This window comes from Mirounga leonina, unplaced genomic scaffold (assembly GCF_011800145.1).
Source record: "Mirounga leonina isolate KUSES-001 unplaced genomic scaffold, KU_Mleo_1.0 Mir_94, whole genome shotgun sequence".
NCBI lineage: Eukaryota > Metazoa > Chordata > Mammalia > Carnivora > Phocidae > Mirounga > Mirounga leonina.
The window spans coordinates 45,343,839-45,462,996 of NW_023270855.1; the positions used below are offsets into that span (position 1 = coordinate 45,343,839).

Sequence of the window (119,158 nt, forward strand, 5' to 3'; positions counted from 1 at the left end):
GGCAAAGCTGGATCCAGCAGCCCAGACAATGTCACCAATAATCCAACTCCTTTCTTCATCTCTGCTCCATTTTCTGTGGTGTCAGCCTCACCCTGGGATCGCTTCCTATCTTGTGAACACAGGATAGTCCCAACAATTGCCTGTGCTGGTGTTTCTTCCCTTAGGGCCAGTGGGAGAGACGGAGGGTGCTTCCAGAAGCTCTCCCTGGAAGTGCTTAGCAAACATCTCTGCTGTCTTGGGCCCAAATGGAGTCACGTGCCCACCTCTATATTTTACGGGATGCCATGGTGATTGGGGGGAAATGGGGAGTTGACCCCCACCCTCCCAGGCTCAGGGGCTGGGACTGCCCAGAAATCGGTAGGACGGGAGAGCAAGCTGGGCAGGCCCCGGGAGCCGCTACCACGTTGTCATGGCAACAGATCACTGATAATCCCGATGGCCATCAATAAAGGATGGGTAGATGTCATCATAGGCCACCATCCCGGGGAAACACCCAACTGTTCCTAAACAATGAGACAAACCATACACACAAGGAGCCAAGGTGTACGAATCCGGTGGGATGAAAGCAGCAGGCAAGCGGCTCCGCCCCGCGGGGCAGAACGTACTGAAGCACCGCCCCCTGCAGACAGCGCCCGCCCCGGGGCAGAACGTACTGAAGCACCGCCCCCTGCAGACAGCGCCCGCCCACGAGAGGCGCACGCGCTCACCCAGTCGCCCCTCCCCTGGCATGTGGAGGCTCCCACTTCCCGCCTCTGGTTGGGGCGGCCCTACAAGTTGGTCCAGGAGATGGGCTGTGGCGGAAGCAAGTCTGCATGGCCACCGTGAGACCTCTGGTGGCCTCGATCTCGGGCCCCCGCAGACAGCCACACTCGCTCCTAAAGCCTCAACCGGCCGAAGTGGGGAGGCCCTGGCACTCGACAGGCGGGCAGGGCACGGGAGACAAACAACAGGACTTGGCGGCCCTGCTCGCTGCGGCAGGATGCAACCCATTCCGACTGGTGACGTGGCTCGCCCCGTATGTCCTCAGAAGGGACAAGTGTTTATGCACAGGATGTCTCCAGAAGGACACGTGAGAAACTGGTAAAAGACGACACCTTGGCGGAGGGAACTGGCAGGCCGACCTTCTCACCACAACCCTTTTGTGCAGATGGAGTTTTCTAGAAGACCTGTATGTAGTAATAATTCAAACAAGAAACACATTAAAAAGGCTTATTCAAGGGGGGTGCCTGGCTGGCTCAGTGCGTAGAGTACGCGGCTCTTTTTTCTTATTCTCAGAGAGGGAGAGGTAGGGGTGGGGCAGAGAGAGCCTCCCAAGCAGGCTGCAGGCCCAGCACAGAGCCTGAGACAGGGCTCAATCCCACAACCTTGAGATCACCACCTGAGCCGGAACCAAGAGTCGAAACCAAGAGCCGGACGCTTAACCGACTGAGTCATCCAGGTACTCTGAGCAAGCGACTCTTGACCTCAGGGTCTTGAGCTCAACCCCACATTGGGCGTGGGGCCTACTTAAAAAAAAAAAAAAGTATATTCAAGAATATATTAAAAAATCTGTCAAAATAACCTCAACCCTAACCCTGTTTTTGGTTCACAGGGAGTGGAGGTTGGGGGTTAGAGCCGAAGAAGGACAGAAAAAAACGTCATTTTAATTTTTATTAAATATACTCTCTTGGCACAAATCTTTAAAATATATAAACATTATATATAAACAAAGTGTCTTCATGGCATCAAAATGGAACTCCAGATCAGGATGGACACCAGTGGGAGGGGTGTAGCCGTGGAGGGCACCGCCCAGCTGTGTGCAGGGCTGGGGGGGGTTGCTGCTGAGGCTCACTCGGCTGAGAGCCACCTGGAGGAGGCACAGCAGGGCCAGCAGGACCTGGGGGCCCTCCGCTCTGCGGCTCAGAGAAGGGTGCCGCCCAACCATTCATTTGGTCTCACCTGCCGGGGGTGGCCCCCCAGCCCATCTCCCTGTGAGGGGTCCCTGCCTCTCCTGCCTCTCTGGGCCCTGGGCCCTGGGCCCTGGGCACTGGGCAAGGCCGGCAGAGGAGGTGGGACGCCCCCTCAACAGAACAGCCATGGGACCCTGGGGACGAGCCTCAGGCCGGCCGGTGGACACATGCAAGGAAGGACAGAGAGGGATCTTCACACCCGCAGGTCCAAGGTAAGAACAGTAATGGGACAGAACGCAAGGGAGAAATGAAAGTCACGACTGGAAATGTGCGTGGGGCAAACATGCCCTCTCAGACCCTTTCACGCAGGGTGGCTGTGGAGCGATCTGGTCACCCCCCGTCACTCTCCGCCTGGAACCAGATGGGGCCGGTCAGGGTTTACGGTGACGAGACCCAGGGGCAGCCAGATTGAAAAGCAAAACCAAAAGAAATCAAGAAATTCCACACGTCATTCGGAAATGGGCGTTTATGCGTCCCTGTGACACCTGGCAGACCCCAGGGGACTTCTCCATGAGATCCGCTCCCTGGGGGTGCCCTAGGGTACCCCAATTCCCACCCCCAGGCCACATACCGTCTCAGGGGCTCCCACTTTGGGAGGATCAAGGCTGTCAGTCGCCTCCAAGCACTCTCTTCACGGCAATCAGACCACCCTTTGTGCCTTCAACTGCCCTCAGTCCTGGCCAAGCACCTGCTCAGGTGGGGAGCCAGGGACATGCAAGATGCCACAGGCCCCCCCAGGAGCCGCTGTGCCTAGGCGCCGAGGGTTAGGGCCTGAGGCCTGGCCTCTGTTGGTGCGGCCTGTGGACAGGGATGGGAGCTTCCTGGCCCAGAGGAGGTGACCTGGGTCCCCAGTTCTCAGCAGATGCCTCCAGGTTAGGACTCACACCCAAACCCATGGCGATTCCTCACACCCTGCTGCCTGGAGGAGGCGTGACCCTCCTGGGAACATTACACACTGGGTGGGTAGGCAACAGAGGGGAAGACCCACTCCTGGGGCCCTACTTTGGCCACGGAGTCCAGGATCCAAATAATGCTCTTGGGAGAAGGCTGTTCCCGAGCAGGAGGCTCTGGTGACACAGGAGTCATGTCACCTGGGAAGTGACAAAGGCAGGACAGGTGGGGTGGGGGTGGGGGTGGGGCAAGAGGCTGTTTTTCTAGCCGCAGCTGAGCAGGAGGCTAGCCCTACCTCACCAGGGCCCGGAGGTGCCTCTCTGTACACCGTGGGGCTCCCTCCCCTCTGTGGGCACAGGGGCAGGCGGAGTCGGGCTCTGGGCCCAGTGGGCATGGGGTCACTAGAACCAGGAGCACGTCCAAGGTCACAGAGCGCCAGGAGGTGGCGCTGGTCACTCCCAGCTCAGGGTATTTGGGGCAAGCTCTCCAGGAGGCAGGGCCAGCCCTGGGGAGGAGGGCTGGGGAGAGCGCGAGAGCGCCGCCCACCAGTCCCAACATTGCACTTCAAGGGCCGCTGGCTTTGGGGACCGAGGCCAGGCCCCCCAGCTTGTTCTACAAGGTGCTCCGACGACGTGGTTCCCAGGGTGGAACCAATTACGCCGTCACTCCACAGGCTCAGAAAACAAAAGGGGTCAGTGGTCCACCGGCCGCACGTGGACGCTCGGTTCCCCGTCTCGAGAGCTGCCGGCCCTCAGAGGCCCTAGCTCTGCAGGTGCCGCAGCAGGATCTGCATGAGGTCGAAGGTGGTGAAGCTGATGCCCACGGCGATGGGGCCCTTGAGCCAGTTCATGCTCAGGCCCTTGTAGAGGCCACGCACGGCGCCCTCCTCCCGCACGATGGCACGCAGCGTGTGCATGATGGAGGCGTGCGGGTGACCCATGACCCCAGCCGTCTGCATGCGCCGCCGCACCACGTCCAGCGGGTACGAGGCCGACTGCCCGATGAGGCCGGCACAGGCCCCAAATATCATGCGCTCGAAGGGGTAGGGCTGCGGGCGGCCGCTGTACTCTGCGGGCGAGGGACAGAGGGGCCGCGTAAGCATGTGGCCGGGGGCAGGCACGCACCCCGTGCTGAATCCGCCCCGCACCTGCTGCTCACACTCCTTCACTGCTTTGGATCCAGACCCCCTGGCTCCCCGGGGCCTTCCCGCCCCCGCCTCCTCACCTCCCTGCCATTCCTTTTGAGAAGAGAAGTTTTTAAAAAGGCAGAAATGCACTAATAGTCATTTAACCAAGTCCCACCAGCCAGAGCGAGCTCACGTCTAATCACTCTCGTTCCCGTCTGCAGCCCTCTCCACCGCCCCCCCCAAGCCTGCTCCGCGGGCACCCTCTGCAGGGATGCAGGGGCGTGGTGAGGCAAGCAGCTGCCAGGACAGGACATGTGGGCGGGATGGAGGAGGGCGCAGCAACCAAACAACAGGGTTCTTTAAAAATGTGTGCTTGTCTATTTAATGCGAGGCACTGACCCCAGTGAGACCGCACTCTTCACTCGGCACACCGGCCGAACACGAAGGAATCCGCCTGCACCCGAGTGGGGTGGGTGAGTGGGCACAGGGCTGGGGAGAGCAGCAAGTGGAGTAAATCCCAAAACCTGGGACTCACACCCAACGTGCAGGGAGGCGCTCCGGGGTGTCTGCGGATCACTGACAACCTGGAAACATGTAAGGGCCCCCCCAGCAGGGGAGGCCCACTCCACGGCTCAAAGGACAATGGGACAGGGTACCTGGGTGGCTCAGTCGGTTAAGCGACTGCCTTCGGCTCAGGTCATGATCCTGGAGACCCGGGATCGAGTCCCGCATCGGGCTCCCTGCTTGGCGGGAAGTCTGCTTCTGCCTCTGACCCTCCCCCCTCTCGTGCGCTCTCTCTCTCTCATTCTCTCTCTCAAGTAAATAAAAAAAATCTTTAAAAAAAAAAAAAAAAGGACAATGGGACAGACCTTGGATAAGGCGGTGGGATGGACTCAGAGGCGGCCTGGGGCCCCGCAGAGGGAGTGGGGCTGGAGGCGGGGAACACAGGACCTCAGAGTCACCTGGAACATGTGCTTTCTTTAACAAAAACCATCTTGGAACACTGTTGACACCTGGTCGCCCAGGGCAGCAGGTTCGGGCAGCAGTATACGGTTCTCTGTGCTTTCCTGCACTGAGTTTCTCAAAATTACTACCACCCGAGAGGGCTCTTCCTCTTCCAGCTAGGCTGTACCGGGCTGCTCTGGGCACAAGGGGCTGCCACTGCGCTTGGTGACACTCAGGACTTCACCAAGCTGGTCTTAAAACTCGGCACGGGAGGTTGGGAGTCCAGCTGCCTCCGTGGCGGCTCGGTGTCTGTCTCATTCTGATTTGGACCTTGGCCGGGAGCCCGTCCCTCCCAGCGCAGGGACCTCAGTGGCCCGCCTCTGAGTCTATGCGGCCCGCGCTCCCGGCTCCTTACCTCTGTGCAGGCTCTTGAGCGTCTCATAGGTGAAGAAACTCAGCCCCGCGTAGGGAATGACCCCCAGCACGGTGGGCGTGAATCCGTGGTAGAGGGTCTTCAGGCCCTCTTCTCGGGAGATACGGATGAAGACGTGAAAGATGTTGCTGTACCTGCAGGGCAGAGGGACGAGCGGGTGGGCCGTGGGCCGTGGGCACGAAGAGGGGCTGCCAGCCTCAACTGAAGCTCAGCCCCCTCCCGGAGTCCGGCGGGCTGGGGACTGGATGCGGGTGCTTGCTTTAAGGAACACAACCGCGTCGCAAAAGCCTTGGCACTGGAGAGGGGGGGCAATGCGTGCCTCAGGCCATATCCCACCTTCGCTGCCAGATCACTGGGGGAAAGGCCCTTGTCTTAACCACGGGCATTTGTAACCTATCTGTGCTAATTCAAAATGAAGACTTTGGGGGGCGCCTGGGGGGCGCAGTCGGTTAAACATCCGACTCTTGGTTTCGGCTCCGGTCATGATCTCGGGGTCGGGATCAGACCCGCGTCAGGCTCCCCGCTCAGTGTGGAGTCTGCCTGGGATTCTCTCTCCCTCTCCCTCAGCCCCTGCCCCCACCCTAATCTCTCTCTAAAAATGGATGGATAAATCTTAAAAAAAAAAAGGAAGACTTTCAGTTCGATGTAAGTAGAAGCTGACCCTTAGGGTGAAAGAACAATTACTGCTTTTCTGGGGCAGCTGCAGAATGGCACGCCTGGCCCAGGAACTCACATTTCTTTTGGGGTCACGGCCATCCTGGCTCGGACCAGGTCCAGGGGGTAGGTCAGAGAAGCAGCGGTCGTTCCAGCCAGTGCGCCCGCAAGGAGGCGGGGCCCAGGCGGCAGGGCTCTGAAAGAGGGGGCGGAGAGAAAGTGAGACCCCCCTCAAGATTTGGGGTGCCCACAGGTCTCGGCCAGTGGGGAGAACCAAGGAATGGCCAGGGGCTGGCTTCCTCATGGCCGAGCGATGGGGTCTCTTGAGTGGATGTCATTTTGAGGTTCCCATGGCTGCCTTTCCTTCCCGTCGGCTTGTGTGGGTGAGTGAATGAAGCGCTCCTTCCCTCAGACTCTGGGGGGCACGGCTGGGATCACGGGTCCCGCTGGGACTTAGGTTCTGAGGGAAGAGCAGGCAAAGGACAGGACTTCTGCCATGGTGAGCGTACGGAAGACAGGAGGGCAGGTGATGGGGTAGAGCCGAGAGGGTTTTGGGGGGCGGCTGGGGGCGGGCACTCACTCTCCGCGGAAGCCGTAGTAGCGGCCTAGGATGCGCTTGTACTCCTCGTGGGCGCTGAACTGGATGGCGGCATAGGGCACCACGCGCACCATGGTGGCCGAGTTCCCGCGCCACAGGCTGAAGAAGCCCTCGTTGAGGTAGGTGAAGTAGAGGAGCCTAAAGGCCTCCTGGGGGGGAGGGGCACGGTCAATGCCCTTGCCTGCCCCTCTCCCTGCTCCGCGGTGAAATGTGACTGGGGCCCACATTATCGATCCCACCACACCTTGCCTCCCCCATATTCTCTGGGCCCCATGTGGGGACCCCTCTCTCCCTAGTCCCCTAACCTTACGAACAGTAAAGTGAGCCAGGGCAAACCAGGTTTGCAGGTGACAGCCCCACACAGAGGGTGTTTGATTGGTCTGTCTGGTAGTCTAGCTTCTAAAGATATTCTTTATCTTTTCCCAAGAAGGTAATGCCTGCTCTCTGTTTAAAAATGAATCAAATGTGGGACGTCTGGGTGGCTCAGTTGGTTAAGTGTCTGCCTTTGGCGCAGGTCATGATCCCAGGGTCCTGGGATCAAGCCCCGCATCAGGCTCCCTGCTCAGCGGGAAGCCTGTTTCTCCCTCCGTCCCTCCCCCTCCCCCTGCTCTTGCATTTGCACTTTCTCTCTCTCTAACAAATAAATAAAATCTTTAAAAGAAATGAATCAAATGTGAAATCATGGGTTTATAACTCCAAGTCCTCTCCCCACCCCAAGGATGAGGCCAGAGTGGACTACATCCAGGCAGAGCTTGGGGTGCCAAGGGGCCTGGTGCGGGAGGCCTCGGTCCCCTGGCAGCTCAGGGAACTGGCTTGTGGGGGAACCAGAGGGAAAAAACACGTTGAAAAGCCTCTCCCTCCACCCCTGGGCCGTGTGCCTCCACCACCTCCTGCCAGCCTAGCAGGGCACATGGTGATGGCCCCAGAGCCAGGAGTTGGTGACCTAGTGGCTTACCTTGGCAGAAAATCTTTTTGAAGACACTGCAAAAAACAAACAAACAAACACAACAGAGACCATTAGATGTGAAGGACGGGACCTGGGTCTATGGGAGCCCTAATGCAGGGATCGGGTCTGAGCACGGGGAATGAGAACAGGCACTGTGGAGGCTCCCCCGCCAGGGGCCGACGTGCAGGGCATTCCCGATCACGGTCGCCCTCCTCTAGGGAACCTCCTCACCTGCTGCACCCCGCACCCCGGGGCCCAGGGCCCCCAGTACGTCAACTTATCCCCAGGCAGGGGAGCTGAGCTGCCACCTCCCTCCCGGGAAAAGTGAGGGTCTCTGCAGAGGCCTGTGCCTCTTGGGGTTGACACTCAGCACCCTGCACCCGGCTGGACCCCAATTCAACCAAACCCCTTCGAGAAAGGCCTCCTAGCCACCAGCCGTGCAGAGGAACTGAAGGGCCTGGGCCTCTCAGAACAAGGCCCAGGCGTGTTCGCCGCCGAGAGCCCGCCCTTTCTTCCCACAGGTGTGGGAGTGGCGCCCCGACCAGCCTCTCCCACCCTCGCTGGCGGCCACCTCGCTCCCCGATGCCACGCGTGCTCCGCTGGCAGCCCCCCCACCCCCCGAGCCGCTGCGGCCAGCAGGGATCGTGGTCTTGCAGCCTCCCTCTCCTCGCTCCCGCAGCGTTGCGGAGTGTCTGCCGCGCTCCCAGGACACCCTCGCACCCGCATCTGTGCGGACGTGTATCCACACTGAGGCCACCAGAGCTAAGCCCAGCTCCCTGCAGGGTGCTACGCTTTGCATTCGCTCCAGGTGACAAGGCTGCCGACACATGGGGAGGCAGGTGCCCAGCCGCACGCCCTTTCCCACGCTGGCTCGCTCCTTATGGAGGTTGATATTAACATCCTGTTTTGTGGATGGGGAAACGGAGGCACGGGGAGGCTAAGGGACCAGCTCGTGCAAGGGGGACGGCCTGGCTTGAATCTGCAGTCCCTTCCTCCCAAACAGTGGAGGGGCAGGGGTCCCAGCTTGTGACTGCCCTCTTGTAGGCACTGGTCACTGTCTGTGGGACAGAAAGGCCTCATCTCAGGGGACCCTGTGGCTGCTCAACCCAAGGAGGGAGCATGATGGTCCCCAAAGGATATGTCTGTGTCCTTGAGCCCAGTACAAGTGAAGGTGACTTTATTTGGAAACAGGTCTTTGCAGATGTAATTAAATTAAGATGAGGTCATACTGGAGTGGAGTGGGCCCTAAATCCAATGACAAGTGTCCTTCTAAGAGGAGAAGACACAGACACGAAGGGGAAAGCAGAGACTGGGGCGCTGTGACCATAAGCCAGAGATGCCTGGAGCCCGGGGCGCTGGAAGAGGCAAGGAGGGCTCATCCCCTAGAGTCTGCAAAACGAACCGACCCAGCTGGCACCTTGATTTCAGACTTCTGGCCTCTAGAAAGTAAGCTGCTTGGTTTGTGGTACTTTGTGATGGCAGCCCTGGGATGCTAACAGAGTTTCTAAGTCAATTTTAAAGAGGCATTTTTTAAAGCCAATTTGCAGTGCAGATCGGCGGCTGTGGAGGAGGGGGGACTGCCAGGAAGCATCTCCATCACACAGGACAGACGGACAGAGAGCATTTACCTTGGAAGATGATTTTGGTTCGGTCCAGGGGAGCTACCGCCGTTTTAGCAAGAGCACCGGCCAGGGCCCCAGACAGGAGGGAGCTGAGAACTTGCCTGTGATCACTCTGCAAGAAAACACAGAATACAGTCTATCAGGAGAGAGACAGGGACAGGGGTCGGCTCTGCTGGCGACCGCCCCCAGGAGGAGCATCTTCCTTCTGTCCCCTCGAGGGCTGTAAAAGGCAAAACTGTGCAAGCATCACAGCCCTGCTGGGCCCGGGGCAGGCTGTCATGAGTCCACCAGCCACAGAACCTGGGTGGGACATAATGAAAACCTTCCTGGGGGGACAGGGACCATCCGCATGAGAGGTGACCCACTGGCGGGGCTGTCCCATGAGTTTCCAACTTCTCAGAGACAGCCTAGGGCAGACTGACCCCAAACAGAAGGGTCACCCCCCCACCAAGTGCAGACTCTGGCTGTGCCCACTGCCTGTGTGCACTGGACAAGGGCCCCTGTGGTCTGGGGATCAGGCCGGTATCGAGCAAGCAGACCCTGTGTCCGTGTGACCCCATTCCACAACTTTCCATCAGGCCCACGGTGGCCGGCATCTGTGGTTCTTTATCCAACCAAGGTGAGGGTGGTGGTGATGGTGGCCGGCCTGCATCACGAGGCCAGCCTCGGAGCCAGCACTTTCCCGAGTCTTCTCGACGCTCCCCGTGAGGAGTCGCACAAGAAGTCACCTACTCATCAGGTTGGAGTCTCTGTTTCCCCAGCTGACTCAGCCACAGAACTCTCGCCAAGCAATCACGGGGAGCACTGGGGACGGGAGGGGCTCCCATCTTCCCTGGCTCCACAGTGAGGAAGGACGGTGAGGGGCAGGTCAGTGATCCCAGGAGTCCCTAGAGTCTGACAGGAACCAGGTGCCCTGAGGGGCCTTGGGACACTGTGTGTGGGTAGGGAAGTGGGTACAACACCTCCCTGCCCCTGGGGCTGCCAGTCCACAGGGAGAGCCAGACATGAACTAAAGCTTTAGACAAACATGTAGGGGAACCGGGGTGGCTCAGGCGGTTAAGTGTTGACCTTGATTTTGGCTCAGGTCATGATCTCAGGGTCCTGAGATCAAGCCCCACATCGGGCTCCACACTCAGTACAGAGTCTGCTTGTCCCTCTCCCTCTGATCTTCCTCCTGCTCAAGCTCTCGCTCTCAAATAAATAAATTAATTAAATTACATTACATTAAAATGTGTCGAGTCACCAATCCAGGATGGCTGTAAGGAGGGGCCTTAGGGTCCTGGGAGAACATGGGGTCGGGGGTGAGGGGCTGAGGTTGAAAGATGAGGTGCAGCTAACTGGGTTATGTTTGTGTGTGTGTGTGTGTGCATGTGCGTGTGAGAGAGAGAGAGAGAGAGAGAGATCATATAAGAAGGGGAGGAATGGAAAACCCAGCGGCCCAGGTGAGAAAAAGCCGGGGGTCCTGGGGGACCACAAGAAAGGCAGGTGGTTGACACAGCAAAAGGAAGGGGGCATAGGGAGGAGAGAGGAGATGAAAGGAGGGTGGGGGCTGGACTCCAAGGAACCTGGGGGCTCAGCAAGCAGGCTGGTGTTTACCCAAAGAGAAATGGAAACGCACAGAAAGTAGACAGGCCATTTTAACTGTAACCAGAGAGGAGGCAGTGCATGCAGAAGCTCAGGGTGGAGAGATGGGGGCTAGGACTAGGGGACGGATAAGGGGCATTTGGGGGGTACAACTGGCAGCCTGGGTCTGAGTGGGCATGATGGGGTCCAGGGCCACTCCCCAGGTTTGCTCAGCTCAGCGGGTGGATCAGGGGTGAAGGGCTGGGCTCCAAGCCCGTCCGCACACCTGGCCTGAATCTGGGCTCTGTCCCGATTGCTTGCAGTGACTGATGGCCTCTCTGATCCTCCTTTCCTCGCCTCTGACACACTGACATGCTGTCTCCTGGCGGGGTCTGGGTGCTCCCTGGGGCTGTGATGCCCTACAACCTGGCCCTGTCCCTGGGGGGCTTCAGCTCCTTTCCCTTAATGTTCCCAGGACTTCCTCCAGCAGCCGGGCCCTCCCCTCCCCAGAGAAGCGATTTCCCACGGCAGTGTTTTCCCTCCTAAGTTTCTGAAGTGGAGCTTCACCTCTGGATTCCAGCTTCTTCCTGCACGGAAGCCTGTCACTGGGGGACCCCTGCCTTTTCTGGATCGCACAGCAAGGTTCTGGAGGTCTGGCTCCACCCGCTTTGTGAAGTGTGGATGTCAGGCGCCAAAAGGTTCGGCGGTGTTCCTGGCACCAGCTCCGAGGCCCAACCGGGTCCCAACCTCCTCTGGGGGTCAGCGTGATGACGGTTCACCTTGTGCACCGCTGGGAGGCGAGGGCGCACCCCACGGACGGTCCCTGCTGCTCTAGAGGCGAAGCCGAGGCGCCCCTTCCACGGCCTTTACTAGGCAGCTTTCCGGGCAGCCTGTGGTGCTCGCGCTCACGGGCCGGGCACTCGTGTCCTTAAACCTCACTCAGGATGTGGCACTCCGGGGATGTGCCGCGAGCCCAACCCCTGTGCTCGCCGGACGAGGCGGCCGCCGCCTTTGGCCAACGCTCCCAGTGACTCTTAAGTGACCAGGGCCGGCTGATTCTTTGAAGAGCTCGACGCCGGCGTCACGGAACGGCCAGGTGCGCCATATGTGTTAGATGGAGAGCGCGCGCAAGCACAGAACGAGCCAGATGGCCCAGTAGAGAGCGAGCGGGCGATCCACAGACAGGAGCCCCGCGGGCTGTGAACGCCACGAGAAGATGCTCAGCTCCTTCACCAAAGACATGGGACCTGACACAGTAGGCTCCCCCCATCAGGCTGGCTGAGCGAACCAAGACTGATGGCGGCCGCGCGGGCCAGTGTAGAGGAAAACCAGCACTGGCTGTGTCCCAGAGCACGACGGGCACCGGGTCCGTGGCTGGGCACGTCCGCTCGGTGGGATTCAGCCCGCCCGCCAGGGGCTGGGGAGTTCGCTACACCATGAGGGACAGATGTGCGCGCTCTGGGGTTTGGCCTTGCTCCCGCGCATCCACCCCCAGCATGGCGACGGTGGCCCCACACGCTGACCCTACAAACCAGTCCTCCTGTCCATCTGGTGCTTCCCAGGGTGCCCCAGAATTTGAGGAAAGCTGGGGAAGGCCGGAGAATGATGCCGCTTCGGCCTTTGACCCCGTGGACTTTGAGAATGGCCCGTGGGCCCCGGCGCGGGGTTTCTGCGTGGGGCTGGGTCAGTCTGTGCTCCAGGTTCAGCCAGAAGAGCTTCTACCGGCTTCTTCGGTGAACGAGGACAGGGCTGACCCCATTTCTTTCAAAGGGAATATACCTTTTCTCCGAGAGAAGGGTGGAATCAGAGATGAACCTGAGAGAGGAGACTGGGAGCCGAGAGCACACCCTGCATGCGAGCGCCCGCCTGTGACGTGCTCACAAATCCCAGCGAGAAAAGGAGTTCAAGGACACCTTTTGACTTCCTAGCCAAATTTGGGCAAGGTTCTGGCTTCTTACCAAGTGGCTGGGCAGACTGGATCCACATCACAAACGGGACTTTAAATGGAACAGAAGGAGGCCAACCTCCTGCACCCCCCTCTGCCAATGGCCTCACACCAACACAGCTCCACCCAGTGTGTGTGTGTGTGTGGGGGCAATTTGCCATGGGGTGCAGGAACACAGAAAAGGGACCTCAGGAAAACGCCCATCGGGGAGGCAGGGTACTTGCCTTGGAATTGACGGGTGAGGGCAGGATGGCCTCGGCATCCTCACGCACACGCGCCGTACTCTCCTTCACACCATTACCCATTCCAGGCCAGCTCTGGGCGGCAGGAGACTCAGTCCTGGGAGAGAGGGGGTACGGTGAGACCTGGCGAGAGGAGGGCCAACCCGACCCGCCTCAGGCCTGTGACTCATCCCTGAGTCACCCGAAGCCAGAACTGCCCTAGCAGGGTGCTCTTCCCAGCCTGGCTTGTTTCCCTGCAGGGGAAGGACGCGGGCACCTGCATCCGAATGGCAGTCCCCAGCGCAGATCGCTTAATCACTGCCAAAAGCCCTTCTCATCGGCTCTCTGACTTGATCATCACAAACAGGTCTCTGAGTTGTCTGTTGTTTTTTTTTTAACCCAGTACCACCTGGCAGATGGGCTCAGAGAGGTGAAGCCACCTCTGAAGGTCACACAGCAGGAGGCAGAGGTGGCCCCACCTGCCTGGACCCAAGCACCCACTGGGCTTTTGTCAGCTTGGACCTGAATATCTATCCAAAGAAACACTTAGAAAATTACTCTCTTTCCTACTGCAAGTTTGCCCAATCTTTCTGGCCAAGCTTACAGTAAAGAGTCCTAATATTTGAGGATTCCTCCCCGGAAACCTCCATTTAACCTCTAGGTGGAAGTACCCACAAAGCTCAGGAAAGCTCAGCAAACCACAGTGAGGAGAATAGACAGAAAAAAGGATGAAGGACGAGTGTCACCAAGATGCCAACTGTGCACTGGGGTTCCTGGGGGTCTCGGTTCCCGTGCTTTAAGATTATCCAATAAATCGATGCACTTTCCTGTAAAATGATGCAAATGATGCAGACATCCCCTGAGCGGTCTGTGAAGGCCCCTCCTGCCCTCCAGGTCCTCCTGGGGACCCCACGTCAATGCCGGGGCAGAAGGCCCTAGAAAGCACAAACAGGATTCCCCTCCACTTGTCCTCTGCTGCTGTTTCCCATCTCAACTGGGCCCTGGCTCCAGGAGGAATGGCTGCTTCTAAGACAGGGGAGGAATGAGCCCAGAGCACCCTGAGGTGCCAGGGAGGAACCAAACCAATGCGGGTGTGACAATGGGAGAGGGAGGAGAATCACAGAGCTGCCAGTGGCCAAAGCCGGAACGCTCTGAGCAACAAGCACTGGATTATAGCCCAAGGTATAAAATAAATATCCACAAGTCCACAGTTAGAAATAAATGATTAGGGGAGCCTGGCTGGCTCAGTCAGTGGAGCATGTGACTCTTGAGCTCAGGGTTGTGAGTTTGAGCCACACGTTAGGTGTGGAGATTACTTAAAATCTGGGGCACCTGGGTGGCTCAGTTGTTAGGTGTCTGCCTTCGGCTCAGGTCATGATCCCAGGGTCCTGGGATAGAGCCCTACATCGGGCTCCCTGCTCCGCGGGAAGCCTGCTTCTCCCTCTCCCACTCCCCCTGCTTGTGTTCCCTCTCTCACTGTGTCTCTCTCTGTCAAGTAAATAAAAAATAAATCTTAAAAAAAAAAAAAAAAAATCTTAAAAAAAAAAAAAAGACATGATTGAATTCATAAATAAATGGGAAGAGGCAATCTCCCAGGCAGAAGAATCCCAAATAATTTGTATAGCTGCTTTGCTCTGGAATAGGGGGAGTTCTCAAAACTGTCAGGGTCATCGAAAACAAGAAAGTCCGAGAAACAGTCTCAGCCCAGAAGAGCCTAAGGAGACGTGATGACTAGATGTCAGGTGGGATTTGGCGACGAGAAAGGGATATTAGGGAAAACTGAGGAAATCTGAATAAACTATGGCCTTTAATTAGTCATCTATCAGTATTTGCTCATTAGTTGTGACGAACGTACCAAAGTGAAGTGTTATTAGCAGGGGAAATTAGGTGTGTGGGGTGTAGGGGAAATGTTACCTTTGCCAATTTTTATATAAATGCCAAACTGTTCACAAACCCACAATGAGAAACTAGGCCCTAGGGAACTTTCCGAGCCAGCTGCTGGGGTATCAGCTTGTGGGGGGCACGGAGACTGTTTCACCCCACCCGCAGCGTGGACAGCTGTGACTCAGCACCATCCCCAATGCTATGGACCCCAGGGGACAGTCCCCACATCCAGGCATGCAGACGGATGGTGCAGCCTTCCTCAGGGCTGTGTTGGGGGCGTGGGCACGTTGAATGTGGACACATTCTGTGAAAAGTGCCTTCCTGAGAAAGCATCCAACCCTTTGGTCCCAGCCTCACGCGGCTCTGCTCTGTGGCCTCACCCTCCCTCCAACTCCTGCTCCGAGCTCCCCAAGAGACAAGAGCCGGTTTGAGACCGGCGGTCGGTGCTCTGCGTTGGGCAGACTGTGCAGGTGCAGAGGGGGCTGCCTGTCCAGCCTGGTGGACCTTTCTTCCCTCAGCTGTTTGGCTCCAGGACCTGCTGCGGGAACTCAATGCAGACCATTCACGAGGGGGCCTCGGCGTGGTGGTTGCGGACAGAAATGACGTCGCCACACAGAGCCGTCACACCTACGACACCGTGTCACTGCAGGAGACAAAGTGCCCAAAGCAAGTCACGGGAGCCCCCCAGAGACGTCTCCACCCGCAACTTATGATTGGATTCCAGTGCGACTGCAAAAGGGTCTTTGCAGATGTAATTAAGGAAGGGATCGCGACATGAGACAGTGCTGGATCATCCCGCCATCCAACTCGATCTGATCAGACAGAAGAGGAGACAGACAGGACGGCCATGTGACCGGAGGCAGAGACTGGGGTGATGTGGCCACAAGCCGGGGACCCCCGGGAGTCAGTAGCTGGTACAGACAGGAGCCTGCCCTGGAGCCTTCAGAGACTGCGCGGCCACCCACACCTCAGTTTTGACCTTTTAACCTCCAGAATTCAGAGACTAAAATTGTGTTGCCTCAGGCCTCTGGTCTGTGGGGACTTGTCAAGGCAGCCACGGGACACTAAGGCTAAGGGCCCTTTTTAGGGAAGGGGGGCCTACGGCCCCCCAGCGCCGGAGAGTGGGCAGTCTCAGGCTGCCAGCCACTCACCTGGGTCCAGCGCCTCCTGGCAGCGCTCCAAGGCTCACAGGGTGGAGAGGAGATCCTCGCCCTGGGGGAGCTGGGGGGGGGGGGGGGGAGGACCTGGTGTTTGTCCCTCAGGCCAAATGCTAAGTTCTCTAAGTAACAAAGAGCTCTTCGCTCTTTCAAATCAGTAACAAAACAAAACCAACTCAAGCCAAAAAAAAGGGCAAAGAAGCAGCCAGGTGACCAGGAGACTACTTTAAAATATGACAAAAAAAAAAAAGAAGACAGATGCCCGACTGTGCTCGTAATGGAGAAAGGCAGGTGGAACCCTGAGTGAAGGGCTGTTTGCAAGTACGGAGGCAGTAATGAAGTGTGCATGAGGTGGGGGGGGCAAGGAGGGAGGCTGGGGGTGGCACCTCTTGGGGGGGGTCTGGCAAATGCCTTGGAACGTGTGCTCCCCAATACATGAACATGAGGACTCGGGGGCCGCTGAGGCTCCCAGCGAAGGGACAGAGGGAGCACGTGACTCACATCCCCACGGGGGAAGGCCACTCAGCCTGTCACTAATGAGCAGACCCCATCTTGACGAAGTGATTAAGGTCAACACCACCGGCGACAGGGCCCACCGGCAGCTCGCCTCCCCCCACATGGTGCCCCAGGACGGACACGTGCCTTCAGCGGGATTCCTCCCAAAGGTGCAGGCTTCAGGCTAATGAGGAAGCAGCGCACAGACCACCCGGAGGGACGCTCCACAACGCCAGACCCAGCAGTTCTCAGCACAAGTCCAGAGGCTGTGGACCATGATGGAAAGGCCGAGGAGCCATCATGGGTCAGGGGACACGAGGCACATAGGATGACGAGTGCAACGTGGGGGCCTGGACCAGAAGGAGCACGTTAGGGGAAGCTCTGGGGGGGGCCACGGTCCAGGCTGGAGGGGAGCCGCCCCATGGCGTCAGTGCCTATTTTCTAGGCCACATGACTGTATCCTGAATGATGCTAACATGGGGGGCAGCTGGACGAAGTGTCTACTGGAACTCTTAGGATTTCTACCACTGTTCTGTAAGCCTAAAATTATTTCAAAATAAAAAGCTAAAGAAAGGGGCGCCTGGGTGGCTCAGTCGTTAAGCGTCTACCTTCAGCTCAGGTCATGGTCCCAGGGTCCTGGGATCGAGCCCCGCATCAGGCTCCTTCCTTGGGGGGTGGGGGTGGGGGGGAGCCTGCTTCTCCCTCTTCCACTCCCCGTTTGTGTTCCCTCTCTCGCTGTGTCTCTCTCTGTCAAATAAATAAATGAAAAATCTTTACAAAAAAAAAAAAAAGGCTAAAGAAATAAAATGCCTTATGAAAACCACGAGCTTCTGGATGTGCCAGAGGTTTCGGAGAATCACATTTCAGATGTCTGTGGCTGTTGAGGGGCGGGCTGGTGGGCTGATCTGGCTCCTCCTTGTCCACTTGGGGCCTCCAAGCCAGGGGCATAGTGTCTTGGGCTGGGGAAGGGTGCTGGCAGCCATGGGAGCCCTGTGCAAGGGAGTGGGGCTTCTGGTTTGTGGGGGAGACTAGAGCCCTTCTTGGCAGGGAGAGGGACGTCAGGCTGAGGCCTTCACCAAGGGCCCATCTGTGGCTCTGCACACGGGCTGAGACAGGGTGAAGGCAGACGCTACACACAATGACACCATGGCGGTTTTATTAAATCCCTCTGCCACCGTGCTTGCTAATCCAGCCAGCCTTCACCACCGATATGGGTGCTGCTTTACCGATGGGGAAGTTACGGTAGCACGAGTCCTCTGCTGGAGACCACTATGGTGATCATCGCTGCCACTACCCATTAGGGGTGTCATGGTCACTGGTTTATCTCTTCACTTTGCTGATGCAACACGGAAAAACTTGGGTCAGACCAAGGGCAGAGGGAACTCCAACCTTGACGCAGGACTCCAAAGTCATGGCCATATCCTTCTCCATGGAGCCCTGGCCCCCTTTCATCCTGAACGGTTCTCCTAGAGAACCACATGCCCCTTAAGACTTTGCTTAACCTGAAGGAACAGCAGGGTAGGGAAGGCAGGGTGGAAGGTCTGGCTGCCCCAATCGTCCCCCGAGGGCAACTTTTAACACAGAACATGGACAACCTGTTCAGAGAAGCGTCCCAGACCTAAAGGGACAGCATGGGTTCCTGGGCTGCAATCCAAGGGGCCCAAGGCTCTGACCATGGGACGTGAGCCTGGAAGAGGCAGCCAAGGGCTGGCAGGGCATTCTGCAGGGACAGAAGTCAGAGTCCGCATCACCAAGGTGGGGCCCTGGGTAAGCAGTTCCTGCTGTGGGCCGGCACCTGGCAGAAGGAAGGTATGGGAAGAGGTCCCTGAGGAACCAAGGCCTGATGTCTGGAGGCCTGAGAACTTCCAGTCTTGAACTTGGAAGATAGCCCTGGTCTGCTGGTTCCCACAAGCCTGGAAGAAGCCAGCATAAATCATGTCTGGGAGTTGATACCCTGGGCCTTGCATGATTTGAAAAATCTAATATCCTGGACACAACCTAAGATAATGAGGCACACGAGCAGGCTGGGCATTTGAAACGCATTTTGAAACGCAGACAGAAGGTCTGACTGGGACGAACCCCGGCTGCCCCACCTTCTGCACGTGGGGACTCACATGAAACGTTGCTCAGGGCCTCCGAGGCTCTGGTTCCCTGGCAGTGGAGGTGAATTAGGGGCAGAGAATAGTGACATGCGGTGGTACCTGATAAAACAGAAAAATAAGAAGCAAGGGCCTCTTGAGACCCTCCAGTGCCACGGCCTGAAGAGTCAAGAAGGGCGACCACGAAAAGGGAGCCTGGCCTGAGGTGTTGGCCGTGAAGGGCCTGGGCTGGCCTGGTCGGCGACTGTTATTACGCCTGTTCCAACATGACTGTCCACAGAACTCCAGGCTTCGTTCGGTTTGGCCAGTTATTCCCCCAGTCACCCTTTTCTGCCCCAGAATCCCACCCCCTCGTGCCCCGAGCGCATCTGTCTGAGGTGTTTTCTCACCATGAGCTTGGGGTTGTGTGGGCTCGGGAAGACGTCAGAGGTGAGGAGAGGTGAGCCCTCCTCATGACATTATACCTGAGAGCACAGACTTAATCCAGGTGAGACTGACTTGGACCTCTGGGTTAAGGTGGGGTCGGCCAGCTGTCTGTCCCCCTGCTGAGCAACCCTGTTCCAGACTCTTCTCTTGGAACCAGTGCCCCCTGGGATGGGGGTGCGTGTGTGTGTGACAGGAGTTAAGCTCCCCTCCCAGAGTGGGAGAATTGACATACATGACTAGGAATTCTTACACAAGAACTATGGGCTCTTCTCCCCAACTGATTTACTTCTTCAGCCATTTATTCAGATCAGTAATGACCCTGTGGATGACCACTTTATGCTCTGGGTTAAAACAAGATGCTCTGTTACTTCCTTGCTGCTCCAATCTTCCAACGCGGGCCACAGGCTGAGATGTCCTCTGCCTACCGCAGGTGGGGGGGCAGGTTTGGTAGGGGAGTAGGGGAGGGGAGGAGGGCAATGGGGGGACTGACCCCACGCAGATGACAAGGGGTAGTCCAAAGGATCCCAGCAGCTGCAGGAGCTGGACCAGGTGTGCTAAAGGACAGGTGTTAATGTGTGCCTGAGGGCCCCAAGACCGATTCAGCAGACGCAAAGGTGAGGCAGGGTGGTACACGGGCAGGTGGTGCAGGGCCAGGTGCAAGCTCCTGTCTGAGGCCCAGCTCTGCTGCTCATCATCCTGGTCCTTGTTGCTCCCATGTCTTCTCTCCACTCCACTTGCTCACCATGTTGCTCTGGCTTGTGGGACCCACCCCCGGCCCTAGTCTCCCCCAGGGCACCCTGGGTTACCCAGTGACTGGGCAGGGGGCACCAAAGGGAATTCACTCCTTTGTTCCCAGTAAGAGGAGGCCACACAAGTTGGAATGGTGCTGCTGGGCAGGGCCAGGGCTTGGCCAGACTGGGAGCCTGTGAGTGGGGGCTAAAGGTTCTAGAATCCTCTTGTCCTGACACTTGGAGGGATGGTTCTAGAAAGGGGAGCCTTAAGGACCGGCCTGCTCTGGTCCAGTATTTACACCCCTCTGGGGTTGAGTCCGATGAACTGTGTGCCTGCTGAGTACACACTCTGGGGAGGTGGCACCGCGGTGGGTGGGGGAGATGGCCTGGGGAGTGTGGGCAAATGGCCCACAGGGATGCTGCTGAGTGGGGCTCTGTGGTGGAGAGATGCAGGGCAGGGTCTGTCCTGGGGTCTGGGAAGGCTTCCTGAGGAATGCACAGGGTGGGAGTGGTGGGAAGGAGCACCCCGGGTGGCCAGAGCAGTGAGAAAGGGGACCCCCAAGGCTGGAGCCAGCTCAGGCTGAGTGCACGGCAGGCCATCTAAGGCTCTGCTCATGGGAGAGCAAAAACACCCCCACCCCACAACACCCCTGCTGGTGCTTCCACCTCTGGACCCCAGCCAGGATGATCCCCCCACGTCTCCCCTAGTGCCTCTCTCAGTGTTGGAGACCCTGAGACCTCATCTGGGAACTCTGAACGTCCTATCTCACAGTGGTGTCGAGCACCTTCTGTGAACACCACCCAGACGGCCACCCACAGAATGAGTTCTCGCACGTGGTACAGTCACACGACCGGGTGCCACACAACAACAGAGAAGGACAAGCTGCTGCCACATGCAACGACAGGGACAAGCCTCAGACATAATAGTGGAGAACGAGAAGCCAACGTGAAAGACTGTGTACCGAATGAGTCTAATCCAAGCACAGTAACACAACCTGGTCTGTCCATACAGTGGCATGTCACTGAGCTTTAAGGAGGAAGGACATTCTGACACATGCTACACCATGGATGAACCTTGAGGACATCATGCTAAGTGAAATGAACGAGTCACAAAAAGACGGATATTTAATTCCGCTTATATGAGGTCTCTAGAGTCCTCATATTCATAGAGACAGAAACCAGAACAGTGGGTGCCAGGGACTGAGGGAGGGGAGCGGGGAGTTAGGGTTTAATGGGGACCGAGTTTCAGTTTGGGAAGATGGAAAAGTTCTGGAGAGGGATGGTGGTGATGGTTGCACACCAATGTGAATGCACTTAACGTCAATGAACTACACACAAAGCAAAGTTGAAGACAGTACCTTTTACATTATATATATTTTATCACAATTAAAAAAAAATCCAGGGACGCCTGGGTGGCTCAGTCGGTTAAGCATCTGCCTTCCGCTCAGGTCATGATCCCAGGGTCCTGGGATTGAGTCCCGCATCGGGCTCCCTGCTCCGCGGGGAGCCTGCTTCTCCCTCTGCCTCTGTCTCTCTCTCGGTCTCTCATGAATAAATAAATAAAATCTTAAAAAAAAAAAAAAAAATCCAGCACAGGGCGCCTGGGTGGCTCAGTCGTTAAGCGTCTGCCTTCGGCTCAGGTCATGATCCCAGGGTCCTGGGATTGAGCCCCACATCAGGCTCCCTGCTCTGCAGGAAGCCTGCTTCTCCCTCTCCCACTCCCCTGGCTTGTGTTCCTGCTCTCGCTATGTCTCTGTCAAATAAATAAAATCTTAAAAAAAAAAAAAAAAAAAAATCCAGCACAGACAATAAAGCATCAGCAGTGATAAAGACCAGACCAGGGTTAGCTTTGGGAGGTAGGAGAGGGAAGGGTCGTGGAGGAACCAGCTGGGGGCTTGAAACGCTCTGTATCTTGATCTGGTCTCACATGTGAACACACGTGGAAAAGTTCCTTGAGCTGTACAGGAGTCACTCACTTTACTGTACAAAACTTATACCACAACAAAACAAGTTTAAACATTAAAAAAGAAAAACCCCAAAGCTGCCAGCCTCTCCCAGGCCAGCTGACCGTGAGCCTGAGCACTGTCTTCTTAACTCCCAGGGGACCCTACTGGCACCAGAGGGACAAGACACACTGCTCACTATTGCTCACCTTCCTCCTCACCTGTGAAGAACACCTGCTGATGATTTTGGCAATGACCAAAAGCCCAGAGGAGATGTCTAAGCTCCTAGAAGGCAGGCCACACGTGCAGTGGACATCTGGCCCCTTCTGGAGATAGCACACTGGGCAGCCACACACTCTGCCTCTGCCACCTTGGAGAAGGGGGAGCTGACCCTTCCCTTGACTCCAGGGTGACCCAGGTGGCCCTCAGTTTGGTGCACCAGACCCAAAGACTGGGAGTTTTGAAGGAGCCACTGGGCCAGAGAAGTCCTCTTTCTCTCAGGAGGGAAAGCAGGTAGGCCCTGAGGGCAGTGACACAGAGCCAAGACCAGGGGGAGGGGGGGATGGATGTCTGCTGAGCTGGGGTGTCCTGAGGCCCAGTGGTGCTAGAAGAACCTGGGAGCTACCAAAGAACATGGAAGGTGCCAGAAGCACTTAGACTTTTCCCACCCCGGAGCCCACAAAGTTCCCATTCCAGTTCAGCCAGTTTGAGATGGGTTTCTGTCCCCTGCACCTCCCCCAGAGCCCTGACCCATGTGTTTCCCGAACATTCTTCCAGCCCTGGGCTGCATTTCCAACCATGGACAATGGCCGCAGTGGGCCCAGCCCCAGTATGTTCTCTGGAGGTACCTTTAACAGGTACCCATGAACTGGGATTCAGGTGCCAGAGTCTTCCCCAGCAGCAGGGTTAAGAACGAGGGGTCAAGTGCAGTGGGCTATCTCTGCCCCACATGCCACCAGCAGGCAGCAGTCACAGACCAGCCCCAATGAACAAAAATTCATTTTTTCATATCATATTTCTGTTCAAGCAATCTTTCCACTCATCAAAAAGCGAAGCGAAGCAAAGCAAAGCAGGATGGAGGGCAATTCCACAACCTAACATACTGAACAGCATTGTCTAGGAAACGGGCACCTGCGGTTCTGGGATCTTAAGTAGCCCAGTCTGTGAGCACCCCCGCTGCAGCAGCTCCCCGTGTGCATCCATCCTGATACACACACACACACACACACACACACACGCCTGACTCCCTCAGAAGCTCCCTGGCCGGGGCCACCATTCCTGCTGGTGAGTGCTGCATGTGCCAGCCCGCGGGACGGAGGAAATGTTTGCACAAACGGGGGCGTTTCTCAGTTGATGGAGTTTACAAGCAGTCCCGGAACAGATCCTGTAATCTCTCAGTAAACGGAAGCCAATTAACATCCTATCTGCCTGTTGATAAAGGCTGTTTTCTTTTCCAGTTAATGGGCATTAACTTCTGCTATTAAGAGAGCGGTAGCATCTTACATAATGGCTGTGCCGGTTAACCCAGACCCGACCAGCTGTTGCGCGTCTCTCCCTGCTGCACTCCCTTCTACTTGGGCCTTTCAGACCAACTGGCCTCTGCAACCTTGTGCTGCCGTCTCTACGGGTCAGACACTCAGGCATTCGCGTCCTGCAAGATGCAGAACATCCTACTGTCAATCACTGTCCCGGGTTCTTGCAACACAGGGCTGCTGACACCTGTTACCAACTGCACTTGGGTGACCTACAACCAAGGCCCTCAACACTACTCACAGCCCTCTGATAAGAGGGTGCACTTGTGTAAAGCCCTCACCCCAAAAGTCTTGTGTTTTCGCCACGGGGAGCCTAGCACAGTGCTTGCATCTACTCAGTTATTTGCTGGATGAGGTAATTAATTTTTTGGACATACCAAGTTTTGCTTTGGCTGTAGTCTGTCCACCCTGTGCCTGGCAAACTCCTCCGCATTCTTCAAAGCCCTTCCTAAATGTCCTGGCCTCCCCTCCCAAAACTTAGTTGCTCTGCCCTATATTGAGCACTCTATGGTTCCCTGCTGCACGAGACGGGGCCACTTTCCACTGGCTTCCCCTGCTGGGCTGGGGGGCGCGGGTGTCCGTGGAGGGCAATGGCCTGGGCTATGCTCAGGGTCCTTGCTTAGCAAGCAGTCAGAGACATATAACTGCCAACAGGGGCTTTTGCCATCTGTCTTTTGGCCCTTCAAGCACCCTTCCCATGGCAGCAGAAACGTACTTCTAGCCTGTCTGCCTAATTCCCCAAGTAGGAGCATGTACAGGCTCCCAGTCACACCATGCTGGTGTTATGGGAAGATGGGGTCCAGCTTGTGACCTTGGCCATGTTACTAAACCTCCCCAGGCCTCCGTTTCCATCCGTTACTATATTCCCGGGGTGGCAATGCTCAAGTGGGTCATGGGTGTGGGTAAGTATCATTCTGCCTTATAAGAAGGAGTCAGACGGAGCTGGGATGGAGCCCATCTCACACCACCCGGCCCTACTGAGCAGGCCTCACCAGTTCCTAGATCTCACCGTTCAGCCTGCATCCCCCACGCCAGGGCCTCTGAAAGAGCTAAGCATTGGTCTTGGGTGTCTAGCATCCCTCCACCCGCTTTCTCCAGGTTCATCTCCCCAGAGTGTTAAACAGAAGCCGGCTGGCGGCGCCCTGCTGCCCCCACCTGACAACGGGGCCAAGCGCCTGCCGATGCGAGCGCCCCTGTCCGGGACAGCGGGCGGCGATGTCTCCCACTCTGACATTCAGGCTAGCCGACGCCTGGCTTTGACCCGTGTGCTCCAGGCCAAAGGGGCTGCTCACAGCCCCCAAACCTATCCCTTCTTCAAGGCCTGGCTCCTACATGCCCCCTTGCCAGCCCAAGGCTAGACCAGCCACTGGCTAAGGCCTGACCAGTAATGGGTCCTGTCTGCCTGTGGCGCCAGAAGCCAGGCCCGCCAGCCCTGCTCCCTGCTCAGTGGGGAGTCTGCTTCTCCCTCTGCCTGCCGCTCCCCCTGCCTGTGCTCTCTCTCTCTGACAAATAAATAAAATCTTAAAAAAAAAAAGAAACATATATTCTCTTTTTCCACTCATCCCATGGCAAAGGCACGTGACCTAGAGATGGAATAACAGTGATGACTGTTATCTGTCGGGAGCGCTCCACGGGCACATTTCATCAGGGAAGGCTTGCAACTGGTCACAAGGTGTCTCCTGTCCTGGTCCTGGTCCCCTGTGCTGGGGAAGCAAGCACAGGCTGCTATGGGCTCTAAGCTCAGGCATGGTGACCATGCCTTGCTGGCAGCAGCCTCGAGGTGAGTCCCCTCCTGTGCCTGTCATGGGCTCCATGGACCAGGTCCCTCAATCTCCTCTCAAGCTCAGTGCCTTGGGCCTAAAAATACCCAGGCTCTCTTGTTCCCTTTGCTTATAATTCTTTGCCATCTAGCTAACTCCTTGCTGGCTTCAGATCTCTAAGAACCTTCCCCTCCCTGAGTTAGCATCTCAATCCTCTGCTAGAACTCATCAATTACAGAGCCCCAATCACTTGGTGAGATCTGCGTCCCCTACCCTTCTGAGCCCCAGTGTTTCTGCCTCCTCTGCACCTGTCCCTGTCCCACAGGTGTTTACAGACTGTAGAAGAACGGTATGGTCACCCAGGCTCCAGGCACCGTGGTGGTGTTTCGCTGTGGCTTACAGACACCCACGTCTAGCAGTGGCAGAAAGCATGAGTGCCACCAGTGACTTGCTTAAGGGACAGGGGTCTGGATTCTGGCTCACCTACATCCATCTTGGCTCCCCTTATGTTCTCCCCTTGGTGACCCTCTATAAACTGGGATGATCTAGGACCAAGCTCACAGTTCGGTAAGCACATGCCAAGGGAGGGCAAAGAGCAAAACATACACATACATTCACTTGCCTGGGTCCTTGCTAGCTCTGGGTAGATGCCTCCACCTTCCAGTAGGACGGCAGGTGAATGAGGCGCTGCACTCTCCAACACTACCAGCCCTGTTTTGCCTGAAACAGCAGAGGTGGCTAGACAAGCACTTCTTTGAATAACATCCTGGCAGAATTTCTGGCTTCACAGCTGGAGGGGTTAAATGGTGTCCCCCACCAAAGTTCATGGCCCTCCAGAACCTCAGAAGGTCACCATATTTGGAAAGAGGGTCTCTGCAGGCGAAATGAGTTAAGGATATTGAGATGAGATCATACTGAATTTATGGTGGGCCCTAAATCCCATGATGGGTGTCCTTGTAAGAAGAAAAACACACCGGGAAGGACGTGGGTGTGAAGATGGAGGCAGAGAATGGGACGATGTGGCTGCAAAAGCCCAAACCCCAAGGACTGCCAACAGCTACCAAAGCAGGAGAGGGCCCAGTAAGATTCTCCCTCAGACCCCCAGTAGGAAATGACCCTGCAGTCTTAGACCGTTTTGGCCAGTGACAGAAGACTGTAGACCGGGTGGCGTCTAGACAACAGAAACCTATGTCTCACGGTTCTGGAGGCTGGGAAGTCCATGATCAAGGCGCCAGCAGACTGGGTGTCTGGTGAGAGCCCTCTCCCTGGTCCACGGATGCCTTCTTGCTGTGGCTCACAAAGCAGAAGGGGTGAGGGCCTCTTTTATACGGGCATTAATCCCATTCAGGAGGGCTCCACCTTCATGACCTAATCACCTCCTCAAGGCTCCACCTCCTAATGCCATCACGTTGGGGATTAGCTCTCAACATACGAATTTTAAGGGGATAGAGACATTCCATCTCTAGCACCTGCTAACGCCTTGATTGTTACAGCGGCCCCAGGACACTAACAGGACTTGGAGTCTAAGACAACGCTCCTGGTACTGGCTGGTGACCTGCCCATGGCCCTGAGGTCACCCCCCTCCCCCCCTCCCCGCCCCGGACCTCTCAGGCCGCCCTACTGACACAGCTCTGACAGAAAACCCGGCTTCTGCTGATCTTTGCTGAGACCCTGGAATCCAAGCACTCAGCTGCAGCAAAAGGTACTCAGGGAAGAAAACAAACGTTGACAAGCATATTTTTAAAATAGCGCAGTGACCAGGGAGGGGCTGCTGGGGGCCATGTTCTACTTCTTCAGCTAAGTGTTAGCTTTGTTATCCTTTACACTCTCTTCTCACGTGCACATTATAAACTTTTTACTAACAAGTATCTCGCACTTCAAATAAAGAATATAATGCATTTTTAAAAGAGCTGGTTTGCAAAACCCAATCAAGCTAATAGTTCCGATCATCTCAGTATTCCTCTAGTGTCTAACCAAGTGCCAAAACAGAAGAACCAGAACAGGATGACAGGTAGGAAAAGGCCTGACCTCAGTCTGATGATGCCCTCCACCTGGCACCAATAGTGGGAAATAGCGGACAACTTCCCCAAAAGATTTAACATCTGATTTATCACAATCTCAACTGACAGTCAAATTCTTTTGCCGGATCCAAGTGGAAAAACAAAAACTTAGTAACAGCCAACTTTTTAAACCTCCCCTCCCAGGACTATGGCCAATGCCCATGTCTCTCTCTTGCAAGGAACGCCCCCGCCCCCCAAACCCAAGGTTTCCTCCAGAGCTCCACAGAGGAGGGACTCAAATATTCCTTGGACTGAACTTTAGTCCAACTGGGGAAGAGAAACAGAGATACAATGTTTAATCACCACTGCACAGGCCAGAACACAAGAGTTGAATAGAAAGCCCAGAAGTGGTGTTCAAAAGATCTCTCGGGCTGCGCTTTACCTATCAGATTGGAGAAACCAGGACACTTGATAGTAACTGTTCTGGCCGCTGGGAGAGGAAATAAGCAATCCAGTTTCACAGCTGAGAGAAAACTGATGGCAGCACAAACTCTCTGGAGGAACATTAACCATTTCAATGGACATACCCTTTGGCCTGGCCACTCCTAGGAAACTCCCCGAAGACCAGGTTTCGTAAGTATCTGGGCTCCAGCCCCACACACGTTCATTGCATATTTGCTCATGCATGCGTCCATCTATTCATTTCACCTCAGTTTGTAGGAGAAAATATGAGTGACAACTTCAGCAGTCGTCAGTAAGGGACTGGCTGTAACTCTGGCACACCCATTTGATAAAAATCTCATGTAAATTTAACAGGGGCTTAAAAGAGGTGGGGGATATACATCCCCTCCCCCCAAGCCATAGACTATCTCTGGAAGGAAATGGGGCAAGTTAACAATGGATGCTTCCAGAAGGGTACTGGGTGCAGACAAACCTGCTTGGTTTTCACTGTATGTCCTTTTGTACTTTTTTTTTTTACCATGTACATCAATTACCTTATCAAAGTTTACATATTTGCATATGTATATATATGTAACGTGTATACATTTGTAGTATATAAAACGTGAGTACGTGTACATATGAACGTGTGTATGTATACACCTACATCTACATACACAGGCACATACATAAACACACACATTTTAAATGACTCCTTTTGAATGTGGGCAGAAAACCCCATTGGCTTTAGTTTCTACAGGAGAAGGTGATGGTGACATGACCCTTTGGCACATTCTGGTGGGAGAGACAGAGGGGGGTAAGAGGTGCTATGCAAACCTTACAGGAAACCGCACCACGTTATTACTTTTCCACAACAAAGCTACCGTCTTCTTCTATGCTGCACACTTGCAAATCATACTCCAGGGAACTTCTGAAGTTCCAGAAAAATTATTATTCCCAGCACCTCACCAGGCTCCAGTTTTACAGTTTGGCTCTAGGTGGCTGTTAACATTAGCTCTCCTCACTCTGAAGAGTGTTTCCTTACTCTCTAGGTTTATCGGCTTTAAGGGCACCAGGAGTTCTTGAGGGTCAGCAAGGGGCTTCGGTCTGCAAGAGCTGGGGCCACAGGCTGGGAGCTGGCACCTCCCTTGGGTGCCACTGGAGGCACCCAAGGTGTTGAAGTCCCGCTCCTGCAGTGTCCCCACCCCCACCCAGCCCCAGGACACAGAGACACGTGCTACAGCAACGTTCAGGGGCCGCCCCTTCCAGCTCAGTCTTTCCGGACTTTAGTCGTGACTCCTGAGGAACAGCTGCAGGGAAGGAGGGGGTCCCCTCTCCTGCCAGCCCCTCAGAGATAAGCACAACAGATGGGCAAAAATGGGGAAGGTCTACAGAGAAGGGTCAGCAATGCTCAGGGAGGGATGGGCTCTGCCTCCCCAGTTCAAGTCTCTTTAGGTTTTGTTGCTGGTAAAATGGAGATAATTCTGGTTTCGCCTGGCCAAAGGGATTATTGTAAGCCTGGAAATCACTTTACAGACTGTCATAAATGAAAAGATAACCTCTGGGTGGGCTTTTCTTTTGGGTGGGGGAGGGTGCAGTTATCCTGAGAGAGCTAGGCTCGGGTGAATGTTGGGGAACCTGGGGGGGGGGGGGCGGTTCAAGGATAACAGAGAGGCACAAATATAGGTACACATGTAAGAAAGTACGGGTGGGGGACAGACTGGGGGTGTGTCATGGAGAGAGGGCCTGGAAAGGCACAGGGCAGGTGGAGGGGTGGGGGAGAGCACTGAGGGCCCTGACCCAAGTGGCTGAAGGGAGGAAGCAAGAGAGGGGAACAGACCTGGATGTGAGCAAAATCAGTGAGGGGATATAACCCGGCCCAGGTGTGAGTGGGGGGCCACGAGTTCGGCATCATAGGCTCAGGCATGGGTGGAGGGGGTGTACGCCCAGTGGCAGAGGTGGGGGTGCATGGCTCTGGGTGTGGAGGTTTCATCAAGAGGAACAATTTTAGGTGATGTGGGGGGTATCCATGAGTGCGGGGGCGGTGGCAGGTGTGTGGGGGAGAATATTGGTGGGGACATGGACTCAAGTGCGTGTGGGTGTGAAGATCCAATTGTGCCGAGCGCCTGGGGACACGGCCCCAGAGGTGTGGGGGATGTCAGCGAGGTGGACAGTCTCAGGTGTATGGGTGGGGGGTGTTGTCAACAAGAAGGGACGTGGTGTCAGGCGTGTGTGGACTGACCGTGAGGGTTCAGATCCGGCTGGGAGGGTCCCCAAGGAGCACCAGACGCGGGGTGTACGGGAGGGCTTTAACCTCTCCTCCCTACCCCTGCGACGCAGCTGTCACGCCCTGCCTCGCCCGCCCCCGCCCCAGGACCCACGACAAGACCGTGCCTCGCCCTAGCTCGGCCCGAGGGGCGCGGGCCCCCGGACGCCTGCGCCACCCCGCGCCCTCTGCTCCCCCTTACCAGCTAGGACGCGTCGCCTTCACCACCACCACCGCCGCTGCTGCCGCCTCGGGCCACCACGGCCCCGCCTCGCGCACCCCCAGCGCGCGCTGCGGGAGGGGTTCACGCCACGCTCCGATTGGCTGCACGCTGGCCAATCGGCGTTGGGGAACACAGAGATTGATTGGCATGAAACAGACGGGCAGCCCCTAGAGCCAATCACTGAAGGGTAGAGGCGGGCTATTGGGTGAGGTTTTTCATCCCAGAGGCGGTCCCGCGGGGTGCGAGGTGCTGGGAGGCGAGGGCCGGGAGGTAGGCGAGGATTGGAGCTCTGGCAGAAGACGAGCAGCCCTGACGACCAATCCCTGGGGGGCAAGGGCAGGGCTCCGAAGTGGCTGGCGCGGCTGGCGCGAGAACGGAGGGCGTAGCCTAGAGGGCGATGAGGATTGGCTGCGACGCCGAAGACGGACAGGCCCTGCGGCCGGTCGCAGGGGCCGTGAGCGGTGTGCCTCCGGGCAAGGCAGGAGAGCGCAAGGTGCTGAGTTTGGCCGGGAGTGCGGCGGCCCAAGGCGGCCGCAGACGCCCCGGGCGGGGTACTCTGGTGCTGTGTCGTAGAGGCTGGCCCTTGGACCTCGCCGCGTAGAAACAGGACCTCCAACTCTGGCTGTGAACATGGGCCATCGCAGCTGAAAGACTCCCGGATAATTTTACATTCCTTCACTCCCCGCTATTTCCCTGCCAAAGACACGGAGAAGGCAGACTCTCTGAGGTCACTCAGGCTCGTCCTCTGAAGCTCCAGGTTGTGAAGATGTGGAAACAGGTGGAATCCTACCCATGAGCTTTGTGGCTTTCTGGAAGTGTTGGACTTTTCTGATTTCAAGCTTTCTCCTTTACGGGATCCAGTGACATCCCCAACCGGCCTCCTCCCGGATAAGCCTTTTGTGAATCAACCGAAAACTAACCACTATCTCATGAGGTCAAAGCGACCACTGGCCATATTTTACAGAAACCAGAGTGCAGAGAGGTCTAGCTCCTCGCCCACAGCGCTTCAAGTGGCTGAATCTGGAGGTGCATTTAGAGCAGCCTGCTGTTTGGAAGTGGGGTAAGACAGTGTCAGAAAAGAGCCACCAGGGGCCTGAGTGATCTGGGTCAAATCCATGTCCAGCCACTGGCCCACTACATAACCTTGGGCAATGGTTGTGGATCGGTTTCCTCAGGGACAATGATCCCTACACCTTGATCTTTCCTCTTTTGGGCTGCTCCCCTGGGAGAACTTACATCCTAGCCCTTGCCTTGACCTTCTGGTGAAAGCATTTGACTCTGCGGGACCATCTGACCTGTGAGCCTCAGCTTCTCCGTGAGGTGAAGTTCATGGGATTCTTTGCAGACAGATGCCAGCAGTTTAGAGAAGACACCTGCCATCCAGTGCCCCTCTGTGTCACTGGCACTCCTCCCAAGTCCACTCACTGACTCTGACTCACCAAGTGCACTCTCTTAATCTCCAGCGCGGAGAGGGTTACAAATGTTCCCAGATACTGGCTCTTATTTCCTCTAGGCACTGGCTAGGGTTGGTGGAGATCAAGTTCAGAACCAGGGAATGCTGGGAGGGAGCAAACCGAAGCTAGGCCTTAATAAGGGTTCACATTTCAGGGCTGGGCAAGCCCCCTGTGCTTAATCCACAACATCTCGAAGGGCTCCCGGTATGGAGGACTATATGGAGGACTATGGAGGACAGGGAAAACACTGAGGCTCACACTGTTGATGTCACTAGCCTGAGGCCACCATCTGACTCACAATATTCCCATGATATTCCCACCTGGGCCTCTCTCCCGTACCTCCCCGCTTCCCAGGTTTGCTCCCCAGCCAACTTCCAGGCCCTGGTCTCCATTCTGCTCTCTGGACAAGAGGACACTGAGGTCCACTAAACACACAATGGGTGTCAGGTCCTTACTGGGCCAAATACCATCTCAGGACCGAATTTCTAGGTGGTGGGGGTAGGGGACAGCACCTACTCTGCAGATGAGAAAACTGATCCTCATACTACAAGTGTTCCTTGCTGAAAGGGCCGGAAGCCGGGTTTGAATCTCTGCTGTTTTTTACTTGCTGGCCACCAGACCTTCAGCAAGTGACTCAAGTTCTCTGACTTAGTTTCTCCAACTACCTCCCAGGGTTGAAGGCAGCACTAACGAGATGAATGGAAGTTAAAACACTCACAACTTCGCTGGTCCACAGCCAGCACTTGCTGAGTGTTGGTGATGGATAAACTGTTCTCCGGGCCTGTTTCCCTTTCTGTAAATAGCGCTTCATGGGATGTGGACATAGACCAACTATGGGTGGGGTTTGCCACCCAGAGAGGGAGATATTTATGCTACAGAAGTCCCTACTCACAGCACCCACCTGCCAGGCCCTGGGAGGGAGGCAGCAAGCTCCTGGAAGGTCCCAGGATACCCCTAGGGACAGTGCCAACTGAGGCAAGGGTCAGGCAGCAGCCCAACACCAGGCTGCCTTTCCTGAGGGTGCCAAAGGCAATGCCTGGGCTCTGGCCTCTGTTTGCTTGTCAGCATGCTGGCGCCGGCCAAGCTCCCTGCTGCCTTTCCAACAATGGCCAGTAATGCCCCTTGGCATCAGCAACTGACACTCCCACTGTGGGCACTTCAGCTGTGCCTGGCCAGGGTGCCTGGGATCCCAGCTCTTCCGTGTCAGCCTGGCTGGCTCTGGGCAGGACACTGTCTCTCTGCCCCCCAGTCTCCTCTACCTCTCGGGGATCCCTGGAATCATCTGACATGATGGCTATGAGCCAGGCCTGGGCAGAGTGACAGGGCTTAATCAACAGAGGCCAGAGAGCCATTTGCCCAAGGTCAGGTTAGCAACGCTGGCAAGAGAGGAGGGGCGTGGAGGCAGGCCAAGCTGGGTTCTCATCCCACGGAGGCCCCTCAAAGGCTGGCGAGTCTATTTCTCATCTGGAAAATGGGGTTTGTAGGCCCTGCCTCTCAAAGATGTGTTCATAAGCCAGGACCCTGGGTCCTTCCCTGGCTGGAGGGATACCTGCTGAAGGCAACAGTGATGTCAACCACGCCCAGCTGGTTTCAAGGCAGTTTTACTCAGCCTCCCAGAGACTCAGAGAGGCTGCACGGTACGGGCACAGCCTGAATGTGCGGGCCCCTCCCTTGCAGCGGTTTTCTCCCGGGCGCCGGTTTCCATGTCATCAACGAGGATGGCAAGCACTCAGAGAGGGGCCGTGGGCCTTGCTGGGGGCTGTGGTCCTGTGTAGCAATCCACTTAATCTGTTTTCAGGAGAGGAGGCTGAGGTTCACCTGAGGTGGCAGAGCAGGGACTGGAACCCAGGCTTGGCCAACCTCAATGATATGCCTGCAAACCCTGTGGATTTCCAAACAGCCCCTGAGCCACGCCCACTGACGAAGCCCCATTCTTCGGATTAAGGTGGAAAGGACTGATAAGCTGGAGCCCTGCCTCCCCAGAGCAGCCTGCAGCTGTAGGAAGGCTGGCCAGGAGCTCAGGGGAGCAGAGCACTAGGCCTTCCCTCCAAACCACCCCTTTATTATTTAGGTGTATATTCAAAAACATTTACAGGAACCTGGAGCAGAGCAGGGAGACAGGAGCCTGCCTACATGCAACTCATGGGCAGTAGAGGACAAACACAAAAGCACACCAGCATAGGCTCAGAGCTCAGTGACACAGCACAGAGGTGATGGGACCAGGGCACCAGTGAAGGGCAACAGAAGGGGATCTCCCCCATGGAGGCAACATGTGAGCTAGAACCTTGTGCCAGGGAGGAGCCAGCCATGGGGAGGGCTGGGGGAGAGGTGCTTCAGGCAAGGACAGCATGTGCAAAGGCCTTACGGGGGGGAAGCTGATGTGGCTAGAAAGACAACTAGAAGACAATGTAGGGAACATGAGGCTGGGAGGTGGGCAGGGCCTGGAGGACAGTTGGTTTTATGGAGAGGGCAATGGGGAGCCTTGGGCAGATCGAGAGCAGAGCTGGGGCAGGAATTACAGGAAGAACACCTCAGGCTTCCCCAGAAATGGGCTGGCACCACCCACCTCCCACAAGACAGATGATGATACATGAGGCTCACAGGGCGTACAGACTACCCTGAGGTCACATGGGTGGCAGAAGTCAAGGCAAGGCAGCCTGAAGCAGGTGCAAGATCCTTCTACATACTGGGTGAGTTCCCGGTGGGGGATGACCGGGTCAGAGGTTCATGTCAGCCCCCCTGAGCTGGCAAGGCCCTCCCAGCCAGGAGTAGGGAACAATTTGCCACCACAGGGAGTTAGGACCAGGGTGATGCTACCACCCCCGCCAGCTATTCACATTAGCCATGGAAATTAGGAGGCTTCTAGGAAAGGGCTTGAGCTGATATCAAGGACAAAATTCAGGCCCTCCTCAAGCTAGGGGAGATGAATGACAAGCAGTGGGCTGGGTGTTCCAAAAGAGGTGAGGGGCTCCCAGTGTGTGGGCTGGAGAGGTCAGGTACCGTGCCTGGAGCCCACCAGGACTCTTGAAGTTACCCAACCCTGACTGGGCCACATGGGATGCACAAGCTGGCAGGTGACCCCGACATGACCCCCAAGTCATGTAAATGCAGTGTAATGCAGAGGAGCACTGGGGTTTGCCAGGCACAGCTGCCTAGGGACCCCCAGAACACTTTGGGGGGACAGTGGGGGTATTTGGGGCAGCAACAGTGATGTCCATACTATAGATGGGAAACTGAGGCTCAAGAAGGAAGGCAGGCTGCCCAAGCCACCTGGCGAGCTATGACCTCAAGCAGCCAGGCAGACAAGTACAGGATAGTCCTTCTAGGGTGAATGGAGGTGGTGAAGCTAAGACAATCGGGTGCCTCCCATGTGCCCAGCTCTGCTTGCACACCCCTCAGAGCGGGTTCTATTTCCCCTCTCCCCATTTCACAGAGGATCAAATCAAGGCTCAGAGAGATTACATCACTAGCTCAAGGCCACAGAGCTGAGTGAGATATAATCAGAAACAATGGCCTTGGGGCCAAGGCCCCAGGTGTGAACCATGGCCCCAGCAGACTGGCTGTCTGGGAGTAACAGCAGATCATATATCCCAGGCTGTTCTCAAAACCCCTTTGCTTTCCTCAGCGACCCCATGGCCTCCCCAGACGTCTGCCCCTCTCCCATTCTCTGAGGCCACTGGAGGCAGCACCCATACTCCACCGCGCTATGGAAGAGATCCCTCCATTGTTCAACTAACAGAGTCTTTTATTACTGGGCAGTACTGGCGGGCCTGGGACCCCTGGAGGCAGAAGAGCTTGGTCCCTGCCCTCCGTCCAGCAGAGCAAGGCACCTACAAGCCATATTACAAGTGAGAGATGAGCAGGGGAGAAAACAGACTTGTAGGAGCCGAAGCGGGGTGGACCCAACCTCCTGTGAGACCGGCCGGCGTGGACCCCACATTTCAGTTAGCACTTTGCCCCCAAGCAATACTAAGGAGGCCCTTCTGGTAGGAAAGGGCACGGGGTGGTGGTGGGAGGGCAGGATGGGTAACGCCAATGCTGTCAGCCGGCCCGGAGAATAAGGTGAAGGGAGGCCAGGACCCAGGGGCTGCTTTCTGCTGTGTAAATGTTTCACCAATGCTCCCTTCCCACCCTAGCCTGTACCTGGTACCCATCAGAAAACACCCCTCACTGAGTGGGGTTGGAATCCAGGGACTAGAGTGGCAGGACACGGACCTCCTCCCTGTTCCTGAGTCACATAACTCACCCAGAGCCATGGCCCAGACTGAACCTGAGGTCACGGCGCCAGGTTGCCCTTCTGGCCAGTCCACAGCTCTCGCAGCTCGACATGGCAGCCAAGGTCCCGCAGGGCAGCCTTGGCCACGTCCTCGCAGTCACGGTGGGTGGCACGGGCCCGCAAGATGAGTGCCTCAGCCCCCAGGTCCAGGATGGGCTGTGAGAAGGCCTGGCTGCGGGCCACCAGGTTACGGATCAGCATGCAGGCCTGTTTCTGGGAGGAAGAACTGAAGGTGAGGGGCTGTGCACTGGTGGGTGGGGTCCACTCTGACCTCAGGGCCCCCATCATAACATAACAGGCAAAGGTGATCACAACCAACATACGGTAGGTGCTTACACTGTGACTCATGAGGCTAGATTCATCTCCCCACTTTATCCTCTCAGTCACCCTGGGAAGCAGGGCTAATTCCCCCAACTCCCAGGCGAGGAAACTGAAGCTCAGGCAGTCAAGTGCTTGGCAGGTGTGGCTAATCCCTCAAGTGTGGGACCCTCAGTCTCAGAGCAAGATTCCCCTGTGGCTGGCAAGAGCCTGGGCAGGGGCCCCAGGAAAGGAGGGCAGAGAGACAGTGGGGAAGAGGGGGTTGTGCACAGGGCCCACCTGTCAATTACATCATCACTCGTTCACCAACATCTGTGCCCTGTTTATCTGCCATGTGTGGGTGCCACAAAGCACCCCACCATTGGGAGACTAGAAGACAAATAGTAGGTGAGGTGTGAGGGTGTGAGGGACTGCCCAGCCAGGGTGGTGAGGAATGGGTAAGGTGATGGGTGAGCCAAGAGCAGTGTTCCAGAGGAGACACCATCAGGAGCGAAGACCCCTAGTGGGACAGAGCCTGGTGTGTCTGAGGACCAGCAAGGAGGCCCCTGTGCTGGGAGGGTGTGCGAGGTGGGAGTGGGGGAGGCAGCCCATGGATAGCAGGGAATCTTCCAAAAGTCCCAGCAGATCTCCACCTGCTCTCCTCCCATCTCCTCCTCCTCTTCCTATCCTTCTGAAGGAACTGTTAGGAGAGGAAAAAAATCAACACTGGAAGAGCAAAGGAAGAGGAAGACAGCTATGGAGAGAACTGGGTGCATTTTCACGGATGGGAAGTAGATACCTTCGGGGGCTGGGAAGGAAAAAGACTTTGAGAGGGCTGGGATGGGGATGGGGACAGGGAGGGCCTGGGTCCTGCCCCGCCCTCCTGCCCACAGGCCCACCTGTACTCTAGCCTCTCGCGGGTGCGCCTTCATGGCCTGCAGTGCGACCAGGGCCCCGCCGCCCTCCATGATGACCCGGCTGTTCTCTGGCTTTCGCAGGGCTAGGACGCACAGGGCCGCACAGCTCTGCTCGCAGACCTGTGGGGGGTCACAGGGATGGCGGAGACAGTCAGATGCTCATCACCCAGAGGGCCTGCCGTGGCTGCCACTGTTAATTCCCCAGGTGAGTGCCCTGCAGTTTCCCCTGGAGAGACCGCTGCCAGCCCGTGTATATACCAGATCAGTAATAAGAGGAATGATAAAAACCTCAACCACGCTCTTAGGGGGGACGGTCTCCACCGAGGCCTCTCGCGGGCCCCACCCCAGCCCTAGCCCTGCTTGAGGAAATGGGGAAGAGCACCAGGTGAACCCAGATACTGATTTGGGACTCCAGCCACTGTGCCCCACCTCTTGCGCCCCCTGCCTGGGGTAGGTACCTGGGGGCTGGCCAGGTGCTGGGTCATGGCGGCTATGATGGACTCTGTCCCGCCAGCACGAATAATGGCGTCCTTCACATCATCGTTGCCTGCGATGGCCCACAGGGCACTCAACACTTGCTTCACAAGGTCCTACAGGAGGGTAAGGTGGGGGTCAGCTCTGGCTAGCTCGTCCTCCTGCGCTGTGCCAGACACTAACTGCTTGGTTGCTGGTTTGTAAGGGGGGGGGGCCGAGTCTTGAGGGAGGGTCTGTTGTTCCGCTGTCTGAACAACAGGTGGGGCCACCCTGGGGCATGCGGGCAGCCTGTGATGGCAGGAGAGGCTCAGGGAGGTGGACCCTGTGGATTAGTCCACCTGTGCCCAGCCCAGGCATTTGGACAGCCTTGACACCCACCCCTCACACACGGAGGGGGCATGCGACTCAGGCCAGGAATCAAAGCCCAGGGTCCCCTGGCCATAGCTGAGTCCCCAGGTCCTGAGCTGAGGACAGCTGACCAGATGCTGCTGGGACTGCTGACCGCCCCAGTGAGGGGCAGAGCTGTGAAAGAGAAAGAGAAAGCGGTGGGAGGGAAACCAAGCCTCCACCCACCCCCGACTGTCCAGGAGTACAAACAAAATGCATTCCCTCATGAGCTTAAGCCGGTTCAAATACAGCTTTCTGGGGTTGGGGGCAATAGGACCATTGCTGCCAAAGGACGGGGAGGTACTCCCGCCCTAAGCCAGGCATGTAGAGAGGGGATTAAGTGGCTGTTAAATGAAAGAATAATGAATAGGGGTCCCTGCCCCATTTTATGGATGGGGAAACCAAGGCACTAAGGATTTGTCTCACTCAAGCGTCACACCCCTGAGCTGGGGGCTGGGCCAGCCCCTGTCAACACCCACTCACGTTCCTCCCACTGCTGGTAGAAAATACAAAGGTGTTAAAGGATAGTAAGACAGGGTGGGTGGATTTGTTTTCTCCCAAAACTTTACTTCCTGCCCTGGGGTCAATGAGGAGTGAAAACTGCACTTTGCTTCCAGGGTCAGCAGACAGGGCCGGTATGTTCTGATTCAAGCTTGTCTGGGTGGCTGGGGCTCAAGGGGGCAGAGTTCACTGGGAAGTCTGGAACCTTCCTGTGGCATTGAGAGAAATGACAAATCGAAATCCAAGTGAGGGGCGCTTCACACCCTAAGACGGCTCTGGACACCCACCTGGTGGTCACTGCAGGTGGCCAGTAGGGCCACCAGGACACCGAGGCCCCCAAGGTCGACGACCTCCTGGCAGAACTCGTTGCGGACGGCCAGGCGGGATAGGGTGCTGCAGAGCTCACTCAGGACCCTGGGGTTGTCAGAGAATGCTGTGGAGAGGGAGAGGAACCACTGGGGGCAGGACAGGGAGAGAACCAGTCCCAGCTTGGAACCAGAAGCCAGCGGTCCTGGTACAAATCCTGTTCCACCTGGGAAGCGGGGCCCTTCTGCCAGGCAGGGCGGCCACACGCACCAGGAGAGCCCCACTGAACACCAGGGCCGCCCGGGCCTGCAGTGCTCCCTGCTGGCCGCAGGAGAAGACACGCGAACTCGCCCTCCCCCACGCGGTGTCCCAGATAAATTCCAGACCAACTGATGAGCTCAACTAAAAAAAGAAAACCATAATAGTGCTATAATAAAACATCCAAACTATTTTTATGTTCTTGGGGTGGGAATGACCTTTCTAAGTGCAACGGGAAACCCAGAAACCGTAGAGGGACATATGGATAGAGTTGACCTGGGCAAAATTGAACACAGATGCCGAAGACGAAGCTTAGAGGCCCCAGGGAGGAGAGGCCTGCACTGAGGCTCACATGGGGGGTGGCCGGGGTGGAAGGGTGGGGGGGAGTGGACAACCCTAATTTATACAGAGCTCTGTGACAGTCAGCTGGTATGGCCCCCTGGTCAGAGTGCAGCCCCCAGCAATGCCATGAGCACTAATACTGGGGGGAGGTATTCTCTAGATGTAGTGACATCTATGATCAGCTAACTTCAAGATGACCCTTGATGGTCTGAGTGTGGGCCTCATCCAGTCAGCTGAAGGCCTTAAGAGGGAAACTGAGGTCTTCCTGAAGAGGAAGAAGCTCACCTGAGGACTGTGGTGTTGGCTCCTGCCCAAGCCTGCTCCATGGATTTCAGACTCACCAGCCCCTTGGGCACATGAGCCAATTCCTTGACACACACACACACACACACACACACACACACACCCACCCACCCACCCCCGGTTCTGCTTCTCTGGTAGAACCCTGACGGACAGGAGCTCTGTCAACAAACGAGAAAGATGTAAACTCCCCCTCAGAGAAGCAGCTCGACTTCGCAGATGGCTGGGCCTGTTTTCACCCTCTCCAGAGGTATGAGACTGAGGCAGGCCTGCCTCTCCGGAAGACAGGGCCAGAGTCACACAAACAAGCCTAGCTATAGAGCCAGAGCCACAGGCAGGCTGGGAAGAACTCATTCTTCTAGCACCTTCTGTGCACCAGACCAGAGTCAGGCCTTTTCTGGTGGGTACAGTGGACAGGGGGCAGGGAATTTCAGGTCTGAACATCAGCGCTGTGAGCTCCTATGGCTGGCTTGCCTTGGTCATCCCAGTCAGGAACATGTACGTGCATAACAATTTGAGGCTAAGTATGAACCAAAGTGTAAACCTCTACCGGGGACCAGCCACACTCCCCCATCTTTGGGAAACACCCTTATTTGTCCCTTTGGGGAGCTCTCCTTTCCGTGTGCTCTCAGTCTGTGTGGGTGCACAGAGCCAAGCCCCTTCCTCAAATGGCTTTAGAGATGGGCACAAGATCTGGTCTTGGCCAATGAGCCCTGGCTTGGAACTCTCCTAGAGCAACCAGAAGTAAGGACACTATTCCACCAGGGCTGCCATGTGGGTGGTAGTAAGCCAAAAGAGGCAAGTGGAGCCTGGAGCCAGCCATGCCTGAAGCAGTCCTAAAACCCAACTCTCATTCTCACACCTGCTCCTACCTTTGGTGGCCTCAATGAGCACCTTCAAGCCTCCATTCTCCTGCACAATCATCTTGGCATGGTCGTGGGCATGGCCAAAGGGCACACGGATATCATCGTCGAAGGTCATGACTCGGAGGGCCCAGCAGGCCTCCGTGACCACGTCAGCACAGTGACCATGCCGGGTGATGGCACCGGTCAGCAAGGGCAGCACACCGGCCTTCACCAGGCTCTGCCGATTCTGCTCGTGCTTCAGGCTGGCATGGCACACACAGCGGATCCCAGAACAGGTCAGATCGGCTGCGTCAGCATTCTGGGCCAGTGTGACCACCAGCAGCTGCAGGCCCTGGGTGTCTAGGAGATCGGGCTGGCCATCGGTCAGGGCTGACAGGGCGTTGAGGGCCTGGAGCAGGAGGCCCTGGTCACTTGCTATAGCAAGCCTCCAGGCGGCGAGAAGGATGGGGTAGGCCCCCTTCTGGGCTGCCAGGAAGCGGCAAGCCTCATGCTGCTTGCACTGCTCAAAAAAGCGGGCAAGGTGCGCGGACACCTCCTGGGGGCGAGAGCGGGCCACGGACTCCTGCAGGTCATCCAGGGCCTAGAGGACACGGGAGAAACTTCAGTGTCAGCTCAGCCCAAAGAGGTTCCACAGTGACAGGGCTGCCCCCGTGACATTCCCTCTCCTGGGATCTAGGCCTGTGATGGAAATTCAGTCCAGCCGTGGTAGCTTCCACACTAGGAGCTTCGAGCTTCAGAGGCCACAGAGAGATGGAGAGACCCAGCTCTCTCAGGGTCCCTCCATGGAGCCACACACGTGAGTGCAGACACAGTCAACGCTCCAGCCCTAGCTGCCATGGCAAGATGCTCCAAGCCAGACCCTCGGAACCATCTGGCTGAGCTCAGTTCACCCAGCCGAACCATAAGGTACAAGAAAATGGCTGTTGTTTTGGGTTGCTTACTATGCAACTAAAACTAATCGACATACCCTCCAGTGGCCACCTCTCCAAGGAAGGTGAAAGTTACCTTTGCCAGACCGGCCCATACAGATGCCTCCTGTTTCTCTCTCATTCATTCCACAAATATTTATCTGCCAAATGAAATCACACCACACACACTATTGATCTACCCAAATTCAATTCAAAGTCCCTGGGGGGAAAAACAGTAATAACGAGAGGAAACAATTTGAAAAGGGCATCCAAGTCTAGCTGCCGTTCAATTCCATGCTCCAGACCTGCCTTCAGCAATGGGCCCAAGATGAACCCAAGCCTCCTGGGGCTTACGAAATCACTGGTCCCAGGCCCCAGGGAGGGCAGCTCTACAGATGCCATCAACCCAAGCCAGAGGGCTGTGATTTAGCCACCACTGCCCGGAATGGCAAGGATGCCTGTTGGCTCACCGTCCCTGAGCTGGACTTAACTGAGTATATGTTGCAATGACACAGAATATTAATAGGCTAAAAGCAGAGAATGTGCCTTGAATGGACATTTGCCAAAGAAAATACACTGGTGGCCACTAGGCAGACAAAAGGATGGTCCACATTGCTAGTCATTAGGGAAATGCTCGAAAAAGTAAATATGGAATTACCACATGATCCAGCAATCCCACTTCCAAGCATATACCCAGAAGAACTGAAAGCAGTCTTAAAGAGATGTCTGTATATCCGTGTTCACAGCAGCATTAATTCTAGTAGACAAAGGCTGGAAGCAACCCAACTTTCCATTCATGGATGAATGGATAAACAGAATGGGGTCCATCCACGCGATGGAATATTATTCAGCCACAACAAGGACCACAATTCTGACCCAAGCTCCAACATGGATGAAGCCTGAGGACATTATGCTGAGTGAAAGAAGCCAGCCACAAAAGGACAAATACTCTGTGATTCCACTTATAGGAGTCCCTAGAGGAGTCACATTCACAGAGGCAGGAAGTAGAACTGTGGGTGAAAGGGGTTAGGGGAGGGGAATAGGAAGTTAGTGTTTAATGGGCACAGAGTTTCAGTTTGGGAAGATGAGAAAGTCCTGGAAATGGATGATGGGGATGGTTGCGCAACAACGTGAATATACTTCGTGTCACTGAACCATCCACTTAGAAATGGTTAAGATGGTGAATTTGTGTTATATTTTACCATAAACCAAAAACAGAGGACGTAGCATTTGAGCAGGAACCTGGCAAGAAACCTAAAAAGCTGGCCCAAATGGCCCAAGTGCCGTTAAGACGCACAGTGCTGGAGTTGTAACACTCTGGGTTTAGTCAGGTAAGAGAAGAAAAGATAATGGCCACAATCCACACACTCGTCTCCATCCAGTTTGTGGGGAATCTCCTCTTGTCCTGGATGGCATCAGGAAGGCAAGTCTCTGTGCTGGCTGGCTAAGATGGTGGTCTTCACAGTCCCTAGGTGCTGCCTGAGACCCCAGACCCCAGGAGTGGCTGAGGAGAGGACAGTCGCTAAAGTGAAGGTGGCAGAGTCAGCTGTGTTCCACCTGCGACAACTCAGCATGGTGATGGGGGCTTTGTCCACCAACCCGGGGGTCACTTTCTCTGTGACTGACGGCTTGGATTTGAAACTCCTCACACATAAAACCAGTCCAGCTCACCTTCTCCTTAGAGAGTTCCAAGACTTCTTGTTTTGTTTTTTTTTTCTACAAGTCTGTGTGCAACAAATTTCCTGACTCTGGTAGACTCATTTCAAAAGGCATCACAGAGTTGAATCTTTCTCCTACAGATAAGCACTGTTCACACGTCGGAGCCACGGCAGCAGAGGTCAATGCCGCCGTGGAATGAGAAGGGGCTGGTTCAACTGCAAGGTGAGAGTAAGGCTGGGAGGATGTGAAACCCAATGTGTGTGGCGCCTCCCACACGGGAAGGGAAAGAAGGTGTTTGGTGGGAGAGACGAGACAGGGACTTTCAGATTTTGCTATAAATGCTTGAGTATTGCTTGAATCTTTTATGCCAAGAACATGTTCACGTTGTTCTTCAGTAATGAAAAATAAAATTTAAAAGTCGAATTAAGAAGAATAAAAAAGCAAAGGTTGTGAACAAAGGAGTTTTCTGTACTGCTGGTAGAAGACAGCAGAGCTGTTCCCAGCTTGATTTCCCTGGGAGAGGGACCTGGGTCTGGGTCCCAGCTCTGCCCCTCACTGGCTGTGACCACAAGTGAGTCATTTATCTTTAGGGAGCCTCAGATTCCTGATCAGCAAAATGGGCTAACAACAGATTGAGATAATATGTTTTATTTATTTTTTTATTTTTTTAAAGATTTTATTTATTTATTTGTCAGAGAGAGAGTGAACGAGCAAAAGCAGTGAGAGCGGCAGGCAGAGGGAGAAGCAGGCTCCCCGCTGAGCAAGGAAACCGATGCGGGGCTTGATCTCAGGATCCTGGGACCATGACCTGAGCCGAAGGCAGATGCTTAACCTTAGACTGAGCCACCCAGGTGTCCCATGTTTTAAGAATTTAACACAATGCTGGGGTGCCTGGGTGGCTCAGTCGTTAAGCGTCTGCCTTCGGCTCAGGTTATGACCCCAGGGTCCTGGGATCGAGCCCCGCATCGGGCTCCCTGCTCTGCAGGAAGCCTGCTTCTCCCTCTCCCACTCCCCCTGCTTGTGTTCCCTCTCTCGCTGTGTCTCTCTCTGTCAAATAAATAAATAAAATCTTAAAAAAGAAAAAAAAAAGAATTTAACACAATGCTGAGCACTTAAGAAGTACTCAGTTACGAAAGACTATTGTTACTGAGACCCTTCATATGTAAAGAGCATCTACAAATCAATAAAAACAAGATGAACAACCCAATAAAAAAACTGCCAAGACAACAAACTCCTTTCTTACTAGCAAATAAGTTAAAACAAGGAGATAATTTTCTCAAAACCTCCATGAGGCAGGAGATGGTGAGGACCCTGAGAGCAGAGAGAAGTAAATACCTTGCCTTAGGCAGAGCTGGGTTCATACCTAGGGCTGTGTTCTCCAACTTCCTCTTTTATCACTTTACTCTCTCTTGCTGTCAGGTAGATCATTTTTTTCTCTTTGGATTACCCATCTGTAAAATGGGAATAATAATCCCCACCTTGCAGGGGTCTTTGGGAGAATAACTGAGATAGCACAAAGAAAGCACCTTGCCCAGAACTGACTCCACAGTCAATTCTCAATAAACACCACAGCCTTTGCCTTTTTACCAATAGCATTTAACCCCTGTGACCTTTACCTTCCTTGTTTGTGTGCTGGAGAGTGAGGGTAGGCTCTGGGCCTCTGTTACCCCATCAGTAAGTAAGAGATGACACCACCTACCTCACAGGCCAGTTTTAGTGCTAAAGGGGCAGGCTATATAATGTGCTGGTGAATAGTCAGTGCTCAACAGGTGACAGCCTTATTGTGATTCCACTCTCTTTCTGTAATTCCTGTCCATCTCTGAGAAAACTTAGTGGTTAGGAGGCTCCTCCATGGTGCCCTCTGTCCCAAGGCTGCCAACACCGGGGACAACCTGAGCACTATCCATCCCAAAAGGGCTCTCAGATATGGACTCAGGGAGCCCTGGCTGCAAGCTCAGGCTCCCATGTACACGCTGGGTGCCTGCCCTTCAGAACCTGCATCTGTCATCTGGGAACCAGTGGAAAGGTGCCCCTAACAGACTGTTAAACAGTGATGTGCGTGGAATGACATGTGTAAGGTCAGCCATGCCCACATGGGCCACCCCTTCCTACCTGTAGGATGTCGTGTGTAGGCTCCTGGGATCCATCTGCAGAGGCTCTGGGTGCCAGCTTTATAATGTTGGTCAGATCAACCCCTGTGGGGGGCGGGGGAGAGGTCAGGAAACAAGTGACAGCCATCATCCCCACAGGCCTGCCAGAACATACCTCACATCCCTTCTCCTGGGACCACCCCACTCTGGAGGCCTTTGCGGGGTCTGCCCAGCTCCCCATCCCAACCCTTCCCTGCCAGGGCCCAGCAGCCACATTCATACAAGGGATGTAGGATATGGAGGGGTTGTCTTTGCCCCTTGGCCCTGTCCAACCACTGGGAGCAGAGCAGTAGTGAGGCTGCAGGTCATCACTGTGGCGAGACACACTCTACCTGGTGGGCTAGGTAGAATACCACCCTGGCTGCACATACCACCTGGCTGCACCCCCACCCTCCCTGGCACCCCTAGGGAAGCCTCCACTGCACAAGACACATCTGGGTACTCCTCCAGTCCCTGGCCAGTATCTATATCCTATATCCCACTCTGTGCCGGGGACACCAGCCTCTGACCTCTGAGGCTGGGCCCCTGAGCTCCCTTGCCCTCTCAAGTCTGACCGGGCTTGACCAATGGGGAAGAGGACTTCAGATTAGAAGAAATGGGAGGGTGGGATATTTATTCCCATCTCCCTGCCTCTGCCTCTGCCAGATGACTCCCCACCCCCAGCCATGGCCTGTTGTGGGGCCGGGGAGGTCTCCTAACCCTGCCCACACCACTGTAAATAAATAGTCCCCTCTTAACCACTGTCCCCCATAGGCTGGTGTTTCCACAGGCTGGTGACCAACACCCCCTTCTGCCTCCATGAACTCAAGCTGGAGTGTAGGTGAGGCAGGGAGGTAGGTGGCCCTGTTTCTTGGGAGGTAGTCAGGAAAACCTCTTCAAGGAAGTGGCAATTAAAATGAGACCCACCTTGAAGGATTCAGCCCTGCAGATGTCTGGGTGGGGGGTCAAGGCAAGTAGAGGGAGGACAAGAACAAAGTGGGAGAAGGTGGCCAGCCTGCTCAGGGCAGAACGCAGACAGGGCGACGGGGCCCAGGGCTGCCACGCCAGGCAAGAGAGAGCCATGGCAGGAAATCATTCTTGCACGTTAAGAGCTGTGGACTGGAAGTGACTTTTGGGCAAAGAGTCAGACCAGAGCTGGGACAGAGCCACAGTGCCCTACCTTGTGATTCAAACTGTTCCACGGCCTCTTTTACTGCGTCCTCTGACCCCATCTCGAACTCTTCAATGTTTTCACGAACGGCTGCATCGAAAGTCTCCTGGGTGATACGCTTGGAGGCCATTTCCATCTCCTGTGCATGGGGTGGCAGGTGCCTGCCTGAGAGACACTCTCAAACTGAGAAATCAAGGTAGGAAGAAAGCTTCATTGAGGGTGAGAGGACAACTGCGAGCCTGGCTATCACTTAGGGAAGAGCTACCAGGGGCCAAAGCCTAGGACCTCCCAGGAAAAATTCTAACAACCTGGGTCACAGAGAAGGCTGATACCCCACCATCTGCAGAGCTTCTAAAAGTGTAGAAGAGGGCAGGTGGTTTACATTTTATCTAAGAAAGAGAAGATGTTAATATGTGTCCTTCTAGTTAAAAAAAAAAGGATAAAATAATACTTTAACAATATTACATGTTATATGTTGTTACATGACCATAATGAAACACGGTTATAATGCCACATTTTATGTAAAGTGTTATTTACAACATGCAATATTTGTTGTAACATGTAATACTATAACTATATGGTATTTTATCATATAGTTAGGTATTTCATAGTTAACTATGTAATAAAACTACTTACAGTGGTATGCTATTATACCAATAAAAGTTTTAAGATAAAAATTAATAGGGGCGCCTGGGTGGCTCAGTCGTTAAGCATCTGCCTTCGGCTCAGGTCATGATCCCAGAGTCCTGGGATCGAGCCCCGCGTCGGGCTCTCTGCACAGCGGAAAGCCTGCTTCTCCCTCTCCCACTCCCCCTGCTTGTGTTCCCTCTCTCGCTGTGTCTCTCTCTGTCAAATAAATAAATAAAATCTTTAAAAAAAAGAATAATAAATAAAATGGTAAGCGAAATTAAAAACTAATAGAAATACTTACCATGAGGGGAAGTAGGGAAAAGGGTGGTGAGGACAGGACGAGAAGCTGGATTATTCTCTCCAAATATAACTTGTTTCATGGTTGCTGTTTTTTTTTTTTTTTAAAGGATTTTATTTATTTATTTGTCAGAGAGAGAGAGAACAAGCAGGGGGACGGCAGGCAGAGGGAGAAGCAGGCTCCCCGCTGAGCACAGGGCTCGATCCCAGGACCCTGGGATCATAACCTGAGCCGAAAGCAGACGCTTAACCGACTGAGCTACCCAGGCATCCCATGTTGTTGTTGTTGTTTGGAGATTTTATTTATTTATTTGAGACAGAGAGAGATATAAAACACAAGCCGGGGGCGCCTGGGTGGCTCAGATGGTTAAGCATCTGCCTTCGGCTCAGGTCATGATCCCAGGGTCCTGGGATCGAGTCCTGCATCGGGCTCCCTGCTCAGCGGGGAGCCTGCATTCTCCCTCTGCCTCTCTCTCTCTCTGTCTCTTATGAATAAATAAATAAAATCTTAAAAACAAACAAAACAAAACACAAGTCGGGGGAGAGGGGCAGAGGAAGAGAAGTGAGAAGCAGACTCCCCACTGAGAAGGGAGCCTGATGTGGGGCTCGATCCTAGGACTTTGGGATCATGACCTGAGCCGAAGGCAGACGATTAACCAACTGAGCCACCCAGGCGCCCCCTCTGTTTCATGGTTTTAAGTTTATTTATTTTTATTTTTTTTTTTTTTTTTTAAAGATTTTATTTATTTATTTGAGACAGAGAGCATGAGAGGGAGGAGGGTCAGAGGGAGAAGCAGACTCCCTGCCGAGCAGGGAGCCCAATGCGGGACTCGATCCTGGGACTCCAGGATCATGACCTGAGCCGAAGGCAGTCGCTTAACCAACTGAGCTACCCAGGCGCCCCATGGTTTTAAGTTTAGAACCCATGTAAATGCTTTATGTGGTTAGGAAAAGGAATAAATCAACATAAACGAAAATAAAAATGAAAGCAATCCCTAAAAATCAAGAGTAAAATGAAACCCATGAATCTAACAATATATCTATGCAGAGTTTAAAATACAGTGATAGAGGGGCACCTGGGTGGCTCAGTCGTTAAGCATCTGCCTTCGGCTCAGGTCATGATCCCAGGGTCCTGGGATCGAACCCTGCATCGGGCTCCCTGCTCAGCGGGAAGCCTGCTTCTCCCTCTCCCACTCCCCCTGCTTGTGTTCCTGCTGTCGCTGTCTCTCTCTCTTTAATAAATAAAATCTTTAAAAAATAAAATAAAATAAAATACAGTGATAGAACCATATATTCCTACTGGGATGTACAATAAGAATAGAAAGAACTGTAAAAGAAAATCTTCAACAGTTTTTAGTAATCATGTTATTGGAAATGATAATAGTAATATTATTTGGAAGCCACTGTGGATATAGCAAATAAGTAATATTGTTTATCTCATTAGGAACTAGCACAAAAGAAAAAAAGATTCTAATACACACAAAAAAATCCAAAAAGTAAAAACTCAGAACTAAATTTGAACTGGAATTATCCGTACAAACTCATGGATGGATTTTTTCTTAGTCAAACAAAGAACCAATTTTTCTTTTCTTTTTTTTTTAAAGATTTTATTTATTTATTTGACAGAGAGAGACACAGCGAGAGAGGGAACACAAGCAGGGGGAATGGGAGAGGGAGAGGCAGGCCTCCCGCAGAGCAGGGAGCCCGATGCGGGGCTCGATCCCAGGACCCCGGGATCATGACCTGAGCCGAAGGCAGACGCTTAACGACTGTGCCACCCAGGCGCCCCAAGAACCAATTTTTCTAATGCTATCAGCTGAAAATGCCTAGAGGAAATAACACCACAGCAGTAGTGAACACCCCGAACACCACCAATGGCCTCTAAGTATCATTTTCCCAACAAAGAAGAGAGGACTCCTGGAGGAATGGCTGATTCTACAACTGAGAAGAAAACAGGCCAGAGAAGCTGAGCCAGGAGCATCTGCTCAGACCAGAAAGCAAGGAAGCTTCTAAAAACCATCAGGGTTAAGTCAAAGGACTTGGAGCAGACCCTAAGAGACGCCCATGGGCCCAAGTGACAGATGAGCACTAAAACAAAACAACAAAACCAAACAAAACACAATAAATAACAAAATCTATGCGTTCATAATAGTACTAAAACACACCCTGCTCATTTTGCTGAAAACTGGCAAATAAAGAATACAGCATTCATTCTACTTCCCTCACATAATTACCAGATTATAAAGAGGGGAAGAGGAAAAGTTCTGTTTTGTAGATGAATTCCAACTGATTATCCATAACTGGGCAGATTTAGATGACAATCCCCACAGGCTGCAAAACCGTAAGGAGCAAAACTGATGGGGAACCTGACAATGAGGGGACAGTACCCTCGTCCACTGCGTGATTTCACATCACCAGAATAGAAAGCCAACACCACCTGCCTCCAGACAAGAGTGAAATGCACCTGTGAAATCATCTTCCCAAAAACTCAAACCCAATCTGACCATGCATCCAATAGAACTTTCTGTGATGATGGAATATTCTCTATCTGTGCCATCTACGTGGGTTTTAGCAGTTGAAATATAGCTAGTGTGACTGAGGCACTGAACGTGTACTTTTTATTTATTTTTATTTATTTTTATTTTATTTATTTATTTTTATTTTAAATAGTCTCCATGCCCAGAGTGGAGCCCAACGTGGGGCTTGAACCCACGACCCTGAGATCAAGACCTGAGCAGAAATCAAGAGTCAGCTGCTTAACCGACTGAGCCCCCCAGGCAACCGTACCACTCTCTCTTTTTAACGAAGAGGGAAACAGGCCTCAGGCCCAGAGCCTAACAGGGGTTAACAACTATTTTCATTTTGCTTCTTTTATTATATCTATTTTGTTTATTGCGGTAATACTTTTTCGTTTCCATTAAAATACATCACTTTCTAAATTTATAATAAAGTTTCGGAATAGTACAAAGAACACCTATTTCCTTCTAACTTTGCCAGTTGTTAACATTTTGCCAGGTTAATCTCTGTGAGAGTATGTGTTCCTGCACACACGTCATGTGAGAGTATGCTCCAGGAATCAGATCCTTCCCTCCTAAAGACGTCAACATGAATCTCCGAAGGACATTCTCACACATCCAATGTGCAACTAAAATTTAACACAGGAAATTTAACAATGATACATTACTATTTTCTAATATACACTCCATGACCAACTTTCTCCATTGGCCTAATGCTGTCTTTGAAAACAATTATTTTTCCTGGTCCCAGGTCTGTTATAGAATCGTGCATCACAGAAAATGTTAGGGGAACAAAGGCACAGGGAGTACTAGGACAGCAGGAGGGGAATGTGGCAAAAATCCGAAGGCAAATTTGGGCTGTATGGGCAACAGGCCACTCAAGCCTGCGCTTCTGTTTCTGAAGGTGGCACAGGATGTGAATATTCCATCTGTGTTTGTGCAGATGTTTTCAGGGAGGAGGACAGGCTCTGGGGCCAGCAGGGGGGACTTGAATCCCAGGCCCTCCACTTAACCTGTTGGTCAACTCTCTCTTGTGTGACATGGGGATAAACAAAGAGAATCTACCTCATAGGGCTGTCGTGAAAATTCAACCAGTTAATCCCTATAAAGTGCTTAAATAGGATTTGGCACAGAGTAAGAGCTCAATAAACATTAGCTATTGTTCCTTTTGTTGCTTAGAGGTAATTCAACCAGTTCAATTTGGGGGAGAGGCATAAGGGCATCAAACACCATACCTTGCTCCCTTGCAGGTAGCTCCCCTAATTCTTTCTGCCCCAGAACAACAAGGATCCATTTAGGGGTTGCTAAGGATTTCCATGGTCAAAGGTGAAGGAAAAGAGTAAGGATTTTCTGTGTCAATTAAGAGCTTCTCAGTGAGGCACCCAGGCTGGTATGTGTGTGCAGGTGTTTCTGACCAGTTCTGAGGGGCAGGAACTTCCCAGCTGGGACTGTCGGAGGGACTCTGTTCCTGACCCTGCTACCAAATGATGCTCCCACCACCCTGACCATGCTTCAGATCTGAGTGGGTCAACAGTGAGTGGCCACCCTGTCACAGAGGCCCAGTCCTAAAGGCGAATGTCAATTATACCTATTTTACGGATGGGAAATCTGAAGCTCAGAGAGGGGAAGAACCTGTCAGAGATCACACAAGCAGTAAGAGGCCTGGTCATCATGCCACTTTACTTCATTAACACTTGCCCTCCACCTGGGTTCTCTGTAGAGTTCCTGCTAGCTCTTCCAGGCCACCTCCTCCTGGGTGCCTTCCCTGACCACTTAGAACCTGTATGCGCTCTCTGGCCTTGGCTCCCCCTGCCCAGTCCTGAGCTCGGGAGATCAATGTCCGGCTCTGGGACTACCTCTAAGGCAAGCTGGGCCTTAGGTTGGGCATAGGGCTAGGTGACAGAATGAAAGTACATATCTGGAGTTCATGAGAAGGACGGTGCCTAGGAATGGTCATCTGGGAGCCACCTGGGAACAATCCAGGCTAGGAAAGGGGGAAAACAGCATTACCAGTCCCCATGATGGGTCGAAGGTGTGCTGGAGGAAAGAAAGGGAGTTAGCAAGACCCCAAATGACAGCTGGTTTCCCTTTCTAAGCCAGGGTTCCACTCACCAAGAAAACGGTGCCCTGACATGGCAGGGACTCCAATGACTCATCTTCCTCCACCCGACACACCCACCCTGGTTCAGGCACAATCCTCCCTATAGGTGGCTTCCTCCCTGCCACACACTGTACCTCTATTCTCCACTCAGCAGGCAGGGAGAAACTCGAAATCACAGAGACCTCACTGCTCAAAATCCTGCACTGGCGTCCCAACCCTCTCAACAAAATCCAGTCTACTTACCAGCACTTTTTCTACGTGGACCTCACCTAGGTCTCTTACCTAGACCTTCTCAGCAGAGCTTTCCCACCTCTTTCTCATCCTTCCCAGCCACCCAAGGGATGCTCTTAATAACCATATGGTTAAAGCAGCGCCCCCCTCCTTTCGCATAATCCTTTTTCAATACTATATCTACCTGGAGCGACATGTTCATCTATTTTACCTCCTTTTACTGTCTAGCCTCCTCCCCAATTAAGTTTAACCTCCACAAGAACTGGGGCTCAGTCAACTTTGTTCACCACCTTCCCCCCTGCCCAGGATGCAACCAGATACGCAGCAGGCACTCAGTACATAGGTTATGAATGGATGAATAAATGAATGAAAAGCCGAGGCCAGGGAAATGGGGGATTTTGTCCCCTGGCAGCTTCTGTAAGAGTCATTCCCCAAAACCAAATCCCCGAGGGCGGCGCCACAGTCACCAGCCCGACCCCGCGGCGCCCACTCCCCTCCCCGCGCGAGGGAACTCCGCGGCCGCCGCTTCTCACCCGGTTTTCGCAGCCTCGTGGGGAAAGGGTGGGGCTCGCGACTGTCACCGGCAGAACCACCTCTGGTCCCTTCCGGCCACCGTACGGGCGCAGGTGCGCTGGCGCCAACTCGCCTCGGCCTCCCTCAGCTCCACGGGCCGCTCCCGGAGTGATCAAGAGTGACCGCGAGCGCAGGTAAAGCCGAGAGAGCCAACAGGTGTGCAGAGGCGGCGTCTTTGCCGCCTTTTTCCGGCCGCTCCCCGTTTCCGCCGCCCTCAATAAATTAATCTTTCGCCTCGGGAGCGTCTGCCCTGAGAAGCGAGCAACGCGCCTGCGCAAGAGGACTTGGCGGCGGCCGCCTGCGCCTGCGCACCAGGGCTCGGCGGCAGCTTGCGCCTGCGCGGCGCGGCGCTGCGGAGACCGTTGGCTCATTTGCATGGCCCCGCCTCGCGCGGCGGCGGCGGCGGCGGCGGCGGCGGCGGCGGCGGCGGGTGAGGAGCCTGAGGCGGCGGCGGGGGCGGCTCCGCGCGCGGTGGGTTCGGGGTGAGGCCTGGGCCTGGGCGTCGTCTGTGGGCGGGCCCCAGGTGGGAAGCTCGGGTTCCGCTCCGGGGGCCCCGGGTCCCCGCGATGACGCCGCGAGCTCGGCCCTCGGGCTGTGCGTCGGCCGCGTCCCCGCCTGGTCGGCCTGGGGGGCGGTCTTCGGCCTCCCAGGCCCGACGCCCCCTTGTCTTCGTTCTCGGAGGCGGGTAGGAGGCGGGCCACGCCCGAAAGGGTCCATTCGTTCATTCATTCCACCCGAGCCCGGAGCGGCTCCGTTCGTAGGGGGATTACTGCGGCCAACCGCTGTATTGGGCTCTTGACCATTTTTTACCTGGTTCAGTCCCCACAGCAGCCCCCGCTATTAGCTGCCCGTTCTGTGGATGGGGAAACGGAGGCGCAAAAAGGTTAGGTCACTCGATTTGATCCGGAGCCGCCTGACGGGGAGACCCTGCCCTTCGATAGCGGAGAACAAGGGGCGCCCCAGGAAAAGGGCTTAAGAATGAGAAAAAGGGGTGATGGTTATAAGAAATGGCTCGAAGGGAAGGGCAGGTTTGGGTCTTGAGGTTGAAGGTTTCAAGATGGAAGGGATATTTTGGTTAAGGACGCAGCCACTGGGTTCCTTAGCGTTGCTTTCAGTCGTTTCCTAGTCAGTCTTCAGGGCTTTGTCCCCACTACCAGTGCCCTGTTTTCCAGGTTCCGGTCTGGGCTCTCTGACCTTGGGTGGGTCACTTAGCCTGAGTCTTTCTCTTCTTCTGTATAATGTCATTCATAACAGGACGCGTTTTTCACTGGGTTGTTAGAAGAAGTAAACGAGATTGTGAGAGTCCCTTTCCTACAAGAGGACCTGGTACAGAGCGAGCTCTGTCACTGGCCAGGGATTCCAACGCTCACTTGTTGAGAGGCTGTTCTCAGAGGGCAGGTCAGTTCTCAGAGCCTCTGCGAGTCTGTGAAATAGGAAAATAGAAATGGGAAAGATCGCATCTCTCCTAACCACCATTTGCGAGGGTTATGCTCCTCCCCTCCACGCTGTTACATTCAGTTGTGTGTGTTGCTTCATTGCAGTTCTCCAGTAAACCCCAACAGATAGGGATTCTGAGGAAATGGGCTCAGAGAAGCAATATAGATTGTCTAAGATCACAGTGCTTGCTGTGCTCCTTCTAACCAACACACCTGTGAGCTCCGTGAGGGCAGAAGCCCCCTTAAAATAATGCGGCCTCCCTCTGAAGCACCATGTTGAATTATAGATTACTGTCTCATCACTTTGAGGATTAGGTGAAATTGAGCAGGCTGTGTGAGCGTTAGTTGTCGTTCTTAGTGTCTTTTTTTCCCCTCTCACTACAGGTCAGAGAAACATGGCAGCTAGGCGAATTGCACAGGAGACTTTTGATGCTGTATTGCAAGAAAAAGCTAACCGATATCACATGGACCCCAGTGGTGAGGCCGTAGGTGAAGCTCTTCAGTTTAAAGCTCAAGGTGAATTAAAGCGCTTGGTTTCTTTGGGGGGAGGGTAGCTATTGGGCATTCTTTTAGAGTAAGGGCTGGAGGATATCAATGCCTTGGGCAAACTATTCAACTCCTCGGATCCTACCTTCCTTATTTGTTAAGGAGAGATAAAGTTATCTCTTGGTCTTCCTGTCAAATCATTATGCAGAAGGGGATATTGTAATTATCTGAAGCTTCTCTGCCCCAGGCATCCTCCCCCACCTAAAGAAGAGTTCTTGAATCAATCTCCTGGCTCCATCCCCACCACCCCTTCCCAGATTTGAGCTCTTACTAGTTCTCGCCTGGATTATGGCAGTAATCTCCTGAACGGTCTCTCAGCTTCTGGCTCCATTCCCCTCAAATGGGCGTCCCCAACAGATCTATTAATGCCTCCCTTGCTGGGTCAAGGCCCTACTTGGACTCTTGAGGCTCCCCATTTCGGGGTTATATCCTCAGACAAGTGCAGGAGCAACCTGGTAATAATTAATAGTGATGTGTACAAGACGAGGGCATGGGAGGTTGCCAGGTGTAGGCCTTGCCTGAAAACATTCCCCTTGGAAAGTTTTGAAATGTCACGCCGGCAGAATCAAAAATGGTGCACACACTGTTTTGCAGGATGACAGGGAGGTCCCTCACCGTGCCACATAAGGCTCCCAGCCTTCATGTCCTGCCTTTGGGGCTCATGTTTCAGTGACACTGTGCTGCCTGTTTGTGCTTTGAATCCCTCCCCAGCCCAGCCCAGCCTAGCCTGGTTAAGTCTTTCGGGCACTAAGACCCAGCTTGCACATGCCTTCCTCCAGGAAGCTCCTGCAGGCTTTGAGGTTGATTTGATTGCTCTTCCAGGCCCCTGAGCACTCCCTTTTTTGAGGTGGGCCAGCCTCCTCCAGGCTTCTTTTGGGCCTGTGCTGCTCCCTGCACCAGCCCCTGAGCCAGTTTCCACTGAGGAAACTTCCTCAGTGTTGACTGAGTGAGTCTAAGTGCTTGGGGCAGGGATAACTTGTGTACTTTGGATGTGGAGAAACCAAAGCCTAGAAGCTGTCTTCAGATTCTGAATTTTTAAAAATGCTTGAGTATTTTTACACAAAAACCTTCCCATTATAAGGGATTAGAAGAATTAAGAAGTAGTTAGGAGTATGGGGCACCTGAGTGGCTCAGTCAGTTAAGCATCTGCCTTCATTCAGCTCAGTTCATGATCCCAGGGTCCTGGGATCCCACATCAGGCTCTGCTCAGCGGCGAGCCTGCTTCTCCTGCTGCTCCCCCTGCTTGTGTGCACACACGTGCACTCTGGCAAATAAATAAAAACAAAACAAAACAAAACAGTAGTTAGGAGTATAATGTAAAAGTCTTTAGGTGCTTTCTTACTCCTCAGAGGTAATCATATCTGTGGTGTTTTGTGAATCCTTCAGTTCTTCTATGATATGTTTATGTAATCCTAAATACTTACGTATTGATATATTTGTATACACACATTTATGTGTATATGTTTATGCGTATATATATATATACACACACACACACACATATATATCTGGAGATTTAAATCTTGGTTTATTTTTATGTAGAAACTCAAATGTCAATATGTATCTTAGTCTCCTCAAGAAAGATGGGGGGTAGGAGCTGTACTAGGAAACCAGCAGGATGCTAGATGGTTCTGGAACCACCACTTTGTCACAGAGCTAGGTCCATCGATTGGCCTTTCACTGTGTCTGTTCTAGTCTGTATTGCTTTACAAGGCATCTGAAAATCCCGTTGTGCAGACTCCATCCACCACTCTTCCTAATGCTACTGCCCTAACCGTGCCAGCAATAGCCATCAATACCTAGATTATCCCAGTGGACTTTTTGCTGGAACATCCATATCCACTCTTGTACCTGGTGGTCAATTCCCTGCACTAGCCTGTGCGGTCGCCCCTTTGCTCTGAACCCCTTCATGGCTTTCCATCTTGTTCAGAGTAAACTATAGAGTCCCATTGAGGGCCTGACTTGATCTGTTACCCCCATTCTGTTCACATCCTCTAGCATAGTGGTTCCTTAACTTTGCTGCTTGTTAGAATCATCTGGGGACCCTTTAAGATTTTATTTATTTATTTATTTATTTATTTATTTATTATGAGAGAGAGAGGGAGAACGCGCGCAAGCTAGAGAGCACGCTCATGTGTATGGGGAGGGTCAGAGGGGGAAGGGGAGGGACAAGCAGAATCCACAATGAGCGTGGAGCCCAACGTGGAGTTCAGTCTCATGAACCTAAGATCATGAACCAAAATCAAGAGTCTGACACTCAGCCGACTGAGCCACCTAGACAGCCCCCTGGGGACCCTTTAAAAACCCTAATGCCCAGGCCACACCCCATCCCAATTAACTAAATCAGAATGCCTGGGGATCCCCAAGGACTCCAGTGTGCAGTAGAGTTTAGGAGCCACCTTCTTACCACTTTGCCACTGTTACTCTCTTCCATTCTGGCTACACTTGTTCCCTGCTAGTCTTACCTCAGGGCTTTGTCCTGATGCTCCCTCTGCCTGGAAGCCTTCCCCCATAACTGCGCAGTCTGGCCCCCGACACCAGGCCTCTCTGCACAAATACATTGTTGTCAGAGCAGCTTTCCTTGGCCAGCCTGTCTGAAAACGTCTCTCCCTCTTCATGTTCTTGCCTGCTTGATATTTCTTATTGGCACTTTTGTACATGTGATGGATTTTTGTTTATTGTTTGGCTCCCTCAACTGATAAATCCAGGGGAGTAGGGATTTTGTTGTCTCCTTTCCCTGCTATATAACTCCATTGCCTAGAGCAGTGCCCACACACAGTAGTTGCTCAGCAAGTACTTGTTGAACAAATAAATTTGGGTTTATATAAAGCTTTAGCTTCTTGTGGTCTCTTCGCCCATTACTACTCCCTGGCATCTCTCTCCCTTTTATTTGACGTCTTGACTAGGTAATATTTTGATTCATAAGCTAGAAAGTTAGAAAGCTACTCTGCAAAGTCTCCCTGAGGCCTGCTGTTCCCATGTTCCTGGTTTCTTACAGAGTTTCTTTATGTGTGAATAAGCAAATGCAAATTCAGGTTCCTATTTTTCTCATTTCTATTTTCTCATTTCTACTACTGTTTAATTTTCACTGTGGCCTCTCTTGCTGCGGCTTGTTTAGCTTCTGTGTTCTCTCTTATCTGTTTTAGTCTCTGTTTTTTCAGAGGATTGGTTGGCCCAGTGGACCTTTGCAGGGAGCCTGTCTGCCACCTTTGGGTCAGATGCTCAGCTGTGGTTGGCTGTGGTGGGTGTAGTGTCCGACATGGCTCCTGCCTCAGTGGCACTGTGACCTAACACTTTCTCCTCCGAGGGAGGGAGGGCAGGCAGCCTCCAGAGAAACTGTCTACTGTGTGCTAGAAGTAGAAATGTACAAGTGTTCCAGTTGTAGTGAAGAAGCCCAGGTTATTTGGGGACCAGACACCCTTTCCTGAGTCAAAAAGAGGGCTTATAAAACAGATGCCTGCAGAGCCAGGACAAGAAGGCCAAGTGAATTAGGAGCACCACTGCCCAGCCTCTGTGCACTGTCATCCAGGCACATGCAGGCCCAGTGCTTGTAGGTATTCTGTTTTTAGAATTTGTAAATCCAGATTTTTAAGTAAAGCCACACACATTTTAAATGTTAGAAACAAACACAAATTTTTTAAATGCATTCTGGCAAATAAAGGACCCCTGCTGGCTGGTGGTGTGTGGACTGTCTTTTTGCAACCTCTGGTCTAAATTACCTTTTTGTTCCTCTTTGGATCATCTATTTCAGATCTTCTAAGGACAGTCCCAAGAGCCAGAGCAGATATGTATGATGACATTCCTAGTGACAGCAGATATACTCTGGCTGGATCTGTAGCCCACCCTCGAGACACTGGAAGAGAAAGCCTGAGAGGTGATGTATTTCCAGGACCTTCCTTCAGATCAAGCAATCCTTCTGTAAGTGAAGACAACTACTTTCGCAAAGAGTGTGGCCGGGATTTGGAATTTTCCCACCCTGATTCCCGAGACCAGGTTTTTGGCCACCGGAAATTGGGACATTTCCGTTCTCAGGACTGGAAATTTGCACTCCGTGGCTCTTGGGAACAAGACTTTGCCCACTCCGTTTCTCAAGAATCCCCTTGGTCACAGGAGTATAATTTTGGTCCTTCTGCACTACTGGGGGACTTTGGTTCCTCCAGGCTGATTGAGAAAGAGTGTTTGGAGAAAGAGAGTCGGGATTACGACGTGGACCGTCCAGGGGAGGCAGACTCTGTGCTCAGGGGCAGTGCCCAAGTCCAGGGCAGAGGCCGAGGTCTAAACATCGTTGACCAGGAAGGGGCCCTTTTAGGGAAGGGAGAGACTCAGGGCCTACTCCCAACTAAAGGGGGAGTCGGGAAACTTGTCACACTAAGAAGTGTGAGCACAAAGAAAGTACCCACTGTAAATCGTATTACTCCCAAAACTCAGGGCACCAACCAAATCCAGAAAACCACCTCAAGTCCTGATGTGACCCTGGGGACAAACCCAGGGACAGAAGATATCCAGTTTCCCACTCAGATCCCTTTGGGGCTCAATTTGAAGGATATTCGGCTCCCCAGAAGAAAGATGAGCTTTGACCTCATAGATAAGTCTGACGTTTTTTCAAGATTTGGGATAGAAATAATCAAATGGGCAGGATTCCATACCATAAAAGATGATGTTAAATTTTCCCAGCTTTTCCAGACTCTCTTTGAACTCGAAACCGAAACCTGTGCTAAAATGCTCGCTTCGTTCAAATGTTCCTTAAAACCAGAGCACAGAGATTTTTGCTTTTTTACTATCAAATTTTTAAAGCACTCTGCTTTGAAAACACCCAGAGTTGATAACGAGTTTTTAAACATGCTTTTAGACAAAGGTGCTGTGAAGACCAAAAATTGCTTTTTTGAAATCATAAAGCCCTTTGACAAGTACATAATGAGGCTTCAAGACCGGCTCCTGAAGAGTGTAACACCCCTGCTCATGGCGTGCAATGCCTATGAGCTGAGTGTCAAGATGAAGACCCTCAGTAACCCCCTGGACTTGGCTATTGCCCTGGAGACCACCAATTCTCTCTGCCGGAAATCTTTAGCCCTTTTGGGACAGACGTTCTCCTTGGCGTCTTCTTTCCGGCAGGAGAAAATCTTAGAAGCCGTGGGCCTCCAAGATATAGCTCCTTCTCCTGCTGCATTTCCAAATTTCGAAGACTCTACTCTGTTTGGGAGAGAATACATCGATCACCTGAAGGCCTGGCTGGTCAGCAGTGGGTGTCCGCTCCAGGTCAAGAAAGCTGAACCTGAGCCAACCCAAGAGGAGGAGAAAATGGTTCCTCCTACCAAACTGGAAATTCAGGCCAAGGCTCCGAGTGGTCTGAGTGATGGTAAGGAAAGCACTGAAAGTTCCTATTTATTGTGATTAGTTTGTTTTTCATGTTTTCTTGTAATGTTTCTTATTTTCTTTGAGATTTTTGCACAATAGTTTTTTAGCCAACTGGGAACAGTTTTAGTAGAAAACTCATATTGGCCAGGGTGCATGTCTGCTATTCATTCTGAAAGCGTATATTAGGAATCTTCTGTCTACCACAGAAGTCCTTAGACATTTCTGGGTCACAGATTCCTTTGGGAATCTGATCAAAAGCTGTGGCCCTTGCCAGGAAAAATGCACACATATTTGTACACAATTCTGCCTGTGCTTTCTGGGGGGTTTGTACCATCCTGCAGCCAAGGTTAAGAAGCCCTTGTTACAGCATCTCCCTCCCCCCACCCTAAGGTATTAGTAGAGGGGAAAGTAAACACTGGGCACTGTCTCTGGGGAGTCCCCAGGCTCCTAAGCGACAGAAGTCTCAAAACCCAGCTCCTCCCGTGCCAGGATTAGGGGGATGGAAGAGACCCTAGCCCAGGGGAGTTGGGGAGGCCATGTTTGAGCTGTGTTGAGGGACCAGCAGAGATTAGCCGCGTCAGCCCAGGTAGTAGAAGCACCTTTCTACCCACTCACTTTTCTAGAACAGCTAAAAGTCGATAGATCAATTAGGTACATCTGGTAACCTGCAGTTAAGGAGTCCGCTTTGGGGAGGTTCCAGAAAGGCCAAGAAAGAGGTAATACTAAGAAAAAAACAACAACAACAGAAGTATTATAAACATTTGGCTGTTTGGTGTCCTCTCTCCCTCTTAGCACCCAGACATCCTAGAGGTCATGTCCTAGCCCAGACATCCCAGAGGTCATGAGCATATGTGGTGCCCATGTGACTCACGATGAAGCACTTACCCCCTGTTTACCTCAGGAGGAAGTCCCTTTCCCCAGAAGGCAGGTTTCAGCTTCCATTGCCCCAGCCAAGTGGGAAAGCCTTGTTTGTCTTTGAATCTCTTTACTCCTCTACGCCCTTATGCAGCCCTGATTACATCAGGCACTGGGTAGGTCCCACCATGGATGGGCAGCCACAGCTACTCCTGGAGAGGGAGCCTTCAGAAGTGGGCTCAGGGCTGAAGCAGGACCCCTCCTCCCCACACCCCTCATAGTGGAGTGGAAAGTCAGTGTCATGATGATACTGAAGCACTTTGTTTGAAGGAGGAGAAAAACACCCATAACCTAAAGTTGCCCACCACTATTTTCTGGTTTGGTTGCTATGCGGGTGCACCCATAGCACCAGTATTGCTGTGCTGAAAACACTACAGTCTATTCTTTTATAGGATCATCAAAGGCCTTTTTCTGTGTTTCAGCAGCATTTGCGGCATCATGATACTGACCTAACGTAAATTACCTCACCCTTCCCTGCATGTGGGACTGTGCTGCCTTTTACTAGAGGCCTCTGAGGCTGAGCAGAGCTGGGTTCCCTTGTAATTGACGTCTGCAAGCCTGGGCTGTCTGGACAGCAGGTAGATGGCAGGAGTGCCCGTGTCTCATGGGGTATGTCCCGCCAGTGCTCGCATTACTGTCAGAAATGCGGAGATGACATCTTCAGTTGAATGTTTTGGTTACCACTATTGTTATTTTTTATTTTTTAGTTCCCCCCTATAGAATATGGTCAGGGGAAGAGGATTGTGGGGCCAAAGCCGGGACGCTTGCTTATGGTTACCTTCTCGAGAGATGGTTGCAGTGACCCACAAATTACGTTGTTTTTCAAAGCTTCCAACTCTGAACCTTTTATTCTTTGGTAGCATTGTGTAAAACCAGCAATTCTGTAGGATGAGAGCCAATAACAAAAAAAAAAAAAAAAAGGAAAGGAATTTCAAAGGGGAAATAATTGCAGTAGCATGACAATTGAAGAATGCATTTAGCCGGTGTAAAGAGCTCACACTGAAGGTTTAAAATAAGTTTAAAAAGGGGCGCCTGGGTGGCTCGGTCGTTAAGCGTCTGCCTTCGGCTCAGGTCATGATCCCAGGGTCCTGGGATCGAGCCCCGCATCGGGCTCCCTGCTCTGCAGGAAGCCTGCTTCTCCCTCTCCCACTCCCCCTGCTTGTGTTCCCTCTCTCGCTGTGTCTCTCTCTGTCAAATAAATAAATAAAATCTTTAAAAAAAATAATAAAATAAGTTTAAAGCTGCAACTGAGACATAAGCAAGGACTGGACAGTGCAGTTACTCCACAGAACAAACTGGAAGACCTCTCCAGTTCAGGAGTGGTTTTTATCGAATGACTAAATAAACAGACCATTCTGTGCAATTAAAACTAGCAAATATCAGAAAACTAAACAGTCTTATTAATTGAGGGCCAGCTGCTCTTCTGTGTTGCCAGTGGCGTTGTAAATTGAAACTCATTAAGGAGGGGCGCACCTGGGTGGCTCATTCAAACATCAGACTTTTGATCTCAGCCTCAGGTCTTGATCTCAGGGTCCTGAGTTCAAGCCCCCTGTTGGGCTCCACACTGGGCCTGGACCCTACTTAAAAACAAAAACAAAAAACACACACTTCATATTGAAGGAAATTTACACTTTAAGAAATGTTTGTTTGTTTGTTTGTTTGTTTATTTATTTGAGACAGAATGAGAGAGAGAGAGCACATGAGAGGGGGGAGGGTCAGAGGCAGAAGCAGGCTCCCTGCCGAGCAGGGAGCCCAATGCGGGACTCGATCCAGGGACTCCAGGATCATGACCCGAGCCGAAGGCAGTCGCTTAACCAACTGAGCCACCCAGGCGCCCAAGAAATGTTTTTCTTTTCATGTATTCAGCAAATATCTTCTGTGAACACCTATCCTAGGGCCACTGACTTTTTTGATTAGGGAATTTTTCTTTGCAAATCTCTATGTATGTTTTCTGATTATAAAACACATGCATATTTATTTTTTATAGATAAAGCACAAAGAAAATGAAGTCTCTGGTAAATCTACCCGTAGATAATATCTATTAACATTCTGACATATTTCCTTCTTTTTTTCTCCACGTGTCCGTATTTGTGTATCTTTTTTTCGCTCCTTCATATTGGGAATCATAATCTAGATTTTTTTTTTTATGTATTTTATACTGAGTTACCTTTTTTTTTTTTAAAGATTTTATTTCTTTATTTGACAGAGAGAGACACAGCGAGAGAGGGAACACAAGCAGGGGGAGTGGGAGAGGGAGAAGCAGGCTTCCCGCAGAGCAGGGAGCCCCATGTGGGGCTTGATCCCAGGACGCTGGGATCATGACCTGAGCCGAAGGCAGACGCTTAATGACTGAGCCACCCAGGCGCCCTACTGAGTTACATTTTATATCTTTATATGTTTTTCACTTAATATGAACATTCCAGTTAAGCAATACCTGACAAGCAGAATAGAGTTGCTACATATCATTTCCTTCTGTAGAATATATGCATATATTGTTCTGTACAGTCACTATAAGCTTGTGACTTTCTCTTCTAGTGGTTATGCTGTTCTGTCTTTTGGGATGATATTTGGGGTATTGGTTTTTAGGATACCATGCTGCTCTCCTCTTTTCAATGCTGATTTCTCTTGAATGAGGATTTTGGTCACTGGTGCCTGCTTAGGTTCCATCCTAAGCCTCTGACTCCGTCCTGGTCATCCCAGCCCCATGTGGTCCAGTGTGTTTCTCAGAAAAGCCCTCTTGTGTGTTCCAGCAGTCCCCCAGCGAGCGGATCACAAGGTGGTGGACACAATCGACCAGCTGGTCACTCGTGTTGTTGGAGGCAGCCTATCTCCCAAAGAGAGAGCTCTTCTCAAGGAGGACCCTGCTTACTGGTAGGTCTTTAAATGTTGGCCCTCCGAATCCCTCCCATAGAACACACGGCAAAATTTGTGTCTTGATGGTGTCCAACACAGAGGGTGAGGTATTAATTTTGAGGAGTGGTGTTAGCCAATGGGAACAGCATGAGAGAGGGTTGGGTTCACTGACATTCAATTCCCAGCCCTGCTGCCACCCTGCCATGTGGCCTTCTCTTGTCCGGTCCAGGAGCCCCTCGTGCCTCTGTGCTGGCTTAAGGATGAGGTGAGAGGTGCATGCAGAGAGCATGTGAAGATAAGGGATGGGTCACAGCAGTTGTTCGTGACTTACTGCTACTGTTTGTTCAACTCTCTTCTCCTTTTGCCTTACTGCCTCTTCACACGAATGGAGCAAGTTTTTAAAATTAAAGTTTTCAGCATAAATGCAGTACTTGTTTATTAGAGGAAGTTGAGAACAAGGGTGAAGCCCCTTGTATGCCCACCGACATCTACTGCCAGTTTTGCCTGTTTGCTTCCAGTCTCTCTGCCCACTGAGGGCTATTTGGGTTTTTGTTTAATATAGCTGTGATTTTACTATGATATAATATATCCTGCTCTTTTGGGGTTTATGTATTTATTTTTTCTGCTCATTTTAGATAACACCAGAAAATGCTCGTATTCTTTATCTTTCATAAACATTTTCAGACAGCTGCGTTTATTAGTCCATAGAGGAGGTGGCCAGAGTTTAGTTAGCCATCCCTCTCTGGTTAGACTTTCAGAATGATTTTGATTGTATACTGTTTCAAACTGCTTCAGCGAATGGCTTAGTGCAGCCTATTTTCTTGTGTGTTTAGGTTTGCTGCAAGTGGAAAATGTTCATACTTTAACTTTTTTTAAAGATTTATTTATTTATTTTTAAAGATTTTATTATTTATTTGAGAGAGAGAGAGCATGTGAGCAGGGGAGGAACAGAGGGAGAGGGAGACAATTTCCAGCAGACTCCGCACTGAGCGCAGAGCCCAATGCAGGGCTCGATCCCAGGACCCCGAGATCATGACCTGAGCCAAAACGAAGAGTCACATGCTCAACCAGCTGAGCCACCCAGGTGCCCCTGACTTTTTTTTAAATCATAAAAGTGGCATATGTTCTTTGTAAAAATAGAAAAAAGTAATAAGGTAAAGATACTGTCAGAGCTCCACCAGTTCTCCCTCTCAGTGTGTCCTAGGTTTCAAACCTAACATCACTGTCCCTTTAGCAGTGGGTACATGCTCTTCCTTTGTACACAGGTACCCTAGCATACTCAACCATTGCCCATTGATGAGTTCTTAGATTCTTTCCAGTTTTTCCCTACTGTAAATACCATTATGATGAACAATGTTTTCTGTTTATTTCTGTCTACATTTCTGGCATTTATTAGGGTAGTATCTGGGAGTGAAATTGCTGGGTTAAGAAGAAAATTAACTTTACAGGCCTTTGATCTCTGTCGCTTTTTCTCAGCTGCAGCATGATTGACCTTTGAGACTGGATAATCCTCTGGTGGGGACTGTCCTGTGCTTTGCAGGATATTTATTAGCATCCTTTGCCTTCCCCCTTACACTGGATGCCAGTAGAATCCTCCATCCCAGAAGCTGGCCACTGGGGGCAGGAGTTGCCCCTGGTGGAAGCCATCGTTCTTTATCATCAGGTTACTTTCTGTGGGTTATCTGTCCCAGTTGACAAAATGCTTGAAAGGCATAAATTGCCACGTAACAGGACTAGAGTTTTGGTCTTAACCAGCGTGATTTACCAGGGGGAAGGGTTGGAGCTTATATGGTTTTATTTTTACAGAATTCTCAGACTCATTTGTATTATTTTCATATTTAGAATGAGTGGGCATATAACTTAAAAGTTAAAAAAAAAAACAGCCCAATAAGCAAATTGTTCCATCATAATTTATTGAAAACTTTATTATCAAACACTTTTTGCTTTCTCTGCACTTGGTACTATTGTCGGCGCTTTTCTGATTTAAGCACTAGCTGACTGAATCCTCATAAACCTTGTGAGGCAGGTATGTTGTCATCCTTATTTTACAGATAGGAGACTTGAGGCTCAAAGAGGCCTCTTACCTAAAGAGTGCAAAGCTAGTAAGATAGAGTTGAGATTCTCATCCAGGTTCTTGCTCTCAATCTGTGTGCGTGCTGAAGGAAGGAAGCTAGATAGCCTCAGATTGACAGGTGAAAGCAGAGACCAAACCCTCTTGGGTAAAGTACTCTCCAGACTTGAAAGGCTCGGGCAATTTCCAGGTGATTGGGCTGGAGGGAAAGGGGACCCCGAGAAGAGGGACATGTGCCTCTGCATCATGACCAACCAGGCTCATGATCACTGATGGCCAGTGGTAACAGACAAAACCATAACCAGAGTTGTACATATGGGAGGTGGGGTACAAAATCAGAAATAAGCATTGAATTAGAAATCAAATATTTGAGAAAAATGAACATCATGAAGGAAAGTCACCATACTCAACAAATAGAGCTGACACTGGAGAAGACTGAGTTACATAAGAAAAAAAGTGTAAAAATATATGTGTGTGGTTAACAGTCTTCGGTGGATAATAGTATATTGTATCCATGAAACAGGAGCTTTTTGTTTTTGGAAAAGAACCTGTTAAAGATCTTGGAAATTGGGCGCCTGGGTGGCTCAGATGGTTAAGCGTCTGCCTTCGGCTCAGGTCATGATCCCAGGGTCCTGGGATCGAGTCCCGCATTGGGCTCCCTGCTAGGCAGGGAGCCTGCTTCTCCCTCTGCCTCTGCCTCTCTGACTCTCATGAATAAATAAATAAAACATTTATTAAAAAAAAAAAGATCTGGGAAATGAAGTCTGATTGTTGAAATAAAAATCCCAGCGGTTGGCTAGAATAGACCCAGATGAAGAAGAGATTAGGGAGCTGGACTCAGACTTGACTCCTGGAAAACTCCTTCAGAAGAAATTACCAGAGACTATCAGAGGAAAAGATGTGGTGCCAAGAAAGAATGATAAGAAGCTAGTAAGGTTAGGGCTTTGGTGTGTACATTAGAATTCTTAAAGGAGTCCGTGTATGTAGTTTATAAAAATCAGTTGAATTAAGAAACGCAAAATGTTTCCGCTTTGACCAGTTCCCATGCCAGTTCTACTCCTCGCAGTCAGTCTCTTTTGGTATTTTAAACTTCTAAATTATCTCTTGATGATAAGCCTGTGTTGCTCTTCCTTGATCTATCAGTTTTAGCCATCACTGTTGAAATCCTATGAAGATAAGTGAGGATTTAGCTCTCTCTCCTCTCAGTCACTCATCAGAAAACCACCTTCTTGCTAGGCTCCAGTGCTGTGTTAGGTTCTTTTTATTAGTTAGTAAAAGTTCAGACCTTAGGAAACACGTAAGAAGGCTTTGCGTTATCTCAGCCCTTCAAGGAACAGCAGAGATTTGCGACTTCTACCTCCCTACAAGGAGGAGCAAACACTGGTTTGTTCACAGCCGGGCCTTGTGGACAGAACTGGCCATTGCCGCTCACTGAGGCGGCCTGCACCTTCTGGTGCCCTAAAATAACAGTAGTAGTGCAGACACCCACTGCAGCTTTGCTTCCTTGTCAGGAGCACCCGTTCGCAAAGCTTCCTCCATTCTCTATGAGAGAGATTGCAAAGCAGCAGGCCCATAGAATGGTCCCAAGGATGTAAGATGTAGAAGTGAAAGAATATGTCACTTTGTTTTTCCCATCTTCTAAGTTGTCCCTTCAGAGTGGGATGGTCCTGACCCTTGCTGGACTATGCCCTACAGGGACAGCCCACCATGTCCACATGTTTACAGACTGAGGAGAAAGCATGTGGGCTTGAATCCCTCTTGGCTGGCCCCAGCAGGATTGTCCAAGGGCCTCAAAGCAAATACAAGATCTAAATAATTGATGCTGGGGTGGAGGGGCAGACATGGACCCTAAAACCCCAGATAATCTAGACAATGTAAGGTGGTAAGTAGCAGGAAAGAGATGGATACTAAGGTTCTTGTCCTGTTAAAAGTGAGGATATAGGGACGCCTGCGTGGCTCAGTCAGTTAAAGTATCTGCCTTTGGCTCAGGTCATGATCCTAGGGTCCTGGGATCAAATTCCGATTCAGGCTTCTTGCTCAGCAGGGAGCCTGCTTCTCCCTCTGCCTGCCGCTCCCCCTGCTTGTGCTCTCTCTCCCTCTCCCTCTCTCTCTGACAAAAAAAAAAGTGTGAGGATATAGCTAGTGACTAGTTCTGAACACAGAAAATAATAGTTTAAGTGTATATTAATTTGATTAGCCAATAAAGACATAGAAGTGGGATTTATAACTTCCACACTACTATAGAGGGTGAAGCCAAAAAGAAAATGTATTCATCCCAATGAAAAGCAAGGAAGGGAAAAAAAAATAAAAAAGGAGGGCAAATAGGAAACGAGTACAATGGTGCCACCTTTACCAGGGACTTGGGTTTAAAAGTACCAACTATTGCTTCCTCTCAGAGATAAATAAAACAGAGTGGGGGAAGAAATGGAAAATGACATACCAAGCAAAGGCTATCAAAAAAAAAAAAGGTATGTAAAAGTCGTTTCAGACAAAACAGAGAAAAGCATAAAAGGGGGCAGAGTAGGCTACTGACCAGGCACAGTCATCATGGAGCCCAACACAGGTCTCGAACTCACAACCCTGAGATCAAGACCTGAACAGAAATCGAGTCATACGCTTAGCCAACTGAGCCAGCCAGGCACCCCAATAGTTGGGAATCTTGATGCCTGAACTACGTAGCTTAGAGCTGTGTAAATAAACAACACTTAGAAATATAAGAGGAATTGATCGATCTATATCATGGCATGAATATAATTCTCTGAAATGGGTAGATGTCATCCAAATAAGAGAATATTTAGAACACAGTGAATGGGCATAAACAGGTAAAGATGATGTGCTAATGTTTGTTGAGCAGTTAGTGAATGCCACACAGTATTTAAAGCATTTTTCTTACAATGGAAAGTGTGTAACTCAAGCCTCACAACAACATGATGAAGTAATTTATTACTGTCTGTCCCTCTTACAGATAGAGGAACTGAGGCACAGAAAAGTTCAGTAAATCTCATGGCTAATAAGTGGCCATGCTGGGATTTGAACCCAGCAGGCTGACTTGGGAATGTTCTGTGCTCTTAATGTTGTGTTCCATTAGAACTTGGGGAGACTGACATCCTCAGACTGCACTTCGCATCAGAACTCTCCAGGGGAAAGGGGCTTGTATCCTGGGGCTCTGGGTCACCTGGGTGCTGACTCCGCTTTCTGCCCTGGGTGAGGGGTACCCTTGCTGGGGCTGCGTTTCACAGGAGAACCAGACCATCTGTTCCTTTATGTGGGAACCCTTGCTCGTTAGGGTGCAGGACGCTGCTGCTGGCCCGGCAGAGTGCGTGGGGCAGCAGCGGAGCCGGCGTGCAGCCTGTGTCCTCAGACCCAGCCGGACCTTAACCGCAGATGGCAGCATCGAGAGCTGCACACGGAGCTACCCCCCAGGGGCCCCCTGCGGTATGCCGTGCTGCCGGCACCCTGCTTCACGCAGCCAGCTGGCTCCTGTCACTGGTGATTGGGAACTGCACCTAGAAAAGCGGCCTCTTAACGTCAGGCAGACTGAAGGCCGCCTGAAATGCTGCCCTGCCCACCAAACAGTAGTCCTTCTTCTTGAACACAAACTGAAATTGAACATTCACGAACTCCTGTTATGTGTGAGGTCCCAGAGAGACTCTCCGCACATCCCAGGAAAGGAAAACCACATGGGCCACATTACACGATTGCCACGATGCATAAAAGTCAAAACTAGCACAACAGCCAAAATAAAACTTGCTTCTAAGTAACTTTTGAGTGAAGGGGAATGAGAACTGACTTTAGGAACTTCTCAGAAGGAGCTAGCAGGGGTCGCCCTGCACACTGGATGCGGCTGCAGCCATACATAGAGGAAAGTGCAACGCAGGACACGTTTGTCAGAAATGGAGTGAATGTAAGCATTCACCACATGAGGCCAGAAGGAAATGGCAAGAAAAGTCCAGACCCTAGAAGGGGAGGATTAATAGAGCTGAAAGAAGGTGCTAACGAAGTGGAAAACAGACTAGAGTGTGTGAGTTCCCTCCATGCCCCTTACTGTCCATTCCCCAGGGCTAATTAAGTTAGCTTTATATTCTTTCAATGTCGACTCTGTGAGAAAAGCGAATGCACGTGGATCTATGTACACAAAGCAGATTCATGTGGTCCACATCAGTGTTGGTGTTCTTCTGTAGCTTGCTGTCCTCTCTGGCTGTATCGTGGATGTCTTTCTGTGTCGGCACTCGGGACTCAACCTCCTCTTTCCTATACTGTTTTTTTGGTCTTTTTTTAAGATTTTATTTATTTATTTGTTTGACAGAGCATGCACAAGCAGGGGGAGCGGCAGGGAGGGGGAGAAGCAGGCTCCCCGCTGAGCAGGGAGCCCAATGCGGGGCTCAATCCTAGGGCCCCGGGATCATGACCTGAGCTGAAGGCAGACACTCCACCGACTGAGCCACCCAGGCGCCTCTGTACTGTTCTCGTTATGACTCTGGCACATGATTTCACAGCCATGGCACTCTGGCCTCGGTGGTGCAGTTGAAGCCAGGGTCTCTGAGTACTCCGCCTCACTGGGCTCTTTGAAGGGTGTCACCTCCCAAAAACGGCACCCACAAGCGACAGAGTGGCAGTGTCTCTGTGGCAGTGATTATGTTACGAGGCTACTAGGAGTTGTGAGCACCTTCACCGCTGGGGATGGCGAAACCCAAGGAGGAACTGACCAGTGCTGGACCAGAGCTGCCACTGCCCTGCAGTTACTGTGGGCAGGACGGGGACCCGGGGGGTCCATGGATCAGAGCCTCTCGGATGGCAGGGAGGCTGCCACTTGGAAAGGGTGTGAGAAATGGGATCGTAGCAACAATTCGGTACGTGGTGTTGTTTTAACCAATGTCCTTCTGTGCCTGTTTTGTTATGTAGGTTTTTGTCTGATGACAGTAGTCTGGAATACAAATATTACAAACTGAAGCTGGCAGAAATGCAGCGGATGAGCCACACCTTGCCAGGAGCAGATCAAAAGCCAACAGCGGCAGAGTGTGCGGTCCGGGCCATGCTGTATGCTCGGGCGATCCGGAGCCTCAAGAAGAGGCTCCTCCCAGGCCGGCGGCGGGGGCTGCTCCGCACCCAAGGGCTCCGGGGCTGGAAGGTGAGGAGAGCAACCACTGGGACCCAGACCCTCCTCTCCTCGGGCACCAGACTGAAACACCATGGCCGGCAGGCTCCAGGTTCATTGCAGGGAAAGCTGTCCCAGCCAGATGGAAATGAAACTGCCAAGGACTGCCCGCCTGACCCGGCCGGACCCTCTCCTGGGGACCCCAGCCCAGAAGCCTCGGGCCCATCCCCCAAGCCAGCAGGAGTGGGAGTCTCTGAAGCCCCTCAGACCTCCTCTCCCTGCCCATCTGCTGACGGTGGGTACTCACTCCCATCCCCCTCTTCTGGGCCCCAGCCCCGACTCTCCAACCTCCAGGGGTCCCTCAGGGTTGGGGGTGGGAGACCTGGGTGGTCTGAGCCATCTGTGCAGCAGGCAGGAGCAACAGGGACCTGGCCAGGACAGGTGCACGTGGAGGCACTCTCCTCTTATTTCCTAGAGGGGCTGGCCCTCGAGTCCTGTAGCCGGCTTCCTCCTGTCCAGGGGTCAAGCTGACTCACCATGCTCCCCTACCAGGTCCTCCTGCTGGCCACCCGGTTGTGCCCTGGGCCCATGCTTGGGGCTTTGAGCACCTCCATCCATTTCTCCCTCTGTTCTTGCTCCTCTATACCTTCTGTAGGGCTGCCCTCGTCTCTCGTTCTGCCTTTTCTTTCCCAAGGTCTGTTTCCTTTCTTAGGGTTAGCTGACCTGCAGTTTCTTCTGGCCATTACCTTTTCTCTGCGACAGGCCTGCCCCCGACCAGTACTTCGCACTTACCACTAGGTGGGAATGGAGAGGGGAAACAAAGTCTCCACCACTGCTACATTCTCTAGCTTTTGCTGTATAAAGAGCCGTTCTGAGCTATGCCTTCCAACGGGGTATCCAGTGCTCCAAGTCTGCTGAACTGGGCTGGGCCCACCCATGTGTTGGTAGGCAGCAGCTGGTTGTGTGGGGCCATCGGCTGAGGTAACAGGGATGTCTGGGCCACATGCCTTTCGCCCCCTAGCAGCCAGCCTGGATTTGTTCACCTGACAGGGTTGGGCCTCCAGGAGGGCAGCGGAGGTGCTCAAGGCCTCTGAAGCCCAGGTTCCACACTGATGCCACCTTCTATCAGTCAGCAGGAGTCCCAGGGCCAGCCCCAGTTTTGGGGGGAGAGAAGAGAATCTCCTTCTGCTGGACAGAGCTACAGAGTCCCATGGCAAAGGGCAAGGATGCAGTGAGGGGACATGAGGAGTTGTCTTTATAATTAGTCTCCATAACCACCCCCCCAAAGTTGAAATTGGAAGCAGCCGCTCAGAACTGACATGTGACAGTCACTTTGTTTTGTAGTTGACATGAAGACCATGGAAACTGCAGAGAAACTGGCCAGATTTGTTGCTCAGGTGGGACCAGAGATTGAACAGTTCAGCATAGAAAACAGCACTGACAACCCTGACTTGTGGTATGTAGCCATCGTGCCCTTTGAATTTGTTTACTCTATGAGTGTCCTGAGAGAGAGCCTGTGGGGTGGCCTGGCAGACACACTTCTGCCCCAGGAGGCACCCGAGGAAAAGTCATGGCTTCACTTCTGCCAAGCTCAGGGCTGTGAGGGGAAAGCGTCTGCTTAGGGGTGTTGGGCGGTGCTGCCCTCCTCTGGGGCATCAGAAAAAACCTGCCCTGGAGGGAAGTTTAAGCTGTATTTGAAGGTCAAGTGGGCTTTGATCAGGGGAAGGGGGAGAGAGCACCCAGCCAGAGAGGCTAATCGGTTCCCTAGAACCTCTGCAGATGCCGAGTGGTGTGGGGTAGGGGGAGGAGGAGGGCGGTGCACTGTCCCTGGTCACACCAGTGCTCCGGGCAGTGATGGATGGGGTCCTGGTCCAGCTGTGGGCAGCAAGCACTTCCATGTAGTGGGGGCCTGGCATCCTTTTGCCAGGAGGGGGTGCTGTTACCCTTGCCATTCCTCAGATGGGGTGCCTAGTCAGCACCACACAGCCTGCAGGTGACAGAACCAGGAGCCTGCTCTGCCTTGTGGGGCACAGGTTCACCTCCTTCAGGGGGAGGCTACCTGGGAGCCCCGTGTTCCTGATACTGAGCCATAACCAGGTGGGGTTCCCATGCTGTTTAAATTGTATCCTCCCGGGCGCCTGGGTGGCTCAGTTGGTTAAGCGGCTGCCTTCGGCTCAGGTCATGATCCTGGAGTCCCTGGATCGAGTCCCGCATCAGGCTCCCTGCTTGGCGGGGAATCTGCTTCTCCCTGTGACCCTCCCGACCCTCCCCCCTCTCATGTGCTCTCTCTCTCAGTCTCCCTCTCTCAGATAAATAAGTAAAATCTTTAAAAAAAAAAAAAAAAATTGTATCCTCCTGTTGGCTGGGAACTCTGGACCCTTGCCCTGCTCCTACCATGCTGGAGAGCCATGCCTAATTAAGTCTAATTAAGACTACGGTTGAAAACTACACATTTCCTAGAGCATTTCTGGGACCCAGTGGTGTGACCCAGCATGTTCTTCCAGCTTGTTGGGGACCTTGAGTAGGTTCTGCACTGGGCATGCCTCCTGCTTCCTATGAGACCCAGACCAGCCTCGGGGAGCACTGACAGCTTCATGGGGGCTCAGCCCGGTTTTGCCTTTTACAGGCCTGGTGACCTTGGGGCCAGCTGGGCCTAGCACACCTCAGAGTTGGGCAGACCCGGTGAAGGGGACAGCTCCACTAAGGGCAGCCAGGAACATTTCATCAGTTGTGGGTTTTTTGTTGTTGTTTTTTCCCCCAAAGGAGAATTCTGCATTATCCTGGCACTGCTGTGGTTTGGGTTTATCCGTCACCGTTTCTGACAGCCTTTTCTGAGCAATGTTCCTTAGGAGGCCCTGTCCCTTCCCTCCCCACACAGAGTCCCCCATTATTGTACAGTAATGTTAGGTGGAGTGATTCACTCTGTCCCCCAGCCCAGTGCTCATAGAGCAGTTTGAGAATGGCTGCATCCAACAGCACACGTATTTAATAAAGGTCAAGGTGACTTTGTGTTTCTTTTCCTTTAGAAAGAGTATACCTCTAATGCTGTTTGAGTTGATTCTGTTTTTGTCTGTGGTTATGTCATCGATTTGACGTATAGTCAGGTTCATTTTTTCTACAGAGATTCAGTTTTAGGGCTATTTTTTTCTATCCTTTCAAATTTAATTTTAAAAATAAGTTCAGCATTTGCATGGTTCTAAAATAAAAATTACAAAAGGTAGGCTCAGAGAAGTCTCTGAGTGGGAATCCCCTCACCCATCAACAGGAAACCATTTCATTCAATTCTAGTGGGTATGTGCATTTCCCCTTTTGTTCTTACATGTAACCTTTTATATGTAATAGACACTTTTGCACCTTGCTTTTTTCCCTTCACCACCTATCCAGAAGTCCCCTGTGCCTGTCCCACCTGTCCCCTCGTTCTCTTGTCCACTGTCATTCTCCACATGCAGCCACATCAGGGTCACTCCCCAGCTATCGGCATTCACGTTGTTCTTACGGCCCCACCAGTGGCCTTACGCACAATGACTCTGTGGAGAGAATCTTCATGTATCTTCCAGAAGGGGGACTGTGGGGTCCAAGGTCATTGCACATGTAATTTTGTTAAATAATGGAAATACCCCTCCCCGAGAGCCCCTCCCAAAGCAGTGTCCAGAGTACCTGTCCCCATCCCTCACCTTTTGGCATGTCTTAGAGTCAGTAGGATTCATGAGAAATTTCTTATTTCCACCATGAAATTTTAGTTTCCATTTTTCTTACGAGTGAAATTGAACATCTTTTCATAAACTTGTGTCCTTTATTTTCATGTGAACTGTTCATTTGTCTCTTAAAAAAAGGTTTGTCCTTTAAAAAAGCTTTGTTGTAAATAGTTTGCATTTTTTTGAATTTTGTGTAAATGCAGCTTTTTCTTGCTTTTTGTCTGGCCCCTTTATTCAGCACAGTTCTCGGATCAGCCATGTTTGTTGCGTGTATCCCCAATTCATTCCTCTTTGCTGCTGAGTGTATCCCACTGTGTGGCTGGACCAGTTGTTTACCCATCACCTGTTGATGGCATTGAGATGTTTCCAGTCTGGGGCGATTATAGGTAAAGCTGCTGTGAGCCGTTGTGGATAAGGTCTTTATTTCTTTCCAGGAAATACCAAGGAGAGGAAAGGCTGGCTCCATGGTGGGCCCACCGTTAACTTTTGAAGAAACTGCCAAGTTGCCTTTCCACGTGGTAGTGCCATTTTGCATTTTTAGCAGCCTGGACGAGAGTTCCAGTTCCTCCCCACACAGCACTTGCTGGTGTCAGCTTTTTCATGTTAGCATCCCAGTGCGGGGTCGGCGGGGGGGCGGTGTCGCACTGTGGTCCTCATTTCTCCAAGGACTAGTGGTGCAGAGTGTCTTCAACTGTACTTGGGTGCTTCCCATACTTAAGTGTTCATTTGGATCTTGGGTCCATTTTTTGATTGGGTCATTTATTTACTTACTAATCAATTTTGAGGGTTCTTTATACATTGTTTATAGGAGTCCTTTGTCAGATGTATGATTTGCAGATACCTTCTCCTGGTCTATGACTGGTTTTCTCATTCTAGTTGTCTTTTGGAGGGCTCAAGTTCTTAATCTTTGCCCTTTTTTCTATTGGGTTTTTTGGACTTTTTCTTTCTCAAAAAAAATTTTTTTTTTTTGAAGATTTTTATTTTTGGGGTGCCTGAGAGGCTCAGTTGGAAGGGCGTACAACTCTTGATCTTGGGGTTATGGAGCCCCACATTGGGTGTAGAGATTACTTAGTTTTGTTTTTTTCTTTTTTTTTTTCCTAAGTTTTTATTTTTAAGCAGTCTCTATCCCTGACTTCATCAGATACCATGTTTCTGGCCTTTGTCTTGGTGTTTCTGTCCGTGTGTCCAAGGACTGGTCCCACACTGTTGTGCCTTAGAGGCTTCATACACCTTGTAATGTCTGGTAAGGCCGGAACCCTTCACAGATTTTGTTTAGAGTTCTCCCAAATACCCTTACCTATTTATTTTTCTCTGTGAAGTCTAGAATCATGTTCAAACCCAGAAAAAAAAGATGCACTTATTGAGAGAGGCTTATGCATTAATATTTTAATTAGGGAAGACTTGACATCGTTATGAGGTTGTTGTTCTAGCCAAGAACAAGGGCTTCTTTCCTTGGGTCCAAATGTATTTTGTGTCTTCGTGCATGTTTTCAGTTTCTCACATTAGCCACAGCCCTGGGTCAGGGTGGCCGTGGGACTGTGAGGCTTCGAGAGGCAGTATTGCCACCACATTGACTCAGCTTCACTGCAGAATGAGGGGCAGAAGGGACGCGCCTTCCTCAGTCTCCTACCTGGCAGTGTGAGAGGAACCGGGCAGTTACCCTGAGCGCACGGGAGTCCCAGAGTGGCTGGTGACAGACTAGAAGGGGATGAGGAGAGGGCCGGGTTAGATCTCTGGCTGCAGTGTTGGAGCTTTTTCCAGCACATTCCTTGGTCATTTCTGCATACCTTGTTCCTCTCCTGCCCTCCCCTGAAAAGCAGTGGGGCCTCTTAACGTTCTGGCTCCTTTGTTAAATTGCTGCTACTCCTCGGACTTCTCTGTCTCATTGTGAAGCTGCACCATCAGCCATAGTTGGTAGAAAGAGGTCAGGTTATTTGTTGGTTCCACTCCCAGCTTTGTTGGATCTCTTCTGGATAATTTAGTAAATATGAATGTTCAGAGGACTCTGATTCACCAGTGTTTTTCATCCTTGCCCCAGGTTTCTCCATGACCAAAATAGTTCAGCCTTCAAGTTCTATCGAAAGAAAGTATTTGAGTTATGCCCATCGATTTGTTTTACATCCTCTCCACTGAACCTCCACGCCGGTGAGAGCGCTGATTCTCAGGAAAGCCCCCTTGATCCCATGGAAGGGGAAGGAGAGTTTGAAGATGAGCCCCCGCAGCACGAGGCTGAGCTGGAAAGCCCAGAGGTGATGCCTGAGGAGGATGAGGAGGACGAGGAGGATGAGGAGGAGGATGAGGAGGGGGGCGAAGAGGGCTCCACTCCTAGAGGGGCCTCCAGGTCAGCAGGAGGGGCGGCCAAGTCCGAGGGCTCTGAGGGCAGCCCCCCCACCGATGGCCTCCCGAGCGAGGCAGCTGAAGATGGCCCAGCTGGTGCACCTGCCCTGTCACAGGCCTCCTCGGGGGCCTGCTTCCCCCGGAAGAGAGTCAGCAGCAAGTCCTTAAAGGTCGGCATGATTCCAGCTCCCAAGAGGCTGTGCCTCATCCAGGAGCCCAAAGGTGAGTGCCAGACATTCATCATGGCTTCCCGAGCACGGGCTTCCGTTTAGCACTGAAGGAGGAACCGTGCTGCTCAGTTGTGGACCAGGAAAAGTTGTGGAGACCAGCTGATGTCACCTGACTGTGTGGAAGAATTTACTGGCCCTTAGCCCAGGCTTAGCCACAAGATGACCAGCCAGTCCCTGTCCCCCTTCCCGCCTCTGACTGCACCTACCAACCTGGACGTTACCTCCCCAAATCCCCCCAGGGCCAACAGAACACGAGGTTCTTCGGTCTTGTGTTTTTAACCTAAACTAGTTCTGGTGGTTTTGCATACCCCTCCCACGTGCTCCGTGAAGCTCACCTCACGGCTGGCGTGAGGCTGGCAGTCCGAGGGCGCGCGCTGCGTCAGTGTGGCAGCCGCGTGTTAGCGTCGGATGCTGCTTGGTGTTTCCGTCACGGTCCGGTGGGGGAGCCCCGGCTGTGGAGGGCACGGGCCTTGGTCATCTCCGCTGTTTCCCACCCGTGACCTTGGGGAGGACCCAGCCTTCTGAGCCCCTAGAAGGCCCAGGGCACTGATGCCTGCTTAGCGATGACGAGGAAGGAGGACACAGGCGGCAGTGGTCTTGGGCAGTGGTTAGTGGGAGCCACGTGCTCTGTACTCCACTGCCCAGGCCATGGGAGGTCATCCCCTGTTCTTCTGTGGGGAGGGTTCAGGTTCCTGAGGTACGGTTAATGGCAGTAGCACGCATCCTTTTTTTTTTTTTTTTTTTAAGATTTTATTTATTTATTTGACAGAGACACAGCAAGAGAGGGAACACAAGTAGGGGGAGTGGGAGAGGGAGAGCAGGGAGCCCGATGCGGGGCTCGATCCCAGGACCCTGGGACCATGACCTGAGCTGAAGGCAGACGCTTAACGACTGAGCCACCCAGGCGCCCAACACGCATCCTTTTTAAGGGGACAGTTGGAGGAGTTCTGGCGAGATCGTGTACAGGCATAAACTCCTCCAGTGCGGCAGAGCTAGAGCCTTTTTCCAGAAACGTCTGTGTCTCTCTGTGGTCCCCGCCCCGTTTTCTGGCCTCGTGGTTCTGCCAAAATTTTCTAGACTGTCAGTAGGCAGAATGGCATCATGTGCGGCCTTTTGACGGGCCGGCCATGGCCCAGGTTGTTCCTCATGGCCCCCCCCCCGCCCCAGTGTCGCCACAAAGCCAGGCCTGGGCTGTGCTTCCTGCCACCACAGCTTCCTCTGAGGTGGCTGTGGCGAACAGTGCCCCGTCTAGTGTCACCTGGCTGCTCTGCATTGTTGACACTGTCACTCACCCAGGAGCATCAGTTTCGTTTCCCCTGCCGATGGAACGGTCCTGTGGTTTGTGTCTGGGAACCTTGGCGTTACCACGGTTGCCAGCTCTTGTACCCAATTCGGACGTCCGTCACAACTTCCTGCTGATGGCGGCAGCCTCTCCGAATGCCTCATGTCCCGCGAGGGGGAGAAGTGGAGCTTCTTCTATTTTGGAAGCTCTCAGTTCCTTGGGTGGTTGATGAGAAAAAAAGCAGCCCTGCTGATCTCTCCATCAAAAATAAGGCTGGGGCGCCTGGGTGGCTCAGTTGGTTGAGCGACTGCCTTCGGCTCAGGTCATGATCCTGGAGTCCCTGGATGAGTCCCGCATCGGGCTCCCTGCTCGGCAGGGAGTCTGCTTCTCCCTCTGACCCTCCGCCCTCTCATGCTCTCTGTCTCTCATTCTCTCTCTCGCAAATAAAAAAAAAAAAAAATAAGGCTGTAATGTGATTCAGTGCTCTGTATGAGAAGCATGGTTGCTTTACTGGAAAATTCTCTGCAGACTTTAACTCTTTATCAGTGGATCAGTTGCTGCAGAGACACTAGGAGGGCAGGAGATGGCAGATAGTTTATTGAAACAAAACGGGGTCTTGCAGCCACGGAAAACGATCCACGCATGGAGCCCTTCGTCATACACGCGGGAAGTCCTACGTTAAAGTAGGCTCTTCCCCACCGAGCAGCCCTCAGTTGGGCCCGCGTGTTCCCGCCTCTGCCCGCGGGCCCGTGATTCCTGGGAGGCAGGCCGGTGGGCCGTGGTGCGGGCCGTGGCTCCCTTCCGGCGGCCGAGCCTGAACTGCGGCACTCGCGTCTTCTGAGTGACGTGTGTGGGTACGGATATGTTTCTTGTGTTTTCCAGTTCATGAACCAGTTCGCATCGCCTACGACAGACCTCGGGGTCGTCCCGTGTCCAAAAAGAAGGTGAGCATGACAGTTCTCACGCGTGGCATAGTCAGTTGGAATTTGCCAGAGTTTTAAAGGGCACGGTGGCTCGTAACTGCAGTATACTCGGTATACTCGTACTTCCGACCGGCGCGATGTACAAAGCCTATGGAACAGCCTTTCTTCTCAGGGATTTCTTGAAACTGTTTTGCGTTGCCTGAAGCGCAGGAGGGTAGTAATTAGTTTAACAAATGGGTGAGGCCTGATACTCGCAGTGTGTTGGGAGAGGTGAACAAGATGATGTCCTGGCCCTTGAGAAGTTCAGATTTAGGGGCCTGTAATGATGGTTAAGGAGCACACTAACTGGGCGCCTGGGTGGCTCAGTTGGTTAAGCGACTGCCTTCGGCTCAGGTCATGATCCTGGAGTCCCGGGATCGAGTCCCGCATCAGGCTCCCTGCTCGGCAGGGAGTCTGCTTCTCCCTCTGGCCCTCCCCCCTCTCATGTGTTCTCTCTCATTCTCTCTCTCTCAAATAAATAAATAAAATCTTTAAAAAAAAAAAAAGAGCACACTAACTGGCTAGTAAGCCAAGGCCGTGCGCGGATGGGTGCACACACACACGAGCGCGTTAACTGGCGGTCACTTCCTCTGCGCCAGGCCCCGTCTGCCCACCTGGAGGCAGCAGCCTCCAACAGGGACAGGTTTGTGTGAGACTCCTGTGGCCTGTGTGCCCTGGGTACGGAGAAGCAGGTCGAGGGGAGATGGCGAATGTGGGGTTGGGGGTGCCATTTATTCAGGGAGGCCTGGGAGAGGCCCCAGGGTGGTCCTGTGTCAACAGGTGGCCCTCTGTGGCACCCACACGGGGCTGGGGAGATGAGGCGGTAATGGCGGTGAGGCCCCGGGTTACAAGGGGCCTGTAGACAGATGTCACAGTGAGGCTCCTTCTCGGGGGGAGGCCCTCGGGGACCCGCGGTGGTCATTTGGGGGGAAGATGTGGCCACTGTGGCTGCGGTGCTCAGAGCAGCCTGTCGGCGGCGGGGCCGGGGAGAGCCAGGGGCCGGGCGGGTGAGGACGCAGTCGGTGGGACTTGCCGATGGACTACGTGTGGAATGGCCAGGCCGAGTCCAGGGCACCTCCACGGTTGTCTGCCCGGGCAGCTGGGAGGACGGAGCTGCCACTGACTGAAATGGAGAGACCCTGTGGGGGGCAGGTCATCAGGCAGATGGGGTGCTCTCCAGACAGCTAGGTGGACATGTGGGGACAGGTAAGGCTGGGCGAGGTCACCTCGGACATATGTGGGGACATCCCAGCTCCTTAGAGGTCAGGGAGGTGAGCCGGGAACCAGGTGAGGTCTCTGCTGGCGTGGCGTGGTGAGGAAAGCCTGTGTGGCAGACTGTTCAAGTACACTGTCGTCTCAGTGGCTAGAGGAGGGGTCGGCGAAAGCCCAGTTACAGCAGGGAGGGGGGACTTGCCTGGGCCCAAAGCCCGTGGTCCTAACTGACGTGCTCAGTTTGAATTTGTGCTGGCACCCGGCTGCCCGTCTGGTGATCTGGGTGAGGGGGCAGCCAGGCTCAGTCTCAGCCTGGCCACCTAATCTTGGCATGTAACTCCTGAGTCTCCCATTTGTACATCTGTGACGTGGGACAGTCTCTCCTACCCTGTGGTTCAGAGGTGCCTTACGAATGAAACTAAATGCATGTTAACTGGCTGTGCAGCCGTGTCCTGCGAGCTCCAGTCTCTCCATGAGGTGACTGTAGGCCGAGAGCTTCCAGCTTTCTCCAGCTAAGCAGCTTTCCCGGAGGGGTGCGGATCTGCCCTTTGGGGACCTGTGGCCAGCCTTTCCCTTGCCTTCCCCACCCTCTTCCCTTCCCATACTTGTTCCCTGCTCAGACCCTCAGACCCTCACCATTACCCCCCAGCACGAGCTGCCTTGATCAGGATGGAGGAGCCCTTTCCCCAGAAGTATATGCGGCCTTCTCAGCCTACCCAGGTTGTCCTCGGTGTTGAGTAAATGTCTTTTAAAAATAGGCTCAGGTGGTAGGGACATGGGTACTGATGAATATGCATGAGTAAATAGAAATATTTTCTTTCTATTTTTAAGGTTTTATTTATTTATTTGACAGAGAGAGAGCATGCGCACATAAGCAAGGGAAGTGGCAAGCAGAGGGAAAGGGAGAAGCAGGCTCCACGTTGAGCAGGGAACCTGATGTGGGGCTCGATCCTAGGACCCTGGGATCATGACCTGAGCTGAAGGCAGACACTTAACTGAGTCACCCAGGCGCCCCATAAATGGAAATATTTTCTGCCCACACTGGGCAGGCTCTCCAGAGGCCCCCAGGCCTTTTAACCTGTCTTTCCACAGCCGGTTCTGAGCCCACGTCTTATCCAGGGCTTCTTGCTCCTCTACCTGGAGGGTCTTCCCAGCTATACCAGCTCTCAGTGAGGTCTGCTTTGTGCTAGACATGGACCCCAGAGTCCCAGTAAAACCCAGTCTCTGGGGGCGCCTGGGTGGTTCAGTCGCTAAGCCTCTGCCTTCGGCTCAGGTCATGATCCCAGGGTCCTGGGATCAAGCCCCGCATCGGGCTCCCTGCTCCGTGGGAAGCCTGCTTCTCCCTCTCCCACTCCCCATGCTTGTGTTCCTGCTCTCTCTGTGTCTCTCTCTGTCAAATAAATGAATAAAATCTTGGGCGCCTGGGTGGCTCAGTTGGTTGAGCGACTGCCTTCGGCTCAGGTCATGATCCTGGAGTCCCGAGATCGAGTCCCGCATCAGGCTCCCTGCTTGGCGGGGAGTCTGCTTCTCCCTCTGACCCTCCTTCATGCTCTCTGTCTCTCATTCTCTCTCTCTCAAATAAATAAATAAATAAATAAATAAAATCTTAAAAAAAAAAAAATGAATAAAATCTTTAAAAAAAACAAAACAAAAAAACCCAGTCTCTGCCCTTGGGGAGCTCCCAGACCTGGGAAGGGGCAGTTGGACAGACAGACAAGTCATTCAGGTTTGCTGAGCAATGTCTGAGGGCTGCCAGAGAGGCTTCCAGGATGGGGTCACTGCTCAGAGTTCTGGAAGCCCATAGGCTTGTTCCAAATGGAGTGGGGGAGTAGGGAGGACCCTGCAAGCCAGTTTTTCACACAGTCTCTCTACACAGCAGGTTCATGGCCTGTTCAGCCCCCTCCTGCGTCAGCCCTGCCTCCCATCTGACTCCTGCACACCAGGGGCCTTCCTGCCTCAAGCCTGTGCCCTGGTTACCCCCAGCCTAGAGTGTACCCTCTGGCCATCACAGGTCACCACCGCTTAGGGCTCTTCCTGCTAACCCCTTGGCCCCAAGACCCCCCAGCCCCTCGTGGGGTTTTCCTCATGGTCTTAGCACCACAGTGGGAGTGGTCACACTGGGGCCTTGAGAGGCTGGTCTGGCTTGGTTCTGTGGGGGCATCTCTTTACTCCCCACCTTTTTTTTTTTTTTTTTAAGATTTTATTTATTTGACAGAGACACACAGCGAGAGAGGGAACACAAGCAGGGGGAGTGGGAGAGGGAGAAGCAGGCTCCCCGCTGAGCAGAGAGCCCGATGCGGGACTCGATCCTAAGACACTGGGATCATGACCTGAGCTAAAGGCAGATGCTTAACGACTGAGCCACCCATGCGCCCCTACTCCCCACTTTTAGAAGCCCCAGCCTACCCAGGGAATGTTGCTGGGAGCTAGGAAGCAGCCTGTGGCTTTATCCCAGTGTCTGAGGAATTGGAGACAGTGGGGGGGTGGGGGTACTGGACTGTGTCAGGTGCAGCATGGGCCGACCCTTGCTCCAGGCACTTTGCTGCAAACCACTTGCCATAATCTTATCTCTCCTCAGAAACCCAAGGACTTTGACTTTGCCCAGCAGAAGCTGACTGACAAGAACCTGGGGTTCCAGATGCTGCAGAAGATGGGCTGGAAGGAGGGCCACGGCCTGGGCTCCTGTGGGAAGGGCATCAGGGAGCCCGTCAGCGTGTACGCAGCAGGCGCTTGGGGCCAGGGGTGGGGATGGGCAGCGTGCTCGGGGAGATGAGGCTCTCTTTGGGATTCTGGTTCTGAGTCCTTTGATCTGCAGCCTGATTTCTTGGCTCCCCTCATGTTAAACATGGCTTAAAGTTGGCAGGGTTTTTTTCCTGACAAAGGGAGTCTTCAAATGAGGTGAGAAGCAGATCATTTATATATGCAGGTGTTCATACTGGCTCCTTGCTGCACTCACACAGACGATTTAAGTGGCTTCTGGGCCCTGGCATTTCAGCCACATTCCTTATTGTCCTAAAAGCTGAGTGGTAATTCTAGGTAGTTATGATAAAAATCACTTTCCTTTTTCTGAGAACCCATACGCCAGCTAGCCAGCGTGGGAGAACATGGCCCAGAGTTTGTTAGGCCCCATTAACATTCAGCAGGCATTTCATTTAAAACTGAGCTTACCACCTGCTGGGGGAGGTTTTCTGCTGTAATCGGGCTTCTGAGCACACGCCTCAGAAAGTCCGCACACCTGCGCAGGTGAGTACCCCTTGTTCCGCGCTGTGAATTGTGTCTTCACTTTCCCTCTCCTTTTCCCTGTTGTGTGTCCCACGTGCCTCTGTCCCACTCTGACGCCTTGTGCCGTTTCCAGTCCCCTGGCGGCCAGGCTCTGTGCTCGGTGTGGCTAACTCTCCATTTTGCTCCTAGGGGAACTGCGTCGGAAGGGGAGGGGTTAGGTGCTGACGGGCAGGAGCACAAGGAAGACACATTTGACGTGTTCCGTCAGAGGATGATGCAGATGTACAGACACAAACGGGCCAACAAATAGGTATGTGTGTGAGCTAGTGCATGGGGCATTCTGCCTAAGCTGACGTGCTGGTATGTAGAGACAATTTCTCCAGAAAAGTCAGAGCTCCCCATCCCCCCAAAACCAAACATGAAACCAAACACACACACACACACGAAAACGTTCTGTGAGGGTAACAAAGAGTGTTTGGATGTGGATGTGTCCCACCCCTCACCTTCCAGGTTTGGTTGAAGGAGTGAGCCCCGAGCTCGCAAGCATGCAGCCCGACAGCGGGCCTTGGTGCGGGGCTCCTGGGTTCGACTGCCCGCGGCCGTCCTGGGGAGAGAGGTCGCCCAGGGAGTGGCCTGGTGTCCTGCGAGGGTGAGGGCGATCTGAAGCCGGAGCTGCACAGGCCAGCTGCTTTGCCACATCCTTTTTCTGAGCATCTTCAAATCCGTTTCCTTCTCAAGGGCCTTGGGCCCATATAAACATCCCCTTCTTTCTCCTCTTTTTAGTTGCCTTCCCCACCTGTAATTTCCAACTCAGTTTTGAACAAAATCGTTCTCTCCCTGAATAGATGAAACCATTGGTGAGAAAACTAAGGCTCGAAGCAGCAATTGCTCTTAAAGCGCCACCTCTGCCCCGGATCTGCCCTGGAGCCAGTGGCCAAGTAGGTTCGGTGTGTACACGAGAGGCGAGCATCTCTGCAGCTCTGGTGTGGAGGGTCCGAACGCTGGCTTTTCTTCTTCTTAAAGGAAAAAAGAAAGCGCCATTTCCGATCTGCTTTTGCCTTTCCCCCTCTTCCAAATGCTTATGGCAGCCAGTCCCCTGCAAGTCTTTCCTGGCTCCCCCTAGGAAGGTGGTGCTGCCCTTGGAAGCACCGGGGCCCTGTTTGTGCTCAGGAACCAGCTCTGGGCGGGTCTCCCGTCGCAGAGAACCTTGCTCTCAGAGGTGCTCTCTTAGCAAACTTGGTGCCCAAATGATGACAGATGGTGGCTTTTCGTTGCTTCCAGGCTGTAAATAGGGGATGTAATCCGGTATTAGTGAAGTCCGCTCTGGTCCACAGCCTGCAGGTTGGGGCATGGGAACTCTTCGAACAAGTGGAGATACTTGATTCCACGAACGTGGTATTTATGGAGGCTCGGCTCTTAAATGCCTCCCAAGAGACGTGATAGAAGTTTAGCGACAGGATAATAGAGCAGTATTCAGTGGGGAGGAATCATTACGTTGATGAAACTTCTCTCAAATTCACATGTCTCCCTAGAATCCACAAACTGCAGTTTGCTTTCTTTAAAAACCACATATGGAGTCTCTTCTACCAACGGCTGGGGGTGTGAACTCTTCAAGAGGCTTCATTCCTGGCCTGCGCGGCAGCGTGAAGAATTGTGTTATCAGGGCCTTTGTACAGAACAGAAGCAGGGCGGGCCGGCAGCTACTTGCTGTTTCTAGGCGCGTGACGGCTGCCCTTCATCTTCCCCCGGCGCACCCTCCTTGCAGCTACGTGCGAAGTTCTCAGGTCGTGGGGGTCTCGGGCCTTTCTCATAAAGCAGCAGTGTGGAAGTTTTAAATCTTTACTCAGATCTGGGGACCTTGGGATCCTGCTGACACTGTGAGCTCGGGGTGGGGGGGCCCCCAGCCGTGAGTTACCGTGTTGGCCAATCTTCCCTTTGTCTTGTGGGGCCCACACCCACCGTCACAGGCCTGTGCTGTGTCTCTTCGTGTCCGGTGGAGCCTCCAGGCTCTCCTTGCCCCTGGTTGCTCCTGTTGCGTGGGCGCCCGGCAGATCTTTATGGCCAGGGAGATGATGGAGGTGCCTCAGCAAAGTCGAAGCAGCCTGCAGGGGCCGTGCGGTATAGGGGAACCACAGCTGTAGGGGTTCAGGTTCATCTCCTTTCTTTCCTAATCCTTCCAGTAGCTTTCCTTGCTGGCCATGGGTTGAGCGCATGGATGGAACTCTGAGCCAAAAGACACCCCTTTGGCAGACTGCCTTTGACAGAGTGCCCCATTGGCCCCGAGCAAGATGTGGACTCCCCCAGTAGGTTCTCGCTCTTTCTCTGCAGCATAGATAGCTCTGACCATCATATGCACGTTGTGCTAGTATATTCGTTCTTGGCTCTCTCCGCTTCTATCTGTAAGTAAAATGCTTTAAGAATTCCCAGGGTATAAGCCCTGTCCCCGCAGCCTCCTGCCACTCTTCCTCCTGGGGACATCCCGCTTTGAGCTGACCCTGGGAGCCTTTGGCACATGTCAAAGGGAACACCTCCTTCTTGATCCTGGAAAGTCCTGTGAGCACTCAGGTGATGCTTTTCCTGTGGGGCTGGCGTCATGGGAGCCGGGGCGGAGCCTGGTGGTGCGTCCTCGCACCGGCTGTTGGCCAGGGACCAGGGCACACGGGCCCTCCGCGCTCGCCCTTGCGCTCCCTGGCAGAGGCTGCTCTCAGGGAGTGTGCGTGCGAGCGCGATGTGCGGTTGCATAGCCTTGTCAAAGTCACAGTGTCTTTTCTGTCATTCTAGTTCCAGGGTCTCTTCCATGAGGACGACAGGCATCCGGAAAGTGCTAACTCGCCACTTTGGGTGCTTACTGTCTCTGGCTTGTTTCCAACACTGGAAATCATATAGAGAATTTTAGCATTTTTGGTCCTTGGTAAAACCTAGAAGACATTTGTGATGTTACAAAACGGAAGTTTTTTGTTTGTTTTGTTTTTGTTTTTGTTTTTTAAATCTAAGAAGTTGTGAATGTTGTTAATCATTTAGCAGTTGCAATAAATGTAGAGGAAACCCAATTTCCTGTCTCTGGTGATGTGTTTTGAAAATGCGGCGGGTCGGGGACCACGTGACAGACGTTGAAGTACCTCCAGGGAAGAAGGTTGGACACACTGTGGCCTCCCAGGCATGCCCTCTGCCTGCCAGGGCCTCTCTGCCTGATCTCCCCAGCCAGGGGGCCTGTTCAGTTGCTGGGAAAGCCTGGAGGGTGCCAGAGAGCAGGCAGGGACCCGTGCCAACCGTGGGGTGTGAGCATGTCCTCTTCTGAGTAGGGGGTTATTGCTGGGTATAAAACCCACCTTTGAGAGCATCAGGGATACCTGCCCTACTGCTGATGATGCCCCCCTCAAGGCTTTACCCGCTCCCAGGGTCGGGGCTCCAGCTGTCAAGCGTTAAACCGGGGCCACCCGGGCCTCCCCCTGACTGAAGGGGCCTGCCTGTGGGGCATCTTCACAGCTCCCTGCTGTTCCCGTGTGCTGCCCACTCTGCATCTGATTCCTCCACCGACAGCTTCTGGCCCTTTGGGGAAGGGATGAGGACAAAGGCTACAGCAGGCACGTACCAGACCTGCAGGGGCTTCCACGTGAGAACAGAGTGATGCGGAGGAGCCAGGCTGCTGTTGGACGCAGGGCAGAGGGGGCCCAGGAAGGGTTTGGGGTGTCAGCCAGTTAGGGGCAGATGAAACAGGGCCCCCTAGGAGCTGATGTGGGAACCCAAGCCTCCGTTTTCCCTGCTGTGTGCTGGACAACGCTCAGGAGTGGCAGGGACCCATTTGACCATGATGGGAGCTATGGCCAGTCAAGTACCTCCTCCTCTTGCCTTCATTTTCACGAGAGCCCGAGGGGGTGGGGTCTGACTGCGGGCTTCAGCGCCCTCCCTGAGAAAGTCGCTCAGAACCCACAGCTACCCCACCTCATCTCCCACCCCTTCTCGGGAGACTGGAGGTAGGGTGTGAGCGGAATGGCTCTCCAGCAGCTGCCCCTAACTGGCCGACACCTCCTTTTGTCACCTCTGCGGGCCGGTGAAGGTCATATAGATGACACATGGGGCGAGAGTCTTCGGCCTGGGACACCCATCTAGGCTTTGACCTGAGGCTCTATTTCCGTTCTGCAATCCGGGAAGGATTTCTTCTAGTTTGGCAGGTAAGATTTCCTCTGCTCTCTTGCTGTTTAGAGCGGACTGGGACCTAAATATGCCTTTCTGGGCCTGGAGGGCCCCTCCCCTTTCCTTCTCCCCAGCACCCTTTCCTGGAAGCCTTCGCAGGGCCCTGAGAAGCAGAAGGCGCCCTGGACATTGAAAGCAGCTTGTGGTTTTAAGGCAAGCTTTTGCTCTGCATGTACGTAACGTGGGTCCGTAATACTTGCAAACATGCACGTTCAAGCAACACGTGTACATTTTTTTTGTAAATGATGAAAGCAGATATGTGCAGAGTGAGGCATGAAGTTACCCCTCTCCCCTCCCACATAAAAATGAAATAGAAAATAATCTCAAATAAAAACTTTTTAACATAAGACACCCGGTATGCTGCTTGGAGACTTGTGTCTTCATGCAACTGGAGGGCTCCACGGTTTTTTCACGGGAATAAAAATTTCTAGTACTGTTTGTGAATAAGTAACACCTGGCCCAAAGCAAAAGGTACAGAAGTGTGTTCTGTGGGAAAATGTCTCCCCGACCCCCAACGCCCAGGTCTCAGATCCCTTACGTGTAGATACACAGGCATATTTTAGGTGTAACCTTTCTTTAAAATGCAAATTCTGCACATTCTCATCTGCCTGTTGCTTTTTTCCACTTAAAAATTTTCCCCAGAAAATTTACATATTTATGTAATGGACTGTCATTTAAGTTCCCCACCCAGAGGCATTCAAGTTGTTCCCAAGCCTTGGCTCCTACATCCCAGCACACTCTCTGTGAATAAAGCCTTAGAAATGGAATTTCTGGGACCAAGGCAGTGCTCCTGACATCTCCCACCTCACTGTCTCCCTCCACAGCATTCCTGTGCCATGCGTTTTTTGGGGGGACCCTGTTAGCACCCCAGTTTTTCTAGCTGTGCCTGTCTCTCCACGATGTGGGGGGCTGTGGTCCCCGGAAGAGGCAGGCTCTGCCCTCAGGGTGGACTGAACCACAGAGCATGGGCCCTGACCCCTCCAGACCCAGTCCCCATGCTCTGCTTCAGATGAGGACCCAGCTGCCACCCCTCTGCTTCCTCCAGATTCCCCCACTCTGAGCTCCCTCCAACCTTGACCTTCCTGCGGGTGACCTTGTTTGGCCTGGGCAGAGGGGATCCTGTCTCTCTAGGTCTTGATGTCCCCTTCTGTCCAAGAACTGTCTGGTGTCCACCCACGGGTGTGGGTCTTGAAGGCCAGAGATGGGCCAGCAGGGAGGAGGCCACAGCCAACCTTCCACAGGTGGAACAGTAGGACTTTCTTTTTTTTTTTTTTTTTTAAGATTTTATTTATTTATTTGAGAGAGAGAGAGCACATGAGAGGGGGGAGGGTCAGAGGGAGAAGCAGGCTCCCTGCCGAGCAGGGAGCCCAATGCGGGACTCGATCCCGGGACTCCAGGATCATGACCTGAGCCGAAGGCAGTCGCTTAACCGACTGAGCCATCCAGGCGCCCAACAGTAGGACTTTCTAAGCCTTGGTTGCCTTCCAGGGAAATGAGGCCTTGGGCTTGCAGGGTTAAAAGCAGTAATTCAGGACTGCTCATGGAGAGAGGGTTTAGGAGGGGCTGGTCCTGATTTTGAGCCTGTTTCCCCTCCTGGGAAGCAGACCTTGTACATGAGGATCCCCAAGCCCAGTCACGGTGCACCGAGGCCCCACTCCCCTGCCAGCTGGAGGGTGGGGTCACACCCCCAGATTAACCCCCTTTGATAGAGGAAGGGTTGAGGCCTAGGGTCAGCCAGAGAGGGGTAAATTGTGGAACTCCCATGTGTGGGGGGTTGAGAGTTGCAGGGTGGAGGGAGAGTGACAATGCTGGAGCTGGAGCCAGATTCTTGCCCAGCTATCACTCTGCCAGCTGCCCCCCCATTGTACACATGGGGAAACTGAGGCCCAGAAAGAGGAAGAGCCTGGCCCCAGGCTGCACTAGTTCTTCGAAGCCTTCCAAATCTCCACACCTGTTCCAGCCTCAGTTTCCCCATCTGGCTGGGACTGGCACCGTGTTGCAGCAGGCAGCAACCTTTCCAGCCAGTGGTGGGGACTTAGAGTTTAGCCCTGGAGTCAGGTATCAGCTCCTACTCATGAATGTCAAGTACTGAGGAGGCTCCTAAGCCACCTAGCTGGCCAACAATGGGGGTGACGCTTCACCCTGCGCCCAGGCCCCACCATGCCTGTGGGACCTCCATTCAACCTCCAAGGCCCACTTGCCACCCTGCTCTCTCCAGACAGAGGCCTGGCTGCCCCTCTGGCTTCCGGAGGCCTGTCCCTGACCCCCTGAGCTAAGGTTGCCCGGCTCTGTCGCACCTGGGCCGGGGCCTCCTCCACGGCACTGCATCGAATGAATGTTCAATGAAAGGACCATGAACAAGTGAACTGTGTGTTCAGTGTCTAAAGTCTCATCCTTACAGAAGGGACCTGCCTTGGGATGGACAGGTAGACTCTAGTCATGTCTCAGCTTGGGGGGGTGTAACGACAGGTGACCTTGAGCAAGCTCCATGCCCTCTGGGACTCCATTTCCTGCGTCCGTAACATTGGATAATGAGGTATGAGCTAGAGGAGTCAAGGAGGCCCCATTAATTGAAAATCCACTTTTCTACAGTATTTACATCACCATTTTAATATACTGTATTGGACTCTATAGAAATAGAAATACAAACTCAAATCTGTACATTCGTGGTCACGAATTCTGGAAAACTCCACACCCACCTATTAACAGATGTTCCTTTGGGAAGAGGGCTGGGTCGTGGGTGAGAATAGTCACTATTTACTGCAGACATTTCTGTGTGGTTTGAAGTCTTTGCTTGTATCATTTTATTTTTTTTTATTTTTTTTTAAAGATTTTATTTATTTTTTAGAGAGCGAGTGAGAGAGAAACAGCATGAGAGGGGAGAGGGTCAGAGGGAGAAGCAGGCTCCCCGCTGAGCCGGGAGCCTGATGCGGGACTCGATCCCAGGACCCTGGGATCATGACCTGAGCCGAAGGCAGACGCTTAACCATCTGAGCCACCCAGGCGCCCCTGCTTGTATCATTTTAGAATGACAAAAAATTTAAGTGTCTATGAAAATGTGGATGATAAACTCAGCGTTGGATTTGCTTTGAGAGTCAAAGGATATCACGGGCGTCCTCTTCAGAGCCCATAGCACAGACTGTATACCGTAACATCTGATAGTTGCTGGTCTTGGTGGAGTCTAATCCTTGCATCCAGCAGAAGCTGGTCCATTTCTCAGTGGAGAAACTGAGGCCCTGGACAGACTCCAGACCCACACTCAACGCCAGGATTTCCACTTGGTCTTACCTGGTTTTGAAGCTCCCTGCACACACACACACACACGTGTGCCCAAATGCACGGCCGCACATGCACACGTGCGTGCACGTACCCAAAGACACATGTGTGCTTGTGCAAGCTCAAAGACGTGCGCATATGCAGACACGGGCAGACGTACACACAGGCACGTTTCTATTTCCCACCAAGCCCACGCTCAGGGCCCTGGGAACTTGGACATTCCCAGGAATCGCAGCTCCGCTCTGAACCTGGCACCAGCCACTTCCCTCAGACCCCAGGAGGGGGACCTCATGAGCTGAGCTTTGCTTTGCTCCAGTTTTCTCCAGAGATTTCTCAGGTCGGACTTGTGGGAGTGCTGCCCTCGGTTCCTGGAGTTCCAAGTCTGTTGTGAGCAGTGAGGTTTCCGCTTCGAGATTTCAACATTCACGTCTCGGTGACTTGCCTTTTTGCCCGGAGGCAGCTCAGAGCAAAGCGGAACTTGAGGTTTGGAATACTCTGTCTTAACATGTCCTCACTGTACTGTGTCACCGGCGGCGAGTGACCCGCCTCTCTGAGCCTCAATCTCCCCGTTTACAAAATGGGAAAATAGAGGGCGCCTGGGTGGCTCAGTTGGTTAAGCGACTGCCTTCGGCTCAGGTCATGATCCTGGAGTCCCGGGATCGAGTCCCGCATCGGGCTCCCTGCTCAGCACGGAGTCTGCTTCTCCTTCTGACCCTCCCCCTCTCATGTGCTCTCTCTTTCTCATTCTCTCTCTCAAATAAATAAATAAAATCTTAAAAAAAAAAAAAATGGGAAAATAGTAGTATCTCCTGCCAGGGCTCTGAGAACCCATGGCAGGACACTGCAAAGCTCCCGGTTGTCAGCTGCCCAGGAGGACTGTCCTGAGTCACTGTGGACCTATCACTGAGCTTTACCATTGGCTCGCTCCTCCTGCTACAGATAACGGTCCCAAGCCTCTACCTAATCCCTGTGATCTGCTGGAAGGGCCACAATGGGGGACCTTGGAAAAGTCCCTTCACCCCTTAGTGCCTCGATTTCTTCATTTGTAGAATGAGGATATTCCTCCCATCCTGGAGCATCAGCCTAGAAGAGTTTCTGTGTAAGGGATTCACAGGACAGCAATGCAGGCAGCCGAGAAGTGCCCGAGAAGAAGTGCCCTCCCACTGACCACAAGCCCAGCTAAATGTTAGAATTGCTAACACCCAGCGCTTGCCTGTGTTGGTGAGGACGACGCCCCCTCCCTGCTGGCTTCTGTGGGTATCACCCCAATTTTTTGGTTTCTAATTCATGTAAACATAACATAAAATTAACCATTTTAAAGGGAACAATTCAGTGGCAGGTAGTACATTCCCCATGTTGTGCAACCAGCAGCACTGTCCAGTTCCAGAACATTCCCATCACCCCAAAAGGACACCCTGTGCCCATTAGCCATCACTCCCTATTTCTCCTAACCTCTCCAGCCCCTGGCAACCACTAATCTCCTTCCTAAATCCATGGATTTGCCTGCTCTGGATATTTCATATAGATAGAATCACACACCATGTGGGTTTTTTGTGTCTGGCTTCTTTGAGCATAATGTTTTCAAGGTTTTTTGTTTTTTGTTTTTTTTTAAAGATTTTATTTTTATTTATTTATTTATTTATTTGAGACAGAGAGAATGAGAGACAGAGAGCATGAGAGGGAGGAAGGTCAGAGGGAGAAGCAGACTCCCTGCTGAGCAGGGAGCCCGATGTGGGACTCGATCCCGGGACTCCAGGATCATGACCTGAGCCGAAGGCAGTCGCTCAACCAACTGAGCCACCCAGGCGCCCAATGTTTTCAAGGTTTATCCACGTTGTAGTGTGTGTCCGAGTTTCATTCCTTTCTATGGCTGAATAATATTCCACTTCATAGATGGACCACATTTTGTTTATCCACTCATCCACTGATGGACATGTGAGCAGTTTCTACCTTTTGGCGATTGTGAACAGTGCATCTGTTTTCACTTCTTTGGGGTCTATACCTAGGAGTGGAATTGCTGGATCATGAGGTACCTCTATACATTTTGAGGAGGTGCCAAGCCATTTTCCACAGCGGTGGTACCCTACTCCAGCCAACCCATCTGAGCCGGTGTCTTTAAAAGCCTCATTCTTCTCCCTCACGAGGGCAAACCCACTGAGGGCAGCCCGGAGCATGAGGCCTATCCACAGATCTTCCAGGAGCCTTGCTTGGGCTGGCGGACTCCTAGGGACAAAGCAAACAGAGGGAAGGAAGGAAAAATGAAGGGAACTTCAGATGTGAAATGGGATGGAGCATTTAACCGAGAGCAGTTAGACCCTGGGAGAGAAAATCCCGTTATAAAGTGTGATGTGATTTTTGTAGAAATTTTGTACAATGTGGACAGATCCCCCATATACAAGGAGGCTCAGCTGTGTTTGAGCACCGAGAAGATCAGAACACTGGGCTTCTAACCTGGGAAAATGGGTGAGGGCAGGACAGGGGCTCTTCCTGCTCCCCACCCCCACTCCCCTGTCATGCCTGTGCAGTTTGGAAAGAAAATCCATTGAAGAGTATTCAAAGGAAGTAAAAATGACGAAGCACGTACTGGCAGCAATTGTGGGTCTTTGTTGTGGAGACAGCTGTGCTTTTCTGAGGAAGAAAAGCACCAGATTTGGATGGAGACAGTCTCTTTCCATGTCAACTGGGTGATAAAGCGTCGCTTCCTTTTAGGACCTCTGTCTGCAGGCTGCCATGAAAGTCTCTCCAGCTTCTCCCTGGCAGAGTCTCTCTGTTGCCTTCCTCCATCTATCTGTTGATTCACTCATTCATTCATTCATTCATTCATTCATTTGCCACATGTTTGAGGAACACCTAACTGATGGAACTTTCTACCTAACATCTAAAACCACAACTACAGTCAGCAATTTGAAGGAAACATCCAAGGTACAAAGAAAGGGTAGTAATGGGGCCCAGTCTGGGACGTGACATTTCATGAGAGATCTGAATGATGAATAAGAGCACGCTGGGCAAAGGGAATGGCATGTGCAAAGGCCCTGAGGTACAAATGAGCCTGGCTGTGGGAAGAGGAGGGAGAGGCAGGAGAGTGTCAAGGTTGGGGGGTTTGGGGGTGGGAGACAAGTATATATTTTGTTTTGAGGCAATGGGGAGCCATGGGAGGCTTCAGAGCACAGCAGGGGTGGAGCCCTATTTATACTTTTTTTATTGTGGTAAAATTCACATAACATTAAAATTAACCATTTTGAAGTGAACAATCCCATGGCATTTAGGACAGTCACAATATTGTACAATCATCACCTCTATGTAGTTCCTCCCCCAACATTTTTATCACCCCCAAAAGAACCCCTGTGCCCATGAGCTATCACTCCCCATCCCTCCTCCCCCAGCCCCCAGCAACCACTAATCTGCCTTCTGTCTCTATGGATTCGCCTGTTCTGGATATTTCAGATCAATAGGATCACACGCTATGTGACATTTTGTGTCTGGCTTCCTCAATTTATACTTTTAAAAGAACAACGTGGAAGGGCAGGAATGGAAGCGGGCACTGTGCTGCCCCAACCCCACTTAACAACAGCCCAGGGAACTCCACTGGATGCGTGGATGCACCCCCTTTCTTAGTCTCCCCTCCCTCCACCAACTTCACTAACTCCCTGCCCCAGTCTGCCTGGGAGCTCTCTTTAGAAATCACTCACCCACACATCCTCTCTCAAGCTCTGTGCGAATGGGTGGGAGGGTTGCCCTAGGCTGGAATTGACATCCCCAGGGCAGCCCTGGCCAGTTGGTGTGGGGGTATGAATACCCCAGCTGCCTTCCCCTCAAGCAGGAAGCATTTCCAGACCACCCAGCAGGACAGAGCCGAAGGAACTCCACTGGACGCACCCCCTTCCTTAGTCTCCCCTCTCTCCACCGACTTCACAAACTCCCCGCCCCTGTCTGCCTGGGAGCTTTCTTTCAAAATCACTCACCTGCAAATCCTCTCTCAGGTTCTGCTCCAGGGGCAGGCCACAGGTGCTGGGGGCCAGGGTGGAGGGTGTCATGTCCTCCAGTCCCATGTACAACCACTCCTGCCCCAAAGTGGGCCAAGAGAAACAGAGCCGCAGACCCTGTGTACCGGACGGCTGCTTGGCAAAATGACCCGGTGCGTTCACCAGGAAGGATTTTCCGAGCAGTTCTGTCGGTGCCTCGGTGCCTCTGTCTCAATGAAGCTGTGTCAGAACAGCCATTGTGTGACCATTGCCCCAGAGCCCAGACCTGAGATGTCCACTCACTCCATCCTTCTGGTCTTCAGCGTTCTTGGTGGATTATTGCAGTGGGTGGGGATGGCTGGGCTCAACTGTGTCCCTCAGAAAACTTTCCCGTGTCTGAGTAAACAGGAGCCTAGTTGAGCTGGGAGTGTTGTTAATACCATCGGAGTTTTATAACATCAGGCACAGCACAGGGCACTCGCCACACATGCTCCTTTCATCTTAGACAATCATAACCTGTTTACAGATGGGAAACTGAAGCCCAGAGAGGTTGTTTAACAATCTTTCTCACACCACTAATAAGGGTTATATCCATGCAAACTCTTGGCTGCATAAAACCAACAGGGAACTAACTGGTTAATGGAATTGAAAATGATGGCTTCAGGCTCAGCTGGATCAAGGGACTTAACCGACCTCACGGGGCAGCATCTTTCTCCATCTCTTGGCTCTGCTGTCCTTGTGTCAGCTCCATTCACAGGCGAGATGGCAGCCTGCAACTCTGAATTGACCCTTATCTACTCAAGCAACATTGCAAAAGCTCTGTTTTCTGATAGCTTTAGTGCAAGCACCAGGATTGCATCTTTTTGACCCAGCCTACGGCATATGACTGTCTCTGAACCGATCGCAGTGACCAAAGGGCCACAGTAGACCGATTGGCAGGGCCTGGGTAACGTAGCTGAGAAGGGAGAAGCCTATACACGCTAAGATGTTGATCCCAGAGGGAACAGAACATCCCCTGCGAGTGGGTAGAGCCAGGATCCAAACCCGGAACTTCATCCCTGAGATAGAGTCATCTCAGCTGCTTTTGTCCTGGCACATTCACCCTTGCACACACCTCCCGCTTCAAAATCGTCATCATCAGGCCTGGGGAGGACCCCGGGAGTCCCCCAACACCGAACCCCAATACCCGCTCTCCCCCTCCTCAGTTTCCTCATCTGCAAAATGGGTCACAGGGAGGAAGCACCTTGCACTCAGTGAACGGTCAAAGGCCACCCTGAGGTTGCAGAAAACAAAGCCCACATTGAGAGTGCAAGGAAAGGGCTTCTTGGAGTGAGGACAGGATCCACGCTGGGAGAGGTGTCAGGTCCAGGGGTCAGGACTCAGCAGGAAAGGTACAGTGGGTACCAGACGCTTGGGAGCAGAGGCGGAGCACGTGGCTGTCGGCTCAGCCCTGGGAGGCCAGCCTCTGAAGGCTGCATTCATCTTCCCGGGAAAGGCACGATTCTTTCTTTCCCCTCGGCCCCTCCCGGTCCCCTCCTCCGCCCTACTTTCTTGTTTACCCATTCAGGGCCACGATTTATTTTCGGACCAGAACGTCTGTCCTCCTCACTGTCTGTGGCCACCTGCCAGAGCCGTGCACTGGCCACACCAGGAGAAAGGAGGCCAGAAAGAATCTAGCCTAGCTGAGAGGACGCGGGGTCTTAGGGACGGTTCTAGGTCAGGCCTGCCTTTGACCTTCTGTTTATCCTCATAGGCAGCAAGTAGGCATGTGGGTGGCCCCAAATTTCTGATTTCGTCACACTCCTAATGAAGGAAGAGATTGAAATGCTGTTTATAGCACTGTCTTTGTGGTGGACATGAAAAACATCACGGGAATTGGCCTGGATGAGTGAGGTGTGGTTCGGGTAAGTATCTAAATGTCTCAATATATGTACTCCTTCAGTTTGTGTAGACGAATGAGGATGCACTCATTTTTATTTTCATTATTTCAATTATATTATTTTCTTCTCTTTATTAGGTTTGATAGAGCTGCGTTCATGATCAGCCCCCAGCTTCAACTTGGCAAACTCCTATTCATCCTTCAAAACCCAACACACACATGCCCTCCTCCATCCTTCACATGTCCACACAAATGTTCCATCTTTCCCCTCTCTATGCTATAAGAGAGGAACTCCCCCCAGCACTGTGGTCATCTGTTTCTGACTCTCCCCACCTGAGCCCTTTTCTAGCACCCAATTCAGTGCCTGGTATAAAGTGGATACTCAGTAAACGTGGGGATTTGGGGGAACATTTTTAAAAACAGCTTCATTGAGATATAATTCATATACCATTCAATTCATCCATTAAAGTATACAATTCAGTGGTTTTTAGGCTATTCACAGATTTGATCAACCACCACCACAGTCAATTTTAGAAAACTAAATTATCCCCCAGACAAACCCTGCCCCTATTAGCGGTCACTTCTCATCTCCCTCCCCGCCCCCCCTCCCCGCCCCAGCCCCTGGCAATCACTAATTTACTTTCTGTCTCCACAGATTTGCCTGTTCTGGACATGTCACAGAAATAGGATCCTCCAACAGGTGGCCTCTTGTGTCCAGCTTCTCTCACTTAGCACAGTGTTTTCAAGGTTCATCCACAAGGTGGTGTGTGTTCGAGCTTCATTCCTTTTCATGACCACGTAATATTCCACGCATGGATGGGCCACACTGTGTTCATCTATTCATCTGTTGGTGGACACTTGGGTTAATTTCCACCTTCTGGCTATTGTGAATAGTGCTGCTATGACCATGTATGTCCTGGTGTTTGCGTGGATGTTTATTTTCACTCATCTCTGGTATGGACTGAGATCAGTAAATTTTTACTAGTTATTTTGAACCCTGTTAAACTGTACTCAATTGTCACCTGGGTTGGGTAGAGGAAAGATCCAACCTCGCAGGCTTAGAAATCAGCAAAGTGGGCTGGAATCTGCCCCCGCTGATTCATCTGTGAAGGGTACCACGTGGGCCCGAGATTACACCAATCGTAAGGGGCCCGAGGACCCCCTGAGCAGAAAGTTATCAGCTGCTATAATCACTTCCTCATGCCTGGATCTCCCCAGAATGAAATTTTTGTTCTTCTAAGTCAATTGGTCTAAGTTTCAGGCCTTTTGGGGCCACAGATGGCCCTTTCCATGGGGCCAGCAATAGCTAGATCTGCAGCCCAGATCAGGCCATGGGGTTTGGGGGGTGGCTGATCTAAGCACCTTCCCCGGGGTTTATTTTGGTCAAGAGTGGCGGGCTGGGTCAGCACCCTGGGGGCAGCCTCCGCCCGGGACTGTGAAACCTGAGGCCTCTAATGGGTGTCCTTGGCCTGCAGGTGTCTTGGGTAGCGTCCGAGGCTGAAAGTCTGGTCTGCGTCCAGCCGGGGAAAGGTCAAGGTAAGTGGCTGAGGTCTGCCTCTGGACGCTCTCAGTTTGTCAAGAGAATCCTGTCTCTGAAAAGCAAGCCCTACCTCCCCCCAGTGCCAGGCACCTGGGTGTCTACATCAGGGCTCTCCAGAGAGATGGAATCAACATGGTATATGTAAATCATACATATGAAGAGGTTCGTTTTAAGGAATTGGTTCATGTGATTGTGGGAGCTAATAAATCTGAAATCTGTTTCCAATAAGCTGGAAACTCTGGGAGGATTTCTATGTTGCAGTCTTGAAGAGAATGCCTTTTTCCCTAGGAAACCTCCGATTTTGCTCTTGTGTCCTTCAACTGATTAGATAAGGCCCACCCAGAGTGTGGCGGATAACCTCTTTTACTTAAGGTCAATTGATCAGATACGTTAACTACATCTAGTAAATGTTTTCACAGCAACATCTAGACTAGTGTTTGACTGAACAACTTGGCACCATAGCCTGACCAAGTTGACACATAAATTTTAATCATCAATATGCTGCTCCCCTGTTCCCCACCCCTACACACCACTCCTAGAATGCCATCTCCACTGTGAAGCCTTCTGTGATGTGCCCCACCACAAAAGGGAGAACACGGAGGTGTGTGACTGGGAGCATCTGGGCAGAGGGGGCCAGAAGGAGAGCGGGCAGGGCAGGCATGAGGGATGCCTGTGAAGGAGCAGGGGATATTTCAGCAGAGGCAAGAGCTCCAAGGCCAGCCAGGGAGCTCAGGTGATGGGGAGCCCTTGCAGGCATGGGGGCAGGGCAAGGGTAGAGTTAGATACACTAACTATTGCAAGATGTTTCACCAGCTATTATGGGTCTGTTAGCACCCTGAGTTGGGGGCGGGGGAGAGCAGGGGTCAGGGCACCAGTCCAGGCAAGAAATGGCAAGGCCTGGGCCAAGGGCTGTGGGGGGGGGGGGGGCAGATTCAAGAAGTTCTGGGGGTAGACTGAGTCAGCCTGGGACGTACTAATACATGTTGCGAAACCATCATTCTGAGCCCTGAGCTGTGGGCGCAGTGCCAGAAATACCTCCTTGGGCTGCACAAGGTCAAGGACCTGACCCTGAATGTCCGCAGCAGATGCCCCTTGGACCCTACACCTCAGTACAGCATGCCATCTTTTTCTATAAGGCTTTCTTACATTTCTACTTGGACAAGAGAGTGCAAATCTTTCACCTGCTACTGCCAAGCGCATCCTTCCCTTTTCCAGTGGAGACTAGATTCAAGGTGTTTCCAGATTCTTCTAGGAGTTGTGATTCTTCTCCAGTCTTTTTTTTTTTTTTTTTTTTTTGGCAATTTGTCAACTCTCCCCTAAGGAATGGGAAAAAGCTTAAAAGTCCCACATGGGTGAAAGAGGAGCATCGGGTAGTGTCTTAGAGAGTTCAGTCCCTCTTAGGAATGTTCTGTCTTTATGATATTTAGTTGCTCTGTAAGCCTGATGAAAATTGGAAAACCACACTTCTTGCAAGAAGTTGGACTGATTTAATGGAAGAATCTTGCCTAAGGTGTTGGGCTCCTGAGCCTCTGAGCAGCCTCACTGGGCACTCATCTTACAGATGAGAAGTTGGAGACTCTGGGAGGCCAGGGGACAACTCGGACACCTCATGATGCCCCCATGGGAGGCATGCTAGCCTGGACTGCCCATACCCACTGTAGGACACAGGACGTCACTGAGCCTCGCATTTGTCACTTGAGTAAAGGGGACCGTGCTCCCACTTGGTAACAAGATGCCTTGGGAGGTCCACATCAGGTAGCACGCAGCGTGCTAGTATTATTGTGACTGCCTTTTAAATTTAAATTTTTTATTTTCTTTATTACTTTTTTCAGGTTTTTGTTTGGTGCTAAAATATACATAGAACATAAAATTCACCACCTTAACCGCATTTAAGTGTACATTTCAGTGGTATTAAGTATGGTTGTACAAACCATCACCACCATCGATCCCCAGAACTTTTAAAAAAGATATTATTTATTTGAGAGAGAGAGCACAAGTGAGAGGCAGAGGGAGAGACAGAGGGAGAAGAAAACTACCCCCAAGCAGGACCCTGGGATCATGACCTGAGCCGAAGGCAGGTGCTTAATTGACTGAGCCACCCAAGCGCAACCCCCCCCCACAAGAATTTTCCATCTTCCCAAAATGAAACTCTGTTCCCATTGAACACTAACTCCCATTTTCCATCCCCCAGGCCCTGGCACCACTGTTCCACTTTCTGTCTCTATGAATCCGACCAGTCCAGGGACCTTATATAAGTGGGATCATACAGTATTTGTCCTCTTTGGCTGGTTTATTTCACTCAGCCTAATGTCCTCAAGGTTCATCCATATTGATTCATCCAAATCAAAACTTTATTCCTTTCCAAGGCTAATATTCTACTGTATATACACACCACATTTTGTTTATCCATTCATCCATAAATGAACACTTGGGTTGTCTTTACCTTTTGTCTGTTGTAAATAATGCTGCCATGAGCCCGGAGTACAAATCTCTCTTTAAGTCCCTGTTGTCAGTTCGTTTGGGGATACACCCAGAAATGGAGTTGCTGGATCATGCAGCGATTCTACATTTAATTCTTCCAGTAAGCACCAGACAGTTTTCCACAGCAGCTGCATGATAGTACGTTCCACATCCCCACCAGCAGCGCCCGAGGGTTCTGATTTCTCCACATCCTCACTAACGCTTGTTTTCCCTTTGGTTTTCATGATAACCATCCTAATGAGTGTGAAGTGATGTGGCTTTGATTTGCATCTCCCTGATGACTAATGATGTGGCGCATCTTTTCTTGGGTTTATTGGCCATTTGTACATCTGCTTTGACAAAAGTGTCTTTGCCCGTTTAAAAATTGGGCTGTTTGTCTTGTTGTTGTTGAATTGTAAGAGTTCTTATATATTCTGGATATTAATCCGTTATCAGATATATAATTGACAAATATTTTCTCTCGTTCTGTGGGTTGCCTTTTTAGGCTTGATTGTTTCCTATGATGGAAAAAAGGTCTTAGTTTAGGGGTGCGTGGGTGGCTCAGTCAGTTATGTGTCTGCCTTCAGCTTGGGTCATGATCCCAGGGTGCTTGCTCAGCAGGGAGTCTGCTTCACCCTCTGCCTGCTGCTCCCCCTGCTTGGGCGTGTCGAGTCCCCTCCATCCCCTTAATATCATTAAGATGATAATATTACCCAAGGGGATCTACAGATTCAATGCCACCCCTATCAAAATCGAAATGACATTTTTGCTTTTTTTGCAGAAATAGAAAAACCCATTCTAAAACTTATACGGAATATATCTCAAGGGGCCTTGCATATTCAAAATTATGGGATCGAGCCCTGTGTTGGGGGTCCCTGCTCAGCGGGGAGCCTGCTTCTCCCTCTCCTCCTGCTCCCCCTGTTTGTGCTCTCTCACTCTCTCTGTCAAATAAATAAAATCTTTAAAAAAATGTTTAAAAAACAAAACAAAAAAGGTCTTAGTTTTGATAAATTCCATATATATATATTTTTTTCTTTTATTGTCTGTGCTTTTGGTGTTCATGTCCAATGAACCATTGCCAAATCCAAAGTTGTGAAGCTTTTGCCCTATGTTTTCTGATTTTTAGCTCTTATGTTCAGGTCTCTGATCCATTTTGAGTTCATTTTTTTTTCATTTCAAGTTAATTTTTAAACATGGTGTGAGGTAAGGGTTCAACAACTTCTTCTTCTTCTTCTTCTTCTTCTTCTTCTTCTTCTTCTTCTTCTTCTTCTTCTTCTTCTTCTTCTTCTTCTTCTTCTTCTTCTTTTTTGGTGGGCAGCAAAGTTTATTGAGCCATAGTACAAAGCTTCCGAAGAGGGAGGGGACACGAGAGGGTTGCCCTCTTTTTTTTTTTTTGCATGTGGGGGTCCAGTTTTCCCAGCACCATTTGTTGGAAAGACTTTTTTTCCCTGAACTGTACAGTCTTGGTATCTCTATCAAAAATCATTTTAATATATATTTGAAGGTTTATTTCTGGGCTCTCTATTCTATTCTACCGGTCTACATATCTGTTCTTACGTCAGTACCATACTGTTTTGATTACTAAAGCTTTGTAGTAAGTTTTTTTGTTTTATTTAAAGATTTTATTTAGGGCACCTGGGTGGCTCAGTTGGTTAAGCGACTGCCTTCGGCTCAGGTCATGATCCTGGAGTCCCTGGATCGAGTCCTGCATCGGGCTCCCTGCTCGGCAGGGAGTCTGCTTCTCCCTCTGACCCTCCCAACCCTCCCTCCTCTCATGTGCTCTCTCTCTCAGTCTCTCTCTCTCAAATAAATAAATAAATAAAATATTTTAAAAAATAAATAAATAAAATAAAGATTTTATTTATTTGAGAGAGGGCACCTGGGTGGCTCAGTTGGTTAAGCGACTGCCTTCGGCTCAGGTCATGATCCTGGAGTCCCGGGATCGAGTCCCGCATCGGGCTCCCTGCTCAGCAGGGAGTCTGCTTCTCCCTCTGACCCTCCTCCCTCTCATGCTGTCTCTCATTCTCTCTGTCTCAAATAAATAAATAAAATATTTATTTGAGAGAGAGAGACAGAGATAGCAGAGATAGTGAGAAAAGAGCATGAGCGGGGAGGAGAGGGAGAAGCAGGCTTCCTGCCAAGCAGGGAGCCCGATGTGGGGCTCGATCCCAGGACCCTGGGATCATGACCTGAGCGGAAGGCAGACGCTTAATGACTGAGCCACCCAGGCGCCCCCCTGTAATAAGTTTTTTAAAAGATTTTATTAGGGGCGGCTTCTCCCTCTCCCTCTCCCCGTGCTTGTGTTCCCTCTCGCTGAGTCTCTCTCTGTCAAATAAATAAATAAAATCTTAAAAAAAAAGATTTTATTTATTTGACAGAGAGAGAGCATGAGCTGGGGTGGGGGGATGGGGGGGAAGCGTCAGGCAGAGGGAGACTCCCCGTGGAGCAGGGAGCCCGATGCGGGGCTCGATCCCAGGACCCAGGGATCATGACCTGAGCTGAAGGCAGACACTTAACCGACTAAGCCACCAGGTGCCCCTGGAGTAAGTTTTGAAATCAGGAAGTTTGAGTCCTCCAACTTTGTTCTTCTTTTTGAGTGTTTTGATTATGCAAGGCCCCTTGAGATATACTCCGTATAAGTTTTAGAATGGGTTTTTCTATTTCTGCAAAAAAACAAAAATGTCATTTTGATTTTGATAGGGGTGGCATTGAATCTGTAGATCTCTTTGGGTAATATTATCATCTTAATGATATTAAATTTTCCAATCTATGAACTTGGGATGTCTGTCCATCTATTTATGTCTTCTTTAATTTCTTTCCACAACATTTTGTAGTTTCCAGTGTAGTCTTTCACCTCTGAGGTTCATTACTAAGTATTTCATTCTTTTGAGGCTATTATAAATAGAATTAGTTTCTTAATTCCCTTCCTGGATTGTCATTGTTAGTGTATAGAAATGCAACTGATTGTTACATGTTGATCTTGTATCCTGCTACTTTGCTGAATTTGTTTATTGGCTCTCCCAGGGTTTTTTGTGGTGAAATCTTTGGGGGTTTCTACATTAAGAGCATGCCATCTGCAAACAGATAATTCTTCTTTTCCAACTTGGATGCCTTTTATTTCTTTTTCTAGCCTAATTGCTCTGGAGAAGGCTTCTAGAACTAAGTTGAATAGAATTGTGGAAAGTGGACAATCCTGTTCTAGACTGAGTGTGTCCCCCCAAAATTCATATGTTGAAATCCTAACCCCCAATGGGTTGGTATGAGAAGTTGAGGGCTTTGGGAGGTGATGTGGTCATGAGGGTGGAGCCCCAACGGAGGCTTATAAAAGAGTCCCAGAGGGCTCTCTTGCCCTCTTTCTGCCATGTGAGTATATAACGAGAAGGTGGCCGTCCACAGCCCAGAAGAGGGTTGTCACCAGCACCTGAGCGTGTGGGTACCCTGATCTCAGAATTCCAACCTCCAGAACCACCTTTTTTTTTTTCTCGGGAGAAGTTCAGAACATTCATCGGTTCCAGGCTCAACCTGGAGCCCTGGTGGCTCTTCCTTTTGGAGCCCAAGGGAAAAGATTTGAAGGGGAACCAGCCTGCAGACACCGTGCGTGCAGGACTGGCTGTTGGCGACTGCCCCGAGGGAAGGCCAGATGGCGGGGGCATCAAGTACCCCCCAGTCCCCCGACGCTGTCGTTCTGTGAGAGGCCGCTGAAGCTCTGGATCAGCACTGCCCAGCTCGGCGAAATTTCTAGGACTGAGGGCAACTGGGATCAGACCCCAACCCCAGCCCAAAGGGCCTGGTTGAGTGAATGTCTCCACGACGGTGACATAGCAAGGGGAGAGTGGGGATCCGAACAGTCCTCACGTGGGGTGCCTGGGTGACTCAGTCGTTAGATGTCTGCCTTCCGCTCAGGTCATGAGAAATAAATTTCTGGTTTTTATAAGCCACCTAGTCTATGCTACTTTATTATTGCAGCCTGAATGGACTAAGTCACTTGTCTTGTTCCTGATCTTAGAGGAAAAGTTTTCTGTCTTTCATCACTGAGTATGATGTGACCTGTGAGTTTTGCCTTGTCACTTTATCATATTGAGGAAGTCCCCTTCTCTTACTTGTTGAATTTTTTTTTTTACCCTGAATGGGCGTTGGATTTTGTCAAGCACTTTTTCTGCATCAGTTGTGCGATCATGCGATGTTCAGGTGGTGTATCACATTGATCGTTGTACGTAGATTAGTTTGGCCTGGGGTAGAATCTCACATAAGTGGGAGTAGCTTTGCAGCTAGGTCCTTCCATGTGACTGCGGGCTGGCAGCCAGCTCTTTTCCTGGCTGTGTAGTATCTCACGGCATGCCTGGAGGACAGTATCTCCATCCTCCCGTGGAGGGGCATTTTGGGGGGGTCTCTGGTCAGGGTGACTAGTGGTGGTACTGTGGGGCACATTGGTGTCGCATTTCTGGGGGGCACGTCCCAGCAGTGGGGTTGCTGGTGTGGGCATGGTCTCCTATGCATGAGGACTGTTTTTTTGTTTTTTTTTTGTTTTAAGATTTCATTTATTTATTTGACAGAGCAAGACACAGCAAGAGAGGGAACACAAGCAGGGGGAGTGGGAGAGGGAGAAGCAGGCTCCCTGCCAAGCAGGGAGTCCGACACGGGGCTCGATCCCAGGACCCCGGGATCATGACCTGAGCGGAAGGCAGACATCTAACGACTGAGTCACCCAGGCGCCCCGCATGAGGACTGTTCGGATTCCCACTCTCCCCTTGCTATGTCACCGTCGTGGAGACATTCACTCAACCAGGCCCTTTGGGCTGGGGTTGGGGTCTGATCCCAGTTGCCCTCAGTCCTAGAAATTTCGCCGAGCTGGGCAGTGCTGATCCAGAGCTTCAGCGGCCTCTCACAGAACGACAGCGTCGGGGGACTGGGGGGTACTTGATGCCCCCGCCATCTGGCCTTCCCTCGGGGCAGTCGCCAACAGCCAGTCCTGCACGCACGGTGTCTGCAGGCTGGTTCCCCTTCAAATCTTTCCCCTTGGGCTCCAAAAGGAAGAGCCACCAGGGCTCCAGGTTGAGCCTGGAACCGATGAATGTTCTGAACTTCTCCCGAAAAAAAAGGGTAGTTCCGGGCACCCAGGTGGCTTAGTCTGCTAAGCGTCTGCCTTCAGCCTGGGTCATGGTCTCTGGGTCCTGGAATGGAGCCCTGTGCAGGGCTCCCTGCTCAGCCCGGAGTCTGCTTCTCCCTCTCCCCCTGCCCCTCCCCTTGCCCTTTCCCCTCCCCTGCCCCACTCTTGCGCGCATGCTCTCTCTCTCTCTTTCTCTCAAATAAATAAAATCTTTTAAAAATTAAAAAAAAAGATGGGTTGAAGAGGGGCTCCTGGCTGGCTCAGTAGGTGGAGCCTGTCACTGGATCTCCAGGTTGTGAGTTCGAGCCCCATGTTGGGTGTATGTGTCTCTCTCTGTCAAATAAAGAAATAAAATCTTAAAAAAATAATAAAAAATAAAAATAAAAAAAAGGTCGTTCCAGGAACTGGTGCCACTATGCTCATGTTCACATCATTTGTTTACAAATATTACAGATGCCTCTGCTCTGTGCATGGCCCCCAGGCCCAGTGATTCTGGACCCATGAAAGGCCTCAGTTCTGAAGATTCCCCCCTTGCTGAAGAGCAGAACCAAACCCAGATACTCCCAGCCCCACAGGGTCAGGGCTAGGCAAAGGGAGGAATTGAGGCTGGGGGACCCCCAGAGTAGGGGGCTGGGCCCTGCCTGGGGGCTTAGACAGGGCTTCCCGGGAAAAAGGTACTGGGTATTAAGGGATGAATAGGAGTTCGGTAGGTGGCAAGGTAGTGGGGGTGACCCTGATAAGGGGAATCTGCAAGAGCATGAGGGCAGGAACATTGAGCAAACATGGGAAGCCATGAGCAGGTGCACATACCGAGGCCAGGGACGCCGCTCAGGGATCCCTGGTTGCAGAACAACCTCGGGGCAGGGAAAGCGGCTCCTGCAGAAACAGTGGCCATGTCTTCCTCGAGGTCTGCCTCTTCTGCTCCATCCTGAGACCAGCTCCCACTTCAATGTCCTGCAAGAGAGAAACTTGCTCTTCCCAGGATCCTTATGCTGCAGCGGTAAGTGGGCACCATCTCTGCACCTCTGGAGAGCAATAATGTGACACCCACTGCATGCTGGCCACATGTCAGCCTCTGTTGTCAGAGGCTAAAACAGCCACTCAGGGAGGTTCTTGGTTTTGGATTTGAACCCCAGCCTGCAGGGAGGGGTGACTCTGACCTGTTCCCTGGACCCGGTGGAGACATCCCTCTCCTGGATCCTGCATCACTTCATTTCGTCACCCCAACACAGGGAGGCGGTGGCGACAGAGAGAGTCTGATCTCCATGTAGTGAGCCTCCAAAAGAGCATTCCTGCTCCAGGATCCACAGTGCAATTCCAAGGAATTGCAGCGCCTGTGACCCCCACCTGCACCCATCAGCTCTCAGGAGCTCAAACTGGGCATGGGACCAAGACCCACCCTCAAGACTGGTCCCTGCAAGAGGGTGCACCCAGGGTAACTGCCCCACCCCAGTGACCATTTTCCCCTGATTATAAAAATGTTAGGCAATTTCCTGATAGAGAATCAAAGAAGCAGAAAAGAAAACAAACCAAAAAAGTCACAACCTCTCCCATAATCGCTCAGCACGGAGATAATCTCTGTTGGTATTTTCATGCACTGCGTTCCAGCCTCTAAAAAATGGTCTCATTATTTTGTTGTCGTTGTTATCCAAGTAATGTGACTCTACTGCAGAAAAAGTAACCGATGAGATAAGCAGAAAGAAAAAATAAACTGAAATTACCTATCATTTCCAAGACAAGAATTGCTAATGCTTTCAAGTATTTATTTTTCCTTGTAGGCAACCCTTCACATCTACTGCAGACGATTTAGGAAATGCAGAATAACCAAAAGCAGAGCAGTTGCTTTTTCATTCCTCCACTCAGAGACAAGTCCAGTTAAACTCTAGTTAGATGGTTTTCCAGACTATGAATGCTCATGAGATGAAGGATAGCAAGCGGTTTTGAGCAGACTCTTGGACCCAGACAGCTCAGGTTCAGATCCCAGCTCCTCCCCCTGGCCGTGTGAGTTTGGACAAGTAGCTTCACCTCTCTGAGCCCCAGTTTCCTTGTCTGTCCACCAGGAAGGATGATAATCTTGCTGACTTCCTCCGAGGGCACAGTGAAAATTGAGATCATGCAGCTGCTGTACCTAAGACATTTTTAAAAACTTAATTTTTATACTTCCTTCCTCTGCTTACAAAAATAAGACGTGCATACCACACCCACAATACCTGATGTAGGAAGGGCAAGGCTGGTAGTCCCATGCAGCAGAGCCCAGCCTGATCCTAGATGGAGCCAAGGAGCAGGAATAGCCCCCCAAAGTTTGTGTAGCCTTGAGGCGAGGAGCTGGGCTAATATATCCAAATCTGCTTTCCCAGGATCTATTATCTCTCTCCATTTTACAGAAGAGGAAATTGAGGCCCAGAAAGGGGTAGGTGACTTGTCCAAGGTCCAGATTTGATCCATGATGTGGATGAAAGAACCAAGTTATAAGGAAAAAAGGTAATTCTTTTTTTTTTTCAATTAATTAGCTTATTTATTTGAGGGAGAGAGAACGAGAGAGAAAGCACTAGCAGGGAGAAGCAGACTCCCCGCTGAGCAGGGAGCCCGACGAAGGGCTTTACTCAGGACCCAGGGATCATGACCTGAGCTGAAGGCAGGTGCTTAACTGACTGAACCACCCAGGAGCCACAAAAGGTAATTCTTCAAACCAAGCTTCCTTTTGTTATTTTATTTTAAATACAAGAATGGGGGGTGGGCAACATGGGTGAAAGTAGTCAAAAAGTATAAGCTTCCAGTTATAAATAAAGAAATCCTGGGATGGAATGTCCAGCAGGGTGACTAGCGTTAATAACACTCTATTGTACACTTGAAAGTTGCTGAGAGTAGATCTTAAAGTTTCTCATCACAAGTAAAAATACTTTGTAACTCTGTGTGGTCATGGATGTTAACTAGACTTGTTAGGGTGATCATTTCACAATATACACAAATGTTAAATCATGTGTACATCTGAAACTAATGTAATGTTACATGTCAATTACATCTCAATAAAAAATGATATATACTCAGTGTGAAAAATTCAAATTTACAGTCCTGTGGAATAAAGAGAAAACCCCAACTATGCCCTTTGGAGAGCAGTTTGACATGTATCCTGCCAGGAATAAATACACAGATGCAGAAATGTGTATGTGTGTATACTTTTAATTTCACCAAAATGTGATTCTACTTTACATATTATCTGCAAATTGTTTGGCTCACCAACTGTGTTGTGAATGTATGTGCACATCTATCCTTATGGATCTACCTCTTTTTTTTTCCCCTTAAATGGACCACATAAGCCCCCACTCGTATTTTTTGTAATATTTTTTCAAATTTGTTGTGAAATGTAAATTTATATTTTTCATCTTTTCTCTATTATTACGGTAGGACGTACACCCAGGAACATGCATAAAGTGCATTAATCTTAGATGTGGAGTTTGGTTAATTTTTTATATGGGCACACGTGGGTAACCACCACCCAGGTCAACCTAGAAGGTTCCCTTGGGTCCCTCCCATACATCATCCTATTTCAAATAGCTGTTTGTGTTCTACTATTTTCACAAAGGTTGTCTCCCACTTTACAAAATAATATTTATTGTTTTCTGTTCTTTTTGATAGGGGATCTTAATCCCTCAGCGTTGCAAGTTTTTGTTTGTTTGTTTTTTGTCTGTTTGTTTTTGTTTTTTAAGTAAGCTCTATACCCAACATGGGGCTTGAACTCACGACCTTGAGATCAAGAGTCTCATGCTGAGCCAGTCAGGTGCCCCAGCAAATCTCTTTTTTTCCCTTTCATTAAACTTTTTATTTTGAAATAATTCTAGATTCCTGTGCAGTTGTAAAAACTAAGACAGACGAAAGCACATGCTCACACAAAAACTTATAAATATTCATAGCAGTGTTATTTAGAAAAGTCAAAAGTAGAAACCATTCAAATGTCTACCAACCAATGAATGGACACATAAAATGTGAACTCTCTACGCAGTGGAATATTACTCAGCCACAAAAAAGGAATGAAATATTGAAACGCGCTAAATGTGGAGGAATCTTAAACATGGCGCCGAGTGAAAGAAGCCAGACATAAAAGACCACATATTATATGAGTCCCTTTCTAGGAAAGGTCCAAAATGGACAAATCTATAGAGACAGAAAGTAGATTAGTGGCTAGCACGAGGTGGGGGGAGGGGAGGATGAGAAGCGACAGCTAATGGGCATGGAGTTTCTGTGGGTGACGAAAATATTCTGGAATTAGACAGTGGTGATGGTTGTATAACTTTGTGAATATACTAAAAAACAATGAATTGAACCCTTTAAAAGAGTGAATTTTATGGCATGTGAGTCATATTTCAATAAAGCTATTTAAAAAAATAAAAAGAATACAGAGAGGTCCGGGTTACCTTTCACGTCACTTCCCCCGACGCTAACATCCTGTGTGATTCGTACATTATCATAACCAGGAAGTTGATATTCATACAGTCAAGAGACCTTATTCAGATTTCTCTAGTTTTACATGTACTCATGTGTGCCTTGTAGAATTTTAAAGAAATAATTAATAATAATAATAATAATGGCAATGGTTGCTTGAGTTCCAACCACACAACAGGCCTACTGGATCCAAGAGCACAACAGCTCTGCAAGGTGGGGACCATCTCCCTGAGGAGACTCACAGTGAGAAAGGGCTTTGCCTAAGGTTGAAATTTTGTATACAGCACGAGGTAGGGATTGAGGTCCGATTTGTCCCAAATGGATATCCGGTTGCCCCAGAACAATTTTTTGAAAAGGCCATCCGTGTCTAAGCTCACACAGGTAACCAGGGAAGGAACAGGGATTCCAAACCAGATCCGTCTGACTCAGCGCTCAACTCCGGAACAGTCTCCACATTCCCTGGGGGCCTGTCTTAACGGCCAGCCAGCTGAGCAAGCTTTGCCCTGTCAGCAAAATGCAATGACTTTCTAGAGCATTGCCAAAGGATGCAGGGCGGGGAGGCACAGGCCAGCTCTAACTCGCTTCCTTCCTGCAGGGACGATGAAACATCTCACTTGGCCTCCTGCCTGCTCTGACCCCACCTATTTTTATTTTTTCCTCTTTTCTGCCTTCTTCCAAGGGGAAAGGTGCATGTCTTGGCTGTGTGTCCATTCCCCGTGCAGGAAATCCAGCACGTCTTCACCAAGGGGATGTTCAAGATCATGCCCGTGTCCAGCACCTTCCTTCGTCCATTGGGATTTGTGGATGTGAGGCTCCCAGGCCACCCCCAAACCCGCCCAGTGCCCCCCAAGTCTCCCCAAATCAAGGACAGTCTTCGTCAAACACCCAGACATCCAGGAGTCTCCCTAGACTCCTCTCCTCCCTCACCCTGCTGAACATTCCCCATCCTGGCCAACTTCTCAGGATCACTCCCTAATCCCCCCTCGGGCAGGCTGTCTCTCCCACAGAGGCTGCTCCAGCTCATCTTTGGTCTGGGGATGGTCAGGGAGCCAGGAGGTCCAGGGGCCACAGTTGGTGCCTAATCAATGCTGAACGGAGCCACAGTTACACTTCATGCCTCCTGCCACCACCCAGTTCCTTCTCCATTCAGCAGGCATAGGGAGCTTTTCAGAACTTGAAAAATACACCAAGTCACCCCTTAAAAGTCTCCTGTGGCTCCCATCATCCTAGAATGGAGCCCCCCTACTTCCTGTAGCCCTGCCAGGAGGCCCAGTCCCTGCCCATCTCCCTGGCCTTCTCTCCCTCCTTCTCCCCCTTGCTCACCCTGCTCCAGCCCCAGCACCCTCCTCGATGCCCCACAAACACACCCAGCTCCTTTCCTCAAATATGCCCAACTCCTTTCCACCTCAGGACCTTTGCATGTGCTGTCCCTCCAGCTGGGATGCCCTTCCCCCCTTCTCGACGACGTGTCTGACTCTTTCCCCTCTTTCAGTTCTCAGCTCAAAGGTCACTTCCTCAGAACAGCCCCCCCCCATGCTCTCCAGGCCATCTCCCATTTCCTGTTTGATTCCCTTCTCAGTACATATTGCCATGTGACCTCTCCTTGTTTATATATTTGCCTTTTATGTTTATATCCCCCACACCCCGCCCAGAACCTGTGATGTAAAGACGCCTTGATACATGTTTGTAGAATGGAAGAGTGAATGGAGGGACAGATACAGTTAAGCGACCAGAAATGACAAGAATCCCCTTCTGAGGCCCAGCTACAGGGTGGACTGCTTATACCTTCCCCAGTTTGGAGATGGGTCCCTGGGGAAGCAGCAGGTAGGGGTGGAAGGTGAGGGTGCAGCCCAGACCCCCTCCCCCCGCCGCCACTGGATTTAGCCTTGCGCTCACCTGGCATGGTGCCCTGGGGCAATGCCAGCCGCTCTGAGCCTCAGTTTCCTTCTTGGAAAAATAGGCATAGTACACTGTGACCTGTCCCGCCCTCCTCCCTCCACCTGGTTTGGGCCAGGGCAGGGTCCAGGCACATCAGCTGCTGTCATCACTGGGATGGTGGGGGGAGCCGGGAGGCCTGGGAGCCATGGTTGGTGCCTAATCAATGCTGAGGGGAGTCATAGTTATACTCCATGCCTCCTTTTGGGTCTTAGTTTGTGGAGCTCCTAGTGGTTCTCTCTGCCTCTCCTCCCCCTGCCCCGGGGGGAGGGAAGGGAATGCTTCTTCTCTCTGGCCCTCCCTGAACCCCCGGATTTAGGAGAAGATGGGGCATTGGGGGTCCCCACCCCCACCTCACCCCAATGAGGAAACATCCATAGTACCCTGAGTGTCATGCCAGCCTAGATGGGGAAACTGAGGCTCAGAGATGCTTCTCTACCTGTTCAGCCTGAGAAGGAAGACCTTGACAAGGTCTTCCCAGCAATGCTTCTCTGGGCCTCTCCAGTACAGGCTGAGGAGGGGCCCTGGGGCTCAGGCTCCGGGAGGCTGCTTTGTCCACCTGGAGGCACAGGGTGGGGAGGGACAAAGCCAGGGTCCTCTGGATACAAGGGGGTCCAGGCTGGCTGTGCACGCTGCAGGATGACAACAAAAGCGACCAAACACTCCTGCTTCCGAATGCTGATGAGTGCCGGGCACACGCGGGCCCAGGCTGTAGAAACGTGAGATGATTCTGAGCATCTCCCATCAGACACCCAGGAAATCCCTCCTTCCCTCCCTGTCTTGTTCCCTCCCTCCTCCCTCCTTCCTCTAAGCATCAAGACGAACTCATGGATTTTTATCACATCTGATGTGCTTTAATCCCTTGGGTCCTCAGTCTCATTCTTGTTTACTCATCCCATATTTAGCTTGCAGGAGCCCCTCAGTGTTTGCTCCTTCGGCAGGACCTCGATGATCTTTAGAAGCTTCCTTGCTTTCTGCTCTCACAATATACTCCTGGCTCTTCTGGCCCTTCTTCCAGGAGCCCTGGCTTCTTTTACGGGAAGCAAGACCAGAGTAGGCATGAAGGGGCTCATTGCTACAGGTCTGGTTATTGCTTCTAGGCCTTTTCAGTGGACTGAGACAAAGCATGCTTTTTCTTTTTAGAAGATAATACATTCTGTGTTCCTACTGATTTTCCCATTCAGTTATTTAGGATAGCAGAATTTTATTTAACTTCCTTGCTTTTATATGTGTACATCTTTCCTGTAACATTGAAAACCTTGGTTGCTGACATTCACAAAATTACTTATTTGCTTTATCAAAAAAATATAATAGTTTCAGAATAGCAACACCAATATTATTACTAACACTATGATTGTCAAAAACAGTTTAAGCTTTCTTAGTGATTCTGTTTGTCCTTGGAGTAAAGCTCACCAGGGAATGTACAGTGTTCAGATGATTGCATTTTAAAGTCATCTGAAGTAATTCCTATTTGTGGCATTAAACCACCAACTCAAAACCAGAGTTAGTTTCATTTGTCTCATTTTGATTTCAGGGTTTTGTTTTGTTGGTTTTTTTTTTTCTTTCTCTCTCTCATTTAAATTTTTTAAAGATTTTATTTATTTATTTGACACAGAAAGAGAGAGAAAGTGCACAAGCAGGGAGAGTGGCAGGCAGAGGGAGAAGCAGACTCCCCGCTGAGCAGGGAGCCTGATGTGGGACACGATCCCGGGACCCTGGAATCATGACCTGAGCCAAAGGCAAACGATTAACTGACTGAGCCACCCAGGCGCCCTTAATTTTGTTTTATAACCATACAAAACATTGGCATGATCCCAAAATTGCATTTAGAAAACAAGGTAAACTCAGAGAAAACAGCTTTTAGACTGCCCCTTTCATCCTGTTTCTTACTCTTAAATTTTGAGGATTAATGAAATCCTCATTTATTTCATTAAATGAATAAATGAATGAAATGAATGAAATGAAAAATGGAATTTCCATTTAAAATATAAACAATAAATGATAGCATATTCTGTGCACTTTTCACTACTTTGCTTTTTGCACTTTATAACATACTGAATACTTATTCTGATTGCTTACAGTTGTGTGTTCCACTGGGTGGACGTATGGGTCGTTCACCCCACCATCCCCTCTAAATTGTTTACAGTCTCTGTTATTACTAAGCATTTCATGCACATCTCTTTGGGAAAGATCCCTAGAAGTAGAGTTGCTAGTTCAAAGGGTAAATGAACGTGCAGATTTGTTACATACTTTCACATTCCCCTCCATCACCATGCCATTATACTATTTTACATTCCTACCTGCAATGAATGAAAGTACCTGTTTCTCTGCAGCCTCACCAAGGATGTAGGGTCACACTTCTATCTCCATGTATTTTTTTTCCCAAAACAAAATGGAAATTTAATTTCTTTCTTGTAAAAGTTCAGAGGTAGATGGTCTGGTGACTGTTCCACAAAGTCCTCTGAGATTCAGGATCCATCCATCTTGACCTCCATGCCCAATGTCTCTTAGCTCAAGGTGGCTGCTTCAGCTCCAGCCATCATTTGCATTCCAGGTAGCAGGAAGGAGGAATGGATAGAGAAGGTGCAAAGAGGCGCCCTCCGTGTAATTTTAATTTGCATTTCTCATTAGAGCATGTTTTCAAGGCAATTGCATTTATTTACTGTGATTTCTTGCCCATTTTTTTTGACATAGTATAATTGATTTTCTTATTTGTTTTTGGAAACTATATATTAGGAATATTAACTCTTTGTAATATAAGTTGCAAGTATTTTTCCCACTTCATCGTCTATTATATTACATTGATAATGACGTATGGTGACATACAAAACTTTTGTTCTGTTTTACATATTCACGAACACATACATCCTTTCCCTTATTACTTCTGGGCTCTGAAAAACCATTAGGAAAGCTCTCTTCATTCCCAAACAGTAAAGGAGTGCACACACATTGTCTTCTAGTGTTTGTAGGATGTATGTTTACAAGTACATCTCTGATCCATTAGGAATTATCCTAGTATACCCGGTGAGGTATGGACCCAACTTTATACATTTTTGTATTACTCTCCAGTTGTCCCAACAACCTTTTTCTTCTCATAGATTTGAAACTGGGCGGAGGGAGCTACTTTGGCCAGGGTGGCAGCATTTGAGCTGAGTGACCTGAAGGAACAGCCAGTCAGGAGGAAGAGCTGAGGGAAGGAGCTGCAGGCAGAGGGCCCAGCACGTGCAAAGGTCCTGAGGTGGGAATGTTGTTGCCCTGTGCGAGGACCAACAGGGATGCTTGTGGCTGGAGCGGAGCGAATGAGGAAGAGTGGAGGGAAGAGGAGGTGGAGAGGAGAGTGGTCTGACTATTCTGAAGCCTCCGGGGCGCAGAGAAAGGTCCAGCTCTGGTGCACCAAAGGTTCCGTCTGGCTTGGGTATGGCGTGGTGTGCTATTTGTCAGATGCGGAGACAGGCTTAGAGCGGCCAGGGGGAATGGAGGGCAGACAGGGGATGAGGATCGCGACCTCATTTTCCTGAAGAGGAGCTTAGGGCAGCGGCCTCCCCCCTCTCCTAGTGCGTGGATCACGTGGGCCGGCAGCCTCGTCTACACCCGCTCCCTCGAGTTGCCAGAGGGGACACCGCAATCCGCGAGCTACCACCCGCGACCCGCTCGCCTAACCTGGCCGCCAGTTCATTCTCAACCGCATAGACTTCCTCCGCCCCGCCCAGACCCCGCCCACCAGGTACGGCTCCACCTAACCCCGCCCACCAAGGGGTAACCCCTCCCCCAGCCCTGTGGCTCTGCCGACCCGACGCGAGTAGCCCTGCACCGCCGGGCGCAACCTCGCCACCCGCCCCCTGGAAATCCGGACACCAAGCTGCGCGCATCCTCAGCCTAGGTGCGCCGCGTCTAGCCAACCAGAACCCGCCAGGCGCGTCCGGGTTCAAGTCCATTCCTCGCTGCCTGCCGCTCTGTGGCCTCCGGCGCCCCGCTGATCTCTGTGCCTCCCCTCCCCTCCATGCAGTGAACACGGGACTAGCCTTGCCCCCAAAACTGCCCCTGCACGTCTTGCTTGTGACCTCAGGTGTGTCATTTCAGCTCTCCAAACCTCAGCTTACCCTTCTGTACAATGGGTGTGGGTTGAACTCCCTCTTCGAAACCCTGCCCCTGGTTTCCCAGCCGTTTTCGCTTTGGCAAGCACCAAACTGCTTTTTGCCTCGGGTTACTCACCTCTAGTGGGCTGCTGGGAGGGCAAGCTTCGGGCCTGCAGGTTGGTCGCTCAACATAGAGCAGGGACTCAATAAATGTTTGAGTTGTTCACTCAGTTGGTCCAGGAAAGGAGATACTGAAACAGGCTGTGGTTGGAGGGGGCTGGCTGAGGGAGAAGCCAGCAGATTGAGGTCCCAGGGCAATACTGAACCTCAGTTCTTTATCTGCAAAATGGGCCCATGAGGTTGTGGTGAGGTCAAAGGGGATTCACCCATGGGAGCTTGGTGACAGCTTTAGAAAAGAGAGTTTTCCCTCTGGTCGTGTCAGTAACAGCCATCCCCAGTTGGTCCACCCTCATTCTAGAAACATTTCTTGTTGGCCACGGTCTCAAGCAGACCTAAGGCACTCCAAAGGCCTGGAGGCGGGCATGTGCTTGGCACTTTCAAGGACAAGATTTCTGAGCCTGGCTGGAGTGGGGAGGAGCTGAGAGGGGCAGGTACTGGGCATCTGAAGCCAAGGAGGATCCCTCTCCACCCAGGCTTGAGCTGATGGGAGGGGAGAGTGTGACTGACCTTCGTGCAGTTCAATGGGGTCTGTAGCAGAAGGAGGGGCTGAGAAGCCAACTCCAGGTACTGAGTCCTGGCCTGGAGTCGGCCTGGCTCTCCTCACATCTGCCCCTGCAAAGACACCTCACCCCCAACTCACATTCCAAGCCCCACACAAGCCTCCCTCTGTTCACACTGCCATGTACATCATTCCCACCGCTGGCCCTTTGCATATGCAACGCCCTCTACAGGAACACCTTCTCCTGTATCTGCCCCTTTCCCTGAGTTCCTCCATCCCTTAGCTCTAGCCACCCTTTTTCCAACTCCCCCAGCCCAGGTCTGGGTCCCTGACATAAGCTCTCATAGAACAAATTTTTTTTCTTTTCTTTTCTTTTTTTTTTTTTTAAAGATTTTATTTATTTATTGGACAGAGAGAGACACAGCGAGAGAGGGAACACAAGTAGGGGGAGTGGGGGAGGGAGAAGCAGGCTTTCCGCGGAGCAGGGAGCCCGATGCGGGGCTCGATGCGGGGCTCGATCCCAGGACCCCGGGATCATGACCTGAGTGGAAGGCAGACACTTAACGACTGAGCCACCCAGGCGCCCCAGAACAAATTCTTTTCTTTCCAAATAGCTCTGTTCATACTTAGGCATTCATTTCTCTGACTGTATCTTCTGCACTGGATCATTGCTCCATGGGGACAGGCCCAGGTCTCTACCTGTTCCCAGTAGCATCCCAGGCTCAGCCCAGGGCTGGCACACAGTAGGACTCAATGAATGCTGAATAAACCTCTGCCATCACCTCCCCCTCCCCACCCAGGCCAGGACCTCCGGCAAACAGTTATTGACTGTGTGCCCCATGTGATCCACAGGACTGCAGGCCAGGAAATGACCCAGCATCTCAGCCCTGAAGTTCCCTGAATGTCCCTCTCTCAGTGTCACATGTCCCCAAATTATCCCTGGTCTCAGGCCATCCTCCTCACCTACTCCAGGCCCCTGAGCCTGAAACCAGGGGTGCCCCTGATGCTTCTCAGTCCCAAACCCATATTCCTTCAGGTCCCTCGTCCCCGTTTGCTGTCCCCATGTTTCCCAGGTTCCCACCCAGACCCCACCTGGACTCCTCCCTAGACCCCGGGTCTGGCTCACCCCAGAGGGTCATGCCTGGTCCCCTCCCCTGCTCATACACCTTCATGGCTCCCCAGCACCCTCAGGTGCTAGAAGGAGGGCCCCGTTGCAGCCCTGCCGGCCTGGAGGCCCTGCCCTGGTGTGCAGGGCCCACTGGAGGCCAAGAGGCCTGGGAGGAAACCAGAGAAGAGGCTGAAGATCCCTGTACTTACCCCTTGCCCACTTCACCCAAAGGCTGCCGGGCCACAGAGGGAGCCTGTTTTTGCAGGTCAGAGGCAGCCTGCCGCTCAGCAGCCCCTCAGCCCGTCCCACAACGCCTCCCACTTACAGCCTTGCAGAGCTGAGTAGTGCGGCTTCTGCTAATGGCCTGAGGCTACTGCCCGCTCTGCTTTGACCAAGCCCTGGCCTGAGACCCCACCCTACTGCTCCTGGGCCCCGACCCTCACCTGCTGCATTCCCCCCCCCCCCCCCCCCCCCCGGCCCAGCCCCCTGGACACGCAGCCTGACCGGAGTCCTGGCCAGCCCACGGAGGCGGGGACTGAAGGCATCTCTCACTCCCATTTCACAGGAGAGAGAACCACTCTTCTAGAAACCGACGACAGTAACCATAATTGATGTGTCGAGTAGTCTCAAAGTAGGCTCAGAACAGTCCTGTTTCAGGAGCAGGCACCGAGTGGCCTCAAAGGGGGAGCAGTTTTGCAAGAGGGGAAGGAGAAGGGGCATTCCGAGCGAGGGCACTGCTCCGACAAGGTGTGGGGGCAGGAAGGGGTGGGAGGGGGTTTTGAGGTCAGTGCTTTACCTGGTGTCATGCACTATAGGGAACAGCGGGAGAGAAGGCTGAGCCGGGTCACAGG

General features: G+C 51.9%; 3 protein-coding genes across 14 annotated transcripts; 1 reads left to right on the forward strand and 2 right to left on the reverse strand.

Annotated features, from left to right (window-relative positions):
- Nucleotides 1-1,636: 1,636 nt before the first annotated feature.
- SLC25A42 (solute carrier family 25 member 42) lies at nucleotides 1,637-29,904 on the reverse strand. Its single transcript, XM_034997645.1, has 8 exons — nucleotides 29,827-29,904; nucleotides 12,897-13,011; nucleotides 9,171-9,276; nucleotides 7,552-7,577; nucleotides 6,579-6,745; nucleotides 6,078-6,194; nucleotides 5,327-5,478; nucleotides 1,637-3,908 (listed from the first exon to the last, which is right to left on the reverse strand). The coding sequence occupies exons 2-8, from the start codon at nucleotides 12,975-12,977 to the stop codon at nucleotides 3,601-3,603; spliced, it is 957 nt and encodes a 318-aa protein (XP_034853536.1). The 5' UTR covers nucleotides 12,978-13,011; nucleotides 29,827-29,904; the 3' UTR covers nucleotides 1,637-3,600.
- A 2,829-nt stretch (nucleotides 29,905-32,733) lies between these two features.
- ARMC6 (armadillo repeat containing 6) lies at nucleotides 32,734-52,723 on the reverse strand. 5 transcript variants are annotated; one of them, XM_034997636.1, is made up of 9 exons: nucleotides 52,401-52,723; nucleotides 46,102-46,275; nucleotides 44,905-44,987; nucleotides 40,232-40,805; nucleotides 38,441-38,586; nucleotides 37,250-37,381; nucleotides 36,774-36,911; nucleotides 35,548-35,790; nucleotides 32,734-33,089 (listed from the first exon to the last, which is right to left on the reverse strand). In XM_034997636.1, the coding sequence occupies exons 2-8, from the start codon at nucleotides 46,226-46,228 to the stop codon at nucleotides 35,578-35,580; spliced, it is 1,413 nt and encodes a 470-aa protein (XP_034853527.1). In that variant the 5' UTR covers nucleotides 46,229-46,275; nucleotides 52,401-52,723; the 3' UTR covers nucleotides 32,734-33,089; nucleotides 35,548-35,577. The 5 variants fall into 5 exon arrangements, with proteins under 5 accessions (XP_034853527.1, XP_034853528.1, XP_034853530.1 ...); XM_034997637.1 differs by lacking the exon at nucleotides 32,734-33,089 and adding an exon at nucleotides 35,029-35,131; XM_034997639.1 differs by lacking the exon at nucleotides 32,734-33,089 and having other exon boundaries at nucleotides 35,029-35,790; nucleotides 46,102-46,253.
- On the forward strand, nucleotides 52,556-86,701 carry SUGP2 (SURP and G-patch domain containing 2). Of its 8 annotated transcripts, none has more exons than XM_034997621.1 (10): nucleotides 52,556-52,574; nucleotides 54,261-54,392; nucleotides 58,174-59,778; nucleotides 63,443-63,563; nucleotides 70,519-71,006; nucleotides 72,056-72,167; nucleotides 76,445-76,965; nucleotides 79,138-79,199; nucleotides 83,008-83,144; nucleotides 83,841-86,701. In XM_034997621.1, exons 2-10 carry the CDS (start codon nucleotides 54,272-54,274, stop codon nucleotides 83,959-83,961), a joined length of 3,288 nt encoding a protein of 1,095 aa, XP_034853512.1. In that variant the 5' UTR covers nucleotides 52,556-52,574; nucleotides 54,261-54,271; the 3' UTR covers nucleotides 83,962-86,701. The 8 variants fall into 8 exon arrangements, 7 of the variants coding, with proteins under 7 accessions (XP_034853512.1, XP_034853510.1, XP_034853509.1 ...); XM_034997619.1 differs by lacking the exon at nucleotides 52,556-52,574 and adding an exon at nucleotides 52,849-52,870; XM_034997618.1 differs by lacking the exon at nucleotides 52,556-52,574 and adding an exon at nucleotides 52,872-52,911.
- Nucleotides 86,702-119,158: the final 32,457 nt, after the last annotated feature.

Excerpts from the sequence above, each read along its gene's own strand:
- SLC25A42 (XM_034997645.1), bottom strand. The coding sequence starts at position 12,977 with ATGGGTAATGGTGTGAAGGAGAGTACGGCGCGTGTGCGTGAGGATGCC. Across the intron at positions 7,578-9,170 it reads AACCAAAATCATCTTCCAAG|TGTCTTCAAAAAGATTTTCT; the intron begins GTAAATGCTCTC and ends TGTTTTTTGCAG. Across the intron at positions 3,909-5,326 it reads GCTCAAGAGCCTGCACAGAG|AGTACAGCGGCCGCCCGCAG; the intron begins GTAAGGAGCCGG and ends CCTCGCCCGCAG.
- SUGP2 (XM_034997621.1), top strand. The coding sequence starts at position 54,272 with ATGGCAGCTAGGCGAATTGCACAGGAGACTTTTGATGCTGTATTGCAA. Across the intron at positions 54,393-58,173 it reads TCTTCAGTTTAAAGCTCAAG|ATCTTCTAAGGACAGTCCCA; the intron begins GTGAATTAAAGC and ends CATCTATTTCAG. Across the intron at positions 63,564-70,518 it reads AAGGAGGACCCTGCTTACTG|GTTTTTGTCTGATGACAGTA; the intron begins GTAGGTCTTTAA and ends TTTGTTATGTAG.
- ARMC6 (XM_034997636.1), bottom strand. The coding sequence starts at position 46,228 with ATGGAAATGGCCTCCAAGCGTATCACCCAGGAGACTTTCGATGCAGCC. Across the intron at positions 40,806-44,904 it reads CTACACACGACATCCTACAG|GCCCTGGATGACCTGCAGGA; the intron begins GTAGGAAGGGGT and ends CGTGTCCTCTAG. Across the intron at positions 35,791-36,773 it reads CGCGAGAGGCTAGAGTACAG|AAACAGGCCTGCATGCTGAT; the intron begins GTGGGCCTGTGG and ends TCTTCCTCCCAG.